The following is a 144,179-nucleotide window of genomic DNA, read 5'->3' as shown; positions in this document are numbered from 1 at the left end:
TAGAGGTTGATGCTTCTGAGACTGGATTTGGCATCCTTCTGTCTCAATGTCCTACCTCTGAGAGTGCTATGCATCCTTGTGCCTACTTTTCCAAGAAATTGTCACCTGCGGAGTGCAATTTTGAGATTGGTGACAGAGAGCGGTTAGCGATCATTTTAGCCCTGAAAGAATGGAGACATCTCCTTGAAGGTACCACTGTGTTGGTTCTCATTCTTAATGACCATAAGAATCTCACCTTCTTGTCTGAGGCTAAACACCTCTCTCCCAGAAGAGCGCGATGGGATCTTTTCTTGTCAAGTTTCAAATGACATTGTCTCATTCTTACTCGGTACTAAGAATTTAAAGGCCGATGCCTTGTCACAACTATTTTCCTCCACTTCCAGGATGGAGTTGGTTCTGGTTCCTGTGATTATCCTGATTGTATCCTAGCTACAGTTCGCACCAGTCTCACTTTTCCTTTGGGTGACAAAATTCTTGCTGCTCAGGTCCATGCTTCTTCTGAGAAACCTTGTGACTGCTGCTTTGTCCCAGAGAGTCTCCATACTGCCGTGTTCCAGACTTACCATTCTCCCAAGGCTGCTGGCCTCCCTGGGAAAAATCAACTCTTTTGGGCCATTTCCCAACCATTCTGGTGGCCTATTCTACGTGCTGATGTAAACACCTTCATATCTGCCTGTTCCTGTTCCATGTGTGCTCAGTCTAAGTCTCCACGACACCTTCCAGTGGGTCTCCTACAACCCATACCCAATGGAGAGAGGCCCTGGAGCCAACTGTCTATGGATTTCATTTTGGAGTTACTCAACTCCCAGGACAACACAGTTATCCTTATGATGGTTGATCGGTTCTCGAAAATGTCTCATTGCATTCCATTGTATCTCATTGTAATCCAGTTGCCCACTTCTAAGGAAATGGCTTCCATTTTGCTCAGGAGATCTTTCGCTTACATGGGCTACCAAAGGTGATCGTCTCAGACAGGGGTAGTCAGTTTGTATCCCAGTTCTGGCAAGCCTTTTTGTGCACAGTTGGGAATTCAGCTTGCGTATCACCCGCAGTCTAATGGGGCCACAGAACAAGCCAGTCAGTCCTTGGAGCAATTCCTATATTGCTATATTTCTGACCATCTTACTGTGGACAGAGTTTGCTCACAAAAGTGCCTTGAATTCTGCTTCCCGATTACCCCCATTTATGGCGAACTATTGTTTTCAACCTTCCATGTTGTCTGACTCATTTGTTCCGCAGAGTATTCCTGCATTAGAGGAACATCTCTGTGGTCTTCGATTCCACTTGGGCACAAGTCCAGGAGGCTGTGCGACATGCTAATTATAGGTACAGACTACATGTTGACCACAGACGCCTGCCTGCGCCTTCCTACCAGGTTGGGGACAGGGTCTGGTTGTCATCTTGCAACCTCCATCTGTGTTCCCTCTCTGAAGTTTGCTCTTCGATTTATTGGGCCTTTCCGTGTTCTTTGCAGGATTAACCCAGTGGCTTACGCAATAGATCTTCCTTCTAATATGCGTATCTCAAATGTGTTTCATGTCTCCTTAATAAAACCTTTGGTCTGAAACCACTTTACCACCTCAGTGCCACATCCTCATCCTGTTCAGGTTGAGAACCATGAGGAGTATGAAGTACAATCCATCGTTGACTCCGGTAAGTTCCGTGGGCGCATACAGTACCTGGTGCATTGGAAAGGGTAAGCTCTTAGGTCCCATCCATGCTGAGTACTGCAGAGTAACTGTGTGTGACCGAGTACTGGGGATTAACTGCATGCTGAGAAACTAGAGTCAGGAAGCTAGTGATCAGTTAATTGGACAAAAGTAGTAAAACCCCTAATCCCCAATAAATTAGTGGGTATGGAGATGTGACTCAGTGCACAACTTGTGGCATGTATGCGTTACTTGATCATCCGATCTATAGGGCGAATACTGCTGTGCAAAAATGTAAGCATGTTGCTTCCCTGGAAGCCCAGGTCCTGAATCCAACGAAGCAACTGGCAACACTGAGAAGAATCTCCATACTAAAGGAGAGTTGGCAACGTACCCAGTAGTGGCCAGCACAGAGGTGGATAGGTGCAGGCACCAGAACAGAGTGTCAGGGAGGCCGGTCCTGGGCTGGAACATCCCAATAAATATGCCCTGTTGAGTGATGTTGGAGAAACCAGTCAGGGAACAGCATTGCTGGAGCAGACTGATGCCCCTAGCTGCCAGGGCAAAAACTCCTCCAGTGAGGGCAGGGGTAAAGCCAAGGGTAAGGAAAGACAGATTCTGGTGTTAGGGGACTCAATTATTAGAAGGAAAGAGAGGGCTATCTGTCAAAAAGACCTGAAGCTCCAAACTGTATGTTGTTTACCGGGCACTCAGGTTCGGCACATCACAGATCTGTTGGAGAGAATATTGGGTGGGGCTGGGGAAAACCCGACTGTCATGGTACACGTTGGCACCAATAACAAAGTCAGAGGAAGATGGTGTTTCCTAAAAACTATTTTATGGACTTAGGAGCTGAATTGAGGAATAGGACCTCCAAGGTAGTATTCTCAGAAATACTACCGGTACCTCTAGCCACACCAGAGGGGCAGATTAGGGAAGTTAACAAGTGGCTGAGTAGCTGGTGTAGAATGGAGGGGTTCGGGTTCCTGGAGAACTGGGCTGACTTCTCAGTCGGTTACAGGCTCTTTAACAGGGTTGGACTGCACCTAAATGGGGAGGGTGCATCTCAGCTGGGAGAGAAGATGGCTGAAAAGTTAAAGGGGCTTTTAAACATGGTGACGGGGAGGGTCCAGATGTAGAGATAGCATGCATTGGAACAAGGTTCAGAGGGTAGTACTGGGGCATTAGTGGTAGGGTGACTAGAGTACCTAAAACCAAGGTAAGTAATTTGACAAAATACAAATTGCAGCCTCAAAACAGGCAACAAGGAGATAGTATGCAACCGGACAAAACTAGGAGGCTTGTACACTAAATGATAGAAGTCTGGCTGACAAGATGGGAGAACTGGAGCTGCTGATGAACGAGGAGGATTTAGATTGTGGGAATTTCAGAGACTTGGTTTAATAGCTCTCATGATTTGCTGGCAACCATTCAGGGATATTCTCTATATTGCAGAGATAGGGAGGGTAAAAAAGGGGGAAGGATATGCCTGTATATCAAGAATGATGTGCAAGTGAATGTGAGGGACAACATCACTAATGGAGCAAGGGAGGATGTGGAATCCTTATGGGTACAGCTTCAAAGGGAGGAAACCAAGGGAAAAGTAATACTGGGAGTATGCTATAGGCCCCCTAACCAGAGGGAAGAGGGGGAGATGGACCTCTTATCACAGTTTGGAATTGTGGCAAGGATAGGAAGTGTCATTATATGAGGGATTTTAATCATCCAGATATAGACTGGGCAGAAGGAAGCACACATTCGTCTAAGGCTTGTCATTTCCTAAATATCTTGCAGGACAATTTCATGGGTCAGATGGTAAATGCACCAACAAGAAACAATGCGTTACTAGACATATGGATTACTAACAATACAGACCTGGTCGCGGATGTGGAAATATGGGGCAATTTAGGAAACAGCAAATACAGGTCAATTTGTTTCAGTATAAATATCATAAAAAATAGGAGACACAGGGCGCATGCGCGCGAGCGAAGGAGATGGCTGCCTGATTCCTCCTCTCCACACCATCGGAACTAACAAGCCGGCCTAACACAGTGCAGAGATAGCCAGGACGCAGCTCACACACCTCCCCGGGCTCCGGATTGCATCAGAACGGCTAAAAACAAGCCTAAAAGCCGGCATTCATATAGGCCCTCCCCAGCCACAGGTAAGGGCAGAAGCAAAATGGCGCCCGACCCACCAGAGCCAGATGACACCACACAGCTCCACAGAGGACCCAGCATCACCTTTTGACAGCCTGCACCAATTCCCCACAGACCTGGTGAGTCCTCTCCCTGTAGACTCTGATAATCTGCAGCCCAAGTTCCGCAGCATAGTGAGGGAGGAGATCACCGCGGCCTCCCGTAAGCTATCCTCAGACATTGTGCGGGGCCTTAAAGATATAGGCCACCACACTAATCAGCTAGAGCAGCATATGGATCTGGCCACTACAGTGCTGCAGGGTCACAAGGAAGAGGTATACAAAATGTCAGCGGAGATCAAATCTCTAAAGGACAAATTGGAAGATGCAGAAATAAGGGCTTGCAGGGATAATCTCTGCGGTATCCCAGAAGACATTACTGGCCCCCGGGATCCCAGTGGACAGATTGTAATTCGACCGTATTCATCAATCCCTGGCCCCCCAAGCCCACCTTTCACTTTCAGGAATTACAGCTGGACTAGCCCCCGTCTTCATCAGATGCTCTGTATTCCTCTACTAGACCTGGAACCTCTCGGCTTCCTCGCCAACCCACCCAAGCTTCCCAAGCATCTCAATGCTCTCAACACGGATCACAGGCACTGCGAGACCTGCAGGCCCAATGCTTTCACAAAGCCAATAATGGCTGAAGCCGTTTTCCTCAGTATCTTCATGTGGCCTTGTTTCCCCTGCTGCCAAGCCTCCTTCCGTGACTGATGTACTTGGTTTTACCGTCAATTATGCTCCTGGAACATTAGGGTACGTGGTGTTATAGATTCCATGCCATAACTGTTCCCTGCCCTGAGACTTGCTCCAGTAATGAAGCTAACCATCCCGCCATAGGCCGCCCCACCTGAAAGATGGCGGTCAGGGATGTTGACTTCCACACCCATGCTCTAAGCAGGGACACAGACACCAGATGTCTTCCCTATCCCCTCCCACGCAGCAAGATCTATGATGTCTGGAGTATATTGATTGAATTGCCCCCCCCCCTTTGTGTTCTTGTGTTCTAATTTTTATAATCGAGTCTGGGAATGTCAAAACCTAGGGGGGGCAATGTACTCTTCGAAGGGATAGCCTTCATCGGTTGACCAATTTGGTTGTGGCCTTTGCTCCTGCTTTGAGGTTCTCCGCTCCTGTTTAAAGGTGTGGAGGAACTAATCAGTCAGGTGGGAATGCCCGGCAGCCTGGAGATGACGAGCCCTTGGCCGTGGTCTTCGGGCGCCCTGGGGTCCCAGGCAGTTATACTGTTAAACGTTCCATATAGGTTTCAAGTTAGTAGCACTGTTTTAGCTGGTTCTTGTTAACTGTGTTTTTAAAATAATACTTGATTCTGTGCTAAAGATTTTCTTTTTTAGTCGAATGCATTGTTTTGTAATAGGCCGGTGGTTCCGACGGACCACTGCTCCCTCATTTAGCACTTGACTAAAATGAAGGTCTTGGCCAATGTCCCACTCCATTGTGGACCCCACCGTCCACGAATTGATGCATTTAAGCTTTCAATGCTTACTCTACTTCAAGTTCTCCTTGATACTCTCAAATCTTATGTCTTGTCCTCCCCCTCTCTCCGTTTCCTCTCCTCTTTTTCCCCTTCTCCCTCTCAGGCCCTGGGGTGTGTGATTGGAACGCTTTGTAGCACCACATCTCTGATCCCATGACCCTCCACTGGCTGTCCCTGAATGTTCAGGGCATGAATTCTCCAGGGAACCCACTTTTCCTCCTCCTCCCACCCAAAATATTTTGCGGCAGATTACCCCCATGTTTATCTGTCTAATGGCCCTACTAAAAACAGAGGGGTGTCATGATTGTCATCTGTAAATTGGTCCCATGTATTTGCAGTAAACAAATAGCAGACCCAAATGGTAGATATCTAATTCTGCAGGGCAATATTCAAGACAATGAAGTGACCATCATGACTTACTATGCCCCGAACAAGAATCCAGGGCCCTTCCTGACTCACATCTGCTCCCTGTTGAAGTCACACCAGAAGGGTACCCTCCTGCTGCCAGGCGACTCTAATGTGACACTGAACCCCTCTCTTGACAGTTACCCATCGGACCACAAACTCCCCACCCCGGCCGCAAAAATATTCAAAAGTACCCTGCAAGCTCACGACCTAGTAGATGTCTGGTGGGAGTCCCACCCCCTGAGCAGGAACTACACTCACTACTCATCCTCCCCATTCTCACTCTAGAAATCGGCCACATGTTTGTATTAAGGAAACACCTCCCTCTAATGGACTTGGTCACTGTCCTTGCTGCCCCGTGGTCCGATCATGACCCCATCTTGACAATTTTTCACTCTCTGCTGAGCAACCTGCCACACTCCCACTGGGTCATGAATGACTCTCTCCTCTCTTTTAAAGCGATCCTTAATGACATTCACAAGACTTCGGTGGAATATTTTAAACTTAATGCAGGGTCAGTTTCATCCCCGGCCACACTATGGGAGGCATATAAGGCGGTCCTTCAGGGCCACGTTATCCACCTTGCGTCTAAATGCAAAAGCGAAAGAGCAGTGGCTCGCCGTAACTTAGAACAAAAATTGGAGGCCTTATCAGCGACCTGCCAACCACAGTCTCCTAGACAAAGCCCGCACAGACCTAGACTTATGTTTGACTGATGAAGCAGAACGCACCCTACGCTGGGCCTGACAAAAGTGGTATGTGAAAGCCAATAAACCCAATGCAATGCTAGCTAACAGACTGCGCATCTTTACCCCGACATAACATCCTCACGGGCAACCCTCAACGGAGTTTGCATGAATTTAGATATTGTCTTACTAAACTCTACTCAGTCCCCGAAAACTCTTCCACCCAGGGCCTCGATGCCTGACAAAACTATCCTTACCATCCCTAACTGAACCCCGCATGTCCCTTATGAATCAGGACATACAAGTCTCGGAAGTTCTTTAATGCATTCGAGTTGAAAGTGGGTAAAAGACCAGGCCCAGATGGCTTTACAGCCCTATACTATCAACAAATGGCAGACGTCATGGCCCCCCATCTGACAAATATGTACAACTCAGTTAAGGAAGGCCATCCCTTCACATCAGACTTGCTGGCTGCTAACATCGTAATGATCCCCAAACCAGACAAGGACCATTTTTATTTTTTACTCTTTAATCAATATAGATATGAAAATCTTGACAAAGATCTTGGCTAATCGCCTTAACTCCTTTCTCCCACGTCTAATAAAAAAAAGATCAGGTAGGCTTTGTCCCAAGGAGACAAGCAAGGGACGCCATCCGACGTCTCCTCCAAATGCAGCACATTGTTCATAATAGGTCATTAGAAACAATGTTCTTGTCACTGGACATCAATAAGGCCTTTGACACTTTGTCATGGCCTTAACTGACGCAGGTGCTAACCCACTATGGATTCGGCACATCCTTTATGAGCTGGGTCTCAACTATTTATGATGCCCCCAGGCCAAAGTGAAATATTATGGCTTTGAGTCGCCTACCTTCCCTTTTAAAAGCCAGGGCTACCCACTTTCCCCGCTCCTATTTATCCTGGCATTGGATATATCTGGGGTGGAAATAGTGTGTGCATCCCACAAATTGTCCTTGTTTGCGGACGATATTCTCCTCACTATTACTAATCCCAGACTCACCCTCCCAAATCTACTATCCCTTTTAAATACCTTTGCCACGTTTTCGGGCCTATCAGTCAACACCGCTAAATCAAAAGCAATGTCGGTAAACCTCTCGCCCCCTGAGCTAGATGCTCTAAAATCAGTTTTTTCCTTCCAATGGTTAAATTAATTACCCTACCTGGGGATTAAGCTTACCCCAAGATACTCTGGCCTTTACCAAGCCAACTTCCCCTCACTTTTTGGGAAGCTGGCAGCTATGCTCACCTCCTGGTCTACTCTCCCCTTGTCCTGGTTTGGGAGGATAGCAACCATTGGTATGACCTACCTCCCAAAACTGCTTTTTTTTTGGGGGTCTTACCAGTCCACGTCCCTCTTCACATTATATGTATACATCAGCATAAAATCATGATGTTTATCTGGGGTTCTACGAGACCCGGGATCAAAAAACAGGTTCTTTATGCCCGCAGGCTCAATGGTGGCCTTTCGGTCCCCAACTTACATGCTTACTATACAGCAGCGGCTATCGCTTCATTATCCCATCTCCATGAGAAAGAGCAAATGCCATTATGGGCTACTATTGATCTAGTGGACTCCCACCCGATACCATTGGCTTCTCTCCCCTGGCTCCCTCGAGCCCACCGTCCAAATATTGCCCCTTTTCTGGCCCACTCACTCCGGTTGCGGGACTCTGTTAAATATTCGGCGGGCCTGCTCTCTCCCCACTTCCCCCTACTCCACCTTCTTCAGTGTCCACTATTCCCACCAGGATGCGAAAAGCTGTGACAATTTACCTGGTGGACTGAGAATGGCTTTGTGGATGTTCACTCCATGTTTGCACCCACTAAGATTATCCCATATGCATCCTTACCATGCCCCCATGACAGGAATACTATAGTTATATGCAAATCCAACATTTCCTTCAGCAACTTACCAAGTCTCGACCAACCCCCTACATGTTATCCACCTTTGAGAGCCTTTGTAGATCACAGCCCCAGTCCTCGGGTTTAATCTCCTTAGTATATGCTGCTATAATAGGCTCTAAAAAAACACCCTTGAGATCATATCAACTCCAGTGGGATGCAGAAATAGGAAAGCAACTGGACCCATAGGATTGGCAGATCATGACCGTTGCATTGTCTAAACGCTCCAAGAATGTACTCTTCCTGGAGAACGCTTACAAAGAGCTCTATAGGAGGTACTATACCCAGGCCAGATTGGTGAGCTTTATTCTATCATATCCCCCCTTGTGTTTCAGAATTTATGCACTTCTTTGTAACCTCTTTAGTGCAACCATAAAGAGGGACCCATAGGATGCACTACTGGGGAAGCCAATTACGGAACTACTACGACCAGAACACCAACTGGCGTTGCATATTTTTACTGCGAGTAAGTTGACCATAGCAAAAACCTTAAAAACCCCGGCCCTCAGCTTGGAAGCAGTTAAAAATCATGCAAATTATATCATGGTTAATGAGAAGCTGACAGCCGTGTTATCGGATACTCATGATAAATTCCTCCAGACATGGCAACCTTGGGTGACGTATGTCTACCCATCCCAATTCAATCCAGCACTGCTCTCACTTTAATATGCCTCCAATCCCCCTACACCCCAGGGTCCCCCCCTCTTCTCCAAAACACTTCTTTCATTTTAATGCACCAAAACACACTATATTGCCCAAATGTTTGATGTAATAAAAAAGATGATCTTATGTTGAGTACATGGATACCAAACACGACATGCTTTAAGATTGTTGCTGCTGCACGTTTGTGCACAAACTACATACATTTTTAAAAGCCTTTACAGGTTACCACTTTAGATGTACAGAGAAGGTCTATGGCTAAAATGACTGCCCTCGATCTGACGTTTACGGTGATACCTCACATGCATGGTGCAATTGCTGTTTACATGTGACACGAGACCGACGCTTGTGATCACCTTTGCGTATGAGCACGGGGAGACAGGGGTGCATTTTTATTTTATTTTTAAACAGGTTTCTTTAATTTTATAATTTTTTTATCATTTTTATTGTTATCTCAGGGAATGTAAATATCCCCTATGATAGCAATAGGTAGTGACAGGTACTCTTTTTTTAAAAAATTGGGGTCTATTGGACCCTAGATCTCTCCTCTGCCCTCAAAGCATCTGACCGCACCAAGATCAGCGTGATAAAATGCTTTCCCAATGGTGCTGTTTATATCTGGTGAAACCTAAGTCATGAAATGCTCATAGTTTCTGGTTCCTTAGGCCACAGAGATGATTGGAGCTGGTCTGGTCTCCGATCAGCGCTATGGTCAGCAGGTGGAATCACCGGCTGCATTCTCTGGTCCCCTGGTGGGATAGGAGAGCCCGATAAAACCATGGAAAATGGCAGGGGGGGGGGGCATTCCCTCCCACTGCTTCTAAGAGCAGTCTAGAGGCTAATTAGCTGCTAGGATTGCTTTTAAATGAAAGCCAACTGGCTAAAAAGAATGATACCAAAATGATACCTAAACTTACAGGCATCATTCTGGTATAACCAAGTCCAGCAAAATACCAGTACATTGCTGGTCCTTATTGGGCATATATTGTATAATGTTCTTTTTTTATGCAGCCTGTGGACTTAGTGAAAAAAAGATTGCTTGGTGGGTATGCCCACCATTAGAATACCGTCCTTCATCCACCCACTTCTAATGATGGGCATACATGCACAATTTTCTTTTTTTTAACTGTGGTGGTGAATTCACCTCCTACAGCGCTGGAGTCACTGATTTACGCATCAAGATAAATAAATCAGTGCTGCAACTGAATGACTTTCCTGAAAAGTAAACAATTGTAAAAATAAAACATTAACTCAATAAAACAACTTATTTTTTTATTGCAATCTGTGCCTAAAAGTATATATGCCGAAGCATGGGGGCAATCTGCCATTAATGTTAGGAGCAAACCGCCCCTCCACCCCTGCCCCCATGCTTCTGGATATATTCTCTCTTTTTTTTTTTAACTGTGGGGGTGAAATCACCTCCTACAGCGCTAGAGTCACAGCTTTACGTATTGTGAGAGCAAACGCTGTTGCTGTCAGAATGAACAAACCTGCGCTGCAGCTGGATGGCGTACCTGCTAAACAAATAATGGTTAACAATAAAACAAAGTAACATTACTGTATAACAGTAAGACATACCATACCTGCAAAGCAAATACAATAAAACACAGTAAAAATAAAAACATTACAGTTTTAAAATCCAGTAACAATAGATATAGAATAGAGAGCGAATATAAGAGAGCGAACAATAGAGAGAAGGGAAGAAAAAAAAACCTGACAACTCTTTTTGGCTTTTTATTTATTTATTTATTTATTTATTTTTACACTTTTATATAAACTGTAAACGTTCCAGATTAGGGTCTCTCAAAATGTAATGGCCATCTCATCTTTCAAGACCCTGTGTCGTGCTGTACCCTATGCTAATATTCCACTAGTGTGTGGTAGAGTTTGAAACAGTCACCGATGCAGAGACCAGGTTGGTCAATACAGGAGGGACAATAAAAGCGGGTGTCACGCCTAAATCCGCGTTTTCTGCAGACATGACATCTTCTTTGGGGTTATCTTTGGGCAGGGGTTTCATAGGGAGGACTTACGGAAAATGCCTCTCATGCAGCTGGCTCACTGCATTTGAGTTGGGAAGGTGGGGCACAGCACTGTCTGGAAACAGAAGGGCTGTGATGATCTCTTCCTTTTAATTTTAGGAAGGATCCAGTTCATCCTAAAGATTTGTATGGCACATAAGCGTTCAGTAGAGCCTATTGGAATAAATATACAGACACTTTTTTTGTACCAGCGTCTGGCCTTACTGTTAATTAGGTACGGCGCCAACAACTGCTTGTTGATGTCCCCCCTCCCAGGTTAAGGTTGTATTCCTGGATTCCAGAAGGATTTCTCCACAACACCAGTCACTGTTGGAATTTGTCCTGTCTGCATGAAGGGTGGACAGAACAAAAACATTCAGATTATCCCTCCACTTCCCTGCAACTATTACATCTCAAGCAGGCTCTCTCCCCCATCTAAGTTGGGACTAAGTTGGGACTCCTCTACAAGCCGATGGGGGAAGCCCCGGCGAATCGATCGCATAGTGCCACATGCGCCAATTCCACAATCAAAAAGGTGACTAAAAAGTGGCATGCTTGTCTAATAATTGTCCAGGTACAAGTGGTACTCCTTTCCAAATAAGGTTGACACCAAGTCCCACACAATCTTACCAGCGTTCCCTATGTAGGCTGGGCAGTTCTCTGGCTCCACATGACTATCTCTTCTCTTGTAAACCATAAAGTTATATGTATAGCTTGGTACCCCGTCACAAAGCTTATACATCTTGACCCGATATCTGGCATGCTTGCTGGGAAGATGATAGACAAGTGACAAGAAGATTTAATCAGGGACTCCTGAATGCAGGCAACTTGATCGGGAGTAAACAAGGCTGCAAACTGTTGGTTGAAGTGGTTTACGAGGGGCCGAATTTTGTAGAGCCAATCAAATCCAGGGTCACCCTCGAGGACGACAGAGTTCATTGTCATTAAAATTCATGAACTGCAAGATCTGCTCATATTGTGTCCTGGTCATGCAAGCAGAGAACACAGGCATATGGTGAATTGGGTCAGTCGACCAGTATTAGCGCAAGTTACTTTTTTTAGTTATGCCCATGAGGAGGGATAGGCCCAGAAAGGTCTTAAATTCGGAAACCGGAATTGGTTTCCAATCTCTGGAAAAGGTCAACTGGGAATTAGCGGCGATGAATTGACCAGCATACAAATTGCTTTGGTCCACAATAGATCTATAGAGATCTTCAGCGAATAAAAATCAACTGACGTAAAATCAACTGTTTCCACCTGAATCCCGGGTTAGCCAGTGAATGGGGGGGAAGTACGGGCTCTGCAGAAGTGGTGGCCTCCCAATTCGGATTGGCAAATGCAGCGGGATGGGCACTATGGGCTCAGCCTGTCTTTGTCATCTTGGTGGCAGCAGAACACTACTTGTGCTAGCACCGCACCAGCTTGAACTGCACTTATGGGACTCGCCACGTCACTTAGTATTACGGTAGTGCTGGATGTATGACCAGGATGCACTAGGCCGCTGGTGCTTTGCAGTTCACCAGAAGGTGAGCGGCACAGTACTGGCTCTTTGCTCTATATGAGAGCCCTGCTGTTCTTGCAGTTCAACAACAGAAGAATAATGGGGTCAGGTATGCCTGACCTTGGCAGGGACTACTACTCCATCGTCATAGCTGTCAGGTTGCTGCTGCAGGGATCAGGCCTGACTCTGTGAACGCTGCAGTTCTGTGTTTTGTAAGTGACAGTGATCGATTGATACTGCACTTGGGTGGGCTGGGCTGGGCAGAGGGACTAAAGGCAGGTGCTAGCAGGTATCTGGGCTGATCCCACCAACACTGCATTTTTGGGAACCCTAAACTACTAGGGACACTAGTATAGATCTGATCAGATCAAAGACCCTATACTACTAAGGGAGGTGTATGGTGCATGCGTGGGTGTTATCGCTACAGACACTAATCTGACCCTGCCTGGGGCTGACACAGACCCTAACTGACAATAAAACCTAACTGATGTCACCCGACGGGCGATCAGGGGGTTAAACCTTTATTCAGCAATATATGGCGGGTACCCTGAGGTTATAAAAACCTGACGGTGACAGTAACTAGAGTCACCCTAAATACAGTGATCAGAAAAGAGATCTGTACATTTTATTGGTGACAGGGGGTGAAAGGGTTAACGGGGGGGGGGGGTGATTAAGGGGTTAAACCTTTATTAGGGGGGCCCCTAGATCATGGGCCTACTATTAAGTACCACAACGCTGATTAGACACCAGTACAGTGATCAAAGAAAAATATGAAAACTGCACTTGGTGACACTGTGACAGGGAGTGAAAAGTGTGCCTATGTGCACTGTATCAGTGTAGTGTTGGTGCACCTCACGTTTAGATGTCCTCTCTCTGGAACGGAAAAGAATTCCAGAGAGGGAGATGACATCACTTCTCCTGCCTGTATTTACACTTACAGGCAGCGGACAGTCTCCCATTCGCCAGAAATGATCACCAGGTCCAGGCCAGAAATTATTGGTTGTGAAGCTAATCAGATCCCTGCGGTTGCGCACACCACACGCCTGATGTACAGTTACAACGCCTCACCCAAGAGAGCCAACCTGCTGCAATATAACTGTGGCGGCTGGTCCGGAACTGGTTAAATGAAGGTAAAGATATTGTTCAGTGCATTCCAATTGGAAATAAATTTAAAAGTGAAAAAAAAAAAAATCCTTGGTGGCTCAACTCCAACTCCAAATGTATATAAAAGCAAAGGAAAAGGCTTCAAAAAAATACAAGGCTGAGGGGTCATTGTCAGCATTCCAACTTTACAAAGAATGCAATAAGGAATGTAAGGGTTCACTCAGGGTGGCTAAGATAGAACATGAAAGGCAGAGGAGAGTAATAAAAATCCCAAGAAATTCTTTTAGGTATATAAATACTAAGAAAGGGATGCCAGAACATATTCGCCCCATAAGGAATGATGAGGGGAATTTGGTTACAAAAGTTGGAGAGATGCCAAAGGTTTTGAATATATTATTCTCAGTCTTCACAAGGGAAATGGGGGAATACAGTAACCAAGACGGTAATGTTAACCTTTATAACATGTCACAGGAAGCACCCTCATGGCTATCAGAGGACAGAATTAGAAATAGTTTTTAAAAAACGTAACATAAATAAGTCACCGGGACCATATGGTTTGCACCTGAGGAACTTAGTCAAGTGATAGCCAGACAATTTTTCCTAATTTTTATGGACAGTTTACTGACTGGAATGGTACCAACTGAGTGAAAAAAGCCAACATCGCACCAATATTTAAAAGTGGGCTGAGATATATCCCTGAGAACTACAGTCCAGTTATCCTATCATCAGTAGTCTGCAAGCTATTGGAGGGGATAAGGGACAATATACAAGCGGGGGAGTTCAGCCCGAAGTCCGATGCCAGCACCGGGGGTAGGGGGATGGGGGGTGCAGAGTGGTTGTGGCACAGGGTTTTTTGGCTGGGCGAGTTCACATACTGGTTGCTGCCTGGGGCTTACCAGTGCCCCAGGCATACATACACTGACCTCACCTACTTGACCTATATACACTGACCCCTCCTACCTGACATACATACACTGACCCCACCTACCTGACCAGGAGACAAACTTCATGTGTTCAGCAGTTCAGTTCAGCATCAGCCGTAGTGTGTGATGTGCAGCGCTCCCATCATGTGTCACTACAGGCAGCCAGAGGAGGAGAGGAGACTGCTTGAATTTCATCAACTGGACCTTGGAGCTCTGGGCTTTGTCCTGCACGTAGTTATACAAATTAGAGCCCGCCACCCAGTCCCAGCAAGGGGAGCAGGCACAAGGCGGTATGGAGAAGATTCTTCTGCCTCCTGCTGCACATGATCGGACACAACGAGATCTGGCGCTCTTCACTCTGCCATCTGCCCCCAGCACAGCTCAGGGCATCAACAATACATCTGTGCAGTCACTGGCAGATCTCGCCCGATCGCTCCTCCGCTGGCCTGATGTTTCCAAGCGGGGCTATCAGTGATGTGGCGAGGCGGGATTGTAATTCCCGCTTTCTGGAGCTTGCAGCACCTATGATGGACGTCACATGTCCCGCGGTCCTGGCATTGGACCAATGGGGTGTCCATCATAGCTCCAGAAGGCGGGACCTGCTATGTCACTCGGCCGCACTTGGTGGATCAGATCTGTCCCCACTCTGCGGCGGCCGGTGGTGCTCGGGGCTAACAATTGGACGGTGCCTTCCTGAGACTCCAGCCCCCCCTAGCCACCGACGCCCCTGTATACAAGATTTCAGTAATAAAAAATGTATCATTAGCAGTAATCAGCAATGATTCATGAAGGATCATTCTTTTAAGACCAATCTGAGCAAGATGTTTGAGTCGAGCGTAAGTTGGGTGTTCGCCAAACAGCGAGCATTATGTGGTGTTCGCGGCAAATTCGAAAAGCCACAGAACACCATTAAAGTCTACGGGACACGAACATGAAAAACCAAAAGTGCTAATTTTAAAGGCTTATATGCAAATTATTGCCACAAAAATTGTTTGGGGAACTGGGTCCTGCCACAGGGGACATATATCAATGCAAAAAAGAAGTTTTAAAAATGGCTGTTTTTTCAGGAGCAGTGATTTTAATAATGCTTAAAGTGAAACAATAAAAATGAAATATTTCTTTAAATATCATGCCTGGTGGGACATCGCAGGACATTTTTATTGCTTGCTTTTACTTTTTTCACTTCCTGACTGCCGCCCGCAGATATACTGCGGCAGAATGGCACAGGCATATGGGTACGTTACTCCCCTCCTGCGGGCCCGAGGCAGTCGGCATCGTTCCAGGAGTGATCCGTGCTGAGGGGGAGGCCACTGATTCATGGCCACCATCTTGCGATCGCTCCTGGCAAATGAGAAGCTTTCTCTGCATCTGTAATGTAAACAGCAGAGGAAGTGATGTCATCTCTCCCCGTGACGGTCTTTTTGGTGCGGTGCGCAAGGAGAGAATACATCAAGTAAGTGCACAAACACTACACTAACAGTAGAACACGCAGGCACACAAATCACCCCCCCAATCACCCCCCTGCACCCTGTCAGTGAAAATAGCTGTTTTTATTTTTTTTACTGATCACTGGATTGGTGTCATTTGTGACTTTTATAAGTGGTAGGGCAGTTAGTGGTAGGCCCCTTTAGGTCTAGGGTACCCCCCAACCCCCCTTATACAGGTTTAACCCCTTTGATCACCCCCCAGTTAACCCCTGTCGCCAGTGTCAGTAAGCAATCTTTTTTTTGATTGTCGTATTAGTGTCACAGGTGACACTAGGTAGCCAAGTAAGTATTTAGGTTCAGCGTCAGGTACCCCCATATACTACTTAATAAAGGTTTTAACCCCGATTGCTCCCTAGTTAACCCTTTCACCAGTGACCACCATATAAATGTTATGGGTGATGCTGGTTAGTTTTTTTTTTTTTTATAGTGCCAGGGCACCTACCATTTATTACCCAATAAAGGTTTAACCCCCTGATCGGCAGGCAGGTGATAACAGTTAGGTTTTAGGGTCAGATAGGGTCTGCGTCGCCCCAGGTAGCGTTAGGTTAGTGCCAGTAACGCTAACACCCACACACCTCCCTTAGTGGTTTAGTATCTGAACAGATCAATATCTGATCAGTTCTATACTAGCGTCCCCAGCAGTTTAGAGTTCCCAAAAATCTGGGATCAGCCCAGATACCTGCTCGCACCTGCATTTTGCCCCTCCGCCCAGCCCACCCAAGTGCAGTATTGATCGATCACTGTCACTTACAAAACACTAAACACACACAACTGCAGCATTCTCAAAGTCTGGCCTGATCCCTGCGATCACTAACAGTTTTTTTGGTAGAGTTTGAATCAGTCGCTAACAGTCAGGAGATTTTTTACCTGTGAATCTCACTAGTGTACTAGTAAATTTGGAGCCAAAAATGGCAAATCAAAAAGGTACACTAGTGAAGAGGCCTACATGTTTCTAAACTTGACAGATAGTGAAGAGGAAGTCGCTCATCTGTCAGATTCAGGCTCAGAATACGATACTGTAGACGACAGCGGCTCCATGATAGATAGCTCTGATGACAGAGTTGTGGTCCCTGCCAAGGTTAGGCGTACCAGACCCCGATCTTCTGTTGTTGAGGTGCAAGAACCGCAGGAACCGCAGGGCTCTTGTATGGAGCAGAGAAGTACTATGCTGCTATCCCTTCTGGTGAACTGGCAAGCACCAGTGGCCTAGTACACCCTGGTTGTAGTCAAACCAGCACTGCAGTAACAAGTGGTGATGTAGCGAGTCCCATAAATGCAGTTCAAGCTGGTGAAGTGGCAAGCACATATAGTGTTCCTCTGCCACCAAGAAGAAGACAAACATAGGCCTGTAGTGCCCTTCCTGCTGCATTCACCAATCCTAATTGGGAACCCACCACTTCTGCAGCACTCATACTTCCCCCCATTCACTGACCAACCCGGCATTCAGATGGAAACAGTTGATTTTACATCACTTGATTTTTATTCACTGTTTTTCATCGAAGATCTCTATAGATCTATTGTGGACCAAAGCAATTTGTATTCTGCTCAATACATAGCCGCTATTCCCCAGTCCTCCCTTGCCAGAGATTGGAAACCAATTAATGCTTTCCTGATTTAAGATCTTTCTTGGCCTATCCCACCTCATGGGCATAACCAAAAAAGAGTGAGCTGCGGTCATATTGGTCCACTGACCCAATTCACCATATGCCCATGTTCTCTGCCTCCATGACCAGGGCACGATACGAGCAGATCTTGTGGTTCATGAATTTCAACAACAATGAACTCTGTCGTCCTTGTGGAGACCCTGGATACGATCGGCGCTACAAAATTCTGCCCCTCGTAAACCACTTCAACCAACATTTTGCAGACTTGTTTACTCCCCATCAAGTTTTCTGCGTTGAGGAATCCCTGATTATGTTTTCTGGTCACTTGTCTTTCAAACAGTATCTTCCCAGCAAGCGTGCCAGGTACGGGGTCAAGATGTATAAGTTCTGTGACAGGGCCACATGCTATACATGTAGTTTTATGGTTTACAAGGGAAGAGATAGCCACGTAGAGCCGACAAACTGCCCTGACTACATAGGAAGTGCTGCCAAGATTGTGTGGGACTTGGGGTCACCCTTATTCAGAAAGGGGTACCACTTGTACGTGCCACTTTTTAGTCACTTGTTTGATCATCAGATTTGCGCATGTGTCACCGTGCTAACTAATCGCCGGGGCTTACCCCAGAGGCTTTTAGATTCCCGTCTTAGGCTGGGGGAGAGAGCCTGCTTCAAGTGTAATAATTTGCTTGCTGTGAAGTGGAGGGATAATAAGAATGTTTTCGTTCTTAACCTCCCTTCATGCAGACACGATGGTCCAAATTCCTACGGCGACTGGTGTTGTGGAGAAAGCCCTGTATGCACGAATATAAACCTTAATATGGGAGGGGTGGACCTTAACGACCAGTTGCTGGTGACGTACCTAGTTGCCCGTAAGGCCAGGCGCTGGTACAAAAAAAGTGTCTGTTTATTTTTTTTAATTGGCTTTGGTGAACGCTCATGTGCTATACAGAGCTTCAGGAAGGACTGGATCCTTCCTTAAATTCCAGGAAGAGATCGTCAGAGCCCTTCTGTTTCCAGACAGTGCTACACCTCACCCTCCCAATTCAAATGCAGTAAGCCGGTTGCATGAGAGGCATTTTCCGTATGTCCTCCCGAGTACCCCTACCTATCAAGCCCCCCAAAGAAGATGTCGTTCCATTACAGTCACAACAAAAAAAATGTATTATATATATATATATATAAAATAAAATAGTTGTCTATTGTTCTGCACTTTTTTTACTGTATTCTATTCTACAATGTTTTATTGTTATGTTTTATCATGTTTGCTTTTCAGGTATGCAATTTTTTTATACTTTACTGTGTTTTATTGTTAACTTTTGTTTTCAGGTACGCCATTCAGCTGCAGCGTGGATTTATTTATCTCGACAGCAACAGCGTTTGCTCCAACGATACATAAAGCCGTGACTCCAGCGCTGTAGGAGGTGATTTCACCACCACAGTTAAAAACAAAATGGTGCATGTATGCCCATCATTAGAAGTGGGTGGATGAAGGGAAATATTCTAATGGTGGGCATACCCACCAATTAATCTTTTTTGTCATTCAGCCCACAGGCTGCATAAAAAAAATAAAAAGATTACAATACATGCTCAACAAGGACCAGCAACATACTGATTGAAATTTGAGTGGTTATACTAGAATGATGCCTGCGGGTTTAGGTATCATCTTGGTATTATTCTTTTCAGCCAGCGGCCAGCTTTCATGTAAAAGCAATCCTAGCAGCTAATTAGCCTCTAGACTGCTTTTACAAGCACTGGGAGGAAATGTCACCCCCCCCCCCCCCCACCGTCTTCCATGGTTTTCTCTGGCTCTCCTGTCCAACAGGGAACCTGAGAATGCAGCCGATGGTTCTGCCAGCTGACCATAGAGCTGTTTAGAGACCAGAATGGCTCCAATCATCTCTATGGCCTAAGAAACCGGAAGCGACGAGCATTTCATGACTTAGATTTCGCCGGATGTAAAGCTTGCCATTGGGAAAACATTTTAATCACACCCATTTCTTGGTGTGGTCAGATGCTTTGAGGGCAGAGGACAGACCAATAAAAAAAAAAAAAAAAAAAAAAAAAAAAGTGTACCTGTCACTACCTATTGCAACCACAGGAGATATTTACATTCCGCAAAGTCGAATGCAAGCGTTGGTCTGGCGTCAAATGTAAACAGCAATTGCACCATGCATGTGAGGTATCACAGCGAAGGTCATATTGAGGGCATTCATTTTAGCAGTAGACCTCCTCTGTAAATCTAAAGTGGTAACCTGTAAAGGCTTTTAAAAATGTATGTAGTTTGTTGCCACCGTGAGTTTGTGCGCAATCTTAAAGCATATCGTGTTTGGTATCCATGTACTCGGCCTAAGATCATCTTTTTTATTTCATCAAACATTTGGGCAATATAGTGCATTAAAATAAGTGTTTTTTCCCCCCAAAAATGCGCTTGAAAAAAATAAATAAATCGCTGCTCAAATAATGTGCGAGAAAAAAAATGAAATACCTACTATTTTAATCTGTAGGGCCTTTGCTTTAAAAATATATATAATGTTGGGGGTTCAAAGTAATTTTCTTGCAAAAAAAATGTTTTTCTTCATGTAAACAAAAAGTGTCAGGAAGGGCTTTGTCTTCAAGTGGTTAGAAGAGTGGGTGGTGTGTGACATAAGCTTCTTGCAATGTTGTGCATAAAATGCCAGGATAGTTCAAAACCCCCACCCCCCAAATGACCCCATTTGTAGAGTAGACACCCCAAGCTGAGAGGCATGTCGAGTCCATGAAATATTTTATATTGTGACACAAGTTGCGGGAAAAAGACAAAATTGTTTTTTTTTGTTTTGTTTTTTTGCACAAAGTTGCCACTAAATGATATTGCTCAAACATGCCATGGGCATATGTGAAATTACACCCCAAAATACATTCTGTTTCTTCTCCCGAGTACGGAGATACCACGTGTGAGACTTTTTGAGAGCCTAGCCGTGTACGGGACCCTGAAAACCAAGCAACGCCTTCAGGTTTTCTAAGGGTGTAAATTTATGATTTCACTCCTCAACGCCCATCACAGTTTCGGAGGCCTTAGAATGCCCAGATGGCACAAGCCTCCCCAAATGACCCCATTTTGGAAAGTAGACACCCCAAGATATTTGCTGAGAGGTATGGTGAATATTTTGCAGACCTCGCTTTTTGTCACAAAGTTTTGAAAATAAAATACATGTAGCCCCCTGTTCCCAAAAATAGGGCTATATTGTAAATTTAGTTTTTGGCTGAGCTGTAACCAGCTCAGATTTATAAATATATGATTTATGATTTATTATAGTTATATAGAAATATGATTTATTATAGTTTGATTCTGTTCTGAATTTGACTGTGTTGTGTATTTCCTACTGTTGCCAGGTGGTGTCACTGGTACCACAGGACAGTGTAAGAATAACAACTTAGTTAAAAGGAGTTGTAAAGATAAATATTTTTTCACTTTAATGCATTCTATGCATTAAGATGAAAAAACATCTGGCAGTGCCGCCCCCCCCCCCCCCCGTTTTACTTACCTGACCCATCGAAAGTCCCACGCTCGCCTCCGACATCCTCTTTGCCGCTCAGCCTGGCTACTGATTGGCTAGAGTGGATGGATTGAAAGCAGCACAGCCATTGGCTCGCGCTGCTGTCAATCACATCCAATGATGCGGAGCGCCGGGGGCGGGCCGAGTGATACAGTGAGCGGCTATAGCCGCTGGCTGTATCACAGGAGCGTGCCCGCAAGTCCTTCTCACTAAGCGAGGGAGCTCACATGAACGTGAGAAGTACTTGCGGGGGGAAGCCGAGACAGCTGCTGATGGACCCCAGAAGACCAGGTTCGGGGCCACTCTGTGCAAAATGAGCGGCACAGTGGAGGTAAGTATAACATGTTTGTTAGTTAAATATAAATAAATAACTTTACAACCCCCTTTAAGCTGTAATGATTAATTTTTTTCCAGAAACAGCCCAGTAGGAGGTTCCTGCCGCTGTGCATTCTGGGAGGGGGTATTTATTGGACAGATGCCATGTGCTCTAATCAGGCCTGGAGGCTACCCTGCTGCAAGCTGTGCAAGTAGGCCCAGAAGCCTGTATGGGGCCTACTACTTCTGAGGTGGTCCTTAGGCTGTCTTGCCTGTTTGGAAGAAGTTGAGCCAATCTGAGGAGATCCAGGGGAGGACCCTTGCTAGAGAGAGCCAGGATGAAGGCTGGTCTCTCAGAAGGGCCTGGTGACTTACTTGGAGAACTCACCTACATCTAACCTATCCTCAGAGTACTACCGGGTCGGCTTAAAGGTTCTGGTACTGTGATGCTGTTCTACAATTCAATCAAGGTAACACATTCCTGGTTGCCAAGTTTGTGAGAGACTTATCCAGGTATCTACTGGCTGCTAAGTCCTGTGAGAGGATTATCCAGACATCGTACGGTTTGTTAGGTCTATGGCAGAGACCTATCCAGCTATACAATATTCTACTAAGAGGAAGCTGTTTTGTCCTTTATCCTGTAGAGTCTGTACAGTAGGTGATCTGCTACAAAAAGGTATTTGCAATGCTCCCTCAACCTCTTTACTACTACTTCTTTCAAGTTATTCATTAAAGCATTGATATATATTTGTTATCACTTTTCATGATAGCCATGGACTCAGCCCTGGGGTGAATGTAAGCCACTCCCTGTCTCTGGAGGTACCGTCTGCTCCCAGTATACCCAGGGGGGCGTTGCATACATTTTTCTTTTCTTTCTTCATTTTCAAAAACAAACGAGAGCTTCAAAATACTCACCATGCCTCTCAGCAAATAGCTTGGGGTGTCTACTTTCCAAAATGGGGTCATTGGGGGGGGGGTTGTGCTATCTTGGCATTTTATGGCCTTCGAAACGGTGATAGGTAGTGAGGAGTGAAATCAAAAATGTACGCCCTTAGAAATCCTGAAGGCGGTGATTGGTTTTCGGGGGCCCGGTACGCAGCTAGGATCCCAAAAAGTCCCACATGTGGTATCCCTATACTCAGGAGAAGCAGAATGTATTTTGGGGTGTAATTCCATATATACCCATGGCATGTTTGAGCAATATATCATTTAGTGACAAAAAAAGTTTATTTTCCCGCAACTTGTGGTGAAATTAAAATAAAATATTCCATGGACTCAACATGCCTCTCAGAAATTTTCTTGGGGTGTCCATTTTCCAAAATGGGGTCATGGGGGGGAGGGGGTTGTACTGCCCTGCCATTTTAGCACCTCAAGAAATGAGACAGGCAGTCATAAACCAAAAGCGATGTAAATTCTAGAAGAAAAAAATGTACCCTAGTTTGTAGATGCTATTAACTTTTGCACAAAGCAATACATTTTGGCCTGAGGCTGCATTCACACCTGAGCATAGCATTTTCAAGCAGAAAATCACGCAAATTTACTGCGTTTTTGAGGCGTTTACCGCAATTTTGTGCAGGGCAAAAGGTCACCAATGTTAAAGAAAAACGCCCAAATCTGCTCAATTCAAGCGACAAAAAAGGGTCCGGAACTTGTTTGAGCTTCAGGCGTTCGGCTTCAGGCGACATGGGAGTGGAGATGTGAACCATCTCCATTGAGAATAATAGATTTTTTCCCCTCTAGCTTCAGGCTTCAAGCTACAAAACGCTCAGGTTTGAATGGGGTCTAAATGTATGACTAAAATTTAGTTTATTGGATTTTTCTTATAACAAAAAGTAGAAAATATTTTTTTCTCAAAATTGTTGGTCTTTTTTTAATTTATAAATTAAAAAAAACAAATAATAATTAAAATTTTTCGAAAGAAAGCTCTATTTGTGGGGGAAAAAAGACGCAATTTTTTGTTTGGATACAACATTGCATGACTGTGCAATTACCGGTTAAAGCGACACAGTGCCAAATTGTAAAACATGCTCTGGTCAGGGGCTGAAGTGGTTAATAAAGGACTTGTCCCAAAGGTGACCCCAAAGCACCACCCCATTTTGAGGGCATGTGGCCTGGTACAGTTCAGGAGGGGGCACTCTAGTCCCCCCCCCCCATTTTCCTGCGGCCTGCCAGATTGCGTGCTCGAATAAGGGCCTGGAATGGATTTTGGGGGGGGGCGCCCCTACGCTATTTCTTAAATTTTGTCGCAGAGGTTCCCCTTAATATCCAGACCTGGTATGGATTTTGGGGGGACACCCACACAATATTTTTTTTAAACTTTGGTTCGAGGTTCCCCTTAATATTCATACCAGACCCAAAGGGCCTGGTAATGGACTGGGGGGGGGGGGCATTTTATTATCTATATTGCCAAGACCCGACAATTCATTACAGCAGTGATCAGTTTTAAATTACTTTTTTCCTTTAAAAATGTAATTTTGCTTTGGTACTCTTCTAAACATAGGAAAACTGTGTCACTTTACAGGTATACTATAGACACCCCCATATTTAAAGGAATATTTCATTTTTATTGTTTCACTTCAAGCATTATTAAATTCCCGAAAAATGGTACTCTCCTCCTAGAGACAGTGTAAAAGTTGGATTTTAACTCTGGGTTGGGCCCCAAGATTGATAGCCCTACACGGAGACGGGTCTCTCGATATTGGAGACTGTTTCTAGTTTACAAGGTTATCTGTCATTGCACTTTGATATATATTGCACTGAGGAGAGGACTGCTGCAGGGAGCTTCCTCTTCCTCTTTCCCCTTTACCTTCCCTCTTTGTCCCCTTTTCCCCCTTCCCTAGCTTTTCCCCTTTACCGATAGGCCTTTTTGATAATGACTTTGTTACAATGTCGATGTTTTGTAATTTTTTGAATGAAAACGACAATAAATATATATTCAACCACAAAATCCAGAGAAAAAAAAATGCAGTTTTATAACTTTTTTTTGCATTGATACATGTCCCCTGGGGCATTAATTACGTAAGGAATGAACCATAAAAGAGAACATCAAAGTCTGCTGTTGCCAACATCCGAAAAGACATGAATAGAGAGATCCCCTTAAAGGAAGATCACAAGCATATTCAACAAGGTAAGATTCACATGACTAGAATCATGACCATCCAGGGTACATACCATTTATATATATATGAGCAAAAGTAGTGAGAATATATCTCACACCAAAGGTTAAATATCTGTGTGTATGTATATATGGAATATATGTCAAATTTGTTGTCTGCCAGAATTACTGATGGGTCACCACACAGCGACATATGACCCAAAGATGGCCCACACCGAACCCACACAAAAGGTCTAAAAACAGACAACAAAAAACAAACTAAAATAATACTCATTATCAAATGAGCCAAACGATGAAAACAGCACACATTAATTAGTCCTGACTATAGGAATCTTATTATAATTGCAAAATCTCAAAGAATCGTTAAGGAATAACAAAAATAAAAATAAAAAATTATATTTAAAAAAAAAATGAATAGAAGATGGCCATAACAATAAGGCATCACGCTGGTCACAAACAAAACAAAACCCACCTTATGCTATATCTAGCTCCCTTTCTCCATGTGTGGCATCTGGGCAGTTGGACAACGCACTGAAGCAGGCGTTGGTGGCCATTTTAAAGCCGCCAGGCGCCTGCGCAGTGTGAACTATATAAATGGCACATGTGCAATGCCCTCCTGAAGGGAGGAGCCCGTGCAATGTATATTGGGACCTAAGTGTCCACAAAGGAAGAAACCTCAACAAACGGGGCATGTGTCGCAGCATAACTGCATCATCGGGCAGCGGCCAAACCCAAAGAACACTGGCAAACAAGGAACGCTCCATGATCGAAGATCGCTGCCCGATGATGCAGTTATGCTGCGGCATATTCCCATAAATTATATATATATATAATAAAAGGTACACTGCGTTGCACCCGTGATGCAGGTAAACTGCAGTGCATCAGTGTGAAAGCAGCCTTGGACCCCTTTCACATGGTCATTCCGACCTATTGGACCCTCCATTCATCTCTAACAAGTGGCAGACATAAACCACTGACTTGTGTCCTATCTCCAATATGATCCGCTAAAAAGTATAGTGGGCTGTGTCAGTGTCCGCTCTGCATATGCAGAGTAGACACGTACATGCCATCCACCTGCTCCGCCCACTGTGGCCCGCGACCGGTTACCAAGTCGCTTAAGTGGCCCTTCGCTCTTCAAAAAGGTTTGGCACCCCTGTCGTAGATGATGGGCTCAGCAATGCAAAGCCAACAGAATATTAGCACGCATTAAGGGCTGAGCGTCTTTCTGAGATTTGGTGTTTACAAGTTAAAAAAAAATTTTTGCTAGAAAATTACTTATAACCCCCAAACACACAAATTATATAACACACACACACACACACTAGAGAATAAAATGGCGGCTTTCTTTCACACCTAATTTGTGCAGTGGTCTCACAAGTGCACTTTTTTGGGGAAAAAAAATACACTTTGAGTTAAAAAATAAGACAACAGTAAAGTTAGGCCAATTTTTTTTTTTTATATTATGAAAAAGATAATGTGACGCCGAGTAAATTGATACCCAACATGTCACACTTCAAAATTGTGCCAAACTTTTACCCTTAAACATCTCCATAGGCAACGTTTAAAATTTTACAGGTTGCATGTTTAAAATTACACAGGCGATCTAGGGCTAGAATTATTGCTCTCACTTTACCAATCGCAGCGATACCTCACATGTGTGGTTTGAACACTGTTTTCAATGTTTTCATATGCGGGCGCTGCTCACATATGCATTCACTACTGCACGCGAGCTCAGCGAGACGCATTTAAAAATTAATTTTTCGTTATTTATTTTACTTTTTAAATCATTATTTTTTTTTGCACTGTTCTTTAAAAAATAAAAAAAATTGCACCACTTTTATTCCTATTACAAGGAATGTAAACATCCTTTGTAATAGAAAAAAAGCATGACGGGACCACTTAAATATGAGATCTGGAGTAAAAAAAAAACCTGAGACCCCATATTTACACTAAAGTGCAATAAAAAAAAAGAAATACAAAATGTTATGTCATTTGAAAAAAAAAAAAAGAAATAAAAAAAAAAGTCCCTTTAAAGAGCTATGGGTGGAAGTGACATTTTGACGTTACTTCCACCCTGCAGTGGTATAGAGACAGGTGGGGGCCATCTTCCCCTCACTCATCTCAATGCCAAGCCAGGGATAGGGCACGATCACCTCTGCTGGTGGCAATGGCTCTGGTAAGCAGCAGAGGACACCGGAGAGCGGTGGGAGAGGGGGGGTTGGCCCTCTCCCGGCACCGATAAAAGTGATCTCGCAGCGAATCCGCCGCAGAGACCACTTTTATCTTGAAGTGGATCGCCCGCTGAAGAAGAGGATACTGGGGTTATGGCAGCTAGCGATCGTGTCCTTAGTGACGACAACTTCCCCTCTACCTCCAATCACAGCTAATTCCCTACAAGCCTGCAGTCCTAACGCTGCACTGCTTCTCCGGCTTCTGGTTAGGCCCTCAGACAGCCTAGCAGCCAGACATCCCCGGGATAGGTATCAGGCTTCTGGCCTAGCAGCTCAGGGCAGCATAACATACGTCCACCCAAACAGCCGTCCAGGTGGCACAGAACCCCGATCACCTGACTCCACCCAAATAAATAGGCGCTCCCAGCAGGCCAAGGGACCAAAGAGAACCCTGCCCATTGGCTGAGATACCCCATTCATTCATTCATAATCTATCCTTCCTATGACCTTCTCCTATCCAAAGTCACAAGCCATAATGCCGCCTAGTGACAGAAGAGAGAAGTGCAGCAGTTACAGAATTAGGGGGGAAATCAATTGAACAATTGACCAAGGCAACTATCGTCTGGCAACTAAATTTGATAGCAGCTCTGCCTAAACATCAGGGCGCTACACACATGAATGTGGTCCCTGTCTGGTCCTGGGCACACACTCAAAAGGTATCCTTACATGCAGGGCGAGTAGCTCGGCCTGCATCTTTGCATCATGGCCACAATTGAGGCAAGCCCAATGTAATAATCAGTACCTGCATTTACTACTGTAAACCATGTACTTGGGGCATGCAGTACCATCGATCTGCGATCTGGTGCGAATGCACTGCATTTGCAATCTGTGTTTGGAGTGCTGTTAGGATTATATTGACACCCCGAACAGATCGCACACCCGGTGCGTTTTTAAAGGAGTTATGTACCTGTTCAGCTTTCATTTATGACCAGTCATACATTTGATTCCCGGCTTATCAGCTAATTATACACATTTATCCCCGTTGGAGCATGAAGATCTGTATCTCAGATGGTATCCTTGCAGTAGCAACTCTTGCATTGCCTGAATCCGGGCACGTGCCACGGGGATACATACTGTAGTCACAGTACATAGTTGGTAAAGTTCAATAAAGAAAACCGTCCATCCAGTTCAACCTGTGTGGGAGTGTGTGTTCGTAATCATTTCCTGTATCCCTGAATACTGTGTACACATCTTCATGCTAATGCTACACTTGCTGTCCCTGAATGAACGTGTGACAAGAGAAGATTCAGAATGCAGCCACTACCGGAGCCCGACCATCAAACACCTTAACAAGATACAGGAAGGGCTGTGTTACTGTCACCATGGCTGCGCGGGGGGGGGGGGGGGGGAATCCACCCCCTTACTCATCACATACTCATAACAAACCTCCTCCTCTCAAAAACATGACATGAGAATAAGAGACCCAGCGCTTCCTGAAGGACAGTCAGCGTCACCAGACCAGGGCAAGCCTCATCAGGGCATCTTCATAGCCTGTCCAGGGCTCCTTTGTGCCTCTTTGGGGCTCTCTTTTTTTTTATTTTATTTCCCGGACGGTGAGCAGCCATGCAGGCCATCAAGTGTGTGGTGGTTGGAGACGGGTGAGTAGAGGCTCTGCCATTATATCTACCTCTATATATCACCCAGGACACTAGGGGGCAGATACTGGCACCACATGAGGTGACATATTTAATCTCTTGACGGAAGGCTGGAGATTCTCTATTCCAGTACATCAGGCTGGTCATAGACTGTGCTAGGTGGGGCTCATCCACATCATGTCTGGTGATCTGTATGGATCCTACGTATGATTGTTCTCTGTGTGCCCCGCTCACACTGGTATGGCTAATTAATGACGTGCTTTGAAATCTTAGATACCTTGTTGCCCCTTAATAGTCCTATCATATTTTGATTCGTTTTAAGTTAAATAACACTTTCCAGATACCTCTGTGTTGGGTTTCTGTTATATGGATTCTTGTGTTATCGGAACAGCTATTAACGCTTTCTAAACACATCTCAAACGTGCTGTAAACACTATGGGGGCACCTGTGAGGCATTTGTTCCAATGCACTACTCCCAACGTACATGTTCTTGAAGAAATTACTGTGTATAAGTGGGTGCTGCAGCGACCAACAGCTGGAACCAAAGATAGAACGAGAAAACGTCACCAGCACACAATGTGTCTCCAGAGTGGGTTCAAAGCTTTAATCAGCAAGCACATTGATACAGCAGAAGCAACATTTCAGGGCCTCCCAGGACCCCTTCATCAGGTATGTGACATCAGACCAGCGTTGAGTGTGAGATTCTGGGACGATCTTGGAAAACAAAGACCGCTCCGTGGCATTATATGGGTGACAACCATTTGTGAGAGGAACATTCAATGCGTCACTATTTTGACATTTTTGACTATTAACCATGACTGTTCTTGCTGAAACTTTTCGGGTTACTTCCTGCAAAACACAAATTTGTGTCGAAATTATAGCAACTTGCTGTGCTCTACTATAGGGGACCCACCGAGGATCTGTATTTAAGGAGTACTAGATGGTTTTGGTTATGTTTTATCTGATGCTTTTGTATGTTTTGTAGATATGTATTCATGTGCAATTTTTATCATATAATAAATACATTTTGATACTTTTTACAAAAATTGAGTACCATTATAGTCCTTATATTTAGTTTGTTAGGGTCCATTATTTTGTATATTATTGATCAGGATGAGCTACCAGACCTACAGTACATGGTCTACCAAATGAGGGTCTCTTATGGAGTCCTTCCCCCCAAATTTCCTATTTTTTTCATGTGAAAAATAATAAAAATAAAGTAAAACAGTCAAATTAATTGTAAGAACACATTGCACTGCTGCTACACAATGGACACTATTGCAGAGTGCAGCAGAGATCCGCAATCCAGAGCAGCTTGAAATGATCTGCGTTTAAAAGTTGCCTGTTCTGTAGTTGGGAGCTTCATTTTGCACAATATTTTAGAATAGGCTTGGTTCTGTGCTAAGAGATCAGATGCCATTGAAAGAGTTAAACTTCAGACGTTGGTGACAGCGTCATGACGTAGGGGGCGTAGCTTCGGGACCCGATCCTCCTCGCCCTCCTCGCCCTCCTCGCTCTCCCTCGCCTCCCCGCTACTACGCTGCATGGAACGCAGCGCGCTGACTACAGACACGAGTCCAGCTGACTGGCCGCAAACCCGGATACGAGGTGCGGTACGCTGGAGGAGCTGAGCGGCTGGACAAAGTGACAAGGAAGCCGGGGACATGAGGTACAGCATCGCTGCTCCCCGCTCGCCATACATTTGGCGCACATCCACTAAGTAAGCTGCATTCCTGAGGGACCGCGTCCCCCCTGCCAGCACTTCCCAAGCGGCATAGAGGCGAAGAGACTGGACCTGCTGAGAGAGCAAAAACGACCGGTGGAAGGCTGAGACAGGGAATTCTGGACTAAACCAGGGAGGTGGTAAGCCTATTAGCCTGTGAGGCCTCAGCACACCTATATAGTAATTGTGTATGTTGCTATCTGTGAATGGAGGGCTGCAGCAGCGGCAGGGGAGGATGTCAGTGGTCTTGAGAATGTCACAGGAAATGTAAGGACTTGGTTTTTGTCCCCCCATAGTGAACTCTGGAAATGAAGTATCTTTACCTGATGTGGAAATTATGCTGAAGATCCTATCTAAGTGCTAAGAAATTTTTGCATTGTTGAAGCTCTGGCCCTGTTGAAAATCTTACGGTCGGTGAGCTCCCCCTTAGTAAACAGCATAAAAAGGGAGAGGAAAAGGAAGGGGTAAAAGGAACCGTCCTATAGACTGAGAGAGTAACCAAAGTACCCAAAGTGCTGGTTGCCGTAGGCCGGCCCAGAGAAGGAAAAAAAAAAAAAAAAAAAAAAGGAATATAGAGACTGAGAAGAGAACAACAGTGACTGTCATCTTCTAGTGTGAACTTGCTTAATTGGCCTCCTGATAACATTGGAAATTACATGGTGTATCCTGAATGTTAAAATCTGCCACGGACTAAGCAGACCCTCCTTGTTCCTCTTTTTTCTGCTTGTTTTTGTTTTTTTTTTTTTTCCTTTTTCACAGGTGGTTGGTAAAAACTCACTTATGGTCTTCTCCTGGACTTTTTCTCGATATTGTTCTGGGGTGTATAGTGTTGTTTGATTTAGTATGAATTAATGTGGAGACAGATATTGACTTGGTAGCTACTGGGGAATTCCCCCGTGGTTCTTTTTTTTTTTTTCCTTTCATTATGAAGGGGAAATCAAGTAAGATGAAATCAATTACCCCAGTCACAAGCCCGGTAGGGATCCAGAAATATATGGCGGCAAATTCTACCATAAGAGAAGAGGAGATTGGGAGCCCTAGAGCGGAGAAACCGGTGCGGGTGGGAGCTAGTAAGCAGAGAGGGGGGGAAAGCAGAACAGAGAAGAACATACCCGCTAAATCCTTGGAGAGACAGAAAAATGGGGGGGTCGCACATGGAGCTGCGGGAAGACAGGAGGAAGGGAGGAGAGACACGGAGGAAGGAGGGATACTCCCGGGAGGCCTGGGAAGATCGTCACCTGTAGAACAAACCTCACAGCTAAAAGATGCTCGGGGAGATGTTCGCAAAAATGGAAACCTCCCTCAAGGTAGAAATCGCTACAATAAGGGTAGATATTGGGCAAGTATTGGGGAGAGTAGAGGAAATAGAAAACAGAGTTGAGACCCACGAACAGAAAATAGAGGAAATACTAGAGCAGGTGACAGCATTAAGGAAGGGAAATAGGGCATTACTGCATAAGTTAGAAGACCAGGAAAATCGCAGTAGGAGAAAGAACTTACGGATTAAAGGGCTCCCCGAGTCGCACAATAGCCTGACACTTAAGGAAGTAGCTCAACAAATCTTCAACCCACTCTTAGATAGGGAAATCTCAGAACCTTTAAAAATAGATAGAATCCATAGGATAGCACGTTCTTCAGGAAGGGGGGCAGATTACCCGCGAGATGTAATGGTGAGATTCCACTATGTGGAGGAAAAAACTCGGGTGATGGGAAAGATTAGAACTAATCCAGGGTTGTCCTATGGGGGTGCAGAACTCCAGATTTACTCAGACTTAGCAGCAGAGACCTTAAGGAGAAGAAGACGACTTAAACCGCTCACAGAGATGATGACGGCAGCAAAGATCCCGTACCAATGGGGATTCCCATCATGCTTAATTGGGAAGAAAGAGGGAAGGTCTGCGGTCCTCCGTTTTCCGGAGGACGTGCAGGATTTCTGTGAGCGGTTAGGTATAAACACCCCTCCGCAGTTAGAATGGGAAAGGGAAGAGCAGGTAGGGGTGATAGGGAAAATCGCTAAAAATGGTGGGTCGCAGGAACCCTGGACTAAGCAGAGAGGAAGGGGGACAATTAGTGGTGAGCGGACTTAGGGGGGGACAGGGGGACTGGGGGGGGGGGGGAGGTGAGGGAGGCGGGGTCTCCTAAGGTTGTGGGCCGGAATTAGCCCTAGGGAAACTATGGAAGTGGTTCGATCAAGTTGGAAGATCGCCCAGTACCATAGGAACAACGGGAAAAGGGGTGTCTTACCCAATCTTTTGAGATGTTCCGTTATAAGACAGGGGGGGGGGGGGAGGAGGGAGAGGAAGAGGGGGGGGGGATTTCTTTTTTTCTTTTTTTTTCTTTTTTTGGGGGCTCTCACTCGGTCCTTCTTTAGAGTTGTAGGAGTAGATCCAGCTGGGTCCACTGGACGCGTCAGAGAAAGAGGAAATCAATATACGCTATAAAATATGGAACTATTGAACGTTGTTACTTACAATGTAAGGGGCTTAAATACAAAAAGGAAAAGATATAGGATTAATGATGAGTTAAGGCATATGGGAGCAAACATAGTGTGCCTACAGGAAACACATATAACGCACACCTCAGGAATTAGGATAAACACAGGGGACTTTCCGGTGTGGATATACGCGGATTCCCCCTCTCCTTATTCCAGAGGAGTGGCGATTGGCTTTGGTAAAGCAACGAGATTTGACTTAGAAAAGCGTTTAGTGGACCCAGAAGGGAGATATCTGTGCCTAAAAGGGATGTTACAGAACATGAAATGTACTATTGTCAATGTATATGCTCCGAATAAGAATGCTGATAAATTTCTAAGGAAGTTGCTAAAAAAGATTGAAGATTTTAAGGAAGGGAACCTGATCCTAGCAGGCGACCTGAATTGGAATATGGATGTGAAGAAAGAGAAGGTCAGGGAAGGAGGAAGTAGGCCACCTAATGAGAAACAAAGAAAGCTGTTAAAGGCTTTGGCAAGCTTCCAACTACAGGATGCCTGGAGGGCATTACACCCAAGGGATAAGGACTCTACCTGCTTCTCCTCGGTACACGGTACTTCCTCCAGAATTGATTACATCTTCTTAGAGTATCAGCTTCTATCAGCATTAAGGAAGGCTGAAATAAAATCAATAACGATCTCAGACCATGCGCCAGTAATAATCCAGTTAGAGATTAGGGGAGTACGTGTGCCGGGAACAAGTTGGAGGCTTAATGAACTATTGCTTCAGGATAAGGAATCAATTAATAAGATCGAACAGGAACTGGAACAATTTTTTAGGTTGAATGATACCCCGGGAGTCTCTGCCCCAATACTGTGGGAGTCTCACAAAGTTGTAATTAGAGGTATACTAATCGGAATTGGAGCGGGAAAGAAGAAAGAGAGGGAGAAAAAGAAGCGGTTATTGTATGAGGAGATACAGAGAGGGGAACGGAGTAGGAGGACGGAGGGTAGCCCGGAGAGTCAGGAGCTGAAAAGGTTGAAGAGCGAGTTAGAAGAGTGCTTGGAGCAAGAGAGGAAGGCTGCTTACCATATGCTAGAAAAGGAGAGATATCTCTGGGGAAATAAATCAGGAAAATGGTTGGCCAGGAGGGTGAAGGAAAAAAAAAACAGAACCTTTATCTCAAGAGTAAGGGATAAGAAGGGAGAAGTACAAACCATGCCGGACAAGATAATGGATACGTTTCATGCATATTATAGTGCCCTCTATAATATTGGAAACAACAAGGGGGATGCGACTCGTGAGGAAATAGGCGACTATCTGAGGGGGTTAGATTTATATAAACTAACGCAAGAGGATATGGCCTCTCTAGAGTCTCCAATTAAGATTGAGGAAGTTGAAATAGCGATTAAAAATACAGCAGTGGGGGGATGCCCGGGGCCGGATGGGTTTCCGATTCTATATTATAAGAAATTCCAAAAACAACTCGCCCCAAAACTATGTGAGTACTTTAATGTGGTGGGGGAGGGGAGAGGTAAGTTTAGGGGGGAAACAATGCTGGCACATATAGCACTAATCCTGAAGGAGGAAAAAGATCCTTTGGCAGTTGAAAGCTATAGGCCAATATCGCTCTTGAACTCAGACATTAAGTTGTTTTCAAAAATTATTGCGGAGCGATTGAGGCCTTATGTGCCGCGTTGGGTTCAGAAAGATCAGGTGGGCTTTGTTCAAGGGAGAGAAGGGAGGGACAATACCCTGAAAACCATTCTGTTGATGCAGGAGGCAATCAGACAGGGAGGCCCCACGGTACTTGTGTCGATTGATGCTGAAAAAGCATTCGACAGGGTTAGCTGGGGCTTCCTGTCTGAGGTAATAAGGTACTGTGGAATAGGGGAAAAGATGAGAAGGTGGATAGAGGCCCTATATGACCACCCTAAAGCTAGAATAAGAGTTAATGGATCCCTTTCGTGCCCCCTAGAGTTATTCAATGGGACACGACAGGGCTGTCCCCTCTCCCCGATTCTTTTTATAATGGTATTAGAGCCCCTTTTGGCAACCATTAGAAAAAACCAAGATATCCAGGGAATTAAAGTATTGGACAAGGAGTATAAGATAGCAGGTTTTGCCGACGATCTCTTACTCTATATGTCCAACCCAAGGATTTCTATCCCGGGAATTATGAAAGAACTTATGAAATTCGGGGAGGTCTCAAATTTCAAAGTGAACATGTCAAAGTCGGAGATATTAAACTTAAATTTATCTACAGCTGAACAAAAGGCGCTCCAGGGGAAACTGCCGTTTAGATGGTGTCCAAAAGAATTAGGATATCTGGGAATTAATTTGACAGCAAAAATGGGAGACCTGTTCGAGGCTAATTATATACCTCTCCTTAATAAAATTAGGCAACAACTTAGTAAGATTCAATACAGAGCCCTCTCGTGGACGGGAAGAGTTAATGTTATAAAAATGTTTATTTTACCGATATTTACATATACTTGCCAAATGATTCCTATTATTTTATCCCCAGCGTATTTAAATAAACTTAAAACTACGATCAGAAGATTTATATGGAGAGGGAAGGTAGCGAGAGTGGCAACTCACATTCTGACTAGAAGTAAAGAGAGAGGGGGGCTAGCCTTACCCGATTTTAAGAAGTACTACGAGGCCATTATGATATCACGTGTTACGGACTGGATATACAATGGGGGGGGCAAGGACTGGGCAGAATTAGAAATTAATTTAAGCACAAAAAATTTAGGAGAATTAATATGGATACCAGCAAAAACTAGAGAGTTAGCTGTAAATACAAGCACACTCACAAAAAATACACTACGGATTTGGGACACAAATAAGAGACATGGGTGGACACATAACTCACCATATATCCCGTTGTTGGATAATATTTTTTTCAGACCAGGGCAGGAGGAGTACATATATTTTAGTAGGTGGGCTAGGAAAGATAGTATTAGATTACACGAGGTCATGGTTGGGGATAGATTATGCACATATGAAGAAATCATTGGGAAATGGGGGCATAAACCTTTAGATAAATGGAGACATTCACAATTATTCTACTTTGCCCAGTCCTTGCCTCATCCTTTGAGGGGTAAGGAGAAGTTGAGGCCCTTAGAAAAATTACTTGCGAACCGGAATAGCCTGGTAAAAAGAACAACAAAAATATATAAAATTTTATTAGAAGAAGAGGGAAATAAATATCCTGAATACCTGGGTAAATGGGAAAGGGAAATAGGCTCTCTAAGTAGTGATGAACAGAGAAATAAAATACTGAGACGTACGTATTCAGTAGCGATAGACTCACAGACCAGGGAGATGTCCTATAAACTACTGTCTAGGTGGTATATAACTCCACAGCAAGGAAATAAGATCAGCAAGGAAAATTCCTCTAGGTGTTGGAGGGGATGCTCGGCGGTGGGGTCCTTTGCTCACCTATGGTGGGACTGCCCTAAAATACAAGCATTCTGGGGGAAAATAATAGAAGCAAGTTTTAAGGTAACAGGTGAAAGGATTAGAAGTGATCCCTGGGTGTGCCTATTCCATGGCACAGTAGTTAGAGAGGTAGAATATGGTCAGACTTTGACCCCTTGTTTGTTGAATTCTGCCAAAGCCCTGATCCCACGGAAATGGAAAAGCCAAGATCCCCCCACAATGAAGGAATGGGTAGAGAGATTGGAAAAAGTAAGAAATATTGAAGCTATGATATTTAAGTCAGAAAATGCGGAGGAGAGGTATCTGAATAAGTGGAGACATTGGTTACAATTTAGAAAATCTGATAATTATTGGAAACTACTTGAATGTTAGCGATTCCTAATAATAGAAGGACCGAGTGAGAGGGGGAGGGAGGGAGTGGGTGGGGGGTTTTTTATTGGAGATAATGTTAAAAGGATTGAATTTTGTAACGAAACGAGATTGTTTGTTAAACTTGAAAAATAAAGAATTATAAAAAAAAAAAAACTTCAGACGTTATGGCTCTGTAGAGAATGGCCTCCAACCTATTTTTTTCTGACAGCTCATTCACACACAGGTCAATACAGGCTCAAAGACATGGCACCTAAAGTTTTGTACACAGGGGCTGAACATAGGCTGGTACTATAGAAACTGGCTGACATTTGACCTGTGTGTACAGGTCCAATCGCTTGTCCAACAGAAGTCAATCTCACAACTGGCTTGTGTCAAATGAGCATGCTGGGAAACCAATGGCTGCAAGCACTGCTTGGTGTGTTCTGGCGGGTGGGCAGTCCCCTTGTCAAAATACGATAGCACAGTGGGGTTGATCAATGTCACATAGTTCAGTGATCGCCTCCTGGCTGAACGAAAAAAAATAAAAAAAAATATCTTACCGTGTGTACCTGCCATTAACCACCTCAATACAATGCACTTACACCCCCTTCCTGACCAGACCAATTTTCAGCGCTCTCACAGTTTGAATGACAGTTACTCAGTCATGCAACACTGTACCCATATGAAACTTGCATCCTTTTTCCACAGATTTATTTTAGTGGTATTTAATCACTAGTGTTTTTTTATGCTATAAAAAAAAAAAAAAAAAAAAAACGTAAATTGTAAAAAAAAAAAAAAATGCCCTTTTCTTTGTCATAAAATTTTGCTAATTAGCAATTTTTCTTCATAAATTTTGGCCAAACTGCTACATATCTTTGGTAAAAATGACCCAGATTAGTGTATATTATTTGGTCTTTGTGAAAGTTATAGAGTCTACAAACTATGGTGCCAATCACTGAAAGTTGATCACATCTGATCAGGCCTTTAGTACATCAAGTGTTTCTCATTTCTTGAGACACTAACAAGTCAGGAAATACAAATACCCCCCAAATGACCCCTTTTTAGAAAGTAGACATTCCAAGGTATTAAGTAAGTAGCATGGTGAGTTTTTTTAAGTTGTAATTTTTTCCCACAATTCTTGTCAAAATCAAGTTTTTGTTTATTTTTTTATTTAATTTTTTTATTTTTTTTTACAAAATTGTCATATTATCAGGTTATTTCTCACACACAGCATATGCATACAACAAATTACGTCCCAAAATACATTCTGCTACTCTTCCCGAGTATGGCGATACCACATGTGTGAGACTTTTACACAGCATGGCCACATACAGAGGACCAAAATTGAAGTAGCACCTTCAGCCAAGCTAGGAGCATAAATTACACATCTCATTTCTTTCCTACCCATCACACTTTTGAAGGTCCAGGAGCACCAGGACAGTGGAATTACCCACAAAATGACCCCATTTTGGAAAGCAAACACCACAACGTATATTTTATGAGGCATGGGCTGCAAATAGGTACTCTGGTACTCTGGTGGCCTGGTGACAGGTACTCGGGTACTCTGACTGTGAGTGACAGGTACCATGACAGGTGGTGACAGGTCCTCTTTATTGGGGGGGGCAATCAGTGTGTGTTGGTGTACACTGTAGGCGGTAACGAGATGTTACCGCAATCTCCTCACGCGCGATCGGTGTGTGAGGAGGAGAACCCGGTAACATCTGGTTGCCGTGGTTTGTTTACATTTAGTGATCAGCTGTGAAAGGATCACAGCCGATCATGTGGGTAAACAGCTGGCCAATGTAGAGAGAGGGAGAGAGGGAGAGAGGGAGAGAGAGAGAGAGGGAGAGAGAGAGAGAGAGAGAAAAGACCCTATGGGGGCGGGGCATGGATTAGAGGGTTTTTTTTTATTTACTTGTATTTAAAATGTTTTTAGGGTCTTTTACGGTTATTTTAACCATACAGCGATCACCAGTGGGCTAACAAGCAAATGTCGTAGCATGGGCAGGTGACAGGTACTCTTTATGGAGACAGGAGGGCTTTTTTTCCAGATCCCATTGTCTCCTGCCCTACACTACAGCTAAACAAGCTCAGATCACGCTTGATTGGTGCAGCCTTGGCTACAGTAGCCGAGAAATGACAGCTCTGACACCGATAGTGGTGAAATCATTGTTGCTTCTTCATTAGTTGCAGAGAATATCAGGGAATGAATATCCATTCCCTTGATCTTCTCTGTATACTGTATATATATAACTATTCTGCACACTTCTTGAGGTCCCTTGTATAGCGATTTTTGCTTTACAGGGCTAGATAGATTTGTTTTAGAATGTGCCTGACAGTAGATTTAGAGTTAGTTTTTGGATGAACAAGTGATACTGCTTTTAGAGAACTGCCATTTATGCAAGTTGGATTATGATACCCTTATAGCAGTGGCGGCCCGTGCATTGTGGGGGCACAGGAGCCACCAACCACCCCTGAGCACTGTGTCCCAATCCCACCCTGTTGTGCGAAGATAAATTAATTTTCACTATGGTCACACTACAGTTCCTCCCCGCCAATCAGGAGGCAGGTCTGTGAGACCTGTTTCCCGATTGGTCAAAGTGCCAGCTGACCCTATTGGATGCCTAGTGCTTTGGTGAAGGTGAGACACACAGGGGAGGAATCCTGAGGAGTGGACATCGGCGCCACCGCTGCCCACAGTGGAGGAGGACATCCCTGCCGGAACACCCGCAGGTGGTCAATGCCGCGGGTGGTCAGGACGGGTACCGCTGTGGTCAGTGTCACGGGTGGTCCAGCGGGTGCCATCCGGTGCATGTTTGCCACCCCCCCCAAAAGGAGAACCCACCAGCCACCACTGGTGGGTTCACCCACCAAAACTGTCAGGTAGGATCTGCAGTCATGTCATGTAGGGGGGAGGGGCACACTGGCTTATTAGAGGGAACACAGCTGATAAGGAAAGTGTCTCCAAGCAGCCTCCAACATGAATTGTGATACCATCAGGGTGGATTTGATGTTAATCAAGTCAATTTAAGTCACAATTTAAATCACTAGTAAAAAAGCTTGACTCAATTTAACCACTTGCCACCTGCCCTATAGGCAAATGACAGCTGCAAAGTGGTTTCAAAATCCTGACTGGGCGTCAGTCTGACACCCCACAACTATGATCTCGACGGAGACTCTTTACCATGTGATCAGCCGTGTCCAATCACGGCTGATCAAAGTGTAAATAGGAAGAGCCGTTGATCAGCTTTTCCTCACTCACTGCTCCTCTGACGGGGGGGGGGGGGTCTGTGCTGATCGATTATCAGCGCAGCCCCCCCTGAGGATGCCCACTCTGGACCACCAGGGACACCACTAGACCACCAGGCATGCCCAGCACCAGGTATGCCACCCTAGACCACCAGGGATGCCAGTCAGTGCCCATAATGGATGCCAGTGTCCACAATGGGCATCACTGATTGGCATGCATTATTGTTTGCCACTGATTGGCATCCATCAGTACAAAACAATACAATGCCACCTATCAGTGCCCATCCGTGCCACCTATCAGTGCCCATCCGTGCCACCTATCAGTGCCCATCCGTGCCACCTATCAGTGCCAGCTCTCAGTGCCAATTTGTGCCTCCTATCAGTGTCCATCCGTGTCGCCTATCAGTGCCCCTCAATGCCACCTCATCAGTGCCACTTCATTGGTACCACCTCAGTGCCGCCTTATCAGTGCCCGTCAGTGAAGCCCCATCGGTGAAGGAGAAAACTTACTTATTTACAAGGTTTTGAAACTGAAACAAAAAAATAATAATTTTTTTTTTCAAAATGTTTTTATTTGTTTAGCAAAAAATAAAAACCGTAGAGGTGATCAAATAGCACCAAAAGAAAGCTCTAATTGTGGGGAAAAAAATGCTAAAAAATTTATTTGGGTACAGTGTTGTATGACCGCGCAATTGTCATTCAAAATGCGACAGCGCTGAAAGCTCAAAATTGGTCTGGGCAGGAAGGTGTTTAAGTGCCTGGTATTGAGATGGTTAAAGAGCAACTGTCATCTCTGTCCCTCAGTGGCGTCTCCTCTGACCTGCTGTTGACTCACCGACATTCCCATTCACTTGCAGAGTTTGGATTCATTAAACAAGTTTACCAAAAATGTGAGTGATATGACCAAGCTCCATTTCATGCTAAATTATTAATGTATTTTACATAGATTTTTACTCCAAAAGCATTTTATCCACTGTTCTAATTGGCACAGAATCCCAACAGTTACCTTTTCGGAGCTGACTAATCCTAAAGCCACAATTAAAACTCTTTACTAAACTGGGAAATTTTGAAGCAGGAAACAGGTCTCTATATTCGGAACTTGTTTTTCTAGTTCGGCCCCCCCCCCCCCAGCATGTCAGTAATGGTTAGTTCTGTTTACTAATTAACTATTTACATCCTACTAAAAGTAATACTGATCTTATTGTGCAATTGTGTCCACAGCACTTTTTTGTGTTGATGATGAAAACAAATGTAATACCCTCTACCTAAATGTAGATGCTAAAGTAGTATTTTTCTAGCTCAGGGCTCAAGTGCAGGTAAATTTAGCCAGGCCTGTGTTTCATTTCAGGCCTGGTTGTTGTGATTTGAGACTGGGAGTGTCTAGTGTAGTGGGGGGTGTGGCCATCTATACTTTGGCTCATAGATACCTTCTCTGCTTTTAGACTGATTGTTCTGGAAGAGAGGGGGGACATGAAACCTAAGTGGCAAGCAGCTCATTTGGAGGGGCCTGGCCAATTATCTTTCTGTATTGGCAGGGGGCAGGCCTCTCATATAAGCTGGGGTCACATGCTTCCAAGGGGAGTTCTGTGGCGCAGAAAGACATAATGGATGTTTGAGGAGTTTGTCCCGTGCGTCCCCACGTGGGGGATGCGGCCAGGGCCGTTTTTAAGGAAGGGCAAAAGGGGCAGCTGTCCTGGGCCCTGTCATTGTGGGGCCCAAAGCAGGTGCCTCATACTTTCCAACTGTCCTGGTTTAAATTCCCTTGTCCCTTGAGGTTTTAGTCCTGTGCTGTGTCCCAATAGCTCAGTGGGAAGTGCTGCTACTAATGCTGCCCAGCTCTGCCCTATTAGTACACATGACTCACCTGCAGACCCTGTGCTTACATATAAACAGTGGCGGCATTGATATTAGGGTCGCCACCTTTTTCTTCAAGCCAAACCCAAACACTTTAGCGGGCTGGGACACCTTTGGGTGCCCCAAGGAGAGTAGTAATGCTGTGCGCATTGCGTGCTGCAGCGAACAGTGGGTGTTGATTGCTCTTGTTGACATCATCGCCCTGTCCCCCAGTAAGGTCAAACCTGCCCTTAAACAGCTGCCCGCAGCTCCTGTACAGCAACAGATTTGTGTGTGACTATCTTGGTTACTTGGGGAGCCACAGTCCAGTCTAAATAATGTGTCCGGGTTTCAGTCCACCTGAAACCCGAACACATGAATCAAAACCCGAACTGTCCAGGTGAATCCCAAACAGGTGGCAACCCTAATTCATATGTAAATAGCAGTGGCATTCATATGTAAATATCGGCGGCATTGATATGTATATCATGCCCCCCGAGGTTATATTCACAGTAATCTCTAGCAACCAATCAACAAGCAGAAATCATGTATTCATGTAATCATGTAGATCTGATTCAGTAAACGGATTTTGAGTCTAGCTGCTATTTATTGTATGTTTCAGAGCAGGTGGAGAGCAAAACTGCATGGGGGGGCCCCCCCCCCCAAGAAATTTTTTGCCCAGGGTCCAATCAATATTAAAGACGGATTAGACAAAATTTCAATAATAATGTGCAAAATTAGGCCTATTACCCCCAGTCCTAAAGAATAAGGGTTATAGGATAATTGATCACAGTGAACAACGAAAAAACAAAAAACAAAAACAAAAAAATTATAAAACAAAATAGTGAACACCCAATGTGTAATTATATAGACATTTAAATTCCAACAGAGTCCAATATAGATGAAATTCGTCAAATCTTCTACTGTGTAGCAAGTGCTTGATCCACCACCATACAGCCAAAATTACTCCTTACCAGAATTTCATGACCCCCCACTACAGAGGGTCACCAACAGCATGTAACAATAGATATCTTCCACTTCAAAAGGGTCTCAGCTGTTCTCCTCCCTCCACCGATATCATGACCAGGTTGTCAAACAAGTATCTTTAGTTATCTCCCATATATTAGGTCATATGTGCCAATTCCATGCAAAAGAAATGAAGCTCCAATAGTGTAAAACCTTTTAATATAACTCAAATATAAAAACAAAAATGCACTTACAAAGCACAAAGGAAAGATCAGCCTTAAGTCCGATGCGCCGGCCGAACACAAACGGACAAACTCGTCGTTCCTGGGTACAATTCCTTCGTAAGGGGTGACATCAGCACATCGCTCATCCCTACACATTTCGCAAAAAATTGCGTCATCCAGGGGCACAAGCAGCACGCTGTGTCACCTCTATTTATACTGCCATATCCTCACCAAGCCTCGCTCTGGGCCCTCGGCATTTCCCGCTCAAACCAAGCCTCATGTTCAATAGCCAATCGGTTGATCAGATTCCCAAAGAGGCCACCCCTCCCATAGTACTCAATTTGGCCAATCACTATATTAGATCACCCATAGCTTCCCCTTTAACCAAGCCTCATTCGTGTCAATAGGTGGGATACCCAATCCCACGGCTTGATGGCCATCCTAGGGGTTTCACCTTCCCATATACGACATCCAATCAGAAGCTAGATTTTTCCCCCACCCCTTACCAGTGTGACGATGACTTCTGCTTAACCAAGCCTCATTTTGACTTGTAAACAAAGCCAACATGACATCCATTCAAATAATCCTGATATATGCCCATCTTACCGTGCCTCGTCCTACATGGAAAGGCAGACATGATGAGTGCTAGTAACCACAATGGTGTAGTGGTTAGCACTCTCACCCAGCAGCAAGAAGGGCTGCCGGTTCAAATCCCAACCATGACACCACCACTGGTCTCGATGTCTCTATCCTAAACTGTCATCAAAAAAAGAGATTAAGAGGGGGATCTCAACCATTGGCTCCATATTTCCTCCCAAAGATTAATATAATTAATAAAAATTGCTAAAAATTAAACTAATAAAAATAAGATAAAATGTATAAAAATAACAACGCATAAGTAATGTTGGAACAAACACATGAATAGTGTTAGAACAATATAACAACCCCTTCGGGAAGGAAAGCCAAAACCCTCTCTCTCTTACATTACATAACCTTACTTATCCCTAAATCCATATAGAACATGGCTCCCCCATAGATTAGGGACCTCCTTCTATTTCATCCCCGCCTGGAGGACCAGGGGTACCCATCTATCACAACTGACCTAGGCCTAGGCCACCAACCTCAAAATATATGTAAACAGGTCATACGGGGCATACCATTAAACTTTCTTACTCATAATGAATCCCCACGAGTCAAATGACCCATCACATATCCCCCGATGCCTGCAGCCCAGAGCATAAGCTAACGGGGGAGGGGCTCACAATCTACCATAACCAGCCTAAGTAATGATTAGAAAATAGTTAACAAATGGTTGTTAGTATCTAATGTCCCAAAGGGGGCAAACTCATAAAATGACTATAAATATAAATACAAATACCATCTGATGTGACATGCGCTATACCCTCATTCAGGCACTGTTGATAGACATGTTCCACATATCCACATATCCACATATTCAGGCATTGTTGATAAATGCGTTCACATCCGTATCAACATTGAGGCCAAAAGGGGTATACGTTTTCAATGTATCCATGCCATTTCCTGTTTCGAAATCTCCCTCACCAGAGACCCAACCCTCCAATGGGGTCGGTATTTATCAATCCCCATATATATGGGGATTGATAAATATATCAATATACAGTGGTGTGAAAAAGTGTTTGCCCCCTTCCTCATTTCCTGTTCCTTTGCATGTTTGTCACACTTAAGTGTTTCGGAACATCAAACCAATTTAAACAATAGTCAAGGACAACACAAGTAAACACAAAATGCAATTTGTAAATGAAGGTGTTTATTATTAAAAGGTGAAAAAAAATCCAAACCATCATGGCCCTGTGTGAAAAAGTGATTGCCCCCCTTGTTAAAACATACTATAACTGTGGTTGTCCACACCTGAGTTCAATTTCTCTAGCCACACCCAGGCCTGATTATTGCCACACCTGTTCACAATCAAGGCATCACTTAAATAGGAGCTGCTTGACACAGTAAGGTCCACCAGAAGATCCTTAAAAGCTACACATCATGCCGAGACCCAAAGAAATTCAGGAACAATTGAGAAAGAAAGTAATTGAGATCTATCAGTCTGGAAAGGGTTATAAAGCCATTTCCAAAGCTTTGGGAATCCAGCGAACCACAGTGAGAGCCATTATCCACAAATGGTGAAGACATGGAACAGTGGTGAACCTTCCCAGGAGTGGCCGGCCGCCCAAAATTACCCCAAGAGCGCAGCGACGACTCATCCAAGAGGTCACAAAAGACCCCACAACAACGTCCAAGGAACTGCAGGCCTCACTTGCCTCAGTTAAGGTCAGCGTTCATGCCTCCACCATCAGGAAAAGACTGGGCAAAAATGGCCTGCATGGCAGAGTTCCAAGGAGAAAACCACTGCTTAGCAAAAAGAACATCAAAGCTCGTCTCAATTTCTCCACAACACATCTTGATGATCCCCAAGACTTTTGAGACAACATTCTGTGGACCGATGAGACAAAAGTGGAACTCTTTGGAAGGTGTGTGTCCAAGTATATCTGGCGTAGAAGGAACACTGCATTTCATAAAAAGAACATTATACCAACAGTAAAATATGGTGGTGGTAGTGTGATGGTCTGGGGCTGTTTTGCTGCTTCAGGACCTGGAAGACTTGCCGTGATAAAAGGAACTATGAATTCTGCTGTCTACCAAGAGATCCTGAAGGAGAATGTCCGACCATCTGTTCGTGTACTCAAGCTGAAACGAACTTGGGTTCTGCAGCAGGGCAATGATCCTAAACACACCAGCAAGTCCACCACCGAATGGCTGAAGAAAAACAAAATGAAGACTTTGGAGTGGCCTAGCCAAAGTCCTGACCTGAATCCTATTGAGATGTTGTGGTATGACCTTAAAAAGGCCGTTCATGCTCGAAAACCCTCTAATGTAACTGAATTAGGACAATTCTGCAAAGATGAGTGGGCCAAAATTCCTCCAGGACGCTGTAAAAGCCTCATTGCACATTATCGCAAACGCTTGGTTGCAGTTGTTGCTGCTAAGGGTGGCCCAACCAGTTATTAGGTTTAGGGGGCAATCACTTTTTCACACAGGGCCATGATGGTTTGGATTTTTTTTTCACCTTTAATAATAAACACCTTCATTTACAAATTGCATTTTGTGTTTACTTGTGTTGTCCTTGACTATTGTTTAAATTGGTTTGATGTTCCGAAACACTTAAGTGTGACAAACATGCAAAGGAACAGGAAATGAGGAAGGGGGCAAACACTTTTTCACACCACTGTATATATCAATCCCCATATATAGAGTGTCGGAGGGGTCTCTGTTGTGCACCTGATTGAAATGGCATGAGACTGGATGTTTGTCAAAGCCTCTCCTAATGTTCCCTATATGTTCGTTAAGTCTTGTTTTCAGTGCCCTTTTGGTCCTCCCAACATACTGGAGGCCGCAAGGGCACTGTATGAGGTATACCACCCCCTCCGATGAACATGTGATGAAGGGTTCTACATCGAAGGACTTCAATGTACTTGTAGAAGTGAACCTACAGATTTTTCTATCTCTACATCTATTCAATTACAAACCTGACAATTCTTACATCTATAATATCCCTTGAGGTTCTGAAAGAAGCAACAATTGGTACTCGGAGGATCGTGCACACTCGGTGCGATTCGAATGGCCAGGGAAGATGCTCCTTTAAAAACTACCTGTGGTCTCTCTGGTAAAATGGCACCAAGAACTGAGTCACTCGTTAGAAAACTCCAATGTTTATGTATCAACCGCTTAATGCTACGGTGTTGTACCGAAAAGGTGGTAATAAACGGTATCCTATCCTGAAATTTTGCATTCTCCAGTTGTTTATTAGATAACAATGTTGTTCTATCTTTCTCGCGGGCTGTTTGGAGTGCTCTTGACAGGGCTGCTCCATCATAACCCTTCTCCAAAAACCTATTTGTGAGAAGGGCCGAGGAATTGGCACATATGACCCAATATATGGGAGATAACTAAAGATACTTGTTTGACAACCTGGTCATGATATCGGTGGAGGGAGGAAAAGAGCTGAGACCCTTTTGAAGTGGAAGATATCTATTGTTACATGCTGTTGGTGACCCTCTGTAGTGGGGGGTCATGAAATTCTGGTAAGGAGTAATTTTGGCTGTATGGTGGTGGATCAAGCACTTGCTACACAGTAGAAGATTTGACGATTTCATCTATATTGGACTCTGTTGGAATTTAAATGGCTATATAATTACACATTGGGTGTTCACTATTTTGTTTTATAATTTTTTGTTTTTCTTTTTTCGTTGTTCACTGTGATCAATTATCCTATAACCCTTATTCTTTAGGACTGTGGGTAATAGGCCTAATTTTGCACATTATTATTGAAATGTTGTCTAATGTTTTTTACTTCATTGAATTTTATGTGGGTTTATGATTTAGCGCAGCTTATTCAATTTTTCATGTGTTTTTTTTCTGTAATTATGTAATACAATCAAGACGCAGCTGATCAAAGTTCCATTGTGGACGATTAGTATAATATTTTTATCATAGCGCAGTTTTTTCCTTTTTTCCAATATTAAAGACGGCCCTGGGTGTGGCAAACACAGAAGGGGGGGGGGGGGGAATGGAGGAATTGCTAGGAAGGAGCTAAGGATACAGATCCTCATCTCTAAAGGAGGCATTCAGATACTATGACCGGGGAAGTAGAATGCTGTGGCCGGGGAACACAGGATTGTTAGGGATGGACTGGCTGGAATCAGTAGTCCATTTATTGCCATGTGTCAGGTCATCAGGGACAGATGCCGTGTCATCTCTGGCCTGGTTAGCTCATTGGTAACATCTTCCAAAGACGGGAGTGACTGTTCAATTTATGGAGGCTGGAGGGAGCAGCTGTGTGTAGCTCTGGCTCTTTAATTCATGGAGACAACATCATTCCAGTGTAAAAGTGGGAATTATTCAGATTGATTCCTTTTGGAAGTGAAGCCAATAACTCAGTAACAGATTTGCACAAAGCAAAAGAAGCAACAGTCAGTAAAGAAGTTAATGCACAGAAATACAGAGATACAAAGCCAAGGCCATCAGTAATTTCAAGAATGACAGGAAAAGGGAGAGGGCAGTTTCTTGCCCCCCCTTTTCCTCATGGGAGAGCGGCTGGATCAGCTGTTTCAAGTTCCCCCGCAGAGCCTGTGGCCAGCGGGGAAACAGCTGTTAGTCACATGTTTTGAGAAGGGGTACAGGTGACCTCTCTTCATGACATGTGAAAAGCCCGGGAAGAACTGGTTTAAACCAGTTTTCTTGGGGTTATAAAAAGGAGGTTCCTCTGAGGGGGCTCATTCGCCTCAGAAGAAAAGCTGTGGTGTTCTCTCTGGGATTATTCCCTGAACAAACAGCCTCTTCTGTGGCCAGAAGATGAGCCTTCTTCGGCGACTGATAGAGCGGGCCTAGAGGCGATTCAGTTCGCATTGTGCGCTATATAAGTATTTCATTCATTCATTCATTCAGCGGGCGGGAGAGGACGGCGGAGAAGCCTGGATTCGCCAGTGCTTAGAATTACCCCGTGCAGCGTGTCAAGAAGCTCCGGTGGGAGCTACACCGCCTGTCAGCTATCCGGGTCCGGAGGAGAGAGGAAGAGAGCGGCCAGCGGTGGAAGCCACGGAGATGTCGCTGCGGGGTGAAGAGGATGCCGAAGGTGTGGAGGAGGAGACGTCGCGTCAACAAGGAAGCGCCGCCCCAGGTCGGTCGAATGGGGCGGCGAAACGAAAGCGCAACCCCCGCCGGAGCTATTCCCCTACCCCGACGCGCCCTGCTGTACATAAAAGAGCTGGTCCTTCTCAGGACCACAGCAGAGGGCGGGTGGGGGAAGGCTTGGAGTGGGTAGGCGGAGCGGCCAGCTGAGCGGCAGAGCTCCATTGACTGAAGCAGTGGGCAGGGTCGAAGGCGGTACGGGAGGCGGAGCAACCTCTCTGAGGGAGTGGTCTCCCTCTCCTCAGCGTCAAGCATCTCCTAGGCAACTGTCAATGCTGAATATCAGTGAAGCAGGGCCTGATAGTGAGCCTGCTTTACAACAAGGTAATACAGGTATGACTGATCTTTCTGTTAATGTTTTATTGAATAGTGTTGTGGATTTATTAACAAAGGTGTCTAAGTAATTAGCCAGTCAAAAGTCGATTTGTCAGCCAGCTATTAATAATGTTTTTAGCTTCTGATGTTTCAGCTATGGGAGTTTGGTCGCCACCTAGTGGCGTTAATGCTAATGGCGACCAGGATTTACCAAATTCATTTAGAACAATTTAGTAATATTTCTTATAGCAATGCTAGGTCACAGAACTTGCCAGAAATTTGTTTAAAGGAATCCATGCCCTGTGATATTTCTCCGTTAGGTTAACATTTATCTCCAGTTGTTAAGGAAAAAATTTGGCGAGGGGAATTTTTGGATATTTTGTCTCTTCTCCCTTCCGCTAAAGATTTCATTAATAAATCAGAGAAGAAAGAGGATGATGATAGACGCAGACCTATAGCAAAAAACCTCAATAATTGGTTGCAAGCATTTTGTATTTTTGCAAGTGTGCTTTGTGAAAAATCACCTGAGAAAAGTACGGGTTTATTTCAGCATTTAGATATTATAATTGAGGCATATAAAAATTTTGGTGGAGTGGCGTGGTTTAATTATGATGAAGCATTTCATCAGAAATTATCAGTTCATCCCAGATTGCACTGGGGAGCTAAGGATGTGGGCCTTTGGCTGAATCTTTTTCTGCCACAGAGGCCAACAGTGGCAAGGCCGGTTTCAGCACCAACAGTTCAATACATGTCCGGTTACAAAAGAGGAATTTGTTTCAACTTCAATGATAGTCAGTGTAAATGGCCCAATTCATGTAAATACAAGCATGAATGCGCCTTTTGTGCTGGAGCGCACTCAGTTTCAAAAAAATGTCAGCAGCAAATTTGCAAGCTGGAAATTTTTTCCAAAAAACACACACACCAGTGAGTATAGCAAAAATGCTTCCGTGGCTTCAGGTGTATCCAGACAAGTTGAAAACACATCTTCTCATTGATGGTTTTAGGGATGTTTTTTTTTTTTTTATTGTCTTCCTTTCAGGGTCAAGGTTGTACTTTAGTTAAAAATTTGAAATCGGTATCTAAATTTCCCCAGGTAGTATTAGATAAGGTTAATTTTGAAATCTTAGAAGGAAGGGTGGCGGGCCCCTTTTCTTTCCCTCCGTTTAAAAATTTCAGGATTTCCCCTTTGGGTGTAGTGCCCAAAAAGGAAAAGAATTCTTTTAGACTAGTTCATCACTTATCTTTTTCCTAAAGGAGATCCCTTAATGACCAAATTGATGAGAGCATGTCATCTGTTTCATATGCTTCTTTTGAAGATGCTTTAGTTAAATTGAGAATATTGGGGAAGGGAGCTATTTTAGCTAAGGCGGATGTCAAGTCAGCTTTTTTCTTACTTCCCATTAATCCTTCATCTTTTAATTCCCTTGGTTTTTTCTTTAATGGTAACTTTTATTTTGATAAATGTTTACCTATGGGTTGTTCCTTGTCTTGTCTTTATTTTGAGTCTTTCTCTTCATTTTTAGAGTGGGTAGTTTCTGCCGTTTCCGGGTCTCAATTTTTAATTTATTATCTAGACGATTTTTTATTTTTAGGCCCTCAGGATTCTTTTATTTGTGCTAACTTATTACAGACATTTTTTGAGGTTTGCAACCATTTTGGTATCCCATTGGCTCATGAGAAGACTATATGGCCTTCCACTTGTCTGGAATTTCTAGGTATTATTATTGATACTGAATTAATGGAGTTTAGGTTACCTGAAGAAAAAAATTGAAAAAATTTGCTCTTTATTGTTAAAACTGGTAAGGAGGAAAAAAAGCCTGCTTGAAAGAGATACAGTCTCTTTTGGGCCTTCTGGCGTTTGCTTCAAGGGTCATGCCAGTGGGTAGGGTATTTTCCAGGAGATTTTACATCGCTATTTCTGGTTTAAAGTCTCCCTTTTCTCATGTGCGTTTATCCAGTGATATGAAAGAGGACTTGCTAGTTTGGTGGCAGTTTCTTTCTCATTTCAATGGCAGGGCTTTGTGGCAGAAGGATTTCATTCTTGATTCTGATTTCCTTCTCTTTACTGATGCCGCAGGGTCACATGGCTTTGCCGCAATTTGGCAGAAGCATTGGTGCGCTGAACGCTGGCATGTCTCTTGGGTAATGAAGGGTTACACTAAAAATATAGTCGTTTTGGAACTATTTCCTATCATTGTTGCACTTGAAATTTGGGGTGCTTTCTTCCAAAATAAAATAATTTTGATACGTACAGATAATAAAGGAGTGATGTATGCTATTAATTGTTTAACATCTAAGTCTCCGCCAGTCATTGTCCTTTTGAGATACCTGATATTTAAATGCTTAAGTTTGAATATATGGTTGAAGGCTGTACATGTACCAGGTAAGGACAATGATTTGGCGGATGCGTTGTCTCGTTCACAGATGGAGCGTTTTTTCAAGCTATTTCCGGAGGCGGATCAAGTGGGACACTCCTGTCCAATCAGTTTATGGGACCTGATCTAAGGCCCATTTCTGTCTCTATTATCAATTCTTTGGCACCTTCTACTTGGGCAGGATATCAGTCTGCTTGGTTTATGTATCAAGAATTTTTAAACAAGTTAGGTGAACCGTTGGGTTCGGTGTCTGAAATACTGTTATTAAAGTTTCTTGGTTCTTTGTTTGAACAAACTTATTCTTGGTCATACATACATAAAACTTTGTCAGGAATTTCTTTTTTCTTGAAACTAAATAACATGCCGTCTTGCATGCAGTATTTCTCTATAAAACAAGCTTTAAAAGGTTACAAAAGGAATAATTTTAGGCCTGATTCAAGGAAGCCCATCACTCCTCTAGTGCTGGGTCAGCTTTGCTCCGTGACGGATAAAATTTGTTTTTCTCAGTTTGAATCGGTTCTTTTTCGGGCAGCCTTTTCGGTCATGTTTTTTGCGGCGCTTAGGGTATCTGAGCTGGTTCACATACACATGTCTGAAGTTGTTATTTTTGAAAGTTCATTAAAAATTTTAATTAGCAGATCCAAAACGGATCAGGTAGGTAAAGGTAATTGGTTAACTTTAGATATGTGTATGAGTACTAGCATTTGCCCGGTGGGTCTAATACGTCAATATTATTCAATTAGGCCTTTGGGGTTTTCCAAGTTTTTTTTATTCATGAATCAGGGTTACCCCTTACTAAATATCAGTTCTTATGCGTTTTTAGGAGCTGTTTACAGGCCTTAAATTTAGATCAAGAACATTTGACGTTGCATTCTTTTCGGATTGGAGCAGCAACAGAGGCCGCTAGACTGGGTTTTGATGTTAGATCTATTAAGCGAATTGGTAGATGGAAGTCAGATAGGTACTTGCTTTATATTCGTCCTAACGAAATGCTATGATTTATTTCAGGTAACACTCGCATTGTGTGGATGATTGGACACTCCATTTATTGGGCGAATTTGAGAGCTCAGCAGCGAGTTTATACTTGTAATTTAGGATTGGATGCTTCTAAATTTAAGATTTTTTGGTGTGGAAAGAGGGGAATGTTATGGTCAGACCTAAATTCTTTTATTTCTCAGCTTCTTCTTCATTTTCCCTCTCCGGATATCTTAATTATTCATCTAGGTGGTAATGATATTGGTTACTTTAAACCTTATTTTTCAGATTAGGGATGATTTACAGAGGATACAGTTGTCATTTCCCAATTCAGTAGTGTTTTTTTTCAGAAATTGTGCAGAGGATAAGTTGGCTTTCTCATCCTTCTGTATGTCCTTTTGAAAAAATCAGGAAGAGAGTGAATAGGGCAGTATCCAAGTTGCTATCAAAATTGGGAATGCTATCCTTTAGGCACACTGAGCTGGAGGGGGGTATCCCTGGCCTTTTCAGACAGGATGGCATCCATCTGTCTGATATTGGCTTGGATATTTTCAATGTAAATTTAAGTTACTGTGTTGAGATGGCCGCGGGTTGGGGTTCTGTGGGCAGTTGGCCTTAGGTCCTCCTGCCCTTTTGGGGATTTTGTGTTGCTGCCTGAGCCATAGTGACTGGGCTAGCTTGAAGTTTATTGGATGAGTTTTGATGAGTTATGTACAACATTTTGAAACCAATAATAAACAACCGCATCCATTATTATCCAAACACTTGTCTTCTTGTCTTATTTCAAAAGTTATTGAAAAAAAAATTCCGGCCTGCTGTCCCATGACAGGAAAAGGGAGAGGGCAGTTTCTTGCCCCCCCTTTTCCTCATGGGAGAGCGGCTGGATCAGCTGTTTCAAGTTCCCCCGCAGAGCCTGTGGCCAGCGGGGAAACAGCTGTTAGTCACATGTTTTGAGAAGGGGTACAGGTGACCTCTCTTCATGACATGTGAAAAGCCCGGGAAGAACTGGTTTAAACCAGTTTTCTTGGGGTTATAAAAGGGAGGTTCCTCTGAGGGGGCTCATTCGCCTCAGAAGAAAAGCTGTGGTGTTCTCTCCCCTCCCTCCCCCCCTATAAATAAATTTGTATTTAATTGTATTTTAATTCTGTATGGTTATGTTAATTTATTCTGTCGCGGTTGTTGTTATGTGGTAAGTCACCTTTGCAAAATAAAAAAATAAAAAAATAATAATAAAATCAAAAATATATAATGATAATAATACTGAATTATAACAGCAAAGGGGGACAAGTTATTAAGAATTTTAATTATAGTGTTCAAATATGTGCTACTGAGCCGTAGTGACTAGGTTAGCTTTAAGTTTATTGGATGAGTTTTGTTGTGATATGTACTACATGCCCCTTTTGGGGATTTTGTGTTGCTGCCTGAGCCGTAGTGACTGGGCTAGCTTGAAGTTTATTGGATGAGTTTTGATGAGTTATGTACAACATTTTGAAACCAATAATAAACAACCGCGGCCATTATTATCCAAACACTTGTCTTCTTGTCTTATTTCAAAAGTTATTGAAAAAAAAATTCCGGCCTGCTGTCCCATGTGCTAATATATCACGGGCATCTCATGTTCCCCTTTTTCTCCTATCCAAGTTGTACCCTACAATAAAATGGAGAAGAATGACTGTTCATTGTCTTTAAAATGGTGGATGGGAGGTTGGCAGCAGGGTGATTGGTGGATTGCTATAACCAAATCAGCAGCTCTTACGAGGGTACCGCTACACTAAAATAAAAAAATCAACGCTTTTAAGGAGTAATGAAGGTGGCTCAAGTGGAAAATAAAGCTAATAACAATTGTTCCTAAAAATGTTGCCCACCCCTCCTATTTATTTTGCATGGGCTGTTTACAGTTTTTTTTTTAAACCTAGTTTCAAAGCTGTGATGTGATCCAGCAGTTACGGCTCCCCTCTGTCAGAGAATGACTGCTGCAGGGGAGAGGAGGAAGCACTGACAATGGAGGGACAATGCTGAGAATGAACAGCCATTGAGCATTTCCATTACACAAGGGAGTCAAAGCTGCTGGATCACATGACCAGACAAGATTAAATAGAAATAAAAATAAGAGAAGTATTTACGCTACTTTTTATATAGTGTGATATTGGGGTGTTTATCTCAAGTGGATAGATGCATTTTTGTGCAGCGAGTCCACATCCGACAGGCATTTATAGTTAAGGGCCTGGTAGCCCACGTTTATTAAAGGGAGAAAACAAAACAAAAGTCCATCCAGAAATCCCACGCAGGGGTTTAACTTCATTAAGCACTCAAATGAAAACATACCAAGCCACCTGGCTCTCTCTTGTCAGCAGTTCCTCTGCTTGCTCTCAAAGGAGTTGATTCTTTCCAGCTCCCTGGACTCACTGGCTTCCTTAGTCTTCCCGACTCTCAAGGCTGACCAGCCTTTCCCAGCCCCTGGGGAAAGAATCCCCCTTACACAGGCTACAGTCTCCCACAGGGCAGACCACTCTCCAGACACAGGTGTCTTCACACAGCAGCAGCAAGCTGCTCACACTCCACTCTCTGCTCTCACCAGCCCTTCGTTATATGGGCTGTGTACACCTGGGCACACAACCTGCTGGCTATCCAAAAGACCTGGACACAGGGTTGGAGATCTCGTCCCACCCAAGACTCTGAGGAATTTCCAAACTACAGAGCCCCATCCGAACATAGCAAAGCCTGGAGAAAGCTGCCAAAACAGTTTTGTCCATTTCAAATCTATGCTCTGTAGTCCCCGGACATGCAGACTCTGTGTCCATTTTCCATCCCTTTTCATAGTGACAGGGACTCTCACTATTACATATCCCCCCCCCCCCCCCCCCTTTGTTTCGATCTGGAGGGAGGAACACCAGCACCCATCATAGTTGGGACACCTCTGTGCTGGCTGTCAGCCACGTAGGCCCAACCTGAATTACACACCCCCGCTCCTACAAACTTAGGGGGGTGTATTTTTTCCATTATCTGTGTCCCTTTCTGATGATGATGTGCTGGTCAGAGCGGATGGACTATTTCTTCAGTTTCCGGGACATGCCATTCAGCTCCACTCACATGTTCTTCTGCCTTGGCTCAAATCCCGGCCAGCCGTCTGCCTGATTATCTCCTTGCCTTCCAGAGTCATTTTCCTCTGCTCCCCACCCAGTAGTAGCCGAGGTCCGGAGAGTGAGACCTGAGAGGCTGTGAGGCGGCGGAGGCGGCGATGGGTAGAGAGGGGCAGCTGAGCTCAGCTGATGATGTCCAGCAGCAGGAATAGAGAGGAAGCAGATCCAATTGTGGGGCTGCCAGTGCCTTCAAGGCTTCAACACAGGTGTGCCTATGAATAGACTGCATTGCACTGTGTCTGTCTCTCTGGCATAATGGATGGTATCAAAACTCACAGACGGCAGGCACTTATTGGTCAGAAGTTAACAAAATCAGCACCCCGCAGCCATGTTATGTGACACACTATGACAGAGCCAGCCAGAGCCATGATAGAGTGCCTGCTGCCTGTGAGTTATCATAATGCTGATGATCTTAACCAGGTGCCGATCGCCTGATAGCCAATTTACTGCTACAGGGGGGGGGGGGGGGGGGGGTTGCGCTGCGCAGGATCACTTATATATGTGATCCTGCATTTCTGGGTATCAGAGCCAATCAGCGGATTCGCTTAGTGGTCTGCCTATGTAAAACAAGGCAGTTCGCCATTCTGTCAGTATGGAAGACATTGATCCTGTATTCCTGCAAAGCAAGTACAGGGATCTATGTTTTCCCTTAGTAAAAGCACCTCCCCCACAGTGAGAAAACACTTGTTAGGCACACATTTAACCCATTGATTGCCCTAGATGTTATCCCCTTCCCAGTCAGTGTCATTAGTACAGTGACAATACATATTTTTAGCACTGATCACTGTATTAGTGTCTCTGGTTCCCACAAAGTGTCAAAAGTGTCACTAATGCCGCATACACACGAGCGGAATGTCTGACAGAAAAAGTCAGAGGGAATCTTTTCGTCAGATATTCCGATCATGTGTATGTCTCATCTGACTTTTTTTTTTTTTGGTCGAAAATTCAGACGGACCTAGAAATAGAACATGTTTTAAATATTTCCGACGGATCCAATTCCTAATCGTGAAAACCGCTCGTCTGTATACTGTTGCGACTGACCAAAAACGTTGCATGCTCTGAAGCAAGTATGAGATGGAAGCTATTGGCTATTGAACTTCCTTTTTCTAGTCCCGTCGTATGTGCTGTATGTCACCGCATTCTAGACGGTCGGACTTTGGTGTGATCGTGTGTAGGCAAGACAGTTTCAGCAGAACTCCGTCGGAAAAAACGGTCGTGTGTACGCGGCATTATTGTCCGATTTGTCCACCGCAATATTGCAGTCCCACTATGAGCTGCTGATTGCTGCCATTACTAGTATAAAAAATAAAAAATGTATGTCCCCAGATTTCATTTTTAAAATCTGGTCACCTTACTATAGGTCCTAATACCTTTCTCTGGTTATCCACAGCAACCACGTCATTATTAACAGCACCAATCATTAGCAGATCACCAATATTTATATCCCAACTTCCGATACCATCAGTGCTTTTTTCAGAGTTTGTTAGAACCCTTCCTGAGGAGAGACCACACACACACACACACACACACACACACACACACCACACACACCACACACGTGGCTATGCTCCACGGAACTATCACCAAGTTCCACCTCACCTACTGTCCAATGCTCCATGGGCACCTGTCCTAACAAATGACACTGACCCAAGCACAACTCATTCCTTACTGCGATAATGCCAACTGGTGTACACATTACAGTGCTGCAGCAACCAATACCTTCAGCACTTTCTCCCACAGTGTCTCTGGGTACCTTAACCTGTACCTCTTGGCCAGTGACAGAAAGCGTTTCCACTACTGCCGCATCCATTCTGGGCCCTTTCTTTTCATGAAGTCTAGCAGGTGAAACAGTATCTGCGCCCTCTACTGACCACTGCTCAGCCGCACCTCAGACCGCACCAGCAAAGATGTTTTCAGTCACTGCACCAGGCGGAAAGACCTCTGATATCTCCAACAATTCCCCTGAGCGACTTCCATACCAGTCAACAACTGGAAGTACCCTCACCAGGAATTGAGAGATCCTGTGCCAAACGGTAAATAAACATTGGTCCCACCAATTCCAATCTTGGGCAAGGTTTTCCAGCACCACCTGTATCACCTGGCTCCACCCATTGGTACTACGCAGCACCACCTGGTCCGACTGTGATGGAGACACCCAAGTGTACAGGGAGTGTGTTTTTTGCCAACTCCAGCATTTCAAGTAAAGTTTCTGTTATTTCTAAACATTCCATGTCTAAATTTGTGACCTCTTTAGGGACCTTTCCCTCCTCAGAGACATGGAGGGGCTCATCCACTGTAGTCTGAGAGGTTGAGACCTCGGAAGAGACCTCCACCTCCTTGGAGGTATCCACCATCAATGTCTGTTGCTCCCCTGGAGCACTGTCAGCCACATGTCTCCTCTTCCCCTCCAACTCAACAATGAACCTCTGCAGTTCAAGTCACATTCGCACCTTGACACTTGCTATTACTTAGTTGCTGGGCTGTGGACAACAACCCAGGGGGCGGATCCAGAGTCTAGTCTCGGGAGGGGCACTGCTATAAAATATGTTTTTTTGGGGGCAGTTTATATGGGAAATGGCTGGTGTTGGTGCTTCAATCATTATGGCACCATAATAATTTCTATTAATACATTGTAATATAAAATTAAATGGTTCAACTCACCATAATGCAGAATCAGTGGGAGCCCTGAGGGTGTCATTTGCCATGTCGCCTGCCACCAAATGCGGATTGTCACTTGCCACGTCACTTGTCACCAAATGCGGATTGTCACTTGCCACGTCACCTGCCACACATTGCGGATTGTCACTTGCCACGTAGCCTGCCACACATTACGGATTGCCACTTGCCACGTCACCTGCCACCAGATGCGGATTGCCACTTGCCACGTAGCCTGCCACCCATTGCGGATTGTCACTTGCCACGTCACCTGCGGCACATTGCTGATTGTCACTTGCCACGTAGCCTGCCACACATTGTGGATTGCCACATCACCTGCCACATATTGCAGATTGTTACTTGCCACGTAGCCTGCCACACATTGCGGATTGCCACGTCACCTGCAACACATTGCGGATTGTCACTTGCCACGTAGCCTGCCACACATTGCAGATTGTTACTTGCCATGTCGCTTGCCACACATTGCGGATTTCCACTTGCCACGTAGCCTGCCACACATTGCAGATTGTTACTTGCCATGTCGTCTGCCACACATTGCGGATTGCCACTTGTCACGTAGCCTGCCACACATTGCGGATTGTCACTCGCCACGTCACCTGCCACACATTGCGGATTGCCACGTAGCCTGCCACACATTGCGGATTGTCACCTACTGTGTCACTTTTCTGCTAAGGTGGTCTTTTGTTGTGTCCCAGAGTGAAGATAAGCAGCAGAGAGATGATGTAATGTCTCTGCTGCACACAGCTTCCCGCACAGTGAGGGCAGAACTCGAGGGATGCAGGGCAGTGAGAGATGATGTCATCTCCCTGCTCCCCTGCCCACTGGCTTCCTGATTGGCCAGCAGCCCTCCTAAGCCGCCCAGCTGCCCCCCTCACCCGTCCACACACCAGCACTCAGCGCAGTCACCCGTGGAACCGGCCACGCTGGCACCCGCGGAACCGGCCGCGCTGGCACCCGCGGAACCGGCCGCGCTGGCACCCGCGGAACCGGCCGCGCTGTCATCCGCTGGCCGTATTCTCCGAGGGGGCAATTGCCCCGTTGCCCCCACCTTGGATCCGCCCCTGCAACAACCTTTGCAGGGGCTGGTGTACCCTTGAGCACCGGCCATTCTATGACCCCTCCATTGGGCATAGCAGGTGTTGTGTAACAAAGACATGGACAGATCATTGCTTTGTAATTCCTTGTCACTTGGCCTAGTGCCGCAAGTGCTTCCTTGCACCAATCATCCCAGTCCCTTGTGGTTCCATCCCTGGTGCTCCACAGCACTGCATCAGCTGCTCTAGAAGGCCCCACAGGAACCTGGGATTCACTAGCCAAAACAGCACACTTGTCACTTCTATCTACCCCACATTGTAACAATATTTTTTTACCCACATCAACCTGGAAGATTGCATCCTCAACCAAGGCAAGGTGCAATACCCCATTTTGACCACCTTGCTCTGGTGGCAGTACATACACCTCCAGTTTTGCACTGTCAGCTGTTGAAGGCTGAATTAACCCCTTTCCAACTGGGTTACACGTAGAGTTGTGGGGCTGTGCCCACACTCTCACTGTGTGAATTAGTCCCCCCTTGTTCCACCAGTGTAGCACCAGAGCCATCCTGGACAGCCTCTGACTAACACATGGAGAACCCATGAGACTTCCATGGACAATCCTGTGCCTCTGCCTGTCATGGGAGATTTCCTACTCTCATCATTGGTAGTAAACACATTACCAACCTCACTCTCAATTATGACATTACAAGAAATATGTTTCAATTTCATTACAATCATCACCAATAGTATCACTTTTGTCAGTACGATCATTAGCATTCTCATTGCATGTAGACAAAACTGCAATTTTTGTGGGTTGTCTATAAGCCACCATAACCTCTGAGCGACTCTTCACAGCGCCCGCTCTCTGTAAAAGGGGCACTCTTACCTATTTGGGCAGCTCCATAGCTAAACTGGGAAACTCTCTGCTCCATCACTGCAAGCTCCTTGGAAGTTTCCCTGGGCAACACTGCAACGCCTGTAACTAGGGAACATGTCACTAGCACCATTTTGGTCACCCCTAGCTCAATTTTACCAGCCACCTGCTGGATTATAGCAGGCACATGCAGAGTCCCCATGTCCTTTCCAGTCTTTAGCCCTGCAGCTAGTTGGGCTTTACGCTGTGCCTCCCCACTGCTCTGGGTAGCACACTGCAGCATGTCCATTTGTACTGAGGATCTCCCCACTGGACATACTCCCACTTCACTGGGTTCAGCATCATAAACTGAAACAGTCTTAACAGTTCTTGCAGTTGGTGTCATAGCCTTCACTTGAGTGCCCTGTCTCACAGGTGTGGTGTCTCCACAGGCTGACTCCCCCATGTGGCCATGGAGCAACACTGCAGCCTTTCTGGACCCACTGAGACCCCCTGTAGGTAAACACAAGATCCCTGTTGCTAGAGGTAACCACATACTTGCACTCCAAATCTGGTTGGCCTTACCTCATGCAGGATTCAGGCTGATGTGCTCTCCTTTCTGGGCTGACCACTTTCCCTAAGCTGTCATAACAGAAAACCTTATGTTTCTCTGAACTTCCAAAACCTAGGTCTTCCGGTGACACTTCTCCCATCCTGGAGCATTGCTGGTGGCCCGTGATACGATGGAACTCTCCACTAAGAAAGATTTCTTCTTTAAACTTACAGTAGTCATCCTGGTTCCCATCCAACAAATGTTAAACCGACTGGAATTCTATCCGTAATAAGGTTTTCAGCAATTTTGGCCAGCGGTCCCCTGGCCATTTTCTCTTTACAGCAACTTTTTCAACTCTTACAAGGAAGTCCTCAACCTCCTCTGTAGGCAGCATGGGTTGCATATAGTCAGAGGCCAAGATCTGAGCCCTTTACACTGCGCCCCACTCTTTGCGATTCTGCTTGAACCATTCATTCACTGTCTCACACCTCACTGGCCCTCCAAGGTGGAGACATCTTCTCAGGCCATGCTGAGCCGAGTCAAAACACAAGAAGTTCATGTTAAACAGGAAGTTTTAACATGAACTTCTTGTGTTTTGACTGCCTCATCCTTGCAGTCACATGCACAGCAGCTTGTTACACAGTTCACAGCAGTAAAAAAAAAAATTCTCACAGGTGCACTACCTGCACACAATGAAACAGTACGCCAATTGAACTCCTGCACAATGCAGTTTGCCTGGCTGCCACACACAGCTAGCATCAGTTCCTGAAATGACTCCCTACTAGTGCAGAGACCCGGATTTCACCATCTGTATGTCCGCATTTGAACACCACTTGGGATATTGGGGTGTTTAGCTCAAGTGGATAGATGCATTTTTGTGCAGTGAGTCCACATCTGACAGGCATTTATAGTTAAGGGCCTGGTAGCCCACATTTATTAAAGGGAGAAAACAAAACAAAAGTCCATCCAGAAAATCCCACGCAGGGGTTTAACTTCATTAACCACTGGGCACTTAAAGCCCCTTAATAACCAGACCAATTTTCAGCTTTCGGTGCTCTCACATTTTGAATGACAATTACATGCAACACTGTACCCATATGACATTTTTGTCCTTTTTTCCCACACAAATGGAGCTTTCTTTTGGTGGTATTTAATCACCGCTCGGTTTTTTATTTTTTGTGCTATAAAAGAAAAAAAAAAAATAAATAAGAATTTTTCTTTGTTTCTGTTATAAATTTTAGCAGATTAGTAATTTTTCTTCATACATTTTGGCCAAAATTTATACTACTACATATCTTTGTTAAAAATAAGTACAAATTGGTGGATATTATTTGGTCTTTGTGAAAGTTATAGAGTCCACAAGCTATGGTGCCAATATCTGAAAATTGATCACACCTGAGGGTACTGACGGCCCATCTAATTTCTTGAGATCCTAACAAGCCAGAAAAGTAAAAATATCCCCCAAATGACCCCTTTTTGGAAAGAAGACATTCCAAGGTATTTAGTAAGAGGCATGATGAGTTTTTTTGAAGTTGTAATTTTTTACCACAATTCTTTGCAAAAATCAAGATTTTTTCCTTTTTTTTTTTTTTCACAAAATTGTCATATTATCAGGTTATTTCTCACACACAGCATATGCATACCACAAATTACACCCAAAAACACATTCTGCTATTACTCCTGAGTATGGCGATACCACATGTGTGAGACTTTTACACAGTGTGGCCACATACAGAGGTCCAACATGCAGGGAGCGCCATCAGGCGTTCTGGAGCACCCAGGACAATTCTGACATTTCTCTCCTACATGTAAAAATCATCATTTATTTGCTAGAAAATTACATAGAACCCCAAAACATTATATATGTTTTTTTTTAGCAAAGGCCCTAGAGAATACAATGGTGGTCGTTGCAACTTTTTATCTCGCACGGTATTTGCGCAGCAATTTTTCAAACGTGTTTTTGTTTTGAAAAAAAAACAGTTTTGTGCTTAAAAAAAAAAAAAAAAAAAAAAAAAACAGTAAAGTTAGCCCAATGTTTTTGCATAATGTGAAAGATGAAGTTACGCTGAGTAAATAGATACCCAACATGTCACTCTTCAAAACTGCACACGCTTGTGGAATGGCACCAAACGTCGCTACTTAAAAATCCCCATAGGCGATGCTTTAATTTTCTTTACTGGTTACATGCTTTGCGTTACAGAGGAGGTCTAGGGCCAAAATTATTGCTCTCGCTCTAACGTTCACTGCGATACCTCACATGTGTGGTTTGAACATCGTTTTCATATGTGGGCGGGACTTACGTATGCGTTAGCATGCAAGCTCACAGGGACAGGGGCGCTTTAAAAATTAAAAAATGTTTTTATTGTTCATTTTACTTTATTTTAGTTTGACACTTTTTTCCCCCAAAAATAATTTTTTTGATCACTTTTATTCCTATTACAAAGAATGTAAACATCCCTTGTAACAGGAATATGGCATGACAGGTCCTCTTTACAGTGAGATATGGGGTCAATAAGATCCCGCATCTCACCTCTAGGCTGGGAAGCCTGAAATAAATAAAAAAACGATTCTGGCTTTGATTGTATTGGCAAGAAGCACCGCAGGGCGGCAGGAGGGGGGGGGGGGTGTCCCCTCTCGCCTCCTGTAAGCCCTTGTACACACGGTCGGAGATTCCGACAACCAAATCCGTCGGATTTTGTCCATCAGATTTTGTCCGATGGATTTTGTCCGAAACTGTTGCATACACACAGTCAGAAAAAGTTGTTGGAAAATCCGACATGATGGCGTTTTTTTTTAGCTACGACGGGACTACGTTCAGGCTAGTAGCCAATAGCTTTTGTGTAGGAATTTGATCTGAGCATGCGTGGCACTTTGTCCGATCAGAATTCTCTACACATGATCGGAGTATGTCCGATCGGAGCATTTTGTTTGAAAATTTTACCAACAAGTTGGAAAACTTGGTCCGTCGGATACTCCGACGGAAACAGTCCGATGTAGACCACACAAAGTCGGAAAATATCCAACAAAACGGTCCGATCGGACACATTCCTTTGGAATATCCCACCGTGTGTACAAGGGCTAAGAACGATCAAGCAGTGGAACAGCCGCTATGATCGTTATGGTGTAGGGAAGAGCCGGCTGAAAAAGCTGATATCTGAATGATGCCTGTAGCTACATATATTCGTGTTTTGACTCAGTGTAAAAGCAGATCACATGCTCTGAGGTGAGCTTATTACCATAAGGGGTTCCCAGATTTCACCTATGCATGATTCAGAGCCACGGTTGGATGTAACAAGCATGCCAATCGTATGATCACTGGAGATCACGTCACCTGCATCTAGCCTCACATCAATCAACATTTTGTGTTTCTTATCACAGCCTAAGACAGAAAGAACAGTTTTTTTTAATAATATAGAGACACTTGTATGGCTTATGCACTTGCACCTTTTTATAAGTTTTTTTTATTTATACATGTTTGCTATCACATATGTATGCATTTAGCACTTTTTTCATCTAATATTATTATTATTATTGATATTTTATTTCCTGATGTGTTATTGTGCATGGCACCTTGTAACCTCATACCCCATATAACCTCACAGAGTTTTATTGGCACTTGTGCACTTTATATTTAGTTGTGCGTTTACAGATTTTGTGCACATTATTTGTTTTGCTATATTTTGCACTTGCACTGTACACCAGTTGTATGTTTACTATTTTATGCACATTATTATATTCTTATGGATCTAGAACTATAGATTAAGATACAGATTATTCAGTGCATAGCCATTCCAGCACAGCGTATATTCAATTCTGCTTTTAATGTGCATGAACGTATGAGACGTGTTTAACGTTTGCAGCTTGTTAGTGGCAGATAGATAGGGGGTTCTTTTAAGGCTCGGAAGGATTTTGTTGTTTTGTTAGAATGATCAAGCAGCAGAACAGCTGCTATGATCTTTCTTATGGTGTAGGGAATCGCCGGCTGAAAAAGATGATATCTGAATGATGCCTGTAGCTACAAAGTCAAGGACGTCATATGACGGCCGGCGGGCAGGAAGTGGTTAAAATGCTTTTTTTTTTTTTTTTTTTTAAACACAAATTTGTCAATTTATACAATATTTCTAACACATGGCATGTACAGGAGATTCTCCTACTCGTCCTGAGTAAGGCGATAACATGTGTGTGAGACTTCCACAGCCTGGCCACATACAGAGGCTGATTACAGCCAAGCATGGCCGAGCATGGCTGGGTATCACCGAGTATGGCTGGGTATTACAGGGTATCACAGAGTATGGCTGAGCATGGCCGAGTATGGCTGGGTATTGCAGAGTATCACCGGGTATGGCTGGGTATTGCAGGGTATCACCGACTATGGCTGGGTATTGCTGGGTATTGTAGATTATTGGCAGGGCATTGCAGAGTATTAGCAGGGCATTGCTGGGTATTGCAGAGTATTGGCAGGGCATTGCGGGGTTAATTGTCAGAGAGCAGCGCTGTGGGCACTGCAGATCCAGCCCACAGCGCTGCTGACACTGATCTCTCCCCTCTCACTGTACCTTTCTCACGTGGTAAACGGCCGCAATGAGCGGACCCGGCGGTCACAGATGCTCTCAAGTGTGTGCCCCAGGGGCCGCGTGAGAGTGGAATTCTGGGAGGACATATAGTACATCCTCCCAGAGTTAAGCAACACACCCTGTAGCCGTCATTCAGTTAAGCACTCATAAATGAAAACATACCAAGCCACCTGGCTCTCTCAACAGAGTTGATTCTTTCCAGCCCCCTGGACTCACTGGCTTCCATAGTCTTCCAGACTCTCAAGGCTGGTCAGCCTTTCCCAGCCCCTGGGCAAAGAATCTCCCTTACACAGGCTACAGTTTCCCACAGTTCAGACCACTCTCCAGACACAGGTGTTTTCGCACAGAAGCAGCAAGCTGCTCACACTCCACTCTCTGCTCTCACCAGCCCTTCGTTATATGGGCCGTGTGCACCTGGGCACACAACCTGCTGGCTATCCAAAAGACCTGGACACAGGGTTGGAGATCCCGTCCCACCCAAGACTCTGAGGAATCTCCAAACTACAGAGCCCCATCTGAACATAGCAAAGCCTGGAGAAAACTCCATTTCAAAGCTATGCTCTGTAGCTCTGCAGTCTGCCGACATGCAGACTCTGTGTCCATTTTCCATCCCTTTTCATAGTGACAGGGACTCTCACTATTACAATATTATATATACAGGTTATGCAGGATAGGTAGGAGAAGAAGGGGGGGGGGGGGGGTTAAAACATGTTTGAAGGCTAACTGCAGTTTACACATGATGCTTGTACACATGATGAGTTCTTGTCACTGACAAGAACTCATCAGTGACCGAATCCCAAAAATTCAAAGGGAGAACATTCATCTGCTTGTATGTGTTGCTGACAGGCTGAATCAGTGAGGTATTAGTCCCTCACTGCCAACAACGATTCAGAAGGTAGGTCGCCAGCTAAGGTTGCCACCTGTCCGGTTTTGACCTGGACAGTCCGGGACTTAACACATGTGCCCAGGTTTCAACCTGCCAGAAACCCTTGCACATTTACGTTCAACCGTTCTGTGACCAGTGGCCCTGGCTGCAACATCTAGAGCAGCGCATCCAGATTCCCTTGCCCGCCATTAATGTTACACACATGCCTGAGCCTGTGCTCTCCGAGCCCAGCTCAGCGATGAGCAGTGGGCTCCCTGGGATTTTCCTGAATGGGTCACGTGCAGGTGGCGGACATGAGGGTCTGTGATTGGCCTGGTGGAGCTTGTCACATGTACAGATGGGGCTGGACTGTGGGTGATCGCAGCCACCCGGAGTCCCGCCTCCCTGCCTGGCGTGCGCTGTGTGTCTTCTCACTGAGGTCTATTTCTCATCTGCCCTGTCACCCCCTTCTGTCAGCCACTTTCTCCCCGTAAGCCACCCCCTCTGTCAGCTACCCCCTCTGTCAGCTACCCCCCCTCCTCTGTCAGCTACCCCCCCTCCTCTGTCAGCTACCCCCCCTCCTCTGTCAGCTACCCCTCCTCCTCTGTCAGCTACCCCTCCTCCTCTGTCAGCTACCCCTCCTCCTCTGTCAGCTACCCCTCCTCCTCTGTCAGCTACCCCTCCTCCTCTGTCAGCTACCCCTCCTCCTCTGTCAGCTACCCCTCCTCCTCTGTCAGCTACCCCTCCTCCTCTGTCAGCTACCCCCCCTCCTCTGTCAGCTACCCCCCCTCCTCTGTCAGCTACCCCCCCTCCTCTGTCAGCTACCCCCACCTCCTCTGTCAGCTACCCACCTCCTCTGTCAGCTACCCACTCCCCTCTGTCAGCTACCCACTCCCCTCTGTCAGCTACCCACTCCCCTCTGTCAGCTACCCCCCGTCAGCTACCAGCAAACAGCACGCCCCCCCCTTCTTGCCCCGCTCCAGTGGGGCTAATGTCCTGCAGCCGGGTCACACTGCACTGTCTGTGCTCCCTCTCTCCCACCCAGCCACCGGCGTCGATGCTGCCAGAGACAGTGAATGGAGGGCCACTGGACTGGTGTCCTAACCACCAGGGACACGTTTGCAGGAGAAAGCATGGTATTACAGACTCTGCCCCCTAACAGGTTCACACACAACCAGTGGACACTGTCCACTGCTCTACTGACGCCGCCCACTGCCCTACTGACGCCGCCCACTGCCCTACTGACGCCGCCCACTGCCCTACTGACGCCATCCACTGCCCTACTGATGCCATCCACTGCCCTACTGATGCCCTCCACTGATCTTCTGACACCATCCACTGCTCTACTGGCTGACAGTGTCCACTTTTAAGGAAGGCTAGTTTCATAATTTAACTGACATTTCTTTTATTAATCAAATCATATTTTATGGGTACACCAATGCTTTTGTTTTATTTAACCATGCCTCTTTAAGTCCCCCCCCCACTGTTAATACAATTTGGCCACAGCCACTGTTCACCATAGCACACCTCATTACTACTATCTTTGGGTAACCCAAGGTGTCCCAGGTATTTTATAATCCTATAGTGTGAACTACAAAAAAATTGCTGCACATCTGTGAAATGTTTTGGGTTTGGCTTGAAGGAAAAGTGGAAACCCTATCGCCAGCAAGAAAGTAACGTGCCGATGATCCAGCCGGCGAGGGAGCAACAAATGCAAGCAGGTGTTTTACCTCCCTGCTGTGTCCTCCATGGGGGGTCCTACAGAATCAGAAGTATGACTTGTGCCCAATGTCCCTGACCTAGAAAAAGATAAATTCCTGGTTTGCCTACTTGTCTCAGGTCAGGGACTGTCCTGGCTGTTCTTTGGGTGAATGCGTCCTAAAGGCTTCAAAGTGTAAAATAGAAAATAAGCAAAACATTTCAGGTGTTGCAATAATTTTCACCCTTTTTTCAGTGGGATAATGATTAGATTATTAGATTTGATGTGCTTCTTGGACAGCAGCTTCAATTCGATGCTCATATTTCTTCCCCCATGTTTGATGCATTAGGCTGGGATGTAAGCTAGCTGGATGGATCCTGTAGCTAAATAGGGCCACTTACCTGACCTGACAGCTCCATAGTACATTTACTGCTACAGCTGTGGGCAGAACCACGTAATTCATAGAAGAAGTTAAACTACAAGTTCCAAGGATCTCCTGTAGGCTCTCGGCGATCATCATGACACAGAGCAATGAACAATAAACAAGGCATATCTCCATTGTGACAAGGGAGGAGGGACGATCCCGTTCCTCTGCAAAGCAGAGATTCGCTTTTTTCCCTCTGCTTTAAATCAGCACGCAGTAAACGCAAAAACACTTCCTAGACATACATTTAACTCTTTGATTGCCCCTGATGTTAACCCTTTCCCAGCCAGTATCATTAGTACAGTGACAGTGCATATTTTTAGTGCTGATTCCTGTATTCGTGTCACTGGTCCCCAAACAGTGTAAATTGGTGTCCTGACTGTCTGCTGCAATATTGCAGTCCCGCTATAAGTCCCCTGATAGCCAACATTACTAGAAAAAATAAATTCTATAAACATATCGCATAGTTTGTAAACGCTATAACGTTTGCTTAAACCAATCAATATAAATATTTTTTTTTTAGTTATTTTTTTACCAAAAACATGTAGCAGAATGACTGAGCCCCTAGCGCTTATGCAGGGCTCCATGACACAGTACAGAGGGCTGCCTGTCTTTTCCATTCCCCCCCCCCCTCCTGTTTTCCCATTTTAGGTTGCTCTGAGTAATGGCAGAATGTGGTACACCACAGCAAGGGGTCCTGATTGGCTGAATCGGGTGGCATTGAGCTGGGCAGACATTATAAAGCCGGCGGCTTTCCCGCTTCGTTCACTGCCTGAGGAGACCCCCCGCTGAAGACTGAGCCCCGCTCCCACCCACCCTCCCGTTGAAATATATATGAATTTATGTCATGGCGTTTGTTAGTGGGGTTCGTCATCCAGTTCCGTTCTGAATGGACTAGGTGATAGTATTAAATAAATAAATGATTTATGGTCATGTAACTTTAAGTTTAATTATATTGTTGGTTATGGATTATTATTGTTACATTTTTGAGTTACCTCTTAATAAACGCCTTGACCATTATAGCCAACATGAAATAAATTGTGTTATGTCTCTTTATTTAATATCTTTGAGTCCTTTGTGCTGTCCGATACATATTGGCCAAAATGTATGAAGAAATTTGATTTATTTACATTTTTTTTATTGGAACATTTTATAGCAGAAAGTAAAAAAATGTTTTGTTTTTTAAATTGTCGACCATTTTGTATTTATAGCGCAAAAAATAAAAACCACAGAGGTGATCAAATACCACTAAAAGAAAGCTCCATTTGTGTACAGCGTCACACGACAACACAATTTCAGTTAAAATAAGGCAGTGCCAAATCCCAAAAAGATGGCCTGGTCAGGAAGGGGGGAAAACCTTCTGGAGGTCAAGTGGCGTATGTCAAGACAAAAAAAACAAGAAATCTGTGCATTTCATCTTTGTAATACATGCACATTTCTGTGTTTTTATCCCTTGTAAAGTCTCAGAACAGAAAAATAGCCCTTAACAAGTAACAGTCAACCAGATAGAGGCTTACTGGCACTGTCAGTTCAGTTGTTCTTTAATTGTTTACATTAATATTAATATTGAAATAAATAAAGCATTTGAATTCATTTCTTTTCTTTTACAGAGCGGTTGGTAAGACTTGTTTGCTGATAAGTTACACCAGCAATGCATTCCCTGGAGAATACATCCCAACTGTGTAAGTAAAAAACAAGGTCCCATCATTGTAATACTTTAACTAATTTGACTAATCTGCCATTTAAAGTGGACTAGTCAGTAATTGCACAAGTCTACCCGACCAAGTTTCTGACAGGTCACTATTTTCAACAGCAGGATATTCCAAAATGGCTGTACCACTTCAGTATTACAAAGCACAGCTCCAGTCCAGTCCTTGCCCTGATGAAGTTCACACTGGGAATTGCACAGAAACTCGCTGTGCATTCCTATGCGATTCTTGTACAGTGCGATTTCAGCCCATGAAAAAAAAAATGGTCTGAAATCACACTGCATTTGAATCACATAGTAGTTCATGTACTACATTTGGAAACTCACTGCAACCGCATTGCATGGTACTTCTGTACCATGAGATCCAGTGCAGGCAAACACTGTGTTTGCGACCTGCATTTGAGCACACTTACTGCAGATCGCAACTGCAGTGTGTTTTGAAAGCAGTTGTCCACTGCTGCATCTGTTCACCGCCTGCTCTAAAACCCCGTACACACGATCTGACTTTCCCGACAACAAAACCGTGGAATTTTGTTCGTAGGGTGTTGGCTCAAACCTGTTTTGCATACACATGGTTACACAAATGTTGGCCAACAATTACGAACGTAGTGACGTACTAGACGTACTACTTGGTTTTTCACCTCTTTAACGCCACCCTTTGAGCTCCTTCTGCTAATTTAATTTAGTAGAAGTTTGGTGAGTGTTGATTCGCACTTTTCTTTTCACATTTTTCATTTTGTGCTTTTCAGTTCGTTCTCAATGGCCGCCAGACATGTTACAGAATTGGAGGAGGATAACGTGTTATTTATTATTGGCCTTTGAGTTATTGCTTTGACATTATTTTTTAGTTGAATAATGATTTGATTTGATATATTTTCTATATTTTTGGATGCATAGAATTCACTTTTTGGTTAAGTTCTATTGGCAGATAGCATGTCTAATTATTTTTTTTTTTTAACCACTTCCCGACCCAGCCTATAGCAGAATGACGGCCGGGAAGTGGTTCTGTTATCCTGACTGGGCAGTATAACATGCCGGCGCGCACCCCTGGGGGGGCAAGCAGCGCGGTGATCTGTCAGAGGCTTCTTACCATGTGATCATCTGTGAACCAATCACAGCTTATCACAGCGTGAACCAGGAAGTGGCAGTAAACGGCATTCCTTGATTTGCGCTGTCGGGGGGGGGGGGGGTCTGTGCTGATAATCAGCACATTGATTATCAGCACAGCCCCCTCAGATGTGCAAAAAAGGTTACCAATCAGTGCCCAGCATTCCCCCAATAAAAAAGCCTTCAATTGCCCACCACAGTGCCAATCAGAGCCCACCACAGTGTCAATCATTGCCCAGCAGTAACACATCAGTACCTCATAATCATTGCTGCCCATCAGTGCCACCAGTCAGTGCCAATCAGTAACACCTAACAGTGCCAGTCAGTGCCACCTGTCAGTGCCCATCATAGCCACCTGTCACTGCCCATCAGTGCTGTATATCAGTGCTGCCTATTGGTGCCCATCAGTGCTGCATATTAGTGCTGCCTATCAGTGCCCATCAGTACCACCTTATCAGTGCCAACTCATCGATGCCCATCAATGCTGCCTCATTAGTGCCCGTCAATGAAGGGGAAAACAAAATTTTATGACAAAGACTAAGAAAAACTTTTTTTTTTTTTTTAACTGTTGGTCTTTTTTAGTTTGTTTATCAAAAAAATAAAAATCCCAGAGGTGATCAAATACCACCAAAAGAAATCTCTTTTTGTGGGAAGAAAATTTTAAAAATGTTGCTTGGGTACAGTGTTACATGACTGCGCAATTGTTATTCAAAGTGTGACAGCGCCGAAAGCTGAAAATTGTCCTTGGCAGAAAGGGGCGAAAGTGCCTGGTATTGAAGCGGTTAATGCACAAATGAAAAAAAAATAATAATAATATTATTCTTGATATCACTAGAAAAAAAAAGCCTTTGAAAATTAGTTTGCAATAACTCCATCAGTATCACCAGCAAAGCAGCTTCATTATTATCCCATTAAAGTGGTTGTAAACCCTTACAACCGACTTTGACCTACAGGTAAGCCTAGATTAAGGCTTACCTGTAGGTCCAAGAAATATCTCCTAAACCTACACGGTTTAGGAGATATTTGCCGAAAGACAGGCACTGCTGTCTACAGAGCATGCTCGCAGGCGCACTGAGCGCGCCGCGGTCAACGGCGATATGCCGCAAGTGGCGGCTCCCGTGCGCACGCCGAATGACAGCGGCGGAGCAGCGAGACCCACGAAAAGATGGATGCGCCGGGGACAGGGGACAGTGGTAACTTCGCTGGCTCCTGTGTCAGGTAAGTGACACATAATGGACTACTATGCAATGCATAGCAGTCCATTATGCTTTACCTTTGCAGGGAATGAAAGAGGAAGTAAACTCATCAGGGTTTACTTCCTCTTTAACCACTTAAGGACCGCCGTATTGCCATTGTACGTCATCACAATGGCACAGGCAGGCACAAGCACGTAGATGTACGTGCCTGTCTTCCAGCGGGTGGGGGGTCCGATCGGACCCCCTACCGCTGGATACGGCGGTCCGGTTCCCTCCAGGAGCGATCCGTGATGAGGGGATGGCCGTTGGTTTCTGGCCACCCCCTCTGGATCGCTCCTGGCCAATGACGAACTTCCTCCCACTGTGTATTGTTTACACAGGAAGGAGGAAGTGATGTCATTCTCCTCGGGGTGGTCTTTTTGACCGGACTACGAGGAGAAGACTAAAAGTAAGTGTGCACCAACACTACACTGACATGTAGGTACACACAGGCACACAAACCCCCCCCCCCCCCCGATCCCCCCCCGATCGCCCCCTTTTTTAGGTTCACCGCAAGGTTTTTATATCGCTAGGTACCCCGATATACTACCCAATAATGGTTTTAACCCCCTGATTGCCCCTAGTTAACCCTTTCACCCCCTTTTGCCAGTGTCACTAAGCGATCACTTTTCTGATCGCTGCATCAGTGTCGCTACTGTCGCTAGGTAGCTAGTTATTTTTTTAGGTTCACCGCCAGGTTTTTATATCACTAGGTACCCCGATATACTACCCAATAATGGTTTTAACCCCCTGATTGCCCCTAGTTAACCCTTTCACCCCCTTTTGCCAGTGTCACTAAGCGATCATTTTTCTGATCGCTGCATCAGTGTCGCTAGTGTCGCTAGGTAGCTAGTTATTTTTTTAGGTTCACCGCCAGGTTTTTATATCGCTAGGTACACCGATATACTACCCAATAATGGTTTTAACCCCCTGATTGCCCCTAGTTAACCCTTTCACCCCCTTTTGCCAGTGTCACTAAGCGATCATTTTTCTGATCGCTGCATCAGTGTCGCTAGTGTCGCTAGGTAGCTAGTTTTTTTTTTAGGTTCACCGCCAGGTTTTTATAGCGCTAGGTACCCCGATATACTACCCAATAATGGTTTTAACCCCCTGATTGCCCCTAGTTAACCCTTTCACCCCCTTTTGCCAGTGTCACTAAGCGATCATTTTTCTGATCGCTGCATTAGTGTCACTAGTGTCGTTAGGTAGCTAGTTATTTTTTTAGGTTCACTGCCAGGTTTTTATAGCGTTAGGTACCCCCATATACTACCCAATAATGGTTTTAACCCCCTGATTGCAGCTAGTTAACCCTTTCACCAGCGATCACAGTATAAGTGTCACTGGTGACGCTGGTTAGCCAGTTAGTTATTTAGGTTCCCCATCAGGTTTTTATATAGCGCCAGGGACCCCCATATACTACCTAATAAAAATTTGAACCCCCTGATTGCCCCTAGTTAACCCTTTCACCACTGATCACCGTATAAGTGTTACGGGTGACTCTGGTTAGTTTTCTTTTTATAGCATCAGGGCACCCACCATTTATTACCCAATAAAGGTTTAACCCCCTGATCACCCAGCGGGTGATATCAATTAGGTTTTAGGGTCAGGGTCTGCGTCGCCCCAGGCAGCGCTAGGTTAGTGCCAGTACTGCTAACACCCACACGCAAAGCATAAACCTCCCGTAGTGGTATAGACTCTGAACATATCAATATCTGATCTGATCAGATCTATACTAGCGTCCCCAGCAGTTCAGGGTTCCAAAAAAACGCATTGTTAGCGGGATCAGCCCAGATACCTGCTGGCACCTGCGTTTTGCCCCTCTGCCCAGCCCACCCAAGTGCAGTATCGATCGATCACTGTCACTTACAAAACACTAAACACATAACTGCAGCGATCGCAGAGTCAGGCCTGATCCCTGCGATCGCTAACAGTTTTTTTGGTAGCATTTTATATTTAAATCCGGAAGGCAGTGCTTGGTTTTCGGGGTCCCGTACGTGGCTAGGCTCCCAAAAAGTCCCCCGCATGTGGTATCCCCGTACTCGGGAGAAGCAGCAGAATTTATTTTGGGGTGTAATTTGACTTATGCCCATAGCATGTGTGAGCAATATATCATTTAGTGACAACTTTGTGCAAAAAAAAAAAAAGTTTGTAATATTCCCGCAACTTGTGGCAAAATATAAAATATTCCATGGACTCAACATGCCTCTCAGTAAATAGCTTGGGGTGTCTACTTTCCAAAATGGGGTCATTTTGGGGGGATTTCTGCTATTTTGGCATTTTATGGCCTTCGAAACTGCGATAGGTAGTGAGGAGTGAAATCAAAAATTTGCACCCTTAGAAATCCTGAAGGTGGTGATTGGTTTTCGGGGTGCCGTGCGCAACTAGACTTCCAAAAAGTCCCACACATGTGGTATCCCCATACTCGGGAGAAGTAGCGGAATATATTTTGGGGTGCAATTCCACATATAACCATGGCACGTGTGAGAAATATATCATTTAGTGACAACTTTTTGTAAATTTTTTTTTTTTTGTCATTATTCAATCCCTTAGGACAAAAAAAATAAATATTTAATGGGCTCAACATACCCATCAGCAATTTCCTTGGGGTGTCTACTTTCCAAAATGGGGTCATTTGGGGGGGGGGTTTGTACTGCCCTGCCATTTTAGCACCTCAAGAAATGAGATAGGCAGTCATAAATTAAAAGCTGTGTAAATTCCAGAAAATGTACTCTAGTTTGTAGACACTATAACTTTTGCGCAAACCAAAAAATATACGCTTATTGACATTTTTTTTACTAAAGACATGTGGCTGAATACATTTTGCCCTCAATGTATGACTAAAATTTAGTTTATTCGATTTTTCTTATAACAAAAAGAAGAAAATATCTTTTTTTTTTCAAAATTTTCGCTCTTTTTCCATTTATATCGCAAAAAATAAAAATCGCAGAGGCAATCAAATACCATCAAAAGAAAGCTCTATTTGTGGGAAGAAAAGGACGCAAATTTAGTTTGGGTGCAATATTGCATGACCGCGCAATTACCAGTTAAAGCAGCGCAGTGCGAAATTGGAAAAAGACCTCTGGTCCTTAAGGTGTTTATTGGTCCGGGGCTGTAGTGGTTAAAGAAGAAGAGAATTTTGCTCTGCTTTTGAAGATTTTATAATTTGCCACATCGCAAATGTTAATTCTCCATTAGAAAGTTTAAAAGACTGACCGCTTCTGCTTCCGAGCATGCGTGTTTGTACATTAAACTTGTGTACACACGATTGGAAAGTCCGACAACACACATTTGTTGGCGGAAAATTTGAGAACATCCTAGCCAACATTTGTCCGCTGGAGCATACACACGGTCGGACTTTCCGCCAACAAGCTCACATCCAACATTTCCCATCAGGAAATCCGATCATGTGTACGCTTCATTAGACTGAGGACCAAGCGTTCAAACACCTCTGATCGTTCTGTTCTCAGAGCTCCATGAGCAGAGACCCACTGACTGTCAGTCACCTCTGTCTGCTCTGCCTCCCCGTGCTCACTGGAGCACTGGACTGGGGAGAGGATGGGAGCATCTGGTCCAGGCTCTCAGTGGCTCTGTGATTTTAGCCGACAGCAGGCTTCAGAGGTCGAAAACAGGGCACAGAAGTGCAAATGTGATCACCATGAGAAGTATAGCCAACCAAGCTTTCGCTGTACTTCTCCTTTAAAGGAAGTATGTTAGGGTCCTTTCACACGGGGCGGATCAGTTCTGATCCGCCCCGTGGATATCCGTTTGCTCAGCGGGGATCACTCCGCCGATCCCCGCTGAGCAGGGAGATGACAGCTCCGTCTCTGCACACTGCGCAGGGACGGACCTGTCACAGCGCCGCTCTCCCCTATGGGAGATCGGATGATGACGGACCGCAGTGCCCGTCGTCACCCGATCCGATCCGCAGACGGATGGAAAAATAGCTTTTTCCTCCGTCACACTTTTTCGGATCGGAGCGGGTCGGATGTCAGCGGACATATCACCGCTGACATCCGACGCTCCATAGACCTCTATGGAGCACCCGTTCAGGTCCGCCTGAAAAACTGACAGGCGGGCCTGAACGGATCGTCAGTGTGAAAGGGGCCTTAGTGTTATGGCTTGAAGATCTTCCAAGAAAGACTTTCTGGGGGATCCTGTTTTTGTGTGTGATGTTTTTTTCTCAGCAGCTATTCACTGACTTTTTATTGTGATTTTCTTGAAATGTTTAAACCTATTGTGAATATATAAATTTACATTCCAAATTCAGATTTGACCACTACTCTGCCAATGTTATGGTTGATGGAAAACCGGTTAACTTGGGCTTGTGGGATACAGCTGGACAAGAAGATTACGATAGACTGCGCCCATTGTCTTATCCTCAGACGGTAAGGATCCACGCTTTGCTCCTTTGTACAGCTATGTGAGAATGTTTGAAAGCACAGAGTTTATGTAATGTCCTCTGGGTCAGATTGTTCTGGGTTGAATGTAATTAATTAAATTATAATTAAATGCAATTCTACATGTGGACATGAAACAGAGCCAAAGATGCACAGGACTCCTGTGCAATCCGCTTCACAGCCGCCCCAGAGATGTGTGAACCGGCTCCACTGAGGGCCGTCACAGTTTCCTGTCATGCAAATTGGATGAGGGTGAACCTGCATCCAATTTGCATAAGTGTGAACCCAGCCCTAAAGAGGCATACAAGCAATATATTTGATGCGGCCCACAGTGGTTAAGTAGCCACTGTAACATTAGTTGTTATAAGTGCTGTCACAGCCCAGAAGGCTTTCTGCCCTCTTCCATGCCCTTCTTTGTCATACTGCAGACGTAATGTCGAGCAACCTTTTTCATATGTGGGCTAGCACCTGCCTTTTGTTTTTCCTCAGCAGTTTTAGGAGTGTTTAAGGTAATGTTAGTGATGTACAGATATATCGGCCGCTGAAAATGATCGTCCCAAAAATAGGGTTAACGGCGTTTAGCCAACAGAAAAAAAAAAGGTGCCGATAATGGCATGCTGCATCCCAATGACTTCAATGCAAAGTTGCGTCCCAGAGACATCAATGCAAAATCGTATTCCATTGACTTAAATGTGTAATTACCCCTTATTGACTTCAATGCAAAATTGCATCCCATTGACTTCAATGCAAAATTGCATCCCATTGACTTCAATGCAAAAATGCCCCCCTATTGAGTGCAATGCAAAATCGCGTCCCATTGACTTAACCACTACAATACAGGGCACTTTCACCCCCTTCCTTCCCAGCCCAATTTTCAGCTTTCAGCGCTCTAGCGCTTTCAGTGACAATTGCGCGGTCATGCTACACTGTACCCAAATGAAATTGTTATCATTTTGTTCGCACAAATAGAGCTTTATTTTGGTGTTATTTATTCACGACTCCGTTTTTTTTTTTTGCGATATAAGCGCAAAAATAGCGGAAATTTGGAAAAAAAATATATTTTCTTTTTTCTATTTGAAAAGAAATCCAATAAAATCAAATTTTGTCATAAATTTAAGCCAAAATGTATTCTGCTACATGTTTTTGGTAAAAAAAATTCCGTTAAGTGTATAATAATTGGTTTGTGTGATCACGGACATATGTACGCAAATGATCATGTACATATGTGTGCAGGTGATCACGTACATATGTGTGCAGATAATCATTGGGACATGTGATTTTAGTGGGACATATGTGGGGGACATGTTTTTATTATTAGGGACATGTGTTTTTATTATTTGGGGACATGTATGTTTTGGGGACATGTGTGTTTTGGGGACATATGTGGGGACTGTGTTTGTACTGTGTGGTGTGTTGTGTGTTTACACTACACTGATGATCAGTGAGTAAAAAGCTGTAAAAAGCAGCCCATACTCACTGATCATCAGCCGGCTGCAGCGTTCTGCTCTCCTCTCCTCAGCGGTGACTTCCGTATGAGGAGAGGAGAGCCGATTGCCTAGCAACCGGCTGTTTGTTTACATCACATGACGGCCGTGATTGGACACGGCCGTCATGTGATCAGGAGGGCCAATCACAGAGCCCTCCTGCCGATCTGAGATGTGCCGTGTCCGGGTGACACGAGCACATCGGGATCGCGCCGCTGCGCGGGCGCGCGCGCGATCCCGCTACTCCTGAATGACGTTCCTGAACGTCCTATCAGGAGTAGACGGCTCCCACCCGGCCGTATATATGCATTGGCCGGGTGGGAAGTGGTTAAATACAAAATCCCATCCCATTGACTTCAATGCAAAAACACCCCTTATTGACTTCAATGCAAAAATGCCCCCCTATTGACTTCAATGAAAAATGGCATCCTATTGACATCAATGCAAGATCGTGTCCTATTGATTTCAATGCAAAACCTTCGTTACTGCAAAGGGAACTTTTTATCAACTGGACCAGAATAAGGTTTTATTGCAAGGACTGTTTCTCTCTTTACAAAGCAGAATTTATTGCTTCTTTCCCTTTTAATGATTTTGTTTTTCCCTTTTAACGATGTTTGTGCAAAAGGCCTTTCTGAAAACATTTCCTAAATGTATCTGTCTCCCAAAAAAAGGGAGCTTAGATAATTTGAAGCACTAAAATCTGCTTTTGAATCTGAGTGTTTCTTACTAGGATTTTAGTCCGACCCCCCAAGCTTCCAATGTTTCGGTGAGTTCATTTAGCCCTGGTTCACACTAAATGCGACTTTGAATTTGTGCTACTTCACTTGAAGTAGCACGGTTTTAAAGCCGCAGGTCAGTTCGATTTTAGGTGTGACTTGCCTGACATCTGTGCAACTTCATGCACAGATGTCTAAGCAAGTCGCTCCTGAAATCACATAAAATAGTGCAGGAACCTTTTTTTCAAATCAGTGCGGTAACGCAAAGAGTTGCACCGATTTGAACGGTTCCAATGCTGACAATAGGGTGCAACTTGTCATGTGATATGGAACTGTAAAATTACATGACAAGTTGCCCCGGTTTGAACGGGGTCTAATACCTGCTGCTAGCAAAGGGAATTGCAATTTGTTCGTCCGTCGATGTGTGCCACCTTCTGACGGTGTGGGTTGCAATTTGCAGAGCTTATTGCCTTGCTTGCAAAGCACAATTAATGCTTTTCTTGTCCCTTTAGATCTGCAATCTAAAACGCCCTGGTAAGGGGAAAAATAGAGGAACTGGTAATTCAGTCTCCATGTCCTACGTTTACAATTATTTTTTTTTCCTCCTACGAGATCTATTTTTTGCAGTATAATCAAAGAATATTTTTGAAAGACTTGTTAATATTCCATCTGCCTTTTATCTTTTTAGGACGTGTTCCTAGTTTGCTTTTCAATTGTGAACCCAGCTTCATTTGAGAATGTCCGTGAAAAGGTAAACTTGATGCTTTTTTTCCTGGAGTTTTCCACACTACAGGAATGTAAGGATGTTTTATATGGTAAATAGTACATTGTCTTAAATGGAGATATTTTGGAACCATAGACACCAGTGTTTAGCCTGCTTGCCTGACATCTGCCCTGACCTGGGTCATTTTGTTAGTCCTAAACCAATTTGTCTATAAAGACAATAAAGAAGAACACTGCACTTTATTGATACAGTTAAGCCCCATATACACAATCAGTGTTTCTGCTGAGTTTTTCCTTCAGATTTACCAAAACCATATAATATGAGGTCAAACCTTAAAATTTTCAATTTGTATGCAATCAGGCAGGCTTTTCAACTATATGGTTTTGGTAAATCTGAAGGAAAAATCAGCAGAAATTCTGATAGTGTGTATGGGGTTTAAAACTTTGGATTGCAAGCATAATTCGTTCCAGAACATGCTTGTATTCCAAAGCACTTGTATATCAAAGCAAATTTCCCCATAAGAAATAACGGAAACTCAAATGATTCGTTCCACAACCATTTATTCATAAGTCCTTCAGTTTAAAAGGCTTTATAAACAGATACGTTGTGTAACCTTAAAATGTCCATCCACAAATGGAAGCCTCCACAAGGGGATTAGAAGCAAAATCCATCAGGAGCTACAGAGTATAAAAGAGGAGAGGCGCCTCTAAGTGTAGCAATATGTTGCTAAACGTTGTAACTTCATTAAATGTAACCATACTGCTATAATTAGAGGCGCCTCTCTTCTCTTTTATATTCAGTTGTGACATGACGCAACTTGTATATCAAGACATCGCTTGTATATCAAGTCAAAATTTATTTAAAAAATTTGCTTGTCTTGCAAAACACTCTCAAACCAAGGTTTTACTGTACATATTTGCACATTAGTGCATCACAATATTGGTTTGTTTGTATGTAATATATTTCTACACTTATGGTATATATATATATATATTGATTTGTTTAACACATAGGATATATTTATTGTCAATTGATTTATATACATATATATTTTCACTAATTTAAAGGTTTAATTTAGAGGACAAATACAAAAAACATAAATTGCTCTAATTATTGTGACCACTCTAAATCCCAAGTGACAAAAAACAGAGAAAAAATAAATTCATATGTGTACATATAAAAGAAACACATCATAACATTAAAATATATAAAAAGTGAATTATATAAAGTTCACAGCAGTCCAAATCAACAGACTAAAAATTATATAAATAAAAGTCCACCAGTATCCAAACGGAAAAAAGTCTGAAGTTTTGAATGGAGAACCTTCACCAAAGCTTGTAGTAAGAAAGGAGGTGGAAGACGAGATGGGGATAGGTCAAAATGTTGAATGCCCTTACCAGACACGATGGACCCCCTATGAAGCGAGGTCTAAAGCTCAGGCAGATACAACTCTCTGCACAGTTATATTGGTTATCCAATTTGCTCGCTAAGCTCATCCGGAGATCAAAATTCCACTTAGGACAGCCACTCGCTTGATTGATATAGACAGCAGCAGACTGAATTTTGCAAGCCTGCAATCAATAAAAGGGCTTGCCAAATTCAATCTGCTGCTGTCTATATCAATCAAGGGAGTGGCTGTGACTGAGTGGAATTTTGGCTTCCTGTACTGCTGATCTCCGGATGCGGATGAGCTTGGCGAGCAGATTGGATAACCAATATACCTGTGCAGAGAGTTGTATCTGCCTGCTCTTTAGACCTCACTTCATAGAGGGTCCATTGTGTGTGGTAAGGGCATTCAACATTTTGACTTATCCTCATCTCGTCTTCCACCTCCTTTCTTACTACAAGCTTTAGTGAAGGTTCTCCATTCAAAACTTCAGACTTTTTTCCGTTTGGATACTGGTGGACTTTTATTTACATCATTTTTAGTCTGTTGATTTGGACTGCTGATGGACTTTATATAATTCACTTTTTATATATTTTGATTTTATATGTACACCTATGAATTTATTTTTTCTCACTCTGTTTTTTGTCCCTTGGGATTTAGAGTGGTCACAATAATTAGCGCAATTTATGTTTTTTGTATTTGTTGACACCATATGGATATTTTTTGTTTTTTATTGCAACTTTTTATTTAGATATTTGCTTTGGAGCGCAGTTTTTCTTCTTACTTCTTTATTAATTTAGAGGACCAGCGCTGCTTTTTCTCTGTTCTCCCATAATTTTTTGGTTCACCAAAAATTTTGTGGCTGTGATCTGTTTCCTCATTGTGACTCAATGCATCCCATTTCCCAACTAGACCCTGTGGCGCTGGTTTTCTTTTTCAATAAGGAAGAAAGTTTGTTGTTTTATTTTTAAGCTGTGGGTTGGAGGAACCTTACTAAATCTTTAATTTAATTATAACTTTACTTTGTGTATTTTTAAATAGTGGTACACAGAAGTCCAACACCACTGCCCCGACACTCCTATAATCCTTGTGGGTACACAATTTGATTTGAGAGATGATAAAAACACAATTGCAAAACTGAAAGTGGATAATCTTGCACCCATTACGTTTCCTCAAGGACTTGCCATGGCAAAAGAGATTGGTATGTTGTGTGTTTTTTTTTTTTTCTGTTGAAATATTTATAATGTGTGAAACAGGTTTTCCAGCATATTAAAATAATGACTTGAGTTCATCCTAAAATTCATTCAGTGAATTTGTCATGTAACATCAGGCCAGGAACAAGTTTTATAATACCTCCTGTTAAAGAACGAACAAAGACAGCTTTTCACTTCCTTAAGTTCAGCCTGACAATTTTCTATAAATATTCAGATTTCATATGTGGCATTGTGCTTTAACTAGTTTGCCTCCTCAGGCATGTCTGGTACAAGAAAACAAGCTCATGGCTGCACGTTTTTCAATTGTTTTTATCGGTTTGCTCCGGGACTTATTATAAGGCCTCATGCACACTGGACGTTATAATAACTTTATAAAAATGGCAGTAGCTGTGCAGCGAGTTTTTCAACTTTTTCAACGTTTTATCGTTTTTTTAGCATTTATTCGCGTTTTTCCATGTTAGCGTTTTAGCGTTTTTTTTTAAAGATTGATCAAAAACATAAAAAAACACTGGTGAGGGACGTTTTTAAGCGTTTATCGATGTTTATCAGTGTTAGAGCGTTTTTACAGCTGAAAAATGTCTCTCAGAACCCACTAGTTTTAAGTTTGTTTTTTTTTACTGCTCAAAAATGCCACTGCCCAAAACTGCTGATAACAGCCTATGTGTGCATTGACACATAGGGTAACATGATGGAGAGTTTAATGACTGTAGAAAAAAACATCTGAAGCCAAAAACAGCTGCTGTAAAAACGTCAAAAAATGTCCAGTGTGCATGAGGCCTAAAGGTGATTCGGAGGCTATGGGGCCACCCAATCACTATTAACAACTGGCAGGTTCTGGCCCTAAGTGATGGTAATAAAGTTAAAGTACAATTAAAGGCAAAACTTCACTTCCTGTCCCATAGCCAAAGCGGCTATAACTCCAAAGTAAGGGAATCTCAGGGTGTCGCCAGGTCAAGTGTCCCTTTTGGAAGATTCCCCCATTACTGTTCTGGTGTCAACCCAAAATATGTGATTTTCATGTACCACTTTCAATAATAACGGTAAACAAGGGTAAATACTGGTAACGGGGGGCACAGACACTAATAAAAACTGACAGGAGTCCTAATCCCCCTCAACTGTATCTAAAACAAAAAAATTAAGTTTTGCCTTTAGTTATACTGCTTCCAGACCGCCCACCACACATTTATTGCGGCATGGGGGCCTGGCTGCGTGAAACAACTTACCTGTACGTTGTTCCTTTCTTCCGGGTCTGGGGCACGTGTGCATGCTGCCAGCGAACTGCTCCCACTGTGATTGGACACAGCAGGAGCCAATCAGCAGACGTGATGTCCGCCGGGACCCGCCGGGACCCACTGATCGTTGACAGTAAACAAGGCAGACCGCCGTTCTGTCAGATAGGAAAATAGAGATCTTGTGTTTCTGCTAAGCAGAAACACAGATCTCTGTTTTCCTCCAGTTAAGCCAACCCCAACACAGTTAGAAATAATTCCCAAGAGCACACCTAACCCTTTGATTGCTCCTGATGTCAACCCCTTCCCTGCCAGTGTCATTAGTACCAGTGAGAATGCATTTTTGTAACACTAATCACTGTATTAGTGTCACTGGTCCCCAAAAAGTGTTACTTAGTGTCCAATTTGTCCACCGCAATGTTGCAGTCCTGCTGAAAATAGATGATCGTCGCCATTACTAGTAAAAATAAAAATGCATAAAAAATATCCCACAGTTTGTAGACAACTTTGTGCAAACAAATCAATATATGCTAATTGGGATTTTTTTTTATACCAAAACCTTTTTTAAATTTTTTTTATTGGATGTGTTTAATAGCAGAAAGTAAATAATATATATATTTTTCAAAATTGTTTATAGCGCAAAAAAATAAAACAGTAGAGGTGATCAAATACCACCAAGCTCTATTTGTGGGGGAAAAAAGGTCATCAATTTTGTTTCGGTACAGCATCACAGGACTGCGCAATTGTCAGTTAAAACAACGCAGTGTCATATCGCAAAAAATGGCCTGGTCATGAAGGGGGTGAAACCTTCCGGGGCTGAAGTGGTTAAGTAGAATAAAATAGTGTAAAGAAAAAATATAATCTGATAAAAGAAAAATCCCTATCCTCCCCCCCATGCGTGCATTTCACTTTGTTTCGATTCGTTATTTACATAAATTTCTTTAGTTAAATTCATTAAACCCATTTAATTCATTTTTGGAATTCGTTTCATTTATACAATTTTAATCTATTCGAATTTTCGAAATTCAAATTTGAATATTTTTCAATTGGAATAGTTTTTGAATATTTTTCAAATAGTTTTTAAATAGTTTTCAAATTTAAATAGTTTCTAAATAGTTTTCTAATTTACAAAGAAAATAAATAGAATAGAAAAAAAGGAATGTAATAGAAAAAAATAGAATACAATAGAGAATAATATAACAGAAAATAAAAGAAGAGAATAGAAGAGAATAGAAACAAATGGAATATAATAAAAAAAATAGAATAAAACAGAATATAACCATCTTCTGAACTTCGACTAGAAAAGAATAGAATAGAAAATAATATAGTTCAAAAAACAATAGAATAGAAATTCGAAAAAAATTTGAATAATCGAATCTATTTTCTATTCTATTCAAAACTAATTGTAATTGATGCTATTAGAATTTTGGGTAATGGTTATATTCTTTCTATACTATTGTTTTTTTTTTTTTAATTCTATTATTTTTCTATTTGTTCGTTCTATTATATTCTTTTCTGTTATGTTTTATTTTGTATTCTATTCAATTTTATTCTATTCAAATTCAAATTTATTCTATTCAAATTAGAATTTCGGAAGATGGTTATGTTCTTTCTATTCTATTTTTTTCTATATGATTCTGTTATTTTCTATTCTCATCTAATCTATTCTATTCAAATTCGAATTGATTCTTTTTGAATTTTGGGAAATGGTATATTCTTTCTATTCTATTGTTTTTCTAATTTCTCTCTCGTTCATTGACGGACACAGCATCTTCATCTTGACCTTAGGTTATATCACCCCTTTAGGAGAGGACTAGGCAGAACATGATAAAAACAGCAAAACTGCACAGGGGGTGGTCCTACTGGCTATATCCCCTCACACTGCATCCATCAGCTCAGTTTTCTGCCTAGTGTAGGAGAAGGACCTGGCTCCCGTTGGGACCATTGCTCCTGGGAATTTTTTCTTTTTTCTGCATTTTTGATTCCTGTGATCTACAATCAACAGCCGTGCTGGGTGACAGGCTGGATAATATAGATCCTGGTAGTCTCCCCAGCCTGGCCATTGAGCACTAGCAGACCTTAGCTAAACACTGGGTCAGCCACGACATGCCCCATCTGATCCAGGGGCAGCCGATGAGCTATATGCTCCGGGGCACACATATGACCGGCTACTGCTGTCCGTGTCACAGTGTGCCATGGCCGACAGTCACCCTGTTCTGCCCAGGTGATGGGTCTTTCCGTGGAATGTGTCCAGCAGTCCCTACAGGAGGGGTAAGTATGGCTCCACCAGTCTCGGCAGGATGGAGCAGCTGGGCATTCCCTGGGAGGACGACTAGGGGGTCTCTCACTCTCCCTTTCTTCTCTTCCTGTTCCTTCCCTCCTCCCCATGCTATTGGACGCTGTGTGACTGGGCCAATGGGGGTGCGGTGCACGTACCTGGCCCAGGGTTCCGGGTCCTGGCAGGGGGCTGCGCTGGGTGTTGGGGGTCCGCTCGTCGTCTTTTCTGTTTCTGGGCCACGGTGGGGTGTTTTGGTGTGTATGCCATGTGGGTAGGCGGCCGCGTGCTCCGCGGCCATTTTCCTGAGGCCGTGGCCATTTTTCTGTAGCCACAGCTAGTTTTTTCCTTTCTGCCATTTTCTGGAAGTCCGGCGGCTATTTTCCCAGCTCCCTCAGATGTTTTCTGCTGAGGTGGCCGGCAGCCATTTTCTAGTAGCCTCAGCTTGTTTTGCCTCTAGCGCTGGGTGCTTGTTTCCTTCTAGAACAGCGCGCTTTTTACACAGAACACCTCGTGGCTGACATAGGGGAGAGCAAACAGCAGCAGCACAGCGCAGTACCTGGGTCGGGGTGGTGAGTCCTGCGGGGGGCCCCTCAGTCTGTGGCAGTTAGGAGGGTGGACATTTTGTGTGACTTGCCTTTGGTCCCTAAGTGGTGACAGGTGAGTGTGGATCAGCATGGCGTCAAAAGCTGGCTCTTCTTCCCCAGACATCCCTGTTATGGCAACCAGTTCCCCTGCACCTGCGGTGCCTATGGACACTCTGTCGGTGGTCCTGGAGGCCTTTATTGCCAGGTGGAAGCAGCGTGCAGGCACAAGGGGGGTAAAAAATGCCTTCTCCCTCACCGTCTTCTGGGGAAAGCTCTGATTCAGACTCGGCCCCGCTGTGGCTGGCGGCCCCTGTTCTGACATGTCAGAGGATGCGGACCAGGACCATTCGGACACTCCGTGTCCAGGTCAGCCCAGGAAAAAGCGCTTGTAGGAGCACTTATCACAGCGGTGTGGGATACACTAAAGATGGAGGATACAGCGGGGACATCTACAGAGGTGTCGGTCCCACGAGTCGGCCTGCACGGCTAAGGTGTTTCCTTACCCAACTTATTTTGATAACTTTATTTACAAGGAGTGGGGAAAACCGCAGCGGCCCTTTTCAGTCTCAAAACACATCGCGGTGCGTTACCCCTTTGAGGAGAGTTTCTGAAGAAATGGATATCGCCTCCGATTGTTGACCCACCGGTATCCAGGTTAAATAAGGTAACCATGAAGGGACCCCTGATCTCAAGGACCCTGCCGACAGGAGGGCCGAGGCGGTTTCTCGGTCCATGTTTACGGTGGTGGGGTCAGCATTGCGGCCAGTGTTAACCACGGCCTTGGTGCCACAGACGCTTACTGAATGGGCTAAATTGTTACATCATGAGTTGTAGAAACAACAGGCTTCCCCGTTCTGCATGGAGCTGGGGGACCAGTTGGTACAGGGCCTTAAGTATGTCTGTGATGCAGCCTTAGATACAACCCCCTTGCTCTCTAGAGGCTCAATATCAGCAGTAGTACTACGTTGCCTGATTTGACTGAAATGCTGGTCTGCGGCCAGGCATCTAAGAAAGCACTGGCGGACTTGCCCTTCCAGGGAAAGAGGCTATTTGGAGCCTCGCTGGATGACATTATTAAGAATTTTACTGGGGGTAAGAGAACGTTGCTCCCACAGTCCAGAAATGGTAAGCAGCCATGCCATAAGCAAGGGCCCTCTTTTCTGCTCAGAAGCTGATTTTTCATCCTCCCGGGTCAGCAGGTAAGCGTCCCCAGTCAAACAAGATGCCCGCTGAGGGACAAAAGCGTCCCTGGTTTCGCAAGCCGGACAAGCCTGCGGGCAAATCTGTTACCGCATGAAGGTTTTCCACCGCCTGACTCTCGGGTGGGGGTTTGCCTTCGGGAGTTCGGTGGACCTCCCTACTTTCCGACCAGTGGATCTGTGAACTGGTTTCATTAGGATACAAGATAGAGTTTCTTTCTTGTCCGCCAAACTGATTTTTTCCCTCCAACCTTCATCTTCTTCCGGGTTATCGGGAAGCCATGTTTGGGGCAGTACACAGGGGCGGACTAACCATTTGGCCACTTGGGCACTGCCCGAGGGCCCCATGCCACTAGGGGGCCCCATCAGGGTTGCTAGCCTCAGTAAAACCAGGGAGAGTATGTAAAAATGTATGTTTTTTTTTACATCCGTCTCTGAAATGTCCTTTACCAACATCCTTTTGGTCTAAAAATCCAGAGATTATAGCTGCCCCACCTCTCCAGTACCTTCTCAGCCAATAGAAACATGTCTGTGTATACTGTGTGATTGTATACTGTGTGTGTGTTTGTGTATACTGTGTGGCCCCATAATCTCTGATTGCCTGGGGGCCCCATAATCTCCTATTGCCCGGGGGCCCCATGCGTTGTCAGTCCGCCCTTGGCAGTACAGGACCTGCTGCTGCGCGGGGTGATAGTGCCTGTACCGATGCCGGAAAGGTTCCAGGGATTCTACTCCAATCTGTTTGTAGTCCCAAAGAAGGAAGGGGTCCATCCGGTCCTGGATCTCAAGGCCCTCAACAGCTTTGTGAAAGTACAAAGGTTCAGGATGGAATCAGTTCACTCAGTGGTCGCTACACTCCATCAGGGGGATTTTCTGGCATCCCTGGACATCAAGGACGCATACTTGCAAGTCCCCATATGCATGAAGCATCAGAGGTTTCTGCGATTTGTAGTCAGGGACGAGCACTGCCAGTTTGTAGCTCTCCCTTTTGGCCTGGCGTCGGCCCCAAGGGTCTTCATCTAGGTGCTAGCCCCAATTTTGGCTTTGCTAAGGCAGAGAGGGATCGCAAACATGGGTTACCTGGACAACCTCCTTCTGAGGGCAGCTTCTGCCTCAGAATTAGGGGAGGATGTGGCAATCACTAAGCAAACTCTTTGGGAGTTTGGTTGGGTACTGAACCTGGGCTTCCTAATGGACTCCTCAGAGGCGAGAGTATTTCGTCCTTTCGGAGCTGCAGACTCTTCAAGCTGCAGTGAAGTTGTTGGTGTCCCGCAGGTGGTCATCGATGAGTTTTTGCATGTGAGTCCTGGGTCTCATGGTAGCCACTTTCAAGGCGGTACTGTATGTTCAATTCCACACAAGTCTTGCAAAAGGAGATCCTGTGCAAATGGGACAAATCTCCATTGTCCCTGGATTGTCGGGTGAGCCAGCTAGTCAGGGATTCCCTGCTCTGGTGGCTGAGGTCACCGGCCCTTCGGTCCAGGAAGTCGTTCCTTCCTCTTCATTGGACAGTGATCACAACAGACCCCAGCCTGACTGGTTGGGGGGGGGGGGTTTGGGGCATACAGTCGGCCCAGGGTTGCTGGATGCAGGAAGATCCCACCTGCCGATCAATGTGCAGGAACTTTGAGTGATCAGGTGGTGCCTCTCCACTTAGTCACAGAGGCTGCAGGGGCATCCGGTCAGGATCCAGTCAGACAATGCCACGGTGGTGGCATATGTCAACCATCAAGGAGGAACAAGGAGCTCGGCTGCAGCACTGGAGGTTGCTCACATCCTGCGGTGGGCAAAGCGGCACGTGCCGGCTCTGTCGACCATGTACATTCTGGGCGTAGAAAACTGGCAAGCTGACTACCTAAGTCGTCAGATGCTGGACCAAGGGGAATGGTTGCTACATCCGGATGTATTTCGGCTCCTTTGCCTAAGGTGGAGCACGCCAGATGTGGATCTCCTGGCTTCTCGATTCAATTGGAATGTACAGAGGTTTATGGCCAGGTCAAAAGATCCCTGGGCGGACGCGAGAGACACGTTGGTGGCTCCATGGGGGCATTATTGGCTGATTTATGCCTTCCTCCCACTTAAACTTCGACCACGTCTGCTTCGCCAAGGGGATTCCGGTGATTCTGATTGCCCCAGAATGGCCTCCGCGTCCGTGGTATGCCGACATAGTACGATTGGTGGCGGATCTTCCTTGGCGGCTGACGATGCTAGAGGACCTACTGTCGCAAGGTCCAATACTTCATCCTGCTTTACCGTCACTGGCTTTAACGGCATGGCTGTTGAAAGCCAGGTGCTAAGGGACCGAGGCCTGTCGGATTTGGTGATCTCCACTATGCTGAGGGCACAGAAGTAATCTTCTCTGAAGATTTATCATCGCATGTGGAAGGCCTACATCTCCATGTGTGAGGAGATGGGGTGGCGTCCACGCACATACTTAGTTTCCACGATCTTGCTGTTTTTGCAGTGAGGAGTGGATCAGAAACTAGCACCATTAAGGGGCAGATATCAGCTTTGGCTGTCTTTTTTTCAGTGACCCTTGGCGACTCATTCATTGGTGAGTACGTTTGTTCGTGGGGGTTTGACATGTGGGCCCTCCGGTTTGACCACCGCTGCCTCCATCAGATTTGAATCTGGTGCTCTCGGTGCTTCATAATCCGCCGTTTGAAAACATTAGGGACATCCCCTTATTGATACTCTCTCAGAAAGTAGTCTTTCTAGTGGCTATTACATCTGTCAGGAGGGTTTCTGAGTTGGCGGCCTTGTCATGCAAGTCTATCTACTTGGTCCTCCACAAGGATAAGGAGGTGCTGTGTCCACAGTCTTTGTTTCTTACAAAGGTTGTTTCGGCTTTTCATCGAAATGAGGACATTGTGCTTCCGTCCTTATGTCCTCGGCCGTCACACCCAAAAGAGGTTGCTTTGCATTCCTTGGACATAATCCGGGCTCTGCGGGTGTATCTGTCTGCTACGGCTCCTTTTCGGAGGTTGGACTCGCTGTTGTATCGGTGGCTGGTCCGAAGAAAGGACTGGCGGTCTTGTCGGTTACCATTTCTCGGTGGATCAGACAGATTGTGGTTCAGGCTAATGCCATAAGTGTTCAGGCGCCTCCAGGGGCGGACTGACAACTGATGGGGCCCCCGGGCAATAGAAGATCATGGGGCCCCCTGCGTCCCAAGCCACACCTGGACAGGGGGACATTTGGGGGGAGCACACAGGGGGACACTGGGGGGAGCACACAGGGAGACCCTGGGAGGGGGAGAGTGCACAGGGGAACACTGGCGGAGGGGGAGAGCACACTGTGGACCCTGTGGGGTTGGAGAGCACATGGGGGACACTGTGGGGGGGAAAGCACATAGAGGGACACTGGGGAGGGGGGAACCACACAGGGGGACACTGGAGGGAGCACACAGGGAGACCCTGGGAAGGGGAGAGGGCACAGGGGGGCACCGGGGGAGGGGGAAAGCACACGGGGGACACTGTAGGGTTGGGGAGATAACGGGGTCACTGGGGGAGAGCACACAGAGGGACACTGTGGGGGGAGAGCATACAGGGAGACCCTGGGGAGGGGGGAAATCACACGGGGGACACTGGGGGAGCACACAGGAAGACACTGTGGGGGGTGGGGAGCACACAGGAAGACACTGTGGGGGGTGGGGAGCACACAGGAGGACACTGTGGGGGGTGGGGAGCACACAGGAGGACACTGTGGGGGGAGGGGGGCACACAGGAGGACACTGTGGGGGGAGGGGAGGGGAGCACACAGGAGGACACTGTGGGGGGGGGGGAGAACACAGAAGGACACTCTGGGGGGGGGGAGAGCACAGGAGGACACTGTTGGGGGAGGGGAGCACACAGGTGGACACTCTGGGGGGAGGGGAGCACACAGAAGGACACTGTGGGGGGAGGGGAGCACACAGAAGGACACTGTGGGGGGAGGGGAGCACACAGGAGGACACTGTGGGGGGAGCACACAGGAGGACACTGGGGGGGAGCACACAGGAGGACACTGTGGGGGGAGCACACAGGAGGACACTGTGGGGGGGAGCACACAGGAGGACACTGTGGGGGGGAGCACACAGGAGGACACTGTGGGGGGGAGTACACAGGAGGACACTGTGGGGGGGGAGCACACAGGAAGACACTGTGGGGGGGGGGAGCACACAGGAAGACACTGTGGGGGGGGGAGCACACAGGAAGACACTGTGGGGGGGAGCACACAGGAAGACACTGTGGGGGGGAGCACACAGGAAGACACTGTGGGGGGGAGCACACAGGAAGACACTGTGGGGGCAGCACAGAGGGGAACACTGGGGGCAGCACAGAGGGGAACACTGGGGACAGCACAGAGGGGAACACTGGGGGGAGCACACAGGGGAACACTGGGGGGAGCACATTGGGACACTTTGGGGGGGAGAGCACACAAGGGAACACTGGGGGGAGCACATAGTGGGACACTGCGGGGGAGCACACAGGGGAATACTGGGGGGAGCACACAGGGGAATACTGGGGGGGAGCACACAGGGGACCCTGTGGGGGGAGCACACACAGGGGGACCCTGTGGGGGGAGCACACACAGGGGGACACAGGGGGAGCACACACAGGGGGACACTGGGGGGGAGCACACACAGGTGGGGACACACAGGGGAACACTGGGGAGGGGACACACAGGGGGACACTGGGGAGGGGACACACAGGGGGACACTGGGGAGGGGACACACACAGGGGAATACTGGGGAGGGGACACACACAGGGGAATACTGGGGAGGGGACACACACAGGGGAATACTGGGGAGGGGACACACAGGGGGACACACACAGGGGAATACTGGAGGGGGACACTGGGGAGGGGACACACACTGGGGGACATTGGGGGGGACACATTTGGACACTGGGGAGGGGCACACACAGGGCAACACTGTGGGGGGAGAGCATACAGGGGGTTAGTGTGGAGAGGGGAGAGAGCACACTGAAGACTGGCCCGGGCTCCATACATCTGTACTGGTCACCCCCTCCCTCTGATGGCGGCCCTGTAGTAAAAAAAGTTTCACTCACCCCGGCCATGCCTGTAATCAATACCGCTAACCGCGCGCTGCTCCCCGCCGGCCCCTCCTCCCTTCTCGTCCGTCCTAGGTGATGTAGTGTACAGTGCAAGCAAAGGCGACGGACGGGAGGGAAAGAGGAGCTGGTGGGGAGCAGAGCGCTGTTAGCAGTATTATTACAGCCGCTTCAAGGGGCCTCTCGTTGGGACGGCCACGGGCCCCTAATTGCTCTGGGCCCTCGGGCGGCGACCGAATGACCGATGGGTCAGTCCGCCCCTGGGCGCCTCCCTTTCCTGTCACGGCACATTCTAACAGGGCAATTGGTGCTGCTTGGGCTTCCGACATCAAGCGTCTGTTTCTCAGGTGTGTAAGGCAGCGACCTGGTTGTCTGTTCACACTTTCACTAAATTTTACAAGGTTGATGTGAGCGCATCTTCGGATGCTTGCTTCGGCCGCAAGGTTTTGCAGGTGGCTGTTTAAGGTTGAAACTCCTCCATTGAGGAGGTTGTTATGGGTGGAGTTATTTTCTTGCTGTTCCCACCCCTTGTTTTTTGACACTGCTTGAAGATGTCCCTAAGGTCAAAATGAAGATGCTGTGTCCGTCAATGAACGAAAGGGAAAATAGGATTTTTGTACTCCTTTGTTTTGAAGTTCATTGACGGACACAGCATCCACTCCTCCTATTTATGTTTGTACTGCTTTTGATGAACTGAGCTGCGGTACTGTGCAGTTTTGTTGTTTTTAACATGTTCTGTCCTAAAGGGGCTATATAACCTAAGGTCAAGATAAAGATGCTGTGTCCGTCAATGAACTTCAGAGAAAAGGATTTTACGGTGAGTACAAAAATCCTATTTTTTTCTATCCTATTATAGTTTATTCTATTCTTCTATTCTTTTCTTATGTATTCAAATGTATTCTATTTGAAATTAGAATTTCAGAAGATGGTTATATTCTTTTTATTTTATTTTGTTCTTTTTTTATTCTATTCTGTTCTTTTATTTTATATTTTGCTTTGTTTTACTCAATTCTATTTTATTCTTTTATTTTCTGTTATATTCTTTTCTATTCTATTTTTTTTCTATTTTATATTCTCTTTGGAAATTCGAAAACTGTTCGAAATTTGAAAATTATTTGAATTTGATAACTATTCAAATCGATTCAAATCATCAAAAATGTTTTCGGATTCCTTGAAATTCGGTACTATTTGTAATTTTGGGGATTCAAATACATCTGAATCTCCAAAAAAGAAAATTTGTCCGAATTTCAATTAGGAGCTAAACAAACTGCACATGTCTATTGTTCCACCCATGTTTGGTATCTCCACAAACGTCGATATAGGGGCAACAATTCAAGTTTCTTCATCTATTGGTTGAACTAGATGGACTTGTGTTTTTTTTTTCAACCTGAGTAACTATGTAAATTTATACTAACTCTAAACTGATGCGCTCCTGTGTGTAAACTCTCCCAAGCTTGAACATATGTGGGAACTGTGGAAGGATGATATCCCATCCCTGGATAGGGATGATTGGGAGGATTGTTTAGAACAAGATCCTAAACTTGTTATCTCATCCAAATATAAGCTGATGTGATGGTTCAAAACCTCAGTTGGGTTCAGGTTGAATGTCTGCTGCTGCTCCTAATTATGAAATGTAGATGTTCTTGCATACCGGGAGTAACCACTCTGACACCTGTTCAGTTTGATTACTTCCACATCTCTGTTTATTGCAGGGCGGTGCACAATGTTTTATACACAAAGAACAATAGAGCATACATCATTACTATGGAAATGTTGTCAGTCTAAAAAGGTACATCTTATTGGCTGAAATACAAGAGGAATGCAGAAACTTGATGCTGAGGCTTGGTTGTTGCTGGCTCTTCTCCCTACTTCCTCATACTTCCAGTGCGGGGGCTGTAGGGGGTAGATGCCATTTTTTGGTTCCAAAGCAGAGCTGAGCTGTTTTACTACATAATAAGTAAGGAGTTGCATAGAAACATGTATACAGCATAAGAAAATAGGCATTTTTATGATTATCATTATGTTCATTACATTCCTTCACAGCCCCCCCTAAAATGGCTATTTTATTTTCTCTTTTCAGTTCCTCATGCTAAAGGTCCTACTCACCTGGCCCATTCTCCTCAGCAACTCTTTTAGGCTGTATATAGAGACGGGCAACAACAAGCTCCCGACCACCCTCGATAAAGCTAGAGAAGGGCAGTCAGGCACTATCTTTCCCTATAAGCCTATAGGATTGTGAGATTATGGACAGGGAGTAACTGTAGAGGGGTGAAGGGTTTGTCCTCTTCCATCATAAGGGGGTCCTCCTCTTCTAGTTGGAGAAATGTAAGTGTGCTGTTGTCTACAGCATTGCTCATTAACTTCTTTATGAAAGGTAGAATACAGCATACAATCAGGGCTAAAATAACCGGGATTATTAATACCTATCTGGGCGAGCACCTTTTGCCACTCACTCATCCATCTAAAATATTGATCCCATGGGTTTGTAATACCTGAGTTCTTCTTCAACTCTAATGACAGATCTTCTAATTTCTTTATAGCTAGAGTAACCTTACCATTTGGGCCAGTATTATCAGGAATGTAGGTGCAACAGGTTCCCGTTTTTTCTATAATTTTACAGACACCTCCTTTCTCAGCTAACATCATGTCTAAGACCATCCGGTTCTGAAATGTCATGTAGGAAGTGGGGGCTAACTGGTCAGCAATTTCCTGGAAGGCATATCTGGTATAATTCATGAATCACTGTTGGTTATAGTATGTGTAGTTAATCCAATCTACATTCTTGTTGACAGTTATTATAGACTCAAAACCAGCTTTTACCTGGTCCCTGGCATTTAATTCATCAGGGACCCCCCTTGGGACCCCTATGGCATCTATCTACACATGTGGGTCAAAGCTTCCGGAGGGAGCTGCCCGCACCAAGGGACTGGATTTGGTTTTGTGTTAACTTCCCTGAGATAGTACTGTAGCTAGATCAGTATTCTTCGGTGAAGTTACCCAGGAACCTTCCCTTACCCTGATAATTAGAGTAACAGGCGTAGTTCCCAGGATATATGGCGATGTCCTCTCCAGGCTTCGGGGTTTTGGTAACTATAGGATACTCCCTTTTCCATATTTCACACACAGAGTGATTGGTGGATGTATTATTGAACAGGCTGAGGAAACATTCCTCACTGTCTTGTGGGATCTGGAGAGGGACTGTCCCTAAATGTGGCCTGGCACTACCACAAACATAGAAGTTGCTTCTGTTATGTTGGTTTGCAGTGAATCTCATCCAATCAATTAGTGTCAGAACCCGGTTTCAGCTGCCATTGTCTCTTCAAAGGTTGGGTTTGCCATTGCTATCATGTCTTTTATCGCAGTGGTAGAAGGTTTAAGGGGATTTGACATTGGTTTTGATATGTTATACATGTTTTTCAGATAAAATCTTGCTATAGGAACACCATTCCTTTGCCTAACCAGTAAAGTCCTGTATCACCGGGGGGGCTGGGGATTCTCAATGTTTAAAACCAGTCTTTCTCCCTCATCACTGCCTCATGACTTCCAGATGGACATACACTTAATGAGGAGCTTCCCAATATGATCTTTCCTATTTAAGGTGCTCTGTGGTTGATACCCCCAGCCTGCTCCGCTACTCCATTCCATTGATCCCCAATGGTCAAGTTTTGTCCCCAAAAATCATCCATTATACATATATATATTTGATCCAGACTGAGTGTCATGCAAGCCCACTGTGCCCAACCTGGTCTATACCTGTTGCAATACCTGGGTATTATACTACAGAAATCAAAGGTAAACGCAACCACTTGTGTGTTGGGTGAATTGTACCAAAATGTGGTGATGCCATTCATCTTAGTGATGCCCGCCTGTTGAGTACCTGTTTTGGTGATAACCATCTGCTGAGCTTTTACCAAGCTTATTAGAAAAAGGATATACAACACGATCATTGTGGTGCAGACAGAGTCTTGTCTTCAGAATATGGGGCTTTCCTGCAGTGACAGGCGTGTATCCAGGTGATTTTCCCATCTAGCTTGACTGATGTAGCTGTGGTCAGCAGCACCTGGAATGGTCCATCATATCTTAGATCAAGTGAATTTTTCCTTTGTGAATTTCTTCACTGACACCCAGTCTCCTGGCTGAAGACTGTGGGTTCCCGAGTCTGCCTCTTGATCTGGAATAGAGGAAAACACTCAAGAATGCATATTGGTTAAGTCACTGCAAACATGTGACATAACTAGTTACCACATCAGATTGCAACTGTAACTGTTGTGTAAAGTAACAACCAAGTCTGGGGGCTGAACCAAACAACATTTCATAAGGGGATAGGGCATGTTTACCCCGGGGGGGGTGTTTGACACTGAACAGGGCAATGGGCAAACTGTCTGGCCAACTCATGTTATTCTTTTGGGCCATCTTTAACATCCTGTTTTTTAGGGTCCCATTCATCCTTTCTACTTTCCCGCTACTGTGAGGGTGGTATGGGGTGTGTAGAGCCAACTGAACCCCCAGTGCTGCCCAAATCTCTTTTTAAGGGTTGCTGTGAAGGCTGGGCCCTGATCACTCTCTATCACCTCTGGGACCCCAAATCTACATACTATGTCACTCAGTCGTTTCTCAGCCATGGTCTTGGCTGTCATGTTTGTAACGGCATAGGCTTCTGGCCAGCAGGAGAACATGTCCACCACTACTAGGGCATATTCATATCGGCCACTTCTTGGCATCTGTATATGATCAATCTGTATCCTCTGGAACATATAGAGGGGTTTCGCTATTGCTTCTGCGCTGTCTTTTCTGTTCTCCCGGATTGCATTTTGCACATACATCACATGAGGCGCAGTAGTCTCTGGTTAAGGTGGTTATCCCTGGGGCCCAGTAGTATTTGCTGATCAGTGAATTCATTAAGTTCTTAGAGAGATGTTCAGGTCCATGTGCCCATTGGACAACTGCTGGATACATATATCTTGAGAAACAAGTTTTCCCTTTCATCGAATACAGATCTCCATTGTAGTCTGCTCCTTTATTGATCCATTCCAACTTTTCTTCTGTGTGAACAGCCCCTTACATAGAGGCTAGGTATTGCTCATCAGATTGCACATGCTCTGCCAAAAGCATCTGCGCTGAGGATTCACTCTCCTTTCTGGCCACTTAGGCCATTTTTCCTTGTTTTTTTCCTGCTTGTTTAGCAGCTATATCCGCCAAGTGGTTCCCTCTGGCTTCTTGAGAATTCGGTTTGCCTTGTGCTTTAACCTTCAAGACAGCCACTTGGTCAGGCAGGAGTAGTGCATCCATTAAATCCTTGATGGCAAGGGCTGTGTTTCACCGATGTGTTCCATCCGCTGTCAGCAACCCTCTGGCCCTCCAGATGATACCGAAGTCATGAGCTACACCAAGGGCGTACCTTGAGTCTGTGTAGATGTTGGCTCTTTTACCTTCTGCTTTCAGATTCCGAGGTCACAGCATAACCTGTGTAGTACTTGCCTCCTTCATCTGCATATCCGGAGCCATCCACAAATAGTGTATAGTCACGGTTTTCCTGAGGAAATTTCACTTACTGTAGGGAAATGTGTGGTTTCCATGCACATAATTTCAAGGCAGTCATGTGGAGTGGTACAGGGGTCTTCTTCACCTTCTTCTTGTCCCCCCTCGAAAAATGGCAGAAGGGTGGCCGGGTTGAGAGTGAGACACCTTTGGAGGGTCACATTGTCAGGAAGGAGTAGGGAGATGTGCAACCATAGATGTCTGGCCATGGACAGGTGTCTGGGTTGCACCTGAGTTAGGATGGCAACAATGTCATGCGGTGCCAGAAGAAGCAGGGGATGTGCTAAAATGACATCTGAAGTTTTGTCCAGCAGTGCTTGGGCAGCAAAGACAGCTCTTAAACAGGAAGGGCCAACCCTAGTCATGGGTTCCAAGTGCCAAGAATAGTACCCAATGGGCCTAGTCCGTCCTCCATGTTCTTGGGCTAGGAACACTGTGGCGTGCCTTTCTGTTCCGACACAGTTTGAAGGGTTTCCCATAATCTGGAAGGTCCAAAGCAGGAGCGGTGGTTATTGTTTGCTTCAGCAGAATAAAATTGTCCAGGGCCTCGCTTGACAGGGTAAATGGCACAGACTTGAGGGCATCATAGAGTGGTTGCATAAGGATTGATGCATCCGGGATCCATGCCCTACAGTAAGATATGAGTCCAAGAAAGGCATGCAGTTTAGCTGCTTTTGGTTGGGGAATATCTTGGATTGTAGCTACTCGGTCCAATGTGAGATGTCTTGTGCCCTTGGAAATGCAGTGGCCCAAAAAGGTGACTATCTTGGAACACCACTGCATTTTGTCTTTGGAGGATTTACAGCCTTGTTCCGCAAGGTAGCATAGTAGACTTTCTGAGTTTTCTTCTACAGCTTGTTGGTCATCTGCACAGAGAAGATCGTCCACATATGAGGAGAGCCACTGCAGGGTGTTATTTTTGCCATGTTTCAAGTATGGAGGCTATGACTTTGGCAAACTGGCTCGGAGAATGTTGCTCCCCTTGTGGCATGACTGCCCAGGTGTACTGTTGTCCTTTGTGGGAGAAAGCGAAACATTACCTGCAGGAAGGATGCAGGGGTAAAATGTAGAATGCATTTGCCAGGTCAACTACAGTGAAGTACTCAGCCGTTGGAGGTACACCTGATAATAAGGTGTGTGGATTTGGCACCATTGGGGTGTCCAACACTGACTTTGTTAATTGCTCGCAGATCCTGCACCATCCTGTATCTGTCAGGTTCTCCCTTAGGTGTTTTCTTCTTGACAGGAAAAAGAGGTGTATTACACGGTGAGGTACAGGGGATCAAGGACCCATTCTGGACCAAAGCAGCTACATGTTTTGAGATAGCTGCCGATTGAGCCAACTTAAGTGGGTATTGTGGTTTCCAGGGCAATGATGCGCCCTTTTTGAGCTTGACTAAAACTGATGGCACTTTTAAGTGACTGATGTCTTCTGGTCCTGTGGACCATAGGCACACAGGGATTCTGTCAAGTACTTCCTGTGGTATTGAACTTGGAGTTATCGCTTCATGAAGTATCATCATGAGAGGCAGAGAACACAAGCACAAGGCAGATGAGTCTTCTAAGGATAGGGGAGTATGTAATTTCACCCCCCCCCCCCCTTCAGGTGTGAAGATGATCGAAGCCTGTAGTCTGGACAGCACATCAGCTCCAAGCAGATTCAAGGGACATGTAGAGGACACCACAAATCTGGAAAGCAAATCAGGAAATGTCCCCACTTAGAGTGGCTCAGTAAGTGGACTGGAATGGGGCACCCCATCCACTCCCATGCAGGAAACATCAATAGTGGAAAGGAAAAGATCCGCAGGTCCTCAGCCCTCAACATGCTTCTGGCTGCCCCCGTGTCAATCAGAAAGGTGGTAGGTTTTCCTTGTATAGGTAACGTGACCTTTGCTAGGGGTCCCCCAGTCCCACTCGAAGACACTGCCATAAGGGGTGACACGGGCTTGCCCACTTTCTAGCAAGAGTTGGGGCGTGATGGTTGTGGTTGATGTCCCCGTCTTGTCTGCGATGTCTTGGGGCTCCGCATTCTCTTCAAAAGTGACCCCGTTTCCCACAGTTGTAACAGGTGATCCATTCCCTGGTATTGGCAGTGGTGGTGGACAAGTGTAGATTGGATCTTCATCATGGGCTACCATGAGGGGCATTGTTTTTTTACCTTTTTGGTTTTCTATACCTCTGGCCACCAACAGTAAATCAAAGCCTTTGGGAAGGAAGAAATTGCTCAATTTGGAACAATCTACAGGCTGGTGATTTGTGATTGGGAAATGGGTGGAACCTAGCCAAGAAGGCATCCAAAAACCCCTTCCTGAGATTTCACAAACCTTGACAAAGGTAAAGCAACAAGTCTGGAAACATACATCATCAAGGCAAGGTGTGCATCAGATGGGAAACCAAAGAATACATCTGACAAAGTTTTATTTCAATATTTTGAACTTTTTTCACACTTGCTTGGATCATCAATCACCATGTGATTTATTTATCACTTATATTTATTAATATTTATTATCATTTACTGGTATTGTTGTTAATGATCATCACATCATTTTGAGGTTGCACTCATCACTATTTACTTATTCAATTTCAGTACACTTAAGATTGAGCTGCGATCTCAGTCTATATTTACAATCTTTATTTATTTTAGATTTTAGCATCACTTTTGTCAGTAACACTCGGTAAGCGATAGAGATTCACCACTGCACAGGGGTGGTGGGAAGCAATGGCTTGTGGCCCAACTGATCCTTCGAGTAGCCACCTTCCCTCACCTTCACCAGTCCCCAACCCCTCTCGTATATGGCAAACAGTAATCCACAAATACACTCAGGATAGGACATTATACCTGCCACCCTTTGCACCGCAAAGCTTCAGCAGCTGAGCTAAACCCTCAGGGGTCTATCACACTGTCAACCCTGAGTCAGCGTCCGTAAACGCTTGTTGCCAACAGCTCACCTGAGTCAGGACACTCAATTTCAACTGTACTTTCAGTCTGCTGAGTCGCAATGCTTCAGGATGAGAAACACTGAACAAATAACACACAGTCTGCAGAGATCCAGTGGCAGGTTCGTTAAACAGCCCCAGGCAAGGAATAACGATTACCTGCCTATCCGGGAGCCAACAAGATCGGTGACCAGACTGGACAGAAACAAGTCATACAGTGGTAAGTATAAATGTACATACCATACTTTTAGGGTTGCGCAAGCCTCTTGGTCTCTCCCGATCAACCACTCAACCCCTCAGTTGCGGTCTCCCTTCAGTCGAAGCCTGGAGCCCCACGCTCTGGGCACCAATTGTGATGGTTCAAAACCGCAATTGGGTTCAGGTTGAATGTCTACTGCTGCTCCTAATTATGAAATGTAGATGTACGTGCATGCCTGGAGTATCATATAAATGTACTCACCGAGGCCAAGATGCCGAGAGCGGTCGCTGTTGCGACTCGGCGCAGACCACCTCTGAAGGTGGCACAGAGGGTGGTTGCACCAAGAGGCACAAGCTACCAGTAGGACAGTCACTTGCTAGTAGATCAGCAGATAGCTTGAGCAGAGCAGAAATGTGATGTCCCGTGGGAAGGTCCAGAAGCAAAGGTAGCAAGTCCGCAAGGCAAAGGCAGAATCCAGGAGACAGGCCAGGGGTCAAACACAGTCCAGATCAGAAGACAACAAGTACCAGGAACGCTGAGACAGAAGGATAATCCAAGACAAGCCGGGGGTCGAACACAGGAGATAGCAGGTAAGTCCAGATGCAGGCTGAGGGTCAAACACGTTTAGAAAGCGGGAGTCCAAGGTCAAGCCAGAGGTCGGGTCAGGAGAAGATCAGCGAGGTCGATGAGGCAATCCGGGTCACAACGGGTAATACAAATCACAGGAACAGACGTGGGAATCACAGGAAGCTGAAGACAAACCAGCAGTGTGTTTGGATGACCTCACTTCCTTTATAGGTCAGCGAGGGGTCACACCCTGTGTGTGTGTGCTTGTGTGCTTTAGTTTATTCCTATTGCACACAGCTGTGCGCCAGAGCGCTTTACCCAAGCGCATCCTATGACATGGAGTAACCACAAGATTAAACATCTCTGTTTATTGCAGTGCAGTGTCCAATGTTTTATACACAAACAATAGAGCATACGTCATTACTATGTAAATGTGGTCAGTCTAAAGGTACATCTTATTGGCTGAAATACAAGAGGAATGCAGAAACTTGATGCTGAGGCTTGGTTGTTGCTGGTTCTTCTCCCTACTTCCTCATACCTCCAGTGTGGGGGATGTAAGGGGTAGACGCCATCTTTTGGTTCCAAAGCAGAGCTGAGCTGTTTTACTGTATAATACGTAAGGAGTTGCATAGAAACATGTATACATCATAAGAAAATAGGCATTTTTATGATTATCATTATGTTTATTACATTCCTTCACACTGATACAGGTCAAGTTTCAAGTATGGTAGCGAGTAATAGGTGTTCCGGGAGCCACACCTCAAGTCAAAGCCTGCTGTGTGATAATGAATGGCAGTCTCAGCTTGAACACCCAGCACATTTCACTCTGCCCACTGAAGCTTACTCATGGGGATTTACATAGGAGTATACTACATCCCAGTGAGGCTCCATAAAATGTTCCTGGAACATGACTCCATCTTCCTCTGTTGTCAACTTCACCCAGGGTCCTATTTTCACATGTTTTGGGAGTGCCCTAAACTTGCTGTTTACTGGTCTAAGGTCTTTGAGGTGATTAATCTCTGGCTACAACTATCTATACCACCCCCCAGGACTATCCCTATTGGCCATCAGTGAGGATGTTCAGCAGTCTTATCACGCTAAATTGCTGATCTCCTATCTTCTTTAATATGCAAAAAAAAAAACTCTTGATGAAGTGGACCTCAGCAGCTATCCCTGAGGTGTCTTCCTAGGAGGCCATGGTGGATGCAGCTCTTCCTATGTACAAATTAACCTATATTGACTGTGGCTGCTCCTTAAAGTGCAGTTTCAGTTGTGTTGTGGGTTTCAATATTATGGGTTGAGTGCTGGGTTTGAGTTTCCCTGGCTCTCCCTCCCTCTCTCCTTCGACTTCATGTACCCTGCCTTTTTTGTCTTCTCACCCCACCCTTGGTACATACAGTATCTCACAAAAGTGAGTGCATCCCAAACATTTTTGTAAATATTTTATTCTATCTTTTCATGTGACAACACTGAAGAAATTACACTAAAATGTAAAGTAGTGAGTATACAGCTTGTATAACAGTGTGAATTTGCTGTCCCCTCAATTTGTTAAATTTGGTGTTATTGCTCTCACTTTCCCATACTGGTCACTGGAAGTTCAACATGGCACCTCATGGCAAAGAACTCTCTGAGGATCTGAACAAAAATAATTGTTGCTCTACATAAAGATGGAGAGAGGATAGGCTATAAGAAGATTGCCAAGACTGGTGGCCAAGACTGACCATACAGAGGTTTAAGAGGACAGGTTCTACTCAGAACAGGCCTAGCCATAGTCAACCAAAGAAGTTGAGTGCACATGCTCAGCATCATATCCAGAGGTTCTCTTTGGGAAATAGATGCATGAGTGCTGCCAGCATTGCTGCAGAGGTTGAAGGGGTGGGGGGGGGGGGGTGTCAGCCTGTCAGTGCTCAGTCCATACGCCACACACTACATCAAATTGGTCTGCATGGCTGTCATCCCAGAAGGAAGCCGTTTCTAAAGATGATGCACATGAAAGCCTGCAAACAGTTTGCTGAAGACAAGCAGACTAAGGCCATGGGTTACTGGAACCATGTTTTGTGGTCTGATGAGACCAAGATAAACTTATTTGGTTCACATGTCAAGCGTGTGTGGCGGCAACCAGGTGAGGAGTACAAAGACAAGTGTGTCTTGCCTACAGTCAAGAATGGTGGTGGTAGTGTCATTGTCTGGGGCTGCATGAGTGCTGCTGCCACTGGGGAGCTACAGTTCATTGAGGGAACCATGAATGCCAACATGTATTGTGACATACTGAAGCAGAGCATTATCCTCTCCCTTCGGAGACTGGGCTGCAGGGCAGTATTCCAACATAACGACTCCAAACACACCTCCAAGACAACCACTGCCTTGCTAAAGAAGTTGAGCCTAAAGGTGATGGACCAGCCAAGCATGTTTTCAGACCTAAACCCTATTGAGCATCCTCAAACGAAAGGTGGAGGAGCGCAAGGTCTCTAACACCCACCAGCTGTGTGATGTCGTTATGGCGAAGTGGAAGAGGACTTCAGTGGCAACCTGTGAAGCTCTGGTGAACTCCATGCCCAAGAGGGTTAAGGCAGTGCTGTAAAATAATGGTGGCCACACAAAATATTGACACTTTGGGCCCAATTTGGACATTTACATTCACTTAGGGGTGTACTCACTTTTGTTGCCAGTGGTTTAGACAATAATGGCTGTGTGTTGAGTTATTTTGATGCGGACAGCAAATTTACACTGTTATACAAGCTGTACACGCACTACTTTACATTGTAGCAAAGTGTCATTTTTTCAGTGTTGTCACATGAAAAGATAGAATAAAATATTTACAAAAAATAGGAGGGGTATACTCACATTTATGAGATACTGTACCAGTTTTACCCAATGTTCCCCAAGGATTGGACTGTTGCATTTGTTATGCTTGTTACTACTTTATTACTACTTTGGTATGCTAAACTGTGGCTGTATTGACCTAAGCTCCCACGAGCTTATCTTGTTGGACTGTTTTACTTCCTGTTATAATTGTTCTTTGGATCTGTATGCCACTTAAACCATGTCACTTTGTTGTGTTTGTACACTGTAAAACACTTTTGACTGCAATAAAGCACTCAACTTCCATTTTTTATTCCACAGAGCTCCTTCTTTCATTAAAGAATAGTTATAGCTAAGTTTTTTTAAAACTCACCTAGACATTTTGGATGCCAATTAGTTTGCATTGTAATATTAAATCAGTATTAAAGCCCAAAGAAAGTTAAAGGCCCTTGCATCCAGTAAGCATTATGGGCTTTTTACTGTCTTTTGTTGTTTTGTGGTGTTTGTATCCAAGAGCCTAGTGAACTCTAAAACACATTTTACAGGTTTCTAATTCAACAAAAAGCAAACATTAGTCAGAACTGAAATCCTATAAAATGTTATTTTCCTCTGTAAACCGAGAACAAGGAGTTCCCCTTGGGGTTTGGACTTTAACGGCACTCAGATAACTATAACAACTTAATGTAGTAGAAAAAATATGCGTATATTTTATTAGAAATACATAGTTAAAACATATGTAATGGAGTATACATTACAGCCACTAATGGTTATACAATAGTTACAAATAGATGGTATGTAGAAATTATCCTTCACCCGACGCGTTTTGGAGTCTACTAGAGATACTCCTTCCTCAGGGTAGATAGGATATGATAACGCTACAAAAATAAGTACAAACAGTCAATGCCTATATATATTATTTACCATAAATTACTATTCATATATCTATTGCATTATAAACATATAATTGCAACAGTCAAGTGCTTATAGCACACTCCATTGAATAAAAAAGCGAAGGAACAATGTAGCCCTGGGAAACCGCCATTACCCTGGAAGGCCCAGCATAGGCTATCAAATTGAAAAGATACGCAACAGTCATCCAAGTATAATCAGAAGCCCAAAAAAGGAAGGTTTCCTGAGTGTGTGTGAGAGTCCAGGGCTTGCTACACATGCACCAATGACGCATTGCCACAAGAGGAAATCTGTGCCAACTGAGCATGCACCAAAGATGCCTCAGTGCGCCAACCCGCACCTGCACAGAAGACTTGATGGAAAAAGGCAGGAAAATGCCCAGGAGGCGCACAGGAAGTGACCTCAACCTGATGCAAAAAGGCTGGAAAATGCACAGGAGGCGCACAGGAGGGGATCTTAACCTGATGGAAAAAGGCGGGAAAATGCCCAGGAGGCGCACGGGAAGTGACATCAAATTTCCCTATATAAGCCCAGCCCAGACACTGCCAAATTGCTGGATTATCTTCAGTCCCCCCTTGTTCTTGTGCTAGTGTGTGATCTGTCTGAACTTGTTGTGACCTGGAAACCTATTTGACTACTCTTGATTGCTGCTTGCCATTGACCTCAGATTTGTACGTTGATCATTCTACTTCTTTGTCCCTTTTGTATCTCGAACCATTCTTCTGATTAACCCTTTTTATACTTCTTTGCCAAACTGGACTTGACCTCGGCTCGGGTCCCAGACTAAGGCTTGCACGGTGCTCCGCATACCTGGCACCCATGCCACTCGGTGTCCACCAAGTCTCTGTTTCCATCTCCAGAGGCTTTAAGGATCCGAGGTGCAAGGGAGGCCTCACCACTACTTCGGTCTCACATCAGGTATGTGGCTCTCGTGACAGTGTGGGACAGCCCCCTGAGGGGCGCACATGCCATCACTATGCATGCGCAGGGGAGCAGAGCCCAGCGCGCACCCCCCGCCGACATGGAACTTAATAATCATAGGTGTTAAACACCAGAGGAAAGAAGGGAGCAAGCGGAATATGGAAATTGGCTGCATGAAAACAGCCTGTCCGTCTGATCTTAAATGCCACAGAAATCTGGGCATTGCCCGCGTCGGGTGGTCAAGAAAAATCAAGCCCACACATCACTTGAAGAGAATGTTTACATCCTTCTATAAATAGTGGACTACTGACATCTAGGTGGACAGACTTCATATGACATCATAGAAAAGAGCCAATGTACTTAAATGTAAGCTAGATTTGGGGCATGATATCAGGTCCCAAGGCCACGTGTGCTTAAAATACATTACAAGTAATCTGGAAAAGAATCATACAGATCAATACATTGGTACAAAGACTGCAGACAGGCGTCAAAAATATCTTCAACATAGATGTTGCGGGCATAATAATTTGTCCATTTTGAAAGCAAATAGAGAAATGGAATCCTTATGCCGCGTACACACGAGCGGATTGTATGGCGTACTTAGTCCGTCATACAATCCGACGGACAGTCCGTCGTACTTTCCACTGAACGGACTTGACCACACACGGATACACAAACAGTCCGTCGAAAGCTTGCGCGATGACGTGTACAGCACGTACGACGGGACTAGAAATAGGAAGTCCAAGACACAGCAAAGCACCCTTCCGCCGTGTAAATCCTTTCTGGGCATGCGCCATTCTTAGTCCGTCGAACTAGCATACTGACGACCGTATTGTCCGCTGAAACCAAAGTACGACGGACAGAATTTCGAAAAAATCGAAATACTTAGTACTCCGGACTGCACGCTGAAAAAGTCAGCTGAAGCCCACACACGAGCGGATTGTCCGCTGAAATGTGTTTCGACGGACTAAGTACGCCATACAATCCGCCCGTGTATACGCGGCATTACAGTCAATCAAGAGAAAAGGAGGGAAAACATGAAACAATGGTTCCCTATTTTTCCATACCTCCCAAAGCAAAACCTTCTAAGAAGGGTTTGTAGCATACAGCATCATTGAGGCCTGGGGGTTGTGTGGCCCTCAGGATGTATATCCATCTAAGCTCTAATTGTAGGGGGGACTTATTCCAGTCCCCCCTCTAGAATTGGGGTGAATCCTGTCCAAGATAAATAATTCGATTTTTGTGAATTTGCCATTGTGTACAGTGGTGGTACGTCGACCCTATGGCAAATCAGGGTTGCTGCATACTCCTGATGTGTCTATATGCTCTCTGCCAAAATTGGAGCTTGGTCTTTCCAATGTAAAAAACATCCACAATTGCAGAGAAGCATATAGACCACACTGAGGGGTTTTGCAGTAGGCAAAATATTTGAACCTAAATAAATCCCCATTGGGTAAGGTTGGCTTTTTGGCTGTATGTATGTATTTGCAATACCTACTGTACAAGACCCACATATAAAGGTGCCTTTATATTTGCATTGCTCTTTTTTAGATAGGTCCCTAAATTTACTTCTAACAAGCTTGTCCACTTGCACTTTTCCACTATGTTAACAGTGGTCCTGATTCTTTACGATCCGATTGCATATAGCAATGTATTGCACATTGACCAAAAGGACAATGTTGCCCCCTTTGTCCACTAGCTTGATAGTAATCATTTTATTACTGGACAACTGTTTTAGGGCTTGTATTTCAGCATCATTTGAATTGGTGTTTGGTGGGGATCGTGTCCTTGTTAACTTGTTTAAGAAAAGCAGCAACATTGGCATTCAAACTTGGAGCTGGAAATTTGTCAGATTTTTTTCTTAATTGGGAACCAACCGAGGCATCTTTTCCGGAGCTAGTGTATTTGTCTGTAGGGGGGCAACAGTTTGTTTAGATCAACCTGATCAATAAGATCAGATTGATCGGGGGGCATGTCCGGAAGCCAAGCTGGACGGACGCACGGAGTAAGAGTTCTCCGCTGGGCTCTTCCTCGGCCTTCAAGAACTACTTTCAGCCGCCCGAGGCCTTGCCGGGCGGCGGAGGCAAGATGGCGCCGGACGGCGCGGATCCTCACCGCCGGGTCCCCACAGCGTCTCACCCTCCGCTCCATGCCCTCCAGGCGGACCATGCTCGGCAGCCCCCTCGCCCCCCTGAGGCTGTGGGGGAGCGGGATGCCTCACACCGCCCTCCGGGCTCTTTCCTGGACTGCCTGGAAGCCCCATACAAGACTGCCCAGGACCTCCGCCACAGACTAGGCCGCAGCGGCAAGATGGCGCCGACCGGCCCCACAGCCTCACCGAAGGTACGCCAGCCCTCCCCCCTGCCTGAAGCCACACAGCCCCTGCTTCTGCCGGCTCTCCCACGGGACTCCCCGCAGAGCAGGCAGCTAACTGGGGTGGATGACCTGGGCTGTCAATCTCCCACCCCCTCTCCTATGTTTTGGGGGGAGCAGGCCACTGATCCGCCGCCACCCTTGCCGCATACCCAATGCTCGGAGGCCTTCTCCTCGCCTCCTCCGCACCGCTCCTCTCCTCAGTATGGCCTCCAGTACCTGCCTCTCCCCTACGTCCTCGGACCTCATGGAGGACTCTCAGACCCGCTCTGACCCTGCACACAGTGGGGAAGATGGGGCACCCCCCACGGCTGCGGAGGGGGATCGGGCAGCATGGCCATTGCCTGCCTCTCCTAAAGCACAGAGGCTTCCCCCGCTCTCGGGACTCCAGTGCATCCAAAGACCGCACAGCCGCTCTCCCCTCCTATGCTCAGGTAGCCCGGGCCTCAGGCCACCCTCAAGGAACAGCCCAGCTGGACCCTTCACCCCGCTCGCCCCATGCTACCTCCTGGGCAGACCCCTGGAAGCCACAGCCATCGTGGCCCCCCTCTCCCAACCGGGAACTTCCACGAGGGGAGCCGCCCCCCCACTCTCTACCTTCTCCGCCTCTCCTCCAACAGCAAGAGACCATTCACCCCTACTGGCAAGCGTATTTGCAAACCATACCGACGAAGGATGACTTTAAACAGCTTGTAGCGGATGTGCAAGCTACTTGCCGCGCTGAAATCCAGACCCTGCACACTGGCCTTAAACACCTAGCTGACCGTGTGGAGATGGCGGAGGAGAATATCCAGGAGACTAAGTTGACGGTCCACCGCATTCAGGGTGAGACCTCTGACCACCGCCTCTTGCTACGGGATATGCAATGCCAAGTGGAAGATCTCGATAACAGAGGCCGCAGGAACAACATCCGCGTCCGCGGCCTGCCTGAGACGGAGGGCGCTGAGGACCTTCAGACCTCGCTGCAAACATTATTCAACGAGATGTTAGGGGAAGACCCGGACAAGCACATGGAAATGGACACGGCCCATCGGGCCCTGAGACCCAAGGGTCCGGCCTCAAAACCAAGGGACGTTATCTGCAGAATCCACTACTTCCCACTCAAGGAAGATATCATGTGCAAATCCCGCTCCATCCGCGACCTGGCCTTTGACAATTCTCCAGTCCAGCTTTACCCGGATCTTTCCTGGATCACGCAGGCTGTTGCAGCCTCTTCTCCGGGCCCTCCAAGACAAGAATGTCCTCTACAGATGGGGCTTTCCCTTTAGCCTGACCGCAAGACACCAAGGAAAGTCTGCAACTCCACGATATCCAGAAAACCTGGTCCTCTTTTGCGACACTCTGGACATTCCTATCCCTCAATTGCCCGACTGGGACTTGGTTGCCTCTCCCCCCCCCCCCCCAATGCCAGTGATCTGGCAGAAAGTTCCCTCAGTCAAGTGGCACAGAGGCCCAGATCCCCACCGCAGGTCACCCAAACGTAAATGAAGGAAACGCCCAGTCCCCTCCGCAGTTTTTCTTTTTCTTTCCCCCTCATCCCCTATTTTGGGGGATCTGTTTTCCCTTTCCCCCCCGATTGCCGGAGCTACATTTACTCCTCATTTTTTTTTACCCCGGGCTGGCCTAGGTTAAGTCCAAGGACGGATCGACTCCCGGGTTATTGCCCCCCGTGGTTTTCCACCTGTTGGTTCCTTTCGTGGAGTGGACTGTTGGTGCCTCCCTAGCCCGAATTTTTGGACTTCCTGGCTGGGGAGTCATTAAGGAACCGTACAGATCCAGTGTCCCTATAGGACCTCTGGAACTGTCTTTTGTTAATGTTTCATTTTACTTTGTACTCTGTTATTGTTTCTATTCTTCCCCTTTTCTCTAGGTTTTACCTTCTTCTCGCTTCTCCAGCGACGCCCTGCCGGTGGTTCTCCCGATCGCCGGCCCTCCTCCAGTGGTTGCCGCTCCTCCCGAGGCACGGAGGCCTCCAACAAACTCAGCTAAGTATGCCTTGCACACCACCCCTACTCGACCATGGCTAAGATCCTGTCCCTTAATGTACATGGCCTGAACTCCAACAAAAAGCGGCATCTAGCGCTCAGGGAGTTCCGACAGGCGGGGCAGATATAGTGATGGTCAAGGAAACACACTTTAACCGGGGAGATTCCTTCACTTTTGCCTCCAGACATTTCCCTCAGATCTATCAGGCTTTCAACCCACGTAAGAGAGCGGGAGTGGCCATACTTTTCCGGCAGGGGGCCCCTGTCAGGAAAGGTTCCCTCCGCTGGTAATATCAATCATTTGGCATGCAGTACTGCGATCCACCAGCAGGTGTCTCCTGCTGGAATTATGTCATCTTTGGTCCGCAGTACTGGTGTCCACCAGCGGAGGGATCCTGGCAGTATGGAGCAGGTATTGCCTTCTGCAGTCAGGCGTCACATGACTGACAGCAGTCATTATAAATACCCGGCAGGTGCACACACACCTCGCCTTGGTATTGTTCCTTGTGCCCTGACCTGCTGCTTGCGATCCTGATTCTGTACCTATTCCTGTGCCCTGAACCTGTGACCCGTGGTTCTTATCCTGTTTCCCTGTCCTGGTCCCTACCCTGTCCCACCTGTTACCATTATCCCTATCCTGCAGTCTGATCCGTCCATCCTCTCCCTGTCCTGTGTTCCTTATCCCATTTGCTGATCTCCCTGTGTATGACCTTGGCCTGACTTGTGACTCTGATTCTGGACTGCCCTTGTTTATCTGCTGATCTCCCTGTGTATGACCCTGGCCTGCCTATCGTTTACGGTCCTTGCATTTCCCATTTATTGTACATATCTGTCTGTTGTTGTTTGGGGGTCTTTGTTGGTTGGTTATTGCACTGTGTGGTTGTATTTATATTATTCACTTTCTTTAATAAATCATATTTCACTTATACACGTTTGGGTTTCCTCTGTTGCAGTCCACACAGTTCTGGTCTTATCTGATACTTAACAGAATACCAAGGCCATCCCTGACCAGAAGTGGCTACACAGAGGAACCATCTTGGTTCAGGTTGCTTACAGAAATGAATTTAGAAGTGATTCGTTATTATGCTTTGTTGGCGTCTGAGAGTGGTGACTATCTCCGCCAGACACTGAAAGGGTGGACCAGTGATCAGCTGTTGGAAACCATTTGTTTAGCTCACTCCTGGGTTGATCAGGGCTGTATGTTGTTTGGGGATGTTCAGCCGTTAATTCAAATCTGCACAGAGCTGGCCCTGCCCTGCATCCCAGGGGGCCATGATGATTTTTCTCCCCCTTTCAGTATTAATCAAGTCACATCACTGGTATGGCTTCTGGAAGATGATTCCCCTTACTTTTTTGAGCATTACACAGCCTGTTCCCAACAGATGATAATAGAATGTGTTGATTCCGTACAATCCCTTGTCAGACAGGCAGTATGTAACCCGCAGTTTGTGCAACCACTACTTTTAGCATGGTCTGGTATTTTGCAATCAGCCACAGCCAGCCCACAACAAACCCTCTCTGCTACCAAACACCTGCCTGCCCAAGAAACTCTTCCTCCATCACCTATGGCAACCTCAGTTTCAGCCCAATATACTCTACTCCCCACCAAATATCAATACCCTGTTTCTTCCTGCTGCACATATCCTGCCTTTAATCCAACTGCCTCTTTCCCATGGCCCACTATCCCTCAAGAACTTCCCCCAGCCACTGTTACCTCTTCCCTGCCATATTCCAACCCTTCTCTCCAGTTTGCTTCATCCCCTACCTATAGATCTGCAGCTACCTACAGGCCTTCAGTAGCTAAATCTAAAAAAAGACGGAAGTTCTTTCCTACCCATTTGATCCTGCCAGTAACGCAACCTGCCTCCACATCAACCAACCTGCTCCAGCCTGACGCCTTGCAGCCTGATGTCCCGGCCTTTCAGCCAGACGCCTTGCAGCCTGATGTCCCGGCCTTCCAGCCAGACGCCTTGCAGCCTGATGTCCCGGCCTTCCAGCCAGACGCCTTGCAGCCTGATGTCCCGGCCTTCCAGCCAGACGCCTTGCAGCCTGATGTCCCGGCCTTCCAGCCAGACGCCTTGCAGCCTGATGTCCCGGCCTTCCAGCCAGACGCCTTGCAGCCTGATGTCCCGGCCTTCCAGCCAGACGCCTTGCAGCCTGATGTCCCGGCCTTCCAGCCAGACGCCTTGCAGCCTGATGTCCCGGCCTTCCAGCCAGACGCCTTGCAGCCTGATGTCCCGGCCTTCCAGCCAGACGCCTTGCAGCCTGATGTCCCGGCCTTCCAGCCAGACGCCTTGCAGCCTGATGTCCCGGCCTTCCAGCCAGACGCCTTGCAGCCTGATGTCCCGGCCTTCCAGCCAGACGCCTTGCAGCCTGATGTCCCGGCCTTCCAGCCAGACGCCTTGCAGCCTGATGTCCCGGCCTTCCAGCCAGACGCCTTGCAGCCTGATGTCCCGGCCTTCCAGCCAGACGCCTTGCAGCCTGATGTCCCGGCCCTCCAGCCAAACGCCTTGCAGCCTGATGTCCCGGCCCTCCAGCCAGACGCCTTGCAGCCTGATGTCCCGGCCCTCCAGCCAGACACCTTGCAGCCTGATGTCCCGGCCCTCCAGCCAGACGCCTTGCAGCCTGATGTCCCGGCCTTCCAGCCAGACGCCTTGCAGCCTGATGTCCCGGCCTTCCAGCCAGACGCCTTGCAGCCTGATGTCTTGCAGTCTGATGTCCCGGCCTTCCAGCCAGACGCCTTGCAGCCTGATGTCTTGCAGTCTGATGTCCCGGCCTTCCAGTCTGATGTCTTGCAGTCTGATGTCCCAGCCTTCCAGTCTGATGTCTTGCAGTCTGATGTCCCGGCCTTCCAGTCTGATGTCTTGCAGTCTGATGTCCCGGCCTTCCAGTCTGATGTCTTGCAGTCTGATGTCCCGGCCTTCCAGTCTGATGTCTTGCAGTCTGATGTCCCGGCCTTCCAGTCTGATGTCTTGCAGTCTGATGTCCCGGCCTTCCAGTCTGATGTCTTGCAGTCTGATGTCCCGGCCTTCCAGTCTGATGTCTTGCAGTCTGATGTCCCGGCCTTCCAGTCTGATGTCTTGCAGTCTGATGTCCTGGCCTTCCAGTCTGATGCCTTCCAGTCTGATGTCCTGGCCTTCCAGTCTGATGTCCCGGCCTTGCAGTCTGATGCCTTCCGGTCTGATGTCCCGGCCTCGCAGTCTGATGTCCCGGCCTCGCAGTCTGATGTCCCGGCCTTGCAGTCTGATGTCCCGGCCTTGCAGTCTGATGTCCCGGCCTTGCAGTCTGATGTCCCGGCCTTGCAGTCTGATGTCCCGGCCTTGCAGTCTGATGTCCCGGCCTCGCAGTCTGATGTCCCGGCCTCGCAGTCTGATGTCCCGGCCTCGCAGTCTGATGTCCCGGCCTCGCAGTCTGATGTCCCGGCCTCGCAGTCTGATGTCCCGGCCTCGCAGTCTGATGTCCCGGCCTCGCAGTCCGATTCCTTCCAGTCTGATGTCCCTGCCTTGCAGTCCGATTCCTTCCAGTCTGATGTCCCGGCCTTGCAGTCCGACGCCTTCCAGTCTGATGTCCCGGCCTTGCAGTCCGATGCCTTCCAGTCTGATGTGCTTGACGTCCCAGTGCCTGCCTTCCAGCTTGACGTCCCAGTGCCTGCCTTCCAGCTTGACGTCCCAGTGCCTGCCTTCCAGCTTGACGTCCCAGTGCCTGCCTTCCAGCTTGACGTCCCAGTGCCTGCCTTCCAGCTTGACGTCCCAGTGCCTGCCTTCCAGCTTGACGTCCCAGTGCCTGCCTTCCAGCTTGACGTCCCAGTGCCCGCCTTCCAGCCTGACGTGCCGCTGCCCGCCTTCCAGCCTGACGTGTCGTTGCCTGCCTTCCAGCCCGATGTGCCAGCTTCCCGGTCCGATGTGCTTCTGTCTGCTGCCCTGCTTGAAGTGCCCGTTACCCAACCTGATGTGACTTTGCTCATAGCCCAGCTTGACGCAATGGACTTTCCCCAGCAACTGCTAGTTGGAGCGTCCGGAGGTCGCTCCTTTGAGGGGGGGTACTGTCAGGAAAGGTTCCCTCCGCTGGTAATATCAATCATTTGGCATGCAGTACTGCGATCCACCAGCAGGTGTCTCCTGCTGGAATTATGTCATCTTTGGTCCGCAGTACTGGTGTCCACCAGCGGAGGGATCCTGGCAGTATGGAGCAGGTATTGCCTTCTGCAGTCAGGCGTCACATGACTGACAGCAGTCATTATAAATACCCGGCAGGTGCACACACACCTCGCCTTGGTATTGTTCCTTGTGCCCTGACCTGCTGCTTGCGATCCTGATTCTGTACCTATTCCTGTGCCCTGAACCTGTGACCCGTGGTTCTTATCCTGTTTCCCTGTCCTGGTCCCTACCCTGTCCCACCTGTTACCATTATCCCTGTCCTGCAGTCTGATCCGTCCATCCTCTCCCTGTCCTGTGTTCCTTACCCCATTTGCTGATCTCCCCGTGTATGACCTTGGCCTGACTTGTGACTCTGATTCTGGACTGCCCTTGTTTATCTGCTGATCTCCCTGTGTATGACCCTGGCCTGCCTATCGTTTACGGTCCTTGCATTTCCCATTTATTGTACATATCTGTCTGTTGTTGTTTGGGGGTCTTTGTTGGTTGGTTATTGCACTGTGTGGTTGTATTTATATTATTCACTTTCTTTAATAAATCATATTTCACTTATACACGTTTGGGTTTCCTCTGTTGCAGTCCACACAGTTCTGGTCTTATCTGATACTTAACAGCCCCTTTTACTTGCACCTCCGTACACTTAGATCCACGGGGCCTGTGGGTCTGTGGCGCACACAGGCTCTGACCCTGTGCGTCTTCTATGCCCCCAATGTCCATCAACATCAATTCCTGTCTAGGGTGCTTTCCCGCTTGTTTAGGACGCCCCCCGGGCTTCTGGTGATAGGGGGGGACTTTAAGCTCACTCAGTCCGCACTCTATGACCGCCTTGCGGTGGACTCCCGGGCGCCTCAGGCTAGGGCCCTAAGAGACTCTAAGCTTTTCCGCCAGATCACCAGAAGACGGGGCCTTTTTGATGCCTGGCGAGCTCTGCACCCACAGGACCGCCAGTACACCTTTTACTCTGCTCCCCACGGCACACACTCGCGTATTGATCATTTTTTTGTCAACAACACCACACTGAGGGCTGTCCAATCTGCACATATCCTGCCCATCTCCTGGTCCGATCACGCCCCCATAACTCTAACCCTAGAATTGGACCTCTCCCTTCGTAAGCCTTGTACCTGGAGGCTGAATAATTATCTCCTGCAGCATGTTCCGGCAAAGGCAGAGCTGGAGACTTCACTCCGGCACTACTTTGTTGAGAACGATACCCCAGACGTCTCGCACGCTACCCTGTGGGCTGCCCACAAGGCAGTCATCCGAGGTCGTTGTATCGCCCTATCCTCAGCCCTGAAGCGAGATGCAAAGGCCGCCAGGCTACTGGCCGAAAAACGACAGAAGACCCTTGAAGCCCGTCTTCTAGGATCCCCCTCTATCTCCACCCTCAAGCAAATTGTCCAGACTCAGCAGACACTCCGAGACCTGGCGTTGGGATCTGTAGAAAAGGCACTAATCCGTCTGCGACAACTCTACTACGACAAGGTAAACAAAGCGCAGTCGCTATTGGCCCAGAAACTGACCTCTGTGCCGGCCCAAATAAAAGACGGGGGGAGACCTTCTGACCTGTCCCCAAGCAATAGTGGACACATTCGCTGACTTTTATACAGATCTGTACAATAGGCCGGACATTCCCCACAACCCCCCCGACCTCTGGCCTGTCTAATCGTATAACCCAGTACTTAGAAAATATAGTGCTGCCCCGACTGCAGGACACGGACCTCCGGGAACTAAATGCCTTTATCACTGAGGAGGAACTCCTAGCGACTGTAAAGGCTCTCCCGACTCATAAGTCTTCGGGACCAGACGGGCTCCCCTACGAGTATTACAAGGCGTTTTTTTTTTAAAATATAACTTTATTCAACTCCAAACGGGGGAATGCAGGTCCCACGGTACATAGTAAACAAAGTAAATCAGAGCGGAAGGCAGCAGGAAAAACTTAACATGAGTATACAAAGCACCAGATTCAGTCTTGCAACCCCCCGAAAACTCCGCAGCACATAAAACAATATAAGTACAAGGCGTTTTTACCTATCTTGAGCCCACATATGACCAAACTATTCAACTCCTTTCTTCAACAGTCCCCGGTCCCGACCAAAATGCTAGGCTCCTTCATCTCCCTCATCCCCAAACCGGACAAAGATCCGACCTCCTGCGCCAGTTACCGGCCTATAGCCCTACTGAACGCGGACCTAAAAATTTTCACGAAGCTCTTAGCAAATCGCTTAAATGTGATTCTCCCCTCCTTAATACATAAGGATCAAGTGGGCTTTGTCCCTCTGAGACAAGCAGGGGACAACACCAGGAAGATCATTGATCTCATTGAAGTGGCGAATAGGGACAACCTAGCATCTCTGGTCCTTAGTTTAGACGCCGAGAAGGCGTTTGACCGCCTGAGCTGGTCCTTCATGGAGGCTACGTTACACCGTATGGGCTTTCGGGGCCCGTTCCTGCATGCGGTGCAGCACCTCTACACTACTCCCTCCTCACACGTTAAGACCCCCTTTGCCACGTCCTCAACCTTCTCCATTGCTAATGGCACCCGCCAGGGTTGTCCGCTGTCTCCTCTCCTTTATGCACTGTGCATAGAGCCTCTGGCGGCTGCCATTAGAAGCAACCCTGACATCTGGGGGATTCCGGTTAGGGGCAGGGAATTCAAGATATCGCTTTTCGCAGACGACGTTATCCTTACCCTGACTCAGCCCAGGACCTCACTACCCAACCTCCACTCTGAACTGGGCCGCTACGGGGAGCTTTCGGGCTACAAAATTAACACATCCAAATCGGTGGCCCTCCCGCTGAATATGGCGATGGATGAGACGACCCACCTGCGCTCCATATTCCCATATAAATGGGAAAGCTCTTCCCTTAAATACTTGTCGGTTTTTCTTACGCCATCGTTCCATAACCTATACCAGGCTAATTTCCCCCCCCCCCTTTATCGGGTAATTAGGGAACTGATCCTCAAATGGAAGGTGCATCACATATCGCTCCCCAAGCTCCTGTATTTGTTTCAGACACTGCCGATCCAGGTCCCATATGCACATCTACGCACACTTCAGAAGGACCTGTTGAAATTTGTATGGAATTACAAAAAACACCGGGTCCCGAGCTCTGTCATGATGGCCCTACGCTTAGACGGCGGCCTGGCATTCCCCGATTTGGTTTGTTACTATCAGGCCGCTCAGCTGCGGGCCATTGTCTCCTGGTTTCCGAGGTCTTATAACAAGTGGTCGGAGATTGAAAAAATCTGGCTAGCTCCGGTACACCCGAACAGCTTCCTATGGGGCGCGAGCGTCGAGATAGATTCGGGTCGGCTACTAGGGCCGATGGCCCAGCTCCGCCTGCTCTGGCGGAAGCTTTCCCGCGAGCGCAGTCTCCACTCAGAGTTCTCCCTAATGACCTCCTTTCTCTGCAACCCACAGTTGCCGACCAGCCTGACCCATCAGATGTCCTGGCCCTGGGCCTCGCGTAACCTGTTTCATCTAGGGCACCTGTTGGACCCTAGAACAAGAAAGTTGTTGACCTTCTCGGAGCTCCAGGCCAAGCACGACCTCCCCCAACAGACGTTTTACAGCTATTTACAAATCAGACACTTCGCACAAGCCATGGCCCCCCACCTACAGTTCTCCCCGCCCTCCCCATTCGAGCAGATAATTCTGGAAGGAAGGAATCGCAGAGGGCTGATTTCAGACATTTATTGCATTCTCAACACACACCACTTCCAAACGAGGGGTAAACATTCATACATGAAACGCTGGGAGAGGGAACTAGGTGAGGAGCTTCCCCTCGAAGCTTGGCAGGGGGTGTGGCATCAGGTGGCCAAGTCATCTCTGTGTACACTGTACAAAGAGAACTCCTACAAAATCCTCTTTTTCTGGTATCAGACCCCAGACATACTCCACAAAATATACCCCTCCACCTCAGGCCGCTGTTGGCGCTGTCTGAAGGAGCGGGGCTCCCTGTTCCACATTTACTGGGCCTGCCCTCTGATTGCCCCATACTGGCTCATGACCCGAAGGCTGCTCCAGCGTTTATTTGACGTGTCGGTACCCCACTCCCCTAATTTTTTCTTACTAGGCCTGTCACAACCCGCACTGGCCAGGCCGGGCCGGAAGCTCCTTAGGCATATCCTGACAGCAGCTCGTTGCCTGATAGCCCTTAACTGGAAAAATCCATTGCCCTCCGTCTACGGAGGCCTTATACTCCAAGATTAAGGATGTTGAACTCATGGAGAGAATGACTGCCAGAGTGAGAGATAGGCTTGAGGAGCATGACCTGGTCTGGGGAGATGGCGGCTGCTGGAGGATTGATGGCGAGCCGGTATGAGTACGGTGATGTAGACCGCCGGCGTTCTATTTCTTTTTCCTTCTTTCTCTCTCTTCTTCTCTTTTACTCTCTCTGTTTACAATGCTAATGGTCCTTGCTTTGTTATGAATATGGCATACGAGCAGGACACCTACGATGTCTTCCGTCCGGCTGCGCACCCTCGGTTGGATTGCCTAATATTGCTGCACCTCCCAATGCTGTGTTACCTTGCACTGTCTATTTGTACTGGGCCCCTCATATTTTGGGAGCCGTATTGCTGTATGCCTGTACTATTATTTCTGTCATGCGACCACGAAAAATAAATAAATTGTTATTTGGAAAAGATCAGATTGATCACTTTCCCAGTGGCGTCACTAGGGTTGGTGTCACCTGGTGCGATAAAATATGGTGTCACCCCCCCTCCAGGTTGGGATGGCACAGGGCAGTTTGGGGGTGGCACAGGGAAGTTTGGGGTGGTACAAGGCAGGTAGGGATGTGTGACAGTGTGCTGTGCAGTAACTTATAGCATACCTCTGATTACCTCATGCTTGCAGATGAAGACCCGGGCGGGTGGGCAGGGCTGCTGGGTCCTCGGGTCTATCTCCTTCAGCTGTGGGATCGGCATGAAGGGGTCTGTGGGAGGAGTGGAGGAGGCAGCCACACCCCCCAGCTCCACCCACCTAATCTGGCTGCCACGGGAGATATTGGAGATCCTGGCCTAAGTGACAACCGGGAATGTTATAGGCAGCCTCCCCCCATCCCCCGCATGGCTGAATGCCCTGCTCCGCAAGCTATAACGTTTAGTGGCTGCCCCGGTGTCACCCCTCTGGTGGGTGTCACCCGGTGTGGGCCGCACCCCCCATACCGCCATAGCAACCCCACTGCACTTTCCTCTAATAGCGATATAAGCTGATCTACTGCTTTTTCTTCATTAGGGGAAGGGTCAGTGTCCACCCTTAGTTTTTGGTAAAAGCTTCTAATGCCCTGTACACGCGAACAGGTTTTCCCGTTGGAATAAACTCTGAAGGTTTCCACTGAAGCTGTCTTGCGTACACACGATCACACCAAATTCCGACCGTCAAGAACGCGGTGACGTACAACACGTACGACGGGACTAGAAAAAGGAAGTTCAATAGCCAGTAGCCAATAGCTTCCATCTCGTACTTGTTTCAGAGAATGCAATGTATCAGCACCCCGACAGCTGGGGCGCTGATACATTGCATGACGTTTCAAAGGCTCCACGAATGTGTGATTATTGGCTTGGGTTCACACAGTGTTTCCCTGGCAAGTGACTATTCACTTTTGATGAATATTCTGGAGTTTTTTTAATGTCATACACTGCTTGAATTTAGGCCTGGCTGTCTTCATAATTGAACCATCTGATTCTCTTAGAGCCAATTAACAATATGTTTGATCAGCACCCCCCGTTTATTCCAATCTATAATAGATTTTGCTTTTATAGTATTTCACTTCAAGCCCCCTGCAGCCACCTTGAATTGGCTGTGTTTGCTTTTTTGGCGCCTGGGAGCATCTATCCTGCCTCACTTGATGTGCATGTGCTAAAGCAGTTTTTGATCATCACTTTATTCTACTCCCCTGATGAAGCCAATGTGTTGGCTAAACTAGTTGGGAAGAAGTTGGCCTGCTACTTACCATCTTATCAGCTGGTCATCAAAATTTGCTTCATTATTGATATGTGACTACTTTGTACTGACAGCTCCCTTTTTAAATCACATTTTGTATGAATAAAAGTTTTCTTTATAAAAGTACTTGTCGATTTATTTGTGGCACCGTGATAATCCCTTCCCCGTTTGCTCCAAATTGTATTTAATTACCGGGATGAGGTGCCTTATCTATCAAGGACATACCAGACACACCCTTTTCTGTTTTGAGAACAGTAGTTTCATCTTGAGTAAGGCCGCGTACACACGGGCGGACTATCCGTCCAACTAAGTCCGTCAGACAATCCGACAGACAGTCCGTCCTACTTTTGAATGAACGGACTTGACCACACACGACGAACAGACAGTCCGCTGAAAGCTTGCGCGATGACGTGTACGGCACGTACGACGGGACTAGAAATACGACGTCCAATACACTGCAATGCAACCTTCGGCCGTGTAAATCCTTTCTGAGCATGCGCCATACTTAGTCCGTCGAACTAGCCTACTCACGAGCGGACTGTCCGCTGAAACCAAGTTTGGACGGACAATATTACGGAAATTCCGAAAGACTTAGTCCGCCAGACTGTCCGCTGAAAAAGTCAGCTGAAGCCCACACACGAGCGGATTGTCCGCTGAAACACGTTTCAGCGGACCAAGTCCGTCAGACAGTCCGCCCATGTGTACGCGGCCTAAGTTTGTAGGAGGAAAGATTTACAATATTAAGATTTGTATTGTATTGAGTCTCATCGGCAAATGTTAGGTGTTGTAATTGGATTTCTATGTGCTTGTGTTGAGGGATTGTCCGGCCTTGAAGGTGGCAAGGAGTGCCTCTAAACGGACAAAGTACAGTAACAAACTGTTCAAAAGAAATTAGTCATATAGAATGTGTATTGATGTGTTTACCACGGCAAAGTAGAATCTGTATTATGGCACGTTATCAGCTGCCATTCACCTAACTTCTGTTCTGTTGTCCTGTCCCAGAATCTGAAATGCCCACTCTTTTAGTCTTTATGTCCATTATCCTAACCACTTGACTCCTGGGCCAATTTTGACATTTCTCACATAAAAAGCATAGTTTTTTGCTAGAAAATCCTTAGAAACCCCAAACATTATATATTTGTTTGAAAGCGGAGACCTTGGAGATTAACTTGGTGGTTTTTGCAATTTTCAACAATATTTGTGCAGCCATTTAAAACGCTAATACAGACAAATTAGTGCACACAAACGCAACACAATACCCAATTTTTGTTAAATATAAAAGATGGTGTTGTGCCAAGTAAATAGATACCTAACATGTAATGCTTTAACCACTTGCCGACCGCGCTATAGCCGAATGACGGCTGCAGCCCGGTCGGATAACTTTGGAAGGGAGTACTACGGCATCCTCCCAGAATCCCGCTCACTCGTCCCCCGGGGTCATGCACCCGCGAAGATCCGCTACTATCGGGTAGCGGCGGTTTACCACGTGACAGCTCCATCAAATGACGGAAGGATTACTAGTAAACAAGCAGCATCACATCCGGTTCCTCTCTCCCCTCCTCGTACCTATTGGTACAGTGCGAGGGGAGAGATCAGTGGCAGCAGCGCTGTGGGCTGGATGTGTAATGCCCACAGCGCTGCTCAGTGCCCATTCCAGACATCCATACCCATCCCCGCTCATCATGCCCATCCATGCTCACCCATCCATGCTCAGCATACTCATCCATCCATACTCAGCATACTCACCCATCCATCCATGCTCACCCATCCATACTCGGCATACTCATCCATCCTCACTCATCCATACTCAGCATACTCATCCATCCATCCATCCATGCTCACTCATTCATACTCATCCATACTCAACATACTCATCCATACTCAGCCTACTCATCCATCCATGCTCACCCATCCATACTCAGCATACACATCCATACTTATCCATCCATCCATGCTCATCCATCCATCCTCATCCATCCTCAGCATGCTCATCCATCCATCCACGCTCAGCCATCCATACTCAGCATACTCATCCATCCATTAATGCTCAGCCATCCATTCCCAGCATACTCATCCATCCATCCATGCTCAGCCATCCCATCCAGCCCCATCCATAATTAGCCATACCCAGCAATACTCCGCCATCCCCAGCAATACTCAGCTGTATCCAGCCATACCCAGAAATACCCAGCCATTCCAGCCATACTCATCCATCCTCTGTATACTCATCCATCCATGCTAACCTATCCATACTCAGCATGCTCATCCATCTATGCTCAGCTATCCATACTCAGCATACTCATCCATATGCAGAATACTCATCCATCCATCCTCAGCCCTCCATACTCACCCATCCATCCATGCTCAGCCATCCCATCCACCCCATCCATAATTAGCTGTCCCCAGCCATACTCAGCCATGCCCAGCCATACTTAGCTGTACTGTCATACTCTGTCATACTCTGTCGTACTCAGCCGTACCCAGCCATACTCAGCCGTACCCAGCTGTACACTGTCATACTCTGACATATTCAGCCGTACCCAGTTATCCCATCTATACCTATCCATACTCAGCAATACTCAGCCATACTCAGCTATATCCAACCATCCCATCTATATCCAGCCATACTCAGCCGTACCTATCTGTGCCCAGCCGTACCCGGCCATACTCAACCATACTCATTCATGCTTAGCCATCCCCATCCATGGTTCATCCATCCCCATTCATGCTCATCCATGCCACATCAGTTATCATCCATGCCACATCCATGCCACTACAGTGCCTCACAAAATTGTAATAGGTAGTCAAATTAGATTTTAAACTGTCCCTAGAACACCTGATGGTGCTCCCTGCATGTTGGTCCTCTGTATGTGGCTATACTGTGGAAAAGTCTCACACATGTGGTATTGCCGTACTCAGGAGGAGTAGGAGAATCTATTTTGGGGTGTAATTTTTGTATGTACATGCTGTGTGTTAGAAACATTGTGTAAATTGACAATGTTGTGTATAAAAAAACAAAACAAAAAAAACATTTTCTTTACACATTTTCCAAAAACATGTAGAAAAAAATTACATGTTCAAAAGATTCGATATGCCTCATAGATTATACATTGGGTTGTTTTCTTTCCAAAATGGGGTCATTTTTGGTGCGTTTCCCTTGTCCTGGTTCTCCAGAGCCTTCAAAAGTGTAAGAGGTATTTAAGAAATGATATGTGTAATTTATGCTCCAAGAACGCCTGATGGCGCTCCCTGCATGTAGGGCCTCTGTATGTGGCTGCCCTGTGTAAGTCTCATACATGTGGTATTTCCATACTTAGGAGGAATAGTAGAATGTGTTTTGGGGTGTAATTTGTGCTATGCATATGCTTTTTACAGAATTTTCGGTCAGAATTATTTTTTTTCTTTTATAGAGCAAAAAAAAAGAAAAACAGCAGTGATTAAAAACCACCAAAAGAAAGCTCTTTGTGAGAAAAACAGGACAAAAATGTCATATAGGTACAGCGTTGCATGACTGAATAATTGTCATTCAAAATGAGCACCGAAAGCTGAAAATTGGTCTGGTTAGGAAGGGGGTTTAAGTGCCCAGTGGGTAAGTGGTTAAAACTGTGCCACCCGCGCAATGGCGACAAGCTACAGTACCTAAAAAAAAAAAAATCGACATAGATGTCGCTTTAAAAGCCTTTACAGGTTGCCACTGCCGCTAGAATTATTGCTCTGTGTGACATTTGCAACGATAACTCTCATGTGCGATCTCCGTTTATATAGGCAGGGCCTACATATGCATTCGTATTTGCTGTGAGCATGAGGGGAGAAGGGCATTTTAGATATTTTCTTATTTATTTAAAACTTGTTTTTCTTTTAACCCCAGATCTCTCCTCTGCCCTGCAAGATCAGTTTGATCAGATGCATTACAAGCCGGTACCGATAGTGATGAAATCCTTATCACTTCAGGTTTGTTAAATCGCAGATTGAAGTTTGGTACGGATGTACCTTCCTTCCCTCTCAGTTCATCACTACACCAAGCGGCCGCAGATTTCTGCAGCTTAGTGTATTCAATTAGTGTTATAAATGAATAGGTTAATATTTTTTTCTGGTAAATGCTTGGATGTCATCTTTTTAGTGAACAAACAGTTTTAGAGTTTGTCATTAGCAAGGCCAAAGTTTATTTTTCTTTCAGATGTTAAGAGTGCATGTTGGTCTGCGGGTGCGTGTAGGTCAGCGAGTGCGCGTGGGTCAGCGAGCGCCTGTGTATTGTCTTGTTGAGTATTAGTGTCAGGAAGCTAGTTGTTTGGTAATTTGGACAGGATATAATCCCCAATCCTCATTAAATTAGTAGGTACCATGCCCAGTGGGTGTGGAGATGCGACTCGGTGTAAATCTTGTGGCATGCATGCATTCCTTGATCATCCGATCTAGGGTGAATACTGCTGTGCAAAATGTAAGCACACTGTTTCCCTGGAAGCCCAGATTATAAATCTGGGGAAGCAACTGTCAGCACTGAGAAGTCCCTCCATACTAAAGGAGAGCCAGGAACATACACGGCGGGTGCCAGAAGGGGCCACTATAGAGGCAGGTGGAGACAAAGTGGTGCAGTCACTAGGAAAGAGTAGATGGGTGACAGTCAGGAAGGGTAGAGGGGGAAGAAGAGAAGAGAAGAACTCCTCCAGTGAGAGTGGGGGGGAGCAAAGGGAATGGAAAGACAGATTCTGGTGGTAGGGGACTCAATTCTTAGAAGGACAGAGAGGCAATCTGTAACAAAGCCTTAAAGCGCCGAACTGTATGTTGTCTACCAGGCGCTCGTTTTCGGCACATCACGGATCTGGTGGACAGATTACTGGGAGGGGCTGGGGAAGACCCAGCTGTCATGGTGCACGTTGGCACCAATGACAAAGCCAGAGGCAGATGGAGTGTCCTAAAGAACAATTTTAGGGACTTGAGGTAAAGGACCTCCAAACTAGTATTCTCAGGAATACTACCGGTACATCGAGCCACACCAGAAAGGCAGAGGTATATTAGGGATGGGTGAACTAGAGATACTGTTGTACAAGGAGGATTTAGCTTTTGTGGGAATTTCAGAGACCTGGTTCAACAGCTCTCATGATTGGCTTGCAAATCATTCAAGGGTATATCCTTTATCGCAAGGATAGAGAGGGTAAAAAAGGGGGAGGGGTATGCCTCTATATCAAGAATAATGTACAAGTGAATGTGAGAGATGACATCACTAAGGGAGCTAGGGAAGAGGTGGAATCCTTATGGGTAGAGTTCCAAAGGGATGAAGCTAAGTGGTAAATAATACTGGGAGTATGCTATAGGCCCCCTAACCTGAGGGAGGAAGGAGACAGATCTCCTATTAAAATATGGATTAGCAGCAAGGATTGGAAGTGTTATCATAATGGGGGATTTTAATTATCCAGACAGATTGGGCGGAGGGAACCAGTCTAAGGCTTGCCAGTTCCTAAATGTCTTGCAGGACAATTTCATGGTTCAGATGGTAGATGCACCAACTAAAAATAAAGCGTTACAGGATCTACTGATTACCAACAATACAGACCTGATCACGGATGTGGAAATACGGGGCAATTTAGGAAACAGTGATTACAGGTCAATTGGCTTCAGTATAAATCACACAAATAGGAAACTTAAGGGGAATACAAAGACACTGAATTTCAAAAGAGCCAACTTCCCTAAACTACAAACCTTGAAAGCATGAATTGGGATAAAATCTTAGGAACAAAGAACATGGAGGAGAGATGGGTTTGCTTTAAGAGCTTAATAAATAAAGGCATTAGCCAATGCATCCCATTGTGTAATAAATTTAAAAAGGCGAACAAAAGTTCTGGATGGCTCCAGTGTAAAATGCATATAAAAGCAAAGGAGAAGGCCTTCAAAAAATACAAGGTTGAGGGATCATCATCAGTATTCAGACTTTATAAAGACTGCAACAAGAAATGTAAGGGTGCAATTAGCAAAGATAGAACACAAAAGAGTCATAGCGGAGGAGAGAAAAAAAATCCCAAGAAATTCTTTAAGTATGTAAACAGTAAAAAAAGGGAGGACAGACCATATGGGCCCCATAAAGAATGAGGAAGGAAATCTGGTTACAAACGATGGGGAGATGGCGAAGGTATTAAATGTATTCTTCTCCTCAGTCTTCACGCAGGAATTAGGGGGCTTCAGTAACCAAAACTGCAGTGTTTATCCTTATGACACATCACAGGAAGCACCTCCATGGTTAACAGAGGACAGAATTAAAATTAGACTTGGGAAATTAACATTAAGAAATCACCAGGTCCAGATGGCTTGCATCCGAGGGTACTTGGGGAACTCGGTCAAATAATAGCCAAACCATTGTTCCTAATTTTTACTGATAGGCTACTGACTGGGAGGATACCAGGTGATTGGAGAAAAGCAAATATAACACCAATATTTAAAAAGGGCCCACAATACATCCCTGAGAATTACAGACCAGTTAGCCTTACATCAATAGTATGCAAGCTCTTGCAGGGGAGGATAAGGGACTATATACAAGATTTTAGTAATGAGAACGGTATCATTAGCAGTAATCAGCATGGATTCATGAAGAATCGTTCTTGCCAAACCAATCTATTAACCTTTTATTAGGAGATGAGTTGCCATTTAGATAAAGGAAGGCCCGTAGACATGGTGTATCTGGATTTTGCAAAATCATTTGACACAGTTCCCCATAAACATTTACTGTACAAAATAAGGTCCGTTGGCATGGACCATGGGGTGAATACATGAATTGAAAACTGGCTACAAGGGCGAGTTCAGAGGGTGGTGATAAATGGGGAGTACTCAGAATGGTCAGAGGTAGGTAGTGGGGTCCCCCAGGGTTTTGTGCGGGGACCAATCCTATTTATTTTGTTCATAAACAACCTGGAGGATGGGGTAAACAGTTCAATATCTGTATTTGCGGACTATACTAAGCTAAGCAGGGCAATAACTTCTCCGCAGGATGTGGAAACCTTGCAAAAAGATCTAAGCAAATTAACAGGGTGGGCAAGTACATGACAATGAGGTTTAATGTAGAAACATTTAAAATAATGCATTTGGGTGGCAAAAATATGGAGGCAATCTATACAATGGGGGAGAACCTCTGGGGGAATCTAGGATCGAAAAGGGCCTGGGGGTCCTAGTAGATAGGCTCAGCAATGGCATGTAATGCCAAGCTGCTGCTAACAAAGCAAAAAGAATATTGGCATGCATTAAAAAAGATATCAACTCCAGAGATAAAACAATTCTCCCGCTCTACAAGACTCTGGCCCGGCCTCACCTAGAGTATGCTGTCCAGTTCTGGGCACCAGACAGGACAGGAAGGATGTACTGGAAATGGAGCGAGTACAAAGAAGTGCAGCAAAGCTAATAAAGGGTCTGGAGGATATTAGTTATGAGGAAAGGTTGCGGGCACTGAACTTATTCTAACTGGAGTAGAGACGCTTGAGAGGGGATATAATTTCAATTTATAAATACCGTACTGGTGACCCCACAATAGGGATTAAACTTTTTCGCAGAAGGGAGTTTAAGAAGACACATGGCCACTCATTAAAATTAGAAGAGAAGAGGTTTAACCTTAAACTACGTAGAGACTTCTTTACTGTAAGAACGGCAAGGATGTAGAATTCCCTTCCACAGGTGGTGGTCTCTGCGGCGAGCATTGATGGTTTAAAAAAACTATGATATAAGCACCTGAACAACCACAACATACAGAGATATACAATGTAATACTGACATATAATCGCACTCATAGGTTGGACTTGATGGACTTTTCAACATCACCTACTACCTAATAGAACAAGTAACTTAAATTTATATTTATTTACATCTGTAATGTCTTTGACATAGCTCAAAGGGGTTTGTCAATATTACCTTTTACCTTGGATTTAAATAGATGTTAATCATTACCAAATGGGAAATACCCAGAGAGAAAACAATGGTCTTACTTTGACTTTCTCCTGACAGGTGCCAGGAAATACTTAGAATGCTCAGCACTTACGCAAAAAGGACTGAAGAATGTGTTTGATGAAGCAATAAGAGCTGTTCTCATCCCACTACCAGTGAAGAAGAGGAGTAGAAAGTGTCTTATTTTGTAATCTTTGCAATCCTTCTCCTATACCAGTCCCACACTTGAAAAAGCCAACCTAGAGTCCTATTTGTAAGAAATTATCTGCCTAAAAAATTTTAAATATAAAATCCATTAAGTGACATCTTTTTCACACTCTACTAAAACCTTTTACTGAATGATAGATCACTCTATTTAGCCTTATTTTTCTGAAAACGGTTTCTCCTTTTTGCTTGAACTAATTAAAATGTTGCCAAAACACCCACTCAGCTCAGTTTCTATCATTTCTGCTACAAACATGAGCCATTGAACCTATTAGAGACATGACTTTTTACTCAGATCTGATTTTTCTGGATGGAGGAAACAAAAAAACTGACAGTAGGCAGGAGCCTTACTGCATATATTAAACACTTTATTAATCTCAATTCAATGTATTGCATTGTAGTGTGCCAGTAAGTTCTGTCTCAGTCCTATTTAGGGCTTAGACATGACACAGCCCTCTTCTACCCACAAAATAATTGTGGGCTAAAGGCTGTATTGCTCAGCAACTTCCTCCATTACTAATTGGAAAGTGTTGGTCTTTCATGGAGATCCTCTTTTTAACCCACTGAAGAGCCTGGCCCTTTTTCTTTCAATGATTTTTATTGAAGTTATGTTTTTTCCATCAGTAACAAGGGTTCACTTCTATACATATTTAGTTCACGTTCATGGTACAGTTGTGAGTCTCAGATCCGTACGAAAGAAGCCATAAGTATTCATATTAAAACACATATCAACAAACTGGTAAATTATAGAATAACCAACCTTCACCTGCCAGGACTATTCAATGAGCCTGGCCCTTTTTTATTGCTTCTTTGTTTACCACCCCTGGGCAGTATGTCATAGGGGGTGGGAAGAAATGGTTGAAGCATTCCATGCTGGCTACAAGAGTCATTACTGTCACTGACCTTAGCGTTGGATGTATCTTCCATAGATACTTAATCTCAGCTCAGTGGCCATGAATGTGTGACATCCGTGACGACTATATAGCACTATTAACTATGGCAGGTGCCTTGCAGACGGCACAAAGAGGAGCAGTGAAACGCTCTTGACTACCAGCCCTAAGATGTGTTATAAATGCAGTAGACCAGAAAGAAATCCCCTGGGTGGACTTTTAAGGCACTCACATAATATATAGAAAAGGTATAAAGATTGTATTAAACAAATAAAGCATGATAAAAACAGATTATTGTGGAATGGTTACAATAGCTATATGCTAGATACAAATCACCACAATGATTGACTGTGAGGTTCTCGTAATTCACCTGACACGTTTCAGAGTATCTATGTCTCCTTCTTCAGGGTTCAATCGTACATCTAAGTTGTAGTAATGACAAAGAGTGAGATACAAGATATGCAAAAATAGTAAAAATAGTATTGTTTATACTGTAAATAAAAAACACATAGCTTGCTAGGGATAATAATGAATATATAGACTCACATATTTGTGGATAGTGATGGCCGAACAGTTCGCCCGTCGGTTGTTTTGCGGCGAATTTCGGCTGTTCGCGATCCGCCCGTTCGGCGGACTATTGGTGCTGTTCGCCCGGCAGACTTCCGCGTTTACTGTGTAAAAGAACTTTGACCTATGATGACACATCCATCATGGAGTACAGGACAGCCAATTGAGACATGACAGCACATGGACACTTGGACATTCCCCCTAACTTATAAATAAACCCGATCCGGCGGCCATTTTACATTCTTTCTTCTATCACTATAGGGAGAGTTTGCTGTGTGGAGCAGGGAGAGATTACAGTGACCCAAATCGCTAGCTATTTGGTACACAATAGTTCTTTTCAGGACTGGTATAGGTGTTAGGTGTAGTTCAGGATAGGCAGTGCTGTGCTAGTGATTGTTGCAGCAGCCTGAGTGTCTTTTGTCAGTTTAGAGAAAGGGACAGGACGGTGTGTGCTGTAGGGACAGCCAGTTTAGTCATTAGCTGTTACTATCAGGTCCACAAAAGTGCTATTTCAATTATTGTTCCAGTAGCCTCTGTTTTTTCAGTTTATATAGGAACAGGCAGGAAGCAGTGTGGGAGGCAGTGAGGGTCAGTTTAATCAGTAGCTGTTACTATTAGTTCCACAAAGGTTCTTTTCAGGACTGGTATCAGTGGTATGGTAATAGGCTTGTACACGTATAATATTCTTTCTTCCAAATATAGAAAGAATATTATACTTGACTGCTGCCCTTCTGCTGCAGTCTGCTAATCATCCACAACCCACTTGTTCCACAAAGCTCCTTATAAGGACTGGTAACTTGGTCTGCCTAGGGTGCTACAGTACATAGGGTTGAGTGAGGTACAGGCTGCCATTCTATAAGGACTGGTATCGGTCCACAATACATAGGGTTGAGGTGCACTACTGCTGACTGCTGCCCTATACTGCAGCAGTCCTTCATCGGTATAGGGACTGACGTACAGTCTGCTAATCACTCACACACAACCTACTTGGTCCACAAAAGTCCTTATAAGGACTGGTAAGGTATAGGGTACTACAGTACATAGGGTTGAGTGAGGTACAGTCTGCCATTCTATAAGGACTGGTATCGGTCCACAATACATAGGGTTGAGGTGCACTACTGCTGACCGCTGCCCTATACTGCAGCAGTCCTTCATCGGTATAGGGACTGACGTACAGTCTGCTAATCACTCACACACAACCTACTTGGTCCACAAAGGTCCTTATAAGGGCTGGTAAGGTATAGGGTACTACAGTACATAGGTTGAGTTAGGTACAGTCTGCCATTCTATAAGGACTGGTATCGGTCCACAATACATAGGGTTGAGGTGCACTACTGCTGACTGCTGCCCTATACTGCAGCAGTCCTTCATCGGTATAGGGACTGAGAGTTTTGTCACAGGGTCATTTAAAAAATGACAGGCAGAGGAAGAGGCAGGCCCTTCCGCAGGGGTGGTAGGGGTAGGGGAGGAGCAACAGGCTTGAGCTAAAGTGGGAAGTTGCAGAAGGTGCGTTCAATTACTTTAAAGGACGCACCAGACTTGGTTGAGTGGCTCGCTCAGCCTTACTCTTCTGCACCCTCCTCATCCTCTCGATCTGCACCCTCTTCTTCACTCTCTGCTATGTGCACCCCCAAAGACACTACCACCAACAACACCACCACCACCACCACCACCACATACCTTCCGCTTGAGTCACAGGAATTATTTTCTGATCCATATCAAGAGGACATTTCTGATGGGCAGCCACTCTTGGTATTGGATCAGGAAGAAGAGGTAGCAACAACCGCTACTCAGCAGTCTGACGACAGTACCCAGATCAGCCCAAGGAAGAGGTTGGTCCCCAGTGTTGCTGCCTACTCCGAGAGGTGGGGAAGGTGACGTTGATGATGACGTGTCTAGTGATGTCACGTGGGTGCCCACAAGAGAGGAAGAGGAGGGGAGTTCAGAGGGAGATATGGACCAGCAGATAGGTTGGAGAAGCAGGAATAACTCTCATTGCACAGGAGGGACAAAGCAGACTGCAAATGTATCAGGAGCGAGTCATCGACCATGTACGGTCACATCTGGCGCTCCCAGGACACCAGCACATGGCTCCGCAGTGTGGGCTTTTTTTAACGTGTCCGCTGCTGACAATAGCGTTGCCATCTGCAATCTTTGCAGTCAACGCATTAGTCGCGGTAAGCCCAACACTCACCTAGGGACGACCGCCTTAAGAAGGCACATGAGCAGCCATCACCGAGCCGAGTGGGAGCAACGGAACACACAAAGCCACACTGCAGGCTCTCACCGTCCAGCCTCGTCTTCTACTTCTCCTCTCTCCTCACAATTGTCCTCCACTCCACCTTCCATCACGCCAAGCTCACGTTTTTCTGCAAAAAGGCAGGCTTCCGTGGGCCTAATGTTCGAGCGTAAAAAAATGATGACGCCGGATAACCCTCTTGCTCAACGGTTGACGGCTGGCTTGTCAGAACTGATAGCCCGCCAACTACTGCCATATAAACTGGTGGACTTGGAGGCCTTTCGCAAATTTGTGGCCATTGGAACACCACAATGGAAGGTCCCAGGAAGGAAGTATTTCTCAGAGAAGGGCATCCCAGAGCTATATGGCCATGTTCAGCGGGAGGTGAATGTATCTCTGGCACACAGTGTCGGTGCCAAGATACATCTGACCACAGACAAGTGGTCTAGCAAACACGGGCAGGGAAGGTATATCACTTTTACTGCCCACTGGTGAACCTTCTGACGGCCGTCAAGCATGTAACCCGTGGCACCCGTGTAGATTTGGTTTTACCGCCGCGGATTGCATGCAGGCCTGACTCTTCTTCTCCTCCTCCTCCATCCTCCTCCCTCTCCTCCTCAGCTGACTTCTCTTTTTCCGCTGCTAGCGTCTCTTCCGCTGCACCGCCCAAGCTCCCCAGAACCTATTCGACATGCCAGGTGGAACGTTGCCATGCCGTGCTGCGTCTGTTACACCTGAAAGCCAAGAGCCACACTGGCCCGACACTCCTTTCAGCTTTGCGTTCACAGGCAGATCAGTGGCTAACACCCCTCAATTTGACAGTTGGTAAAGTGGTGTGTGACAACGGTGCCAATCTGCTTAGCGCATTGAAACAGGGCAAAATGACGCACGTGCCATGCATGGCACACGTCTTATACTTGGTCGTGCAGCGATTCCTTGTCAAATACCCTGGGGTCCAGGACATCTTGCGGGAGGCAAGGAAAATCTCGACCCATTTCAGAAGATCTTACACGGCCATGGCTCACCTTGCTGACATTTAGCGGCAACACAATCTGCCGGTCAGACGTCTTATTTGCGATTGCCCGACGCGATGGAACTCAACCTTCTATATGCTTGATAGGCTGCTCCAGCAGAAGCGTGCAGTTAACGTCTACCTGTATGAACTCTGCGGCAGAACAGGTTCTGGGGAGCTGGGTTTTTTTTCACTGCGCCAGTGGCTGCTCATGCGCGACGCATGCAGACTTCTGTGCCCATTTGAGGAGATCACCAAACTGGTCAGTCGCAGCCATGGCGCCATCAGTGACACGGTACCTTATGCCTTCTTTATGGAGCGTGCATTGCGTCGTGTCATTGATCAAGCTGTGGAGGAGCAGGAGCGGGAAGATGAGGAAGTCGCAATGCTGGATGAATTCCCAGGGGGGCTACTCTATCTGAGACAAGTGAACAACAGGAGTCTGAAGAGGAGTCAGAGGAGGATGGTGCCAGGGCGGATGAGGAGGAGCAAGAAGAGCATGCTTTAAACCTTTCTGGGATCCCTGTTGTGCGTGGATGGGGAGAGGAGAATGAAGAGGACGACATTATCCTGGATGATGAGCAGGAGCCAGGCCACCACACCGCTTCCACTTTAGTGCAAATGGGGGCCTTCAAGCTCCAGTGTTTTAATAGGGACCCCCGTATAAAAAGCATAAGGGTCAAGGACCAGTACTGGGTGGCAACGTACTTAGACCCCCGGTATAAACACAAAATGGTGGAAATGTTACCGCCGTCACAGAGGGCTGGCAGAATGGAGCACTTCCAGGCCTTGCTTCAAGAAATGCTGCATTCTGCTTTTGCGTGCACTGGCAGAGGAGCAATTCCCACTCCCAGAGAAGGAGTTGCGGGTACCAATCCAACAGCGCCTGCAAGAAGAGGCCGGTTTGAAGATGTGTTGGTGACTTCGGATATGAGGTCATTCTTTCATCCGACCCATCGACAGGTGTCATCCGGATCCAGCATCAGGGAATGCCTAGACCGTCAGGTGTCCGACTACATCGGGTTAACGGCCTTGTAGAGGTATACCAACAATTATAAGTTAAATGTAGCTGGACCAGCCTAGGAAGTATTGGACCAGTAACCATGCTGAAGCTAGAGGAGGGAATAGCCCTGTAAAAATTTTTTAATAATAAATGGTAATGCAGGACGCATTGTGTGGTGAAATATAGCTTAACCTCTAAGAGGTATGTGCAGACAAAATATATACAAAGATATAAGGATAATATATTTGTATGTATATGAACTTTTTAAAGGACATAATAAGTATACATATTTGTCCTACCTGCACTCAAGGAAAGTGAGAGTTGTTAAAAGTGTTTATATGCCATGCTGTATGTTAGAAGGCAACATGGTCCAATGTCATATTTCTGGATTTTCTACATATCTGTTTCCTACTCCCAAAGATCAGCCATTCTGCTATGGTTTTAAAGGGTAAGGATATTCTCCCTCTCTGTAGGACTGACATATGGCCCTAAAGTTGGAATGTTGGACTCCAATCTGTCTATGAGAATTCCTGATTAACTACTCTGCAAGTAAACTTCTAAGAGCATGGCTGGCAAGATAATGGATGACAAAGATCAAAGACCAGCAAGCTCCTGGAGATGCAAATCAAGGTGAGTAGAAAATTCTGGACAGTCGCACTCCAAATTAAATTTCTCGTGCCTTTATTAGAGCATCAGGATCAAACTGTACATGTCACAGCAAAGTAATACAGAACCAAAAACAGCTGCCATGTTTCACACTAAACGTAGTGCTTACTCATAGCTAATGATCACTAAAAATGCTAACAAATAAATATATACTATTTGTGATAAAACATGTGACTGTATGGTTGATTAAAGTGGTTGTAAACCCTTACAAACCACTTTGACCTACAGGTAAGCCTAGATTAAGGCTTACCTGTAGGTCCAAGAAATATCTCCTAAACCTACACGGTTTAGGAGATATTTACTAAAAGACAGTGACAGCTGTATATGGCGCATGCCCCATAGACAGCGGCACGCAGGCGCACTATCGCTGTTGGCAGTATGCCGCTGGGAACGGCATATATATATATATATATATATATATATATATATATATATATATATACACACACACATATATATATATATATATATATATATATATATATATATATATATCAGTGAATAAGAATGAAAAAAGTGAAGTAGTAAAAAATATATGTATACAAATGAATGGTGTGTAATAGTGAAAAACATCTATGTGAATATGTGAAAGTAAAAATTCAACTAATGACCATAGAAAATGGTGATAATGTATAATGTGAACATTACCACAAAAGAGTAAATGAATGAATAATATCATGTAAAATAAAGATGTTAATTCAAAACTATGTAAAACAATGTGAATCAAATCATGTTAAGAGCATGTAAATAAATGAATGGATACATGCGTTAACCAAAATGGTTAACGGTTGCATATGCGAATAATGCCGTAAAATGTAATGTTCGTGAATAATGCAAAATTACATATTTCAATAAAATGATAACTCGTGAAATTAACTTTGTAAAGTGTGAATGCATGTAAATTCTCAATATCGTAGACCTATCGATGGACCTAGTAAAATCATTGGAAGTGCACAACTCAATGTCTACATATGCAAGCAGGCTCGAATGTGAATTGTTGTGATATGGCTGAACCAGAGTGACTCCATCTTTATAAGTTCATATGAGATTAACTTGGGTTAACCTATTAGTTAGTTTAAACTCTGTATTTACAGACTGTAGCAGTTTTCCTATAAAGCATACATATAAGAAAATAAAGCTTGCATAAGCAGTTTTAGTTTGTACTGTCTAAATAAAGAAATTGTGTCACAATATGTCTGGGCCACAAGACTCATGACTGTGACTCATGAAAACAGATGACATAATTAATGATATGTAATGTACACCTCTGTATTAACCACACCCATGTTCTATGCAATGATTGGCTGATAATGGTGCATATAAATTGTAGACCCGCCCAGAATAAACCAGACAACCCCTGAACACCAATCTTGACTCATCTCTTCTTGTGTTCAGCAAAATGCTGTCTCCTTAGTCTGCAGTGCTAAGTAAGGGTTTCGGAAGTGTGGTAATTGCCGTAATTATACCTAGCTGGTCTTTGTCGGGTCTTTAGAAATACCATTTTAATCACAACAGCGTTAACCAAAATGGTTGCATATGCGAATAATGCCGTAAAATGTAATGTTCGTGAATAATGCAAAATTACATATTTCAATAAAATGATAACTTGTGAAATTAACTTTATATAAAGTGTGAATGCATGTAAATCCTCAATATCGTAGACATATCAGTGGACCTAGTAAAATCAATGGAAGTGCACAACTCAATGTCTACATATGCAAGCAGGCTCGAGCAACTCTCTGTGTAATGGTGCTTAAAAAGCCCGGAAACAGACATAGGGGGATGCAGTTCACCATGCATTTACCAATGTGCACAATAAATGTACATGTTAGTGTATAGATAGATCAATCCATGTAGATTTGTAAAGTGTGAATGCAGACAGACATCATGCCATGCAATTCACCATGCATTTATCAATGTGCTCAATGGATGTGCATGTTAATGTATAAACAAATCAGTCCATATATATTCATAAATAGAACTGGCAAATAGGCCCACTGAAATGTAGATATACAGACTAGACTAGAAGGGGAAAAGGAAAAGGAGAGTAAAGAGAAGGAGAAGAAAAGGGGGAGTGGGGGGGGGACCAAAGAAGGGAAGGAAAGGAGGAAGGGGGAAGGAAGAGGAAGAAAAAAAAAGTTCCTGGGGATGACATGGGCAATAATGCCCCCAGAGGCCAATTACGGCAGAACGGTCAGTAATATAATCTGTTGAGGAGGAATACCCCAGGAACACTCTGATTTGTCCAAAACAGAGTTGGGTTGGGAATGGGAGGGAGGTTGGATGAGATGTGATTGAGGTTATTGTTTGTAAAAAGGGCTGTTTCAAAGAGAGCGCTTTTTATTTTTTTTTATTTTTTTTTTTAACATCTGGAGACCAGCCAACGAGTCAATTCTAGAGGATGTAATAAGTATCTTTTGATGGTTTATTGTTATATGTTGTATATATCTGCTGTTTAGTATATTCCTAGTTTCTTGGGAAATAAATGTAACATGGTTTACTAAGCAGATGTGTTTGCCATATCATTGTTATTATCAGACTCTTATAGACTAGCTAATTTATAGGGATAGGCAAGTTAATACATAAATGCAATAGTTATATAGGCTATATTAGATTACTCACTGTATACATACACACACACACACACACACACACACACACACACACACACACACACACACACACACACACACACACACACACACACACACACACACACACACACACACACACACACACACACACACACACACACACACACACACACACACACACACATAAATGTTACAATGCAACTTGTAATGGTTAATCAAGGGGGGGGGGGGGCACAATTCACTTAAATAGATGCAGCAGATTTAAATGCACATTGTAAGAATGTAAAACAATCAAATAATGTCACAAACGTAGTGAGGTCATATAGAATATATGAATTTGCATTTAGTGAATACAAAGGCTGACATTAGGAGTAGGGCAGTGTTATATTTGTTATACAAATGAAATTATTTGAAAGCATTGAATAAGATAGTCTAATGCCACGTAAACACTACACACACTATCCGGCGGACTTACCGTATATACTCGAGTATAGGCCGACCCGAATATAAGCCGAGGCCCCCAATTTACCCCCAAAAAAACTGGCAAACTTATTGACTCGTGTATAAGCCGAGGGTGAGACATGCCTGTCCATCCCTGTGTGTGTGTCCGTCCATCCCTGTGTGTCCGTCCATCCCTGTGTGTCCGTCCATCCCTGTGTGTCCGTCCATCCATCCCTGTGTGTGTGTGTGTCCATCCATCCATCCATCCCTGTGTGTGTGTGTCTCCATCCATCCATCCATCCATCCCTGTGTGTGTGTGTCTCCATCCATCCATCCCTGTGTGTGTGTGTCTCCATCCATCCATCCATCCCTGTGTGTGTGTGTATCCATCCATCCCTGTGTGTGTGTGTGTCTCCATCCATCCATCCGTGTGTGTGTGTGTGTGTGTGTGTGTGTGTGTGTGTGTCCAGCCTACCTGTGTCCCGAGCCTTTGTCCCGAGCCTCCGTCCCGTGCCTTGCCTCCTTGCCTCCGTCCCGTGCCGTGCCTTGCCTCCGTCCCGTGTCGTGCCTTGCCTTGCCTCCGTCCCGTCCCGTCCCGTGCCTTGCCTTGCCTCCGTCCCGTGCCCTCTTCGTCGGCGCCTCGGCGGCCATTGTAAAATTCAAAAGCCGCGCCTCCGCCTTCGCCTGTGATAGGCGGAACACTGAATTTCCCAGCAGCCTGTGTTCCGCCTATCACGGACATCGTATCATCCTCGTCCGTAGTACGAGGATGATACGATGTCCGTGATAGGCGGAACACAGGCTGCTGGGAAATTCAGTGTTCCGCCTATCACAGGCGAAGGCGGAGCCGGAGGCGCGGCTTTTGAATTATAGAATGGCCGCTGTCTGTCTGCTCGACACGCTGATCGAGCGGGCAGACAGCGATGACTCGAGTATAAGCCGAGGGGGGCACTTTCAGCCTCAAAAAAGAGGCTGAAAATCTCGGCTTATACTCGAGTATATACGGTAGTCCAGCGGACAACCCGCCGGACTTTGCAGCGGAGGTCCGCCTGACTTTCCGAACGAGCGAACCTGCCCACACACGACTGGACTTTTCGGGGTGGACTAGGTCCGGAGGGCAATCTGCCTGGCTATGGCAGGAGTCCGCCGGACTTTTGAAATGAACAGACTTGCCCACACACAGAGTAAAGTCCGTTCATTTTCAACGTGGCTCCAGGTAGATGGAACTAGCGCACAAAGTCAATGTCGCCGCCTCCATCGGCGAGATTGACACCTCGCGAGCCCCATCACCTGGTATGGATTTAAAGGGGAAGCCCTAAGCCGAAAAAATGGCGTGGGGGTCCCCGCGAAGTCCATAGCAGACCCTTATCCAATCAGGCAGCCCGGCCGGTCAGGAAAGGGGGTGGGGACGAGCGAGCCCCCCCATCCTGAGCCATACCAGGCCCGTGCCCTCAACATGGGGGGGTGCTTTTAGGAAGGGGGGCCCCCCACCCCAAAGCACCTTGTCCCCATGTTGATTAGGACAGGGGCCTCTTCCCGACAACTCTGGTCGTTGGTTGTCAGGGTCTGCAGGTGGGGGGCTTATCAGAATCCGGGAACCCCCTTTAATAAGGGGGCCCCCAGATTCCGGCCCCCTACCCTATGTGAATGGGTATGGGGTACGTTGCACCCCTACCCATTCACCAGGGGGAAAAAAGGTGTACATAAAAAAAAAACACAACACAGGTTTTTAAAATACTTTATTAGACAGCTCCGGGGGTCTTCTCACCGGATTCCTCTATCTTTTGCTAGCTCTTTTACTAGCGGAGGAGCCTGGCTTTCTCCTTCATCACCGCCGTTTCCTTCTGCTTCTTCTTCTTCTTCCTTCTTCTGATGTTGACGCGACTCTCTCTTCAGCCTTAATGGCAGGGACGCATTGTGCGGCAACTTGTATAGGGACAAGGGGTGGGGTCACCGGGTGATGTCACATGGTGACCCCGCCTCTTATGATGTCACAGCCCCAGCATCCTCCAGGACTTTTGTCTGTGTGTATGTGTCCATTCATTTCAAAAGTCCGGCGGACTAGCACACAGAGGGCGGATTGTTTGAGTCAAGACTTCTTCCTAAGTCCGCCAGACTTTTGGGAACAAAAAGTCCGCCGGAGCCCACACATGGGCGGATTGTCCGGCGGACTCTGGTCCGCCAGACCAAGTCCGCCGGATAATCCGATCATGTGTACGCGGCATAAGAGACCCATAATGGTGGTGGCCCATAAAAGCATATATTTATCCTCACCACAATGCATAAAAAAAATAATGAACATACCTGCTGAATATGAGGCCGCCACTAAGGCTGGGTTCACATTGCAGCGGTTACGAGAACCGGATGTGATTCGCACCGCACTGCAGTGCAAATCACATCCGATCTCTGTGCGATGCGAGTTCAGCCATACAGATATTATGGCTGAATTTGCATCGCACTCGGCTCAAACTCGTACAGGACCCTTTTTTTGGTCCGCAGCAGAATCGGATCGCATGGGTGTTCACATCATGCGATCCGATTCCTGTCCGAGTTTGCAGATCACACTGCGATATGCGAACTGATCTGGGGGTGTCATTAACGTTTCACTGACACTCCCAGCAGTTCGCATAGGGCAGTGTGAACTGCCGCCGGGAGGTATGCGATGCGGGAACCCGCAGCGGATTTGCGGCTTCCCGCATCGCTGCAATGTGAACCTAGCCTAAGAGACACACAGACCTGCATCAAAACCTGATGAATGTCATCCATGTCTCAAAAAAGTGCGCCTCATATAGTGGTCTCCTTCCAATAACCGGCCAAGCCAATAATTATCAGCTGTGCCTGACATGAGAGGAGAGAGCAACAGCATCTCCTCATTAGGCTTCCTTCCTGAAAAATAAACGCATTGTCTGTATGATCCATGCCTCTAGGGGGATCATACAGATTGTCTATTTTGTACTAGAAATAGGCCCTTACAGATATTATGGCTGAATTCGCATCGCACTCGGCTCAAACTCGCACAGGACCCTTTTTTTTGGTCCGCAGCAGAATCGGATCGCATGGGTGTTCACATCATGCGATCCGATTCCTGTCCGAGTTTGCAGATCGCACTGCGATATGCGAACTGATCTGGGGGTGTCATTAACGTTTCACTGACACTCCCAGCAGTTCACATAGGGCAGTGTGAACTGCCGCCGGGAGGTATGCGATGCGGGAACCCGCAGCGGATTTGCGGCTTTCCGCATCGCTGCAATGTGAACCTAGCCTAAGAGACACACAGACCTGCATCAAAACCTGATGAATGTCATCCATGTCTCAAAAAAGTGCGCCTCATATAGTGGTCTCCTTCCAATGACCGGCCAAGCCGATAATTATCAGCTGTGCCTGACATGGGAGGAGAGAGCAACAGCATCTCCTCATTAGGCTTCCTTCCTGAAAAATAAACGCATTGTCTGTATGATCGATGCCTCTAGGGGGATCATACAGATTGTCTATTTTGTACTAGAAATAGGCCCTTGTTGGTAGATTTTGTTACTGTTATCTAACATAACGCCTTGTGAGTAGTCTATGGTTTAATTTCTAGCCTTATATATTATGCAGGGTCCAGTCTTCCACTCTGGCTCCTGGGGTTTGAGCCTTCACAGCTGATCGAAGTCAGCAATTATCTGGCAGTCTCTATTTAAGACTAATGGTGTTAGCAGTTAGTGTTGTTGTGGCTTGATCTAGGCAGGAATCTCAAACAGGCGGCCCTCCAGCTGTTGTAAAACTACAAGTCCCATGAAGCTTTGCTAGGCTGACAGTTAGAAGCATAACTCTCACAGGCAGAGACATGATGGGACTTGTAGTTTCGCAACAGCTGGAGGGCCACCAGTTTGAGACCCCCAATCTAGGGTAACACTGCTAGGTAAGGTAACTGAGTGTACTATGAGGGTGCCTCTGATTATCCCTGTCAGTGTTATTGTGTGCTATGGAACTACAGAATGTTCATAATTATTTTTACTTTTTAGACATTTTTGCTGATACTGTCTCCAGTGAATGTTGTATATATCTGCGCTGTGCAGTCGCATGGTAAATGATATTACCGTATATACTCGAGTATAGGCCGACCCGAATATAAGCCGAGGCCCCCAATTTACCCCCAAAAAAACTGGCAAACTTATTGACTCGTGTATAAGCCGAGGGTGAGACATGCCTGTCCATCCCTGTGTGTGTGTCCGTCCATCCCTGTGTGTCCGTCCATCCCTGTGTGTCCGTCCATCCCTGTGTGTCCGTCCATCCATCCCTGTGTGTGTGTGTGTCCATCCATCCATCCATCCCTGTGTGTGTGTGTCTCCATCCATCCATCCATCCATCCCTGTGTGTGTGTGTCTCCATCCATCCATCCCTGTGTGTGTGTGTCTCCATCCATCCATCCATCCCTGTGTGTGTGTGTATCCATCCATCCCTGTGTGTGTGTGTCTCCATCCATCCGTGTGTGTGTGTGTGTGTGTGTGTGTGTGTGTGTGTGTGTGTGTGTGTGTGTGTGTGTGTGTGTGTGTGTGTCCAGCCTACCTGTGTCCCGAGCCTTTGTCCCGAGCCTCCGTCCCGTGCCTTGCCTCCTTGCCTCCGTCCCGTGCCGTGCCTTGCCTCCGTCCCGTGTCGTGCCTTGCCTTGCCTCCGTCCCGTCCCGTCCCGTGCCGTGCCTTGCCTTGCCTCCGTCCCGTGCCCTCTTCGTCGGCGCCTCGGCGGCCATTGTAAAATTCAAAAGCCGCGCCTCCGCCTTCGCCTGTGATAGGCGGAACACTGAATTTCCCAGCAGCCTGTGTTCCGCCTATCACGGACATCGTATCATCCTCGTCCGTAGTACGAGGATGATACGATGTCCGTGATAGGCGGAACACAGGCTGCTGGTAAATTCAGTGTTCCGCCTATCACAGGCGAAGGCGGAGCCGGAGGCGCGGCTTTTGAATTATAGAATGGCCGCTGTCTGTCTGCTCGACACGCTGATCGAGCGGGCAGACAGCGATGACTCGAGTATAAGCCGAGGGGGGCACTTTCAGCCTCAAAAAAGAGGCTGAAAATCTCGGCTTATACTCGAGTATATACGGTAATCTTCACACTGGTCTATTGGTAAGTCTGTATTTGAATGTTGTTCATAATTTAAACAGCTATTCTAACTTTCAGTCTGCTGATTGGTGTATAACTTTCTGACAATATATTATGACTTTATATCTCAGACTATTCACCGTTTGGTCTGTGGAAGAGATCTACTGTATGAGCCCAATAAGCCACTTCACCACTTTCTCCTACCTGTAGACCATTAAGGTATTTGATTTTGCTTGTTACTTTATTCAGTGATTCCAATGGTTAGATAGAATATGTTACATTTGACAAACCATCCATTTTATGTTTGTTAAACTTTTTTTATATAGGAGTTGGTTGGATAACTAGCCAGATTGATAAAACACAACATACTGGTTATTAACCCTTAGCCTGGTGTAGTGACTGGGGATTCTTCTGCCCAGTAAGTGGTGTATTACCACCAATATTACTATGCTTGTTTTCTGTAGGCTGATTTTCCTTTCTGTCCCTTTCATGGAAGGGGTGCATTTAGATTTATTGGCTGATTGATCTCAGGAGGCTATCGCTAATCCAGACGCCCTTGGACAGCACATGGCATGTTACATGTATGGGTGTCTTCTGACATGTGAGTGACACTTGTATCACACTGTTTTCCATATTATATATGGGGACGGTATTATTAAATGTTTTGCTGCATTTTATATCCATTGCTGAAACATGTTTTCCGCCTTTGTCTACCATACAGAATTCCTCTGCTTACAGTCAAAGAATGAAGGTCCTGACGAAGCATGAAGCGAAACGTTGAAGTCCCTGACCTAGCAGCAGTGATCTAATATGTTTTACATACACTATGTGGTTATATCAATGAGAGCTCATATTTTCTTGCTTTTATTTTGTTAATATCTTTTTCTTATAATATGTTTGTAATAAACTGTATTTTATAAGGTTATGTAATGTCTCTTTTTTGGTACCTTTAAAGTCCGCTCCAATGGTCATATACTTTTTAATACGTACAGGGTTGTTATTTTTAGGTTTGTGCAAAAATAAGAGTGTTTGCCT

The 144,179-nt window shown here is 45.6% G+C and overlaps 1 protein-coding gene across 3 annotated transcripts; it reads left to right on the top strand.

The window, feature by feature from the left end:
- Window positions 1-28,184: 28,184 nt before the first annotated feature.
- LOC143924618 (ras-related C3 botulinum toxin substrate 1-like) lies at window positions 28,185-128,871 on the top strand. Of its 3 annotated transcripts, none has more exons than XM_077449015.1 (7): window positions 28,185-28,454; window positions 69,488-69,559; window positions 76,195-76,312; window positions 79,213-79,275; window positions 81,677-81,836; window positions 124,395-124,477; window positions 128,507-128,871. In XM_077449015.1, the coding sequence occupies exons 1-7, from the start codon at window positions 28,420-28,422 to the stop codon at window positions 128,522-128,524; spliced, it is 549 nt and encodes a 182-aa protein (XP_077305141.1). In that variant the 5' UTR covers window positions 28,185-28,419; the 3' UTR covers window positions 128,525-128,871. The 3 variants fall into 3 exon arrangements, 2 of the variants coding, with proteins under 2 accessions (XP_077305141.1, XP_077305140.1); XR_013261897.1 differs by lacking the exon at window positions 124,395-124,477 and adding an exon at window positions 92,940-93,010 and having other exon boundaries at window positions 28,204-28,454; window positions 128,507-128,626; XM_077449014.1 differs by lacking the exon at window positions 124,395-124,477 and having other exon boundaries at window positions 28,238-28,454.
- The last annotated feature ends 15,308 nt before the right edge of the window (window positions 128,872-144,179 follow it).

Source organism: Lithobates pipiens, unplaced genomic scaffold (genome assembly GCF_037356315.1).
Source record: "Lithobates pipiens isolate NorthernLeopardFrog02 unplaced genomic scaffold, aLitPip1_a1.2 Scaffold_22, whole genome shotgun sequence".
Classification (NCBI taxonomy): domain Eukaryota; kingdom Metazoa; phylum Chordata; class Amphibia; order Anura; family Ranidae; genus Lithobates; species Lithobates pipiens.
The sequence above is the reverse complement of the archived record's forward strand: the minus strand, read 5'-3'. Positions and strand labels throughout refer to the sequence as shown.

Coding starts and splice junctions, on each gene's coding strand:
- LOC143924618 (XM_077449014.1), top strand. CDS start 28,420: ATGCAGGCCATCAAGTGTGTGGTGGTTGGAGACGG. Junction 76,313..79,212: donor CATTGTCTTATCCTCAGACG/GTAAGGATCCAC, acceptor TTATCTTTTTAG/GACGTGTTCCTAGTTTGCTT. Junction 79,276..81,676: donor TTGAGAATGTCCGTGAAAAG/GTAAACTTGATG, acceptor ATTTTTAAATAG/TGGTACACAGAAGTCCAACA.